Source organism: Cygnus olor (genome assembly GCF_009769625.2).
Source record: "Cygnus olor isolate bCygOlo1 chromosome Z unlocalized genomic scaffold, bCygOlo1.pri.v2 SUPER_ZH, whole genome shotgun sequence".
Lineage (NCBI taxonomy): Eukaryota > Metazoa > Chordata > Aves > Anseriformes > Anatidae > Cygnus > Cygnus olor.
Genome location: NW_024429059.1, coordinates 81,849 through 220,942, shown reverse-complemented (window position 1 = coordinate 220,942; position 139,094 = coordinate 81,849). Strand labels below are relative to the sequence as shown.

Sequence of the window (139,094 nt, the reverse complement as noted above, 5' to 3'; positions counted from 1 at the left end):
TCAGTATAGAGACAGAGAACTGGCCACTTTTCTCGTTCAGCAATATCTAAGGCCAGCTGAACGGCTTTCACTTCTGCAAACTGACTCGATTCACCTTCTCCCTCAGCAGCTTCTGCAACTCGTCGTGTAGGACTCCATACAGCAGCTTTCCATCTCCGATGCTTTCCCACAATACGACAGGACCCATCAGTGAACAGGGCATATTTCTTCTCATTTTCTGCTAGCTTGTTGTACAGTGGGGCTTCTTCAGCACGGACCACCTCCTCCTCTGACGATATCCCAAAGTACTTGCCTTCTGGCCAGTCCATAATCACTTCCAGGATTCCTGGGCGACTGGGGTTTCCTATTCGAGCCCGCTGAGTAATCAGTGCAACCCACTTGCTCCATGTAGCATCGGTTGCATGATGTGTAGAGGGGACCCTTCCTTTGAACATCCAACCCAGTACCGGCAGTCGGGGTGCCAGGAGGAGCTGCGCTTCAGTACCGACCACTTCCGAAGCAGATCGAACTCCCTCATATGCTGCCAATATCTCCTTTTCGGTTGGAGTATAGCGGGCCTCAGATCCTCTGTATCCCCGACTCCAAAACCCCAGGGGTCGACCTCGAGTTTCCCCAGGTTCTTTCTGCCAGAGGCTCCAGGTGGGACCATTCTCCCCGGCTGCGGTGTAGAGCACATTCTTTACATCTGGTCCTGTTTGGACTGGCCCAAGGGCTACTGCATGAACTATTTCCTGTTTAATTTGTTCAAAGGCTTGTCGTTGCTCAGGGCCCCATTCAAAAGCATTCTTCTTACGAGTTACTTGGTAGAGCGGTTTACAATCAGACTGTAATTTGGAATATGCATTCTCCAAAATCCCACGACACCTAGGAAAGTTTGTGTTTCCTTCTTGCTAGTTGGTGGAGACATAGCTGTTATTTTGTTGATCACATCCATCGGGATTTGACGACGTCCATCTTGCCATTTTATTCCTAAAACCTGGATCTCTCGTGCAGGTCCTTTAACTTTATTTTGTTTTATGGCAAAACCGGCCTTCAGAAGGATTTGGACTATTTTCTTCCCTTTCTCGAAAACTTCCTCTGCAGTGTCACCCCACACAAGGATGTCATCGATGTACTGCAGGTGTTCAGGAGCCTCCCCCTGCTCCAGCGCAGACTGGATCAGTCCATGGCAAATGGTAGGGCTATGTTTCCACCCCTGGGGCAGCCGATTCCAAGTATATTGGACTCCCCTCCAAGTGAAAGCAAACTGTGGCCTGCACTCTGCTGCTAGAGGGATGGAGAAAAATGCATTAGCAATATCAATTGTGGCATACCACTTGGCTGCCTTTGATTCCAGTTCGTACTGGAGTTCTAGCATGTCCGGCACTGCAGCACTCAGTGGTGGCGTGACTTCGTTCAGGCCACGATAGTCCACTGTTAGTCTCCACTCACCATTAGACTTTCGCACTGGCCATATGGGACTATTAAAAGGTGAATGGGTCTTGCTGATCACTCCTTGGCTCTCCAGTTGACGAATTAGCTCGTGGATGGGAATCAGGGAGTCTCGGTTGGTGCGATATTGCCGCCGGTGCACAGTTGTGGTAGCGATTGGCACTTGCTGTTCTTCAACCCTCAGCAACCGCACAACAGAAGGGTCCTCTGAGAGACCGGGCAAGGCAGACAACTGTTTAATGTCCTCTGTCTCTAAGGCAGCTATGCCAAAAGCCCAGCGGAACCCTTTGGGGTCCTTGAAATATCCTCTTCTAAGATAGTCTATGCCAAGGATGCACGGAGCATCCGGGCCAGTCACAATACGGTTCTTTTGCCACTCATTTCTGGTTAGACTCACTTCAGCTTCCAATACAGTTAACTGCTGGGATCCCCCTGTCACGCCATAAATACAGATGGGGTCTGGCCCTTTACAGCTTGATGGCATTAAAGTACATTGTGCACCGGTGTCTACTAGAGCCTTATAGTTCTGTGCGTCAGACGTGCCAGGCCATCGAATCCACACAGTCCAATAAACTCAGTTGTCCCTTTCCTCCCCCTGGCTGGAGGCAGGGCCCCTCTAGTCCTGGTCAGAATCTTCGTTTCTGTGTTTAAAAGACTGCCTGCTGGAAGTTGGAGCAGCAAACTTTTCAGAGAACCCCTTTCTCCCGATTGTTTTCTTTTGCAACTCACGTACCCGTGCCTCTAGGGTCTCAGTAGATTTTCCATCCCATTTTCTCATGTCCTCTCCATGGTCACGTAGGTAAAACCACAGGGTGGCGCGGGGTGTGTACCCACCATATTGTCTTCTTTGCACGGATGCACGTTTACCCCTAATAGCCGAGACGCTGGTTTGTACAGGTGGGGAAGAAAATACACTCTCTTTAAGCTGGTGGACCTCTTCAAAAAGTTTCTCCAAAGTATTCTCTTTTAGTTGGTGGCCACTGGTTCGTTCAGGTGGGGGGGAACATAAATTCTCTTTAAGTTGGTGGACCTCTTCAAAAAGTTTCTCCAAAGTATTCTCTTTTAGTTGGTGGCCACTGGTTCGTTCAGGTGGGGGGGGAACATAAATTCTCTTTAAGTTGGTGGACCTCTTCAAAAAGTTTCTCCAAAGTATTCTCTTTTAGTTGGTGGCCACTGGTTTGTTCAGGTGGGGGGGAAGATAAATCCTCTTTAAGTTGGTGGAACTCTTCAGAGAGTTTCTCCACAGCCGAGACGCAGGCCTGTAGGGAAGAGGAGAGATTTCCTTCGTACTCCCGGAGTTGTTTAGCCATGTCACCCACTGTGGGATCTTCACCGTTTTTCCAGGTTATTATTGCCAATGTGCTGGCCCATGTTGATGGTGCATTCCGTACAAACTTCCGCCATATGGGTCGAGTACACTGGACTTCATCTGGATCTGTGGATGTTTGTGCGTCGTCTAAGTCCTTATAAATTGCTTCCCGTACGGCTAATTCGCTCAGGTACTGAATTCCCTTCTCCATGGTGGTCCATTTGACTGGTAGACATACAAGTTCTTCCTTGTAGGGATACCTTCCCTTCACAGCTAACAGGAGACGCCTCCAGAGGCTGTGAGATCGTGCTCCATCTCCAATTGCTTTGTCAATGCTTGCATCTCTAGCAAGGGATCCCAACCACCTGGCTTCCCTGCCCTCTAATTCCACAGCATTGGCTCCAGTGTCCCAGCACCGGAGCAGCCAGGTGACAAGCTGTTCACCTATACAGCGACCAAAATCTTTTCGCACATCTCGTAGCTCACGCTGGTATAGGGTTCGGGTAGTTACTGTTGATTTTCTGACATCCTCATCCTCATCTTCATCCTCCTGCACACTTGATGGCCCAGCCTCGTCTTCTCCACACCCAGACTTAGCAGAAGACTTTCTGCGTTCTAAACGACCTGAGTCTCTATACCATTTTTTCACCTTTTCTTCAGGGGCAACTTGCACTGCTACAGCTCGCCTCTCCGACCCAGCCACAGGGTCTGCCACAGGGGTTGGAATACCCTCTGCAGGGGCAACTTGCACTGCTACAGTTCGTTTCTCCGACCCAGCCACAGGGTCTGCCACAGGGGTTGGAGTACCCTCTGCAGGGGCAACTTGCACTGCTACAGTTCGTTTCTCTGACCCAGCCACAGGAGTGGGAACGGCTGCGGGAGCTGGAACGGCTGCGGGAGCTGGAACGGCTGCGTGAGCTGGAGCTGGGACGGCTGCGGGAGCTGGAACGGCTGTGGGAGGCGGAACGGCTGCGGGAGCTGGAGCCGAGATGGCTGTGGGAGCTGGAGCCGGAACGGCTGCGGGAGCTGGAATGGCTGCAGGAGCTGGAGCCGGAACGGCTGCAGGAGCTGGAGCCGGGACGGCTGCGGGAGCTGGAATGGCTGCGGGAGCTGGAGCCAGGACAGCTGCGGGAGCTGGAGCTGGAACGGCTGCGGGAGCTGGAGCTGGAGTGGCTGCAGGAGCCGGGACTGGAACGGCCGCAGGGTCTGTCACTAGGTTGATAGTAGCATCAATTGCAGCTCGATAGGCACAAGCCAGACCCCAGCACGCCACAGTGATTTGTGTCACTTTGGAACTGCCAGAGTCATGACACCTTTTTTTCAAGCATTCTACCAGTTTTTTAGGATTTTGCAGTTGTTCAGGGGTGAATGTCCAAAACACTGGAGGTGCCCACTGCCCTAGAAACCTGCCCATATCCTCCCACACTCCCTGCCACTCGCAACTATCCCGCCTCAAGACAGATCTCCGGATGAGATTCCTAAGTAGTTGTTTAACCTTAAACAAAACCTGAAGCGCGTTCAGGAGACATAACAACAAGAACATGCTGGTCTGAGTATCCCAAGGATATTCAACATCTTGGAGAGCTACCGTAACTAGCTCGGGGGATAAGAGGGTGGTGAAGGAGGAAGGGAGAGTGAACAGGTAGGAAAAAATATCTTCCCCTGTCCCCTCCAGAGACTGACTCCCTGATGAAAAAAGGCAATAGGTGTAATTACTAATAGTTTCTGAGATATGGTTTCCGAAGTATAGAGTCGACGACAGTGCTGAGTACAAATACCAGGTTAGAGTCATGACCAGATATCTCATCATTTCATAAGCCATCGTTACACCACACAGTACCATAACAATCTTAAACCAGGGCCCGAAAAGGATAAACAGCACGACAGGGAGCACATACAGAAAGTAACTTGCTATAAAACTCAATTTGGGAAACAGGCACAGCAGACTTGAGATTAAGGCAATCAACATTGTGACTAGCAACTATTAAGCAGGTCGAATACTTATACCAATTTTAGTTTAACACACTCTGGTCAAATCTGTCGATATCTCAACCCTTTGAGCCCCACGTTGGGCGCCAAATGGACTGTTGTGGTTTAGCCCGACTGGCAGTCAAACACCACACAGCCGTTCGCTCACCCTCCCCCCTCCCTCTCCGGGATGGGGGAGAGAAACGGGAAAGTGAAGCCTGTGAGTTGAGATAAAGACAGTTTATTAAGACAGGGAAAAGAATAACAACAATAATAATAATAATAATAGCATTAATAGTAATAATGTGTACGAAATAAGTGATGCACAATGCAATTGCTCACCACCCGTTGACCGATGCCCAGCCTATCCCCGAGCAGCCGGCCCCCCCCTCCACCCCGGCTAGCCACCCCTATATATTGTTCAGCATGACGTCAGATGGTATGGAATACCCCTTTGGCCAGTTTGGGTCAGCTGTCCTGGCTCTGTGCCCTCCCAGCTCCTGCTGCATCCCTAGCCTGCTCGCTAGCAGGACAGAGCGAGAAGCTGAAAAGTCCTTGGCTTGGTGTAAGCACTGCTCTACAACAATTAAAACATCAGCATGTTATCAGCGCTCTTCTCATTCTAATCCAAAACATAGCACCCTGCCAGCTACTAGGAGGAAAATTAACTCTGTCCTAACTGAAACCAGGACAGTTTGGTTTTGCTTTGCTTTGCTGTGCTTTGTTTTGTTTTGTTTTGTTCACATGAGCAAAAAGATACAAGAATAATATAACTGTCATGTAACTACAAGGATGCTATAACGAACACAATCTGAAGAATTTTTTATTACTACAGTTGAGGCCAGCTTACTCCTTGCCTTTGATGGGTGAATTTTGGTATATATGTGCTACAGTAGACATTCCATTCTACTTCCCAAGGAAGATCCTGTCCTGGTTTTGGCTGGGATAGAGTGAATTTTCTTTATAGGTGCTGCAGGAGTGTGGCCATGGGGGTCAACAAGCCCCATGTCTGGTGATAACATCGGACTCTTAATGATGAAGCCATCAGGAATGTAAAGAGTTTAGAGGGAACAAAGAAGGGTGATTCAGGAGACCCCTTGCCTGCTCAGGTTGCTTGTTCTCTGGCCCTTTAAGGCATGGAAGTTGATGGGTGTTTGAGGTGGCCTGGCAAAGCTGTTGTCCAATGAATAGTTAGTGGAAAACTATATGCTGTGGGGCAAATGGTATAAGACGGGAGCCTGTCCTAAAGATGAGAAGGCAACAAGAATAATGAAGTTATGCCCTCCATATGACAGATGAAGTTAGGCCCTCAGTAAGATATATAATGAAGTTATGTCATCAATAAAGTAGCAGCAGTTACTGATCCTAAAAGAACCCTGGTGTCCGTGTGGTCTTTACACCACAGTTGCTGTGTGATTTAAGAGGAAAATAATGTTAATAACACACTGATGTTTTAGTTGCTTAGCACACTTGCACTAAGTCAAGGACTTTTGGATTTTCATACTACCCTGCCAGTAAGGAGGTTGGGGGTACACAAGATGTTTAGAAGAAACACAGTCAGGACAGCTAATCCAAACTGTCCAAAAGAATATTCCATACTACATGACGTCATGCTTAGCAATAAAACTTGGGGATAGTTGACTGCCATTGCTCACTGACTGGCTAAGCATCAGTCAGCTGATGGTGAGCAACTGTATTGTGCATCACTTGTTTTATGTATTCTTTTATTTATTTATTTTTATTTTCCTTCCTCTTTTCTTTCCTATTAAAGTGTCTTTATCTCAACCCACAAGTTTTAGTTCTTTCTTCATGGATCTCTCCCCCATCCCATGGGAGACAGCGAACATCTGATTAGTGCTTAGCAGCCTGCTAGGCTAAAACAGAACAGATCCAAATCTGGAAATAAATAAATCAAGATAAAGATTAAAAAAAAAAAAAAAAAAAAAAAAAGGGTGCCTGGCCACTATTCAGAATAGTGAATTCATTATAAAGAAGAATAATTGTCCATGAATACCGTGAGTCCAAAGGTCAAATACAATTTTCTAGATAATAATACAATATATTTCAGGGCCTGGAGCATATTCCCTATGAGGAAAGACTGAGAGACCTGGGTCTGTTCAGCCTTCAGAAGAGAAGACTGAGAGAGGATCTTATCAATGTTTATAAATATCTTAAGTGTGGTAGACAGTGGGATTTGGCCAACCCCTGTTCAATGGTTTGTGGGGATAGGACAAGGGGCAATGGCCAAAAAATGGAGCACAGGAAGTTCCGCACCAACATGAGAAAGAACTTCTTCACGGTGAGGGTGACGGAGCACTGGAACAGGCTGCCAAAGGAGGTTGTTGAGTCTTCTTCTCTGGAGATATTCAAGGCCCGTCTGGATGCCTACCTGGGCAACCTGCTGTAGGGAACCTGCTTTGGCAGGGGAGTTGGAGTCCCTTCTAACCCCTACTATTCTGCGATTATGTGATTCTATGATATCACAGAATCACAGAATCGTCTAGGTTGGAAGAGACCTCCAAGATCACCGAGTCCAACCTCTGACCTAACACTAACAAGTCCTTCACTAAACCATATCACTAAGCTCTACATCCAAACGTTTTTTAAAGACCTCCAGGGATTTTGACACCACTACTTCTCTGGGCAGCCTATTCCAATGCCTAACAACCCTTTTGGTAAAGAAGTTCTTCCTAATATCCAACCTAAACCTCCCCTGGTGCAACTTTAGCCCATTCCCCCTCGTCCTGTCACCGGGTACATAGGAGTATACACCAACCCCCACCTCCCTACAGCCTCCTTTAAGGTACCTATTGAGAGCGATAAGGTCGCTCCCGAGCATCCTCTTCCCCAGCCTAAACAACCCCAGCTCCCTCAGCCGCTTCTTCTAAGACTTGTTCTCCAGAACCCTCACCAGCTTCGTTGCCCTTCTCTGGATATGCTGGAGTCTTTCTTGTAGTGAGGGGCCCAAAACTGAACACAGTACTCGAGGTGCGGCCTCACCAGAGCCGAGTACAGGGGAACAATCCCTAGTCCTGCTGGCCACACTGTTTCTTATGCAAGCCAGGATGCTGTTGGCCTTCTTGGCCACCTGAGCACACTGCTGGCTCATATTCAGCCCACTATCAACCAATACTCCAAGGTCCTTCTCTGCCAGGCAGCTTTCCAACCACTCATCTCCCAGCCTGTAGCTCTGCTTGGGGTTGTTGTGCCCCAGGTGCGGGACACGGCACTTGGCCTTGTTGAACTTCATACAGTTGGCCTCAGCCCATCGGTCCAGCCTGCAGAGATCCTCCTGCAGAGCCTTCCTACCCTCGAGCAGATCGACACATGCACCTAACTTGGTGTCATCTGCAAACTTACCGAGGGTGCACTCAATCCCCTCATCCACATCATCGATAAAGATATTAAAGAAAACTGGCCCTAGTACTGAGCCCTGGGGGACTCCACTAGTGACCGGCCTCCAACTTGATTTGACTCTATTCACCACGACTCTTTGGGCCCAGCTATCCAGACAGTTTTTAACCCAACGAAGCATATGCCAGTCCAAACCATTAGCAGCTGGTTTCTTGAGGAGAATGCTGTGGGAAACAGTGTCAAAAGCTTTACTGAAATCTAGGTAGACCACATCGACAGCCTTTCCCTCATCCACTAAGCATGTCACTTTGTCATAGAAGGAGATCAGGTTCGTCAAGCAGGACCTGCCTTTCATAAACCCATGCTGACTGGGCCTGATCGCCTGCTTGCCCTGCAAGTGCCGTGTGATGACACTCAACATAATCTGTTCCATGAGCTTCCCTGGTAGTGAAGTCAAACTAACAGGCCTATAGTTTCTGAGGTCTACCCTCCGGCCCTTCTTGTAAGATGGGTGTCACATTTTCTAGCCACCAGTCAACTAGGACCTCCCCTGATAGCCAGGACTGCTGATAAATTATGGAAAGTGGCTTGGTCAGTTCTTCCGCCAGTTCTCTCAGTACCCTCAGGTGGATCCCTTCTAGCCCCATCAACTTGAGTACATCCAAGTGCTGTAGCAGGTTGCCGACTATTTCCTCATGGATTATGAGGTCCACATTTTGCTCCTCCTCCCCTTCCACCAGCTCAGGGTACTGGGTATCCAGAGAACAAAATATAATAACAAAATATAAACAAAATATAATAAAATATATGTAATATAAATATATATATATAATAACAAAATAAGAAAAAAATAAGAAAACATAATAAAAATATAATAACCTGAAGAATTAAAGAAAATGGTCTGAGATTCTAATGTATTAAATACAATGCTGTAAAAGTTAAAATCTTATAAAAATGTAAATAATTTGTCAGTGTGTCTTATAAATACTAGGGATGGGTCAACAAGCTAGGAAAAAAAAAAAAAAACAAAAAAAAGATGGAAATAAGCAGTCAGTCTGATAGCTATTGACACATTTAAAGCGGCTGTAAGCAGTCAGTTCAGACATTCTCGATACCTGTTTCCAACACTTGGTATCGAATTCATTATAAGAAATTAATTTAAGAATTCATTTCCTAGGACAGCTACAATATGTACCTCTTCCTACCTTCTACCTGTCCAACACTTTTTTTTAATTTTTATTTTTTTACATATATTTTTTATTTTTTAACTTAAACTACTGAGTTTTGGATTAAACTGTACAGTTACTGAATTAATCTTTGAAGTCTGATCTTTATAATATGCATCTCTCTCTCTGAACTAAGAAATTGTTAGGTCCACAAAGCCTTTGTCATTACTGAATAAGTCAATGATCAAGCTGATTATAAAAGGATACTGCTTTTGCTTGGCAAATTAACATCTCAGCAATCAGAAGTGATGTTAAAATAAATACAGGAAAAGGACATGACAATTTAATAGGATATAAATTGTATATTTTTAGATCTGTCAGAATATGGAAATAGTTCTTCAGCTATCAAACAACATTTCAAATGTTCTTCATAAAACACAGGGTCATTAAAAGATTTCTAGTACTTTTACAATAAAAATGTCATCTATATTTTATTTACAGCATTAATAAATGTCATATTTTTAAAGTTATTTTTTTCTTGCCTTGTGATATGAATTAATTTTTTCATATCAGAAGGTAGGAAGAAAAATGTATTTATAAAAAAACACCATAATTTGCCAAATGTCTTTAACTATATAAGCATAAAAATGTAACAATAAAAAAATAACATGATAACAAATAGCATAAATACAAAAGTATTTTTACATTAGAAAGTAGAAGGATATGAACACTTTTCAAATATGAATTTTGTAAGCATTAAGCCATTCCTCCACGTAAAGTTAAAATAATACACCGCATTTAAAATACTTCTGTTATTTAAAGCTGCACCAATTAAAGGGTACTTCTGTGTGTGTATATTAATATATTAATTCTAAAATATTATAGACAAAAAATCAGAAATGAATATCCAAAAAGAAAAAAAAAAAAAAAGAACTTTGGATTTTCGTATATTCACTCAGTCTCCTCTCCTCGAGTCTCATCGCCTCGAGACTCCTCTCTTCTCCTTGAGCATCGTCTCCTCGACTCTCCTCTCCCCAAATCTCGTCCAGTCTCCTCCACTCTCCTCCAGTCTCCTGGAGTCTCCTGAAGTTTCCTGAAGTCTCCCCTCCTCTCCTCTCCTCTCCTCTCCTCTCCTCTCCTCTCCTCTCCTCTCCTCTCCTCTCCTCTCCTCTCCTCTCCTCTCCTCTCCTCTCCTCTCCTCTCCTCTCCTCTCCTCTCCTCTCCTCTCCTCTCCTCTCCTCTCCTCTCCTCTCCTCCCCTCTACTCTCTTGTCCTGCCCTCCCCTCTCCTCCCCTCTCCTCTCCTCTCCTCCCTCTCCTCTCCTCTCCCCTCCGCTCCTCGCCTCTCCTCTCCTCTCCTCTCCTCTCCGCTCCTCTCCTCTCCTCTCGTCTCCTCTCCTCTCCTCTCCTCTCCTCTCCTCTCCTCTCCTCTCCTCTCCTCGCCTCCCCTCTCCTCTCCTCTCCTCGAGTCTACCCTCCTCTCTTCCCCTCTCCACTCCTCTCCTCTCCTCCCCTCTCCTCTCCTCCCCTCTCCTCCCCTCTCCTCTCCTCTCCTCTCCTCTCCTCTCCTCTCCTCTCCTCTCCTCTCCTCTCCTCTCCTCTCCTCTCCTCTCCTCTCCTCTCCTCTCCTCTCCTCTCCTCTCCTCTCCTCTCCTCTCCTCTCCTCTCCTCTCCTCTCCTCTCCTCTCCTCTCCTCTCCTCTCCTCTCCTCTCCTTTCCTATCCTCTCCTTCCCCCTCTCCTCCCCTCTCCTCTCCTCGAGTCTCCTCGAGTCTCCTCGAGTCTTTCCTCCTCGAGTCTCTTCTCATCTCCTCTCCTGCCCTCTCCTCCCCTCTCCTCTCCTCTCCTCTCCTCTCCTCTCCTCTCCTCTCCTCTCCTCTCCTCTCCTCTCCTCTCCCTCCTCTCCTCTCCTCTCCTCTCCTCTCCTCTCCTCTCCTCTCCTCTCCTCTCTTCTCCTCTCCTCTCCTCTCCTCTCCTCTCCTCTCCTCTCCTCTCCCTCCTCTCCTCTCCTCTCCTCTCCTCTCCTCTCCTCTCCTCCTCTCCTCTCCTCTCCTCTCCTCTCTCTCCTCTCCTCTCCTCTCCTCTCCTCTCCTCTCCTCTCCTCTCCACTCCTCTCCTCTCCTCTCCTCTCCTCTCCTCTCCTCTCCTCTCCTCGAGTATACACTCCTCTCTTCCCCTCTCCACCCCTCCCCTCTCCTCCCCTCTCCTCTCCTCCCCTCTCCTCCCCTCTCCTCCCCCTCTCCTCTCCTCTCCTCGAGTCTCCTCTCCTCTCCTCTCCTCTCCTCTCCTCTCCTCTCCTCTCCTCTCCTCTCCTCTCCTCTCCTCTCCTCTCCTCTCCTCTCCTCTCCTCTCCTCTCCTCTCCAATTAAAACATCAGCATGTTATCAGCGCTCTTCTCATTCTAATCCAAAACATAGCACCCTACCAGCTACTAGGAGGAAAATTAACTCTGTCCTAACTAAAACCAGGACAATTCCATACCACATGATGTCACACTCAGCAATAAAAGGGAGGCTCTCATGGGGGAGGGGGCTGTCCTCCCAAACAACGCTACGCATTTTGAGGCCCTGCTTCCCAGGACATGGCTGAACATCGCTCATTGATGGGAAGTAGAGAGTAACTTTTTTTTTTTTTTCCCCTTTCTGTGCTTCCACATGACCTTTTTTGTTTGTTTGTTTGTTTTTCTTTTTCTTTTTTTTTTTTTTTTTTTTCCCCTATTCCCTTTCCCTTTAATTAAATCATTCTCATCTCAAACCTTGAGCTCTTTGTGTTGTATTTTCTCCCCCTTCCTCTTTGAGGAGGGGGGGGGAGCGAGAGAGCAGTTGTGGTGGAGCTCAGCCGCCCACCCGAGTAAAACCACCACAGGTGGATTGATAGTTGGCTGGATGGCAGAACTCAGAGGGCTGTGCCTAGTGGTGTGGAGTCTCATTGGAGGCCTGTAGCTACCAGTGTCCCCCAGAGGTCAGTATTGGGTCCAGTGTTGTTCAACTTATTCATCAATGACCTTGACGATGGAACAGAGTAGACCCTCAGCAAGTCTGCTGATGACACAAATCTGGGAGGAGTGGCTGATACCCCAGAGGGCTGTGCTGCCATTTAGAGGGACTACAACAGACTGGACTGTTGGGCTGAAAGGAACCTCATGAAGTTCAACAAGGGCAAATGCAGAGTCCTGCACCTAGGGAGGAATAACCCCAAGCAGCAATACAGACTGGGGACAGACCTGCTGGAGAGCAGCTCTGCAGAGAGGGACCTGGGAGTCCTGGTGGACAGCAGGCTGACCATGAATCAGCAATGTGCCCTTGTGGCCAAGAAGGCCAATGGTATCCTGGGGTGCATTCAGAAGAGTGTTGGCAGTAGGTCAAGGGAGGTGATCCTCCCCCTCTACTCAGCCCTGGTGGGTCCATACCTGGAGTATTGTGTTCGGTTCTGGGCTCCCCACTGCAAGAGGGACATAGAACTACTGGACCAAGTTCAGAGGAGGGCTATAAAGATGGTTAGAGGACTGGAGCACCTGTTGTACGAGGACAGTCTGCGAGAACTGAGCCTGTTTAGCCTGGAAGAGAGAAGACTGAGGGGAGACCTCATTAATGTATATAAATATCTGAAGGGAGGGTGTTGAGATGATGGAGCTGGTCTCTTTTCAGTTGTGCCCAGCGACAGGACAAGATACAACAGACACAAACTGAAACACAGGAGGTTCCATCTGAATATGAGAGGGCACTTTTTTCCTGTGAGGGTGACAGAGCACTCGAACAGGTTTCCCAGAGAGGTTGTGGAGTCTCCTTCTGTGGAGATATTCAAAACCCACCTGGATGCCATTCTGTGCAATGTGCTCAAGGTGATCCTGCTCGGCAGAGGGGTTGGACAAGATGATCTTCAGAGGTCCCTTCCAACCTCATCCATTCTGCAATTCTGTGATGCGTTTGCAGTATGACAGTGATTTTAAGGCCCAGACAGTTTTGCTTGGCAATCATGTTACTGCTGTATCTAGTCAGCTATTTTTCTTTCAAACATAGCATTGTGAATTTAATGTGCACAACGTGTAAATGCATCAGAGCTTGACAACTGGAGTATGATCTTACAGGGGTAGCAGAAGATGTTACAAACAGTGGACATTTACTAGAACAGGAATTTAGGACATTTTCTAGCTTTATTTTATTTTATTTTATTTTATTTTATTGAATTTGTTTATTTATTTATTTATTTATTTATTTATTTATTGTAACCTCATATATATTAACCATATTGTGATTAATACGTCCTTATTTTATGTTCTTCTTTTATGTTAATGTTATGTACTTTATGTTCATCTGGCTTTATGAGTACGTACAACAGCCATATGCTTTTGTCAATTGAAGATTAGTTGAGTACAGTTCAGCTATATCTACAAACAGTTCATAGACAAGGCCTATTATAAAGTACATGTATTTAATGCATCACTGAGTATTTTATAGCTAATACATCTGTCAGTTTTTGCATAAATCTTTGGTCTTTTTATAGAGTCATAGAATTATAGAGTGGTTTAATGGTTGGAAGGGACCTGAAAGGTCTCTAGGTACTGGAAATGCCACTATAAACTCTCCCCAGAGCATTCTCTTCTCCAGCCTAAACAAACCCAAGTCCCTCAGTCTGTCTTCATAGCAGAGGTGCTCCAGCCATGATCATCTTCACAGCCCTCCTCTTGACTCAGTCCAACACACCCATGTCCTTCTTTTGCTGAGGGCCCCAGAACTAAATGCAGCACTCCAGATGGGGTCTCAGAAGAGTGGAGTAGAGAGACAGAATCACCCCCTCCAGCCATATTTCGTCCTAGCCATAATTCCAGTCTGGTAATCAAGTAAAGGAGGTTGTCATCTGGTACATTGTTTTCTGGCCAGAAAGAAGGACTTTTACATTCATATTTCCACTTTAACCAAACAGTTCACACCTTTTGAATTTCAAGACCAACTTCAAAAGATTGACAATAACTTCATACAGTTAATGGGATAGGAAGTCTGAATGAATGGGAAGTCTGAATGAAAATAAATAAATAAATAAATAAATAAATAAAATAAAAAATCCTAAAAAAGAATATCCTGAGTTGGAAGGGACCCACAAGGATCACAAGTCATGAAATGATTGGATTCTTGTGAACTGAATATTTCATTGACATTGATGTTACTTGTATTATGCGCTATGTTAACTTGAATAGACATCCCATTTGTTATAGAGATCTAAATAGTTAACCTAATATAAGAAACTAAATATAGCTCTGGAATTAGGTAAGAAAATATTTTATTTTGAGCTCCCTGTTTTGAACTCTGAGAAGATCACAGAATGAATTAATATTACAACAGTCCTACTGAAGTTTGGATGACGCTCTAAGCCAAACAAATTGTCAGTAACTTACTGGGATTTTTATTCCTTTCATGACTCCCCCTGGCACTAATGCCAACTGTAGTTTTGGTATCTCCCAGAAGCAGAAAAACTTTTACAGGCAAAGTGGCTTGTTAACATTTGCAAACCATAAGCAACATCATGCAAAAAGCAGCAAATATGTTATAGGAACAGCTCTTTATCTACTTCACACTGATTTCGTTGACTGCTTTTACTGGTGTTCTTTATAGAATTCAAAAACAACAGTGAGAACCGCAGACCTTTGTCTAGGAGCTTTAGTACTTCATTTGCTGAGCTTCTTATTGTGATAAAATTATCTATGTTGGGGTCCTGTTCTAATTCTTGTCATTAAACATGAAATGAGGGTAACCATATGAAATTAAAATTAAATTTTAATTTGTATGTAATATGAAGTAGTATTTATGATAAACATTACAGTATTTATTACAATACGTACACAAAATATGTTAAAACTATGCATATTATTCAGTCCTATACCATGTTTTACAGTTTATCTATAATCACAATCATTTATAAGTATCATCTGTTATGGATGACCTAAAGTACGTCTTAGAATACACAGCACGTCTCACAAACAGTTTTAAAAATGGAGGGCTTTTTTTACTAGATGAAGGACTTTAGGACATGGCACTTGTGTCTAAAAACACGTTTCATTTCTTTCTGGGTAGAGAATGGAGAGGGAAACAAATAATTTATCTTTTAACTTGTCTTGGCATAAACTTGTCTTCACAACCTTTTTAAGCTACAAATCCACAAAGGATTTCACTTTACGAATACATACTGGAGCACACAAGTGATCTCTGATGGCATAATAAAAGAGATAATTCTACCTTCAAAGCAGGGTTAAAATAGCTTGAGATTAAATAAATAATAATAAAAATGATTATTAATACTAATTAAAACAAACAAAAAAAAAGTGCAGGTTAGATACTGAGTGTGGGGGTTAAAACAGGTTAGAGAGTAGGTCCCCATTTAAAGCCATTGCAGCCTAGTGTTCTCCCTTCATGAAATAAAATAGGCCATGAAGAACTGTCTGCTTACATATCTATCTGTACTGCTGAGTGGTCCTGTTACCATTTAAGGTTGCACTGTAGTATTGCACTTCCATGTCTTAAAAACCAACATTATCTGAGAAACATGACACATTTTCATGCCAATGTAATGCCAATAGCAGTAAAATATAGTGTATCTAAGAGCATGAAATAAGAATCAGTAAGCAGTTGTATTAGAGGGGTTAGCTTTACAACCCTATTAAAATTTATGCAAACGCAATGCTTATTATATGTAACATTCATGTTAACCAAGGGTCACATTAAATTTTTTTAATCATCAGATATCTGTGTGGGTTGTGAAGACTCTGCTTCCTACATAATCTAAAACTAATGATATGTTCCCTTTGAGTGATTTGACACAAGAATTAAGTGATCTGAATAGTCTAAAGATGGCAGGGATGAGAGGAAGGTAGCTCCATTTTTTGTGTATTTAAATGATTACTGGATCAGACTGTTAAACAGTAATTTTTCTAGTGCCTCACAGTGGTGAGGTAATGGAACAGGTTGCCCAGAGAAGTTGTGGATGCCCCATCCCTGGAAATGTTAAGGCCTGGTGGGATCAACCTGATGTAGGGGGAGGTTTCCCTATTGGGGGGAGGGGGTGGGGGCTAATTATATGAAATTATATGATCTTTAAGGTCCCTTCAAGCCCAACCAATCTATAATTTTGATGTACTGTATAGGCAGGAATGTATCTGTCATATTTTGTATACATCTCCTCTAAAAAGTCTTCAGTTTATTTGTTAGGCTACAGGCATGCCTTCAGTTCTGAAGGAGAAACTGTCTGATTGCTTCATCATTCATTTTCTTGTAAAAAGTATTAAAATAATAATAATAAAAAAAAGCCTCAAACTGTATTTTAAGCTTTAAATTGTTTAAAATCAAGCAATAAAGACTTATTTGGTACTCGATACATATCAAGAATTAGTTCTTTTCAGATAAAATCTTTATAAAATGGAAGCTAAAAGTATTGAATTATAAACTGGACAGTTTGAATCATTTAAGGAGTAGTGTGAATTACTTTTAGGCTGCTATTGAAGTAAAAATATATTTTTAAGTTAACAACACATGGGTTAAGTATATACTGCATAAAAAAAAAAAAAAAAAATAAAAAAGAGGCAATATGCATTCCATTTCTAAAATTTAAGAACTAATTTTAATGAGGTGGCTGCTCTCTTAAAATGATCTTGGAAAAAAAAATCTTAATTGAACACTTCATTTACTTCCAGTATTTAATATTCTGGGGTCTGGGTTCTGGTTCAGTCAACAAACTAATTGACACTTTCTCTAGCAACTACATTTGTTACAGGCTGCAAATAAGGATTTGAAGGAACAAGAGGTCTGGAGTACTCTCACCCTGCAAATAGTAGTTCTCTGGTGTTTATTGTACAGTCTTTCCAGCTTCACCCGCTATGATAGTTAAATCACAAAGCATGAAGCTGAAAGTGGTGTAGATATTCAGAGTCGCTAACTCTCATTGCTTATTACTAGCTTAATAGGTTAGCTGTAATGAGCACATTCACTAGTTGCTTTCTGTTTTCTTTCTTTTTTTTCTTTTTTTTTCCTTTTTTTTTTTTCTATTGAATTTTCAGAGATTAGAATTTATGTGGAAATTTGACTAGTGCAAAGGAAGAAAAGTAAAAAGTTTCATGTATAGGAGGGTACATAATGAATAGAATGAAGCTCATCTATGCTTCAAAAAGCTGTTTAAAAAGAACTTTAAAAGTGTGGACTTTTTGGTTTCTATATACTTTTGCAGACTACTTCTGTTGCTTATAACTCTAGCAACAGCATTGTCCATTTATCCAGAAATGTATAATCTTTTTATTTCTGCTAATCAAAACATTTCAGAGAGCAATTTCTGTTTTATGTATCAGATATTTAAACCCCAATTGTGTGAACAAATTATTTCGTATAACACAAACTGCTTCATATAACACAGGCAATGAGGAAAAAAAAAAAGGGGGGGGGGGGGGGGGGAGGGGGGAGGGAGAGAGATCTTAATGTAACCAGCAAAATCAGAAGATATTCTACAGTTTTTAAGTTGCTACTAATTTTTATGATTACAGTTCCTTGTTTTTATGTTCATTTTATATTTTCTCATGTCCTGGTTTCAGTTAGGATGTATTTAATTTTCCTCCTTGTAGCTGGTATGGTGGTGTGTGTTGCATTTAGGATGAGAATAATGTTGATAACATGCTGATGTTTTCATTATTGCAGAGCAATGCTTACACTAAGCCAAGGACTTTTCAGCTGCTCATACCACCCTGCCACTGAGGAGGCTGGGGGTGCATCAGGGATCTGGGAAGAGAAAGACCCGGGACAGCTGACCCAGACTGGCCAAAGGGATATTCCATGCCATATGATATCATGCTGAAAAATTAATATGGGGTGGCTGGCCAGGGTGGGGGGAGACCACTGCTCGGGGTTAAGATGGGTATTGCTCAGTGGGAGATAAGCAATTGCATTGTGCATCACTTGTTTTGGACACATCATTATTAGTAGTATTATCATTATTATAATTATTATTTTTCTTTCTTCTCTGTCCTATTAAACTGTCTTTATCTTGACCCACAAGCTTTTACTTTTTTTTTTTCCAATTCTCACACCTTATGTCTCCTAAATTTTTTCTCTATGTAACAATAAGAAAATTAATCTTGTATGTTAAATACTCCCTTTTTTTTTCCTGATAATAGTTTTATTTCTTTTTCTTTTTTCTTTTTCTTTTTTTTTTCTTTTTTCTTTTTTCTTTTTTTTCTTTTTTCTTTTTTCCTTTTTTTTTTCTTTTTTCTTTTTTCTTTTTTCCTTTTTTTTTCTTTTTTCTTTTTTCTTTTTTTTCTTTTTTTCTTTTTTCCTTTTTTTTTCTTTTTTCTTTTTTCTTTTTTTTTTCTTTTTTCTTTTTCTTTTTTTTTTTTCTTTTTTCTTTTTTTTTTTTCTCCATTGGGGAAAAAAAAATGTTAAAACATATATTTTTCCTTTTCAACAGAACACTGAATTTAAATTATTTCACATTACTCTGTCCTCTTTATTTGGAAACCAGAGTCTTTCCACATCACTGCAATTATAAGTGGAACTTTTTTATATTCAGGATACTCCACATGATACAAGATTTTAATGAAATTTAGGTGACCTTTAGGCAAAAGCAAAGCTTTTGAGCTTTCTCTACTGTCTTATGACAAATATATATATATATATATATTAGGTAGTACAACATATTGAAATGTCAGGGTGTTCTACACATTTTGGAAAGGAATGTTTGGTTTGGAAAATGACATTTCATTCACTTAAATTTCAGAAGTTCTGAGGTTTTTAATGAGTATGGTATTGGCATTAAATAGACAGCTGACTTGATCTAGAAGAAGAATCAAATTTGATTGAATGGTTATTCCTGTTGAATTCACTGACAATTTTTTTTTCTTGTTCTTGACTGTTTACCAGATGAGGGTGTAAAATGAAAAGATCAGCAATAATAAAATATATTTCTGTATTCAATATGGATGTGACTGATCTGTTTTTCGTTTTCTTCTAGGCATTTTCTGGAAACACAAATGCAGATAGTGTTGTATACTACAGGCTTCAGCATTCCATTAAAGCAAGATTTCTCCGCTTTGTGCCTTTGGACTGGAATCCCAATGGTAGAATCGGAATGCGCATCGAAGTGTACGGATGCATGTACAGTAAGTGTTTTGTGGAATCAGCTAAGTGAAACATCCATTAATTTTTGTATTTTGCTACATCAATTACACTTGAAAGTAGAACTCTAAGCTTAGTTTTAATATTGCATATGAAAAATTTAATAGGTTTATGTGCAGACTTCACTGTTTCTGCATCATCTAGCAATATGTAATGCTTATTTTCCAGCTCCTTCTGTGTTGGAATGAGTGGCTCATAGATGTAATTCAATAACTAATTTACTGAAAACTCTTTTTCTGATATTCGTAAACAAACAAAAAAGAGACACCACCACCACCACCTAAATAAATAAATAAATAAATAAAATTCTGTTTTAGCATAGCATGTTTTCTACTTGAAGAGAAAATGTTGAAAATGTTTACAGCTTTAAATATATATAATATTGGTCTTGAGTCAATAACAGTACAAGTAGATACAACCACAAATAAGGGATGATTCTACATAGTTGAAGGATACTTCAAAGATGATATTTGTTTAAGTGGTATGTTTACAGTAGATTTTATGTCAATAACAAAAAAAAAAAATTGATTCTGCATTTGACAGGCAAAGGCTTGACTGTTACTGTTATATTGATTTGCTGGACATTATAACTTTCCCTGAGAGACTGCAGGCTACTGAAATCTTTTAGTCCACTCCGTGGGGTGCTGGGTACAATGAAGCACATTTGAAATGCTTCTACATCAATACATGCATCATGAGAAACAAGCAAGAGTAGCTAGAAGCCTTGGATCAGTCCCAGAGCTACAATGTCATTGGTATAAGTAAAACCTCATGCAAAGTCATAGGTTCTTCAGGAGAGATAGGCAGGGCAGGCAAGGTGGGGTGGTGATGATATATGCAATGGAGGGGTTGGAGTGTATGGAGCTTGCAGGTGGTGACGGCATGGATGAGACCCTCTGGGTAAGGGAAAAGCAAATAAAGCAAATAAAGGGGATGTCATTGTGGGAGTCTACTATAGACCACCCAGCCATGATGATGACATCAATGAAATATTCTTTGGGGAACTTTACCTCTAGATCAGGTGCAGTCCTTTTGGGGGAAATCAACTTGCCATGCATGAACTCGGTGTACCACAAGGCTGATATAAGCAGGTTGAGGAGATTCCTAAAACATCTTGGTGATAACTTATTGGTACAGCTACTAAGGGAGATGACTAAGGAAGGTGTCCTCCTAGATCTTCTGCTTGTACGCAGACAGGGTCTCATGAGTGAAGTGGCAATTGATGGCCACCTTGGCCATAGTGACCAGGAAGTAGTTGAGTTTAAAATCTTTGGTGACAGGAGGAAAACTGCCATGAAAACTTCAACCCTGGATACGGGGAGAGCAGAGTTCAATCTGCTTGGTGAACTAGTTTGCAAGATCCCCTGAGAAACTGCATTTGAAGGAACTGGTGTCCATCAGTGTTGGTCCCTTTTTAAATACCTCTTCTTAAAAGCACAATAACAAACAATTCCAAAATGTCAGAAGTCAAGGAGAAGAAGCAGAAGGTTGGCTTTGCTGAGCATGGATCTTATTATAGAGCTTGGAAAAATAAATTGTATGGCCACTGGAAGTGAGGTTGTGTGACATAAGAGGACTATAGGGATGCTGTTCGTAGGGAGAGCTGGCTGCTGTTCATGCAGCCAGAGATCAATTAAAGTTTTTAATCTTTAATTTTATGTATTTATGTATGTATGTATTTATTTATTTATTTATAATATGTTAACACCAAAGGGAGGGACAGAATAATGGACCAAGTAACATTGGTCCGTTACTTCATGAGGATGGTCACCTCACAAATAGGAACATAGACAAAGTAGAGATGTGTAATGCCATCTTTGCCCCTGTCTTCAACACCAGTGATGGTCCCTGGGACACCTGGAAATCTCAGTTGGAGGACTGTGACTGTGGTAAAGATAAACTCCCAGCCAACTCTGAACTTGTGTGGGACTTGCTGCTCCATCTGGATGCATATGTCTGTGAGGTCCAGTTGGATTCATACCAGGGTACTCAGACAGCTGGCTGTTGTTATTGCAAGACCTTTTTCCAATGTTCTTGGGAATCTGGAGAGGTCTCATTTGACAGGATTCTGGCAAACGTTCCAATTTTCAGGAAGGGTAAGACAGAAGAGATGGTAAATACTGGCCTGTCAGTCTCACTTTAGGGCCTGGTAAAATTATGGAGAAAATTATTCTGGGAGTTAGTAATAAACACACGAAGTACAATGTGGTCATTGGTGAGAGCCAACATGGGTTCATGAGGGGAAGGCCCTTTTCAAGGAACTTAGTTTCCTTTTACGACAAGTTCACTTATGCAGCTGTACAAAGGGGAGCCAGTGGATTGTAATCTTTTTGGATTTCAGTAAAGCTTTCATTAAGGTTTCTCTCAGTATTATTCTGGGGAAAAAAAAAATAAAAAAATAAAAAATAGATGTTCAGCATACAGCCAGATAAATGCGTAATATGATGGGTGGACAATTGGATGATAGGTAAGGCTCAACGAGTTATAGTAAATGGGGTTATAGCAGGCTGGTGGCCGGTCACTAGTAGGTTCTCCAGGGCTCCATTTTAGGGCCAGTCCTCTTTAATGATTTCATAAATGACTTGTATGTAGGACTTCAAGTTACACTGAGTAAGTTTGCAGATGACTCTAAATTTGGAGGAGCTGTTGATTCCATCAAGGGTAAAGACGCCTTTCAGAGAGATCTTGAAAAATTAGAGGAGTGGGCAATCACCAACTGTATCAAATTTAACAAGAGTAAATGCTGGTTTCTGCACCTGTCACAGGGCAATTCTAGATATGTATACAGACTGGGGGATGGGAGCCTGGAGAGCAGCCCCGCAGAAAGGAATCTTTGGTCAACAGCAAGTTGAATATGAGTCAGAAGTGTGTTCTGACAGCCAAAAGGGCCAACTGTATCCTGGAGCGCATCAAGCACATCATGGCTAGCCACTGATTGTCTCACTCTACTCCATGTTGGTGTGGCCTCACCTTGAGTTTTGTGTGCAGTTTTGGGTACCACACTATAACAAGACATAAAACTGTTAGGGAGCATCCAAAGGAGGGCAACACATATGGTAGAGGGTCTAGAGGGCAAGATATATGAGAACTGGCTGAATTCACTTGGTTTGTTCAGCCTAGAGAAGAGGAGACTGAGGGGAGACCCCATCACAACAGAGGTGCACATGCTGTTCTCTATGGTCTGGTGACTGTAATAGGACCTGAGGGAATAGCATGAATCTACAACAGAGTTTCAGGCTGAATATTAGGAAAAGTTTCATTGCCAATGTGGTCGTCAGCCACCGGAACAGGCTCCCCAGGGAAGTGGTCATGGCACCGAGCCTGTCAGAGTTCAAGAAGCATTTGGACAACACTCTCAGACATATTTTTGAGTGGTCCTTTGCAGATCCAGGAGTTGGACAGTATGATCCTTGTGAATCCCTTTCAGCATGGCATATTCTATGATTCCTGTTGTATTTCTTCATCCCTAGACCTTCGAGAAGTATTTCTCTTAGCAAGTTGTTTACCATTTCATTCTTCACATATTTTCTCCATAAAGGAATCAGAGCTTATTTTTAAACAGTTTCTTTAACTTCATAAGTATTTTCATCTCTTACCTTTTCTTTTTTTTTCAATTTAAGTTATGCTTTGCTCAGCTGATCTCTTCTGAACATTCTACATATAGCTAGCTGTCTTTTACATCTATTCATTAGTACCAGATCTATCATTTTAAATTTAACTTCAGGAAATTACGTCTGTGATGCAGCTTTGTAAAATGAGTAAAGGAACGTAAACTAAGGATACTGAAAATCTCAAACTGTAGGAGATTGGGCCACTGGAGAAATTAGGTAAACAGTCTCATCCCAGAAAACAGATTGTTCATGCCAGGAGAAGGACAGGAGAAGCGTATTCCTGAAAATGCACAGAACACCTCAGTGACATCGGAGAATATCATGAGTGCCTGAGGGAAAGGCTGTGGATGTGGTCTTACTAGATGTCAGTAAGGCTTTTGACATTGCTTTCCAAAGAATTCTTCTGAAGAGGCTGGCTGCCTAACGCTTAGATGGGTATATGCTTTGTTGGATTAAAATCTGTCTGGGTGGCCCAAGGAGTTGTGGTAAATGGAGTTAAATCCAGTTAAAAGTCTGTCAATAGAGCTGTCCCCAGGGCTCAGTATTGGTGCCAGATCTCTTCAATATTTTTATCAATGATCTGGAGGGGATCGAGTGCACCCTCAGTAAGTTTGCAGATGACACCAAATTAGGTGTGACCATCAATCTGCTCAAGGGAAGACAGGTTCCGCAGAGAGGTCTGGAAAGGCTGGACTGATGGGCTGAGGCCAACTGTATGAAGTTTAACAAGTCTAAGTGCTAGGTCCTGCACTGGGGACAAAACAACCCCACGCATCGCTACAGGCTTGGGGAAGCGTGGCTGGAAAGCTACCTGGTGGAAAGCGACCTGGGGGTGCTGGTTGATAGCTGGCTGAATATGAGCCAGGAGTGTGCTCAGACAGCCAAGAAGGCCAAGAGCATCCTGTCTTGTATCAGGAACCGTGTGGCCAGCAGGGCTAGGGAAGTGATTGTCCTTCCATACTCAGTGCTGGTGAGGCCAGACCTCGAATACAGTGTTCAGTTTTGTGTCTCTCACTATGACAAGGACATTGAGGTGCTGGAACATGTCCAAAAGAGGGCAACAAAGATGGTGAAGCGTCTAGAAAACAAGTCTTATGAGCTGAGGGAGCTGGTTGTTATTTTTGTTGTTGTTGTTGTTTTGTTTTTTGTTTGTTTGTTTGTTTATTTGTTTTTTAGCTAGGAGAAGAGAAGGCTCAGGGGAGACCTTATTATAATTTAGAATTACCTTAAAAGAGGTTGTAGTGAGGTGGAGATTCTCCGAAGCTCCAAGTGATAAGAATAGGGGAAATGGCCTTAAGTTGCATCAGGAAAGGCTTAGGTTGGATATTAGGAGAAATTTCTTTACTCAAAGGGTTGTGCGACATTAAAAGAGGCTCCCCAGGGAAGCGTTTGGGTCACCATCCCTGGAGGTCTTCAAGAAATATGTAGATTTAGAATTTACTTTCACGGTTTAGTACTTAGACTTTTAGTCTAAGACTAGTTTAGACATTAGCACTAGGTTAAAGGCTAGACTAGGTAATCTTAGAGGTCTTTTCCAACCTGAATGATTCTATGATTCCACGATGTTTTTTTTTGTTGTTGTTCTTGTTGGTTTTTTTTCTTTTTTCCTGCAAATATTGCTTATTCCTAGCACAATCTAATGACACTGCTTAAACTGTTAAATTCAAGATTCAACTTCCTCCACAGTTTTCAGTGCCAAGACAACTTTATTTATTTGTTTGTTTATTTATTTATTTATTATTCTTTATTTTTTAATAAAAAAAAATGGGGCTGAACTTTTTTCATTTTCAGATGAACATTCATGTGAGTCCCCTCTGTTTCTTTTCTGATATAAGGACTGAATTCCTTCCTGCCATTGATCATCAGTAACAAATAATCAGTTTTTCTTCTTCCCGGTCCTGTACCTTATGCATTCAACAACATTTATGTCCTTCTTCAGTCTCTTGTTCACAAAACATTTCCAAACTGAAGCTTTGGCTTTCTCACCTGCCTAAAACCTAGAGTTTCACTGTGTTCATTTACTCCTGTAATTTTCTCTATCACACCTTGCAATAGATCTTATGTCTCTCTTGTGTGATATTCCTGTTGTCCTTATTGCCATTGTGCAAATTGAAAACTTAAGTCTCTAAGATAAAAAGAAGACAGTGTCTATGTTATGAATATATATATGCACAATGAGAACTTACACAATTCATTTGGTGGGGACAGTAACTGCTTTAGAGGAAAATTATGTGTTTGTTGTTATTATTGTTTTTGTTGTTGTTTTATGTATTTTATTGTATGTTACTTATTTGCCACAGGATTGATCCTATAGATAGATTATGTAAGAAAACAAAACAAAAAAAACCAACCAAACAAAAAAAAAACAACAACAAACAATGACAACTCATTTAGCTACTAAGAAGAGTTTAAATTAAGAATATTGACTTCATCTGTTATCTACTCTAATAAACTACATAAAGAATATGATAGTGATACAAATATGGAAGTTTTCTTCAGGCTGGTTAAGATTGTGTCTGTATTAATGGTGTGAGGTTTTTTATTTTTTATTTTTTGTTTATTTGTGTGTGTGTGTGTGAAGTGAAAATGTAGCAACTTCAGTCTTCTCCGTTGCAAGTTGTACAACTAAAACTAAAGCTACCAAGATGATGTGAGGTCAATCTCACTACTCCACAGTATGATAGTGAAAGGTATGTGTTTGTTATACTCAAAAGAGGTTACTACTGTCTTAGTAAAATAATACTTACAGGACATTTGTTGGCACTGCTCTCAAATTCCCTGTTCTGTAATATGCCAGGCAAATACCTGCTCTAAATACCTTAGTTTCATATCATCAGTACTAATGTTTTATCTTTATCTACTGACTTTATGTTAGTGATATCTTTGATAGACATTCATTGGATATAACAGATTATTGTAAGGTTAATATATTTCCATGTATTTATTTACTTATTTATTTTTAATACAGGATCCATTTTTGACTGTAAACTCTTTAAAGCCAAAAACTGTCACATTTTATATGTTTGTTAAGCTTAAATCCAGAAAAAAAAAAAAAAAAAAAAAAAAAGTCATTCAATTTTTGCCTCTTAACAGTAGTCAATTAGGTAGTCAGTTATGGAGTTACATGCTGTTGTGGTTTAGCCCGGCTGGCAGCCAAACACCACACAGCCGTTCGCTCACCCTCCCCCCTCCCTCTCCGGGATGGGGGAGAGAAACGGGAAAGTGAAGCCTGTGAGTTGAGATAAAGACAGTTTATTAAGACAGGAAAATAACAATAACAATAACAATAATAATAATAATAATAATAGTATTATTAATAGTAATGTGTACAAAATAAGTGATGCACAATGCAATTGCTCACCACCCGTTGACCGACGCCCCGAGCAGCCGGCCCCTCCTCCACCCCGGCTAGCCACCCCTATATATTGTTCAGCATGACGTCAGATGGTATGGAATACCCCTTTGGCCAGTTTGGGTCAGCTGTCCTGGCTCTGTCCCCTCCCAGCTCCTGCTGCATCGCTAGTCTGCTCAGTGGCAGGACAGAGCGAGAAGCTGAAAAGTCCTTGGCTTGGTGTAAGCACTGCTCTACAACAATTAAAACATCAGCATGTTATCAGCGCTCTTCTCATCCTAATCCAAAACATAGCACCCTGCCAGCTACTAGGAGGAAAATTAACTCTGTCCTAGCTGAAACCAGGACAACTTGAAAAGCAGAGGCTACAGGGTGATGTGGAAAAGATACCTTGAAAACAACAAACCACGGATCAGGAATGAACATTTCAAGCGCAGGCATACAAGCAGGGAATTGCTGCTGTGAGGATGGCATGATGGGGAATGTTTTAACACTTTGCCTGTGAAATCAACACAAGTGGACACCTCCCTGAAGTACCTGCATGCTAACATACACAGCATAGTGAGCACAGAGAAAGAACTGAGGTCTTCATGTAGTTGAGTACTACAACCTCATCGACCAAAAATACATGTTGAGATAGTTCGCATGGCTGGAGTGGTGCCATGGATGCATACAGGCTGTTTAGACAGGATCACCCAGGTCAGTGAGGAGGGCAATTGTCATTTATGTTATGAGAGCAACAGGGATAAATGAATCTCTTCCTGGGTACTGTTGATGAGCTATATCAGTGTTAATATAAGATTAGATGGCAGACCAAATGTCAGCACAATGCTGGCATTGTGGTGGATGTCTGGTATAGACTGCCTGATATGGGAGAAATAGATGAGGCCTTCTTCAGACAACTGGAAGAAGTCTTAGATTCTCATCCTAATTGGGGACTTTAATCACACTGATATCTTTTGGAGGGAAAGCACAGAAAGGAATAAACAATCCAAGTCTTTTATGGAATTCTTTGATAATAATTCCCCAATGCAGGTGATCGAGCAGCTGACCAAATGATATTCTCTTCTGGCCTCATACTTACAGACGAAGAAACACTGATTGGGGATGTAAGTCAGGACATCCTTGGTTATGACAACCATGAGACTGTGATGCTCAAGATCCTGAAAGAAGAGAAGAAGACAGACAGCAACATAACAGTCCTGATCTTCAGGAGAGCAATTTTTTTTTTTTTTTTTTTTTTTTCGTGCTCGGAGACATAATTGGAAGAGTGACATAGAAGATGATCACAGAAAGAAGAGAGATCCGGGTTGATTTTAAAGGATCATTTCCTCCAAGCTCAGGAAAGGTCCATCCAAACAGAAAATCAAATAAAGGTCACCATGGATGAGCAAGAAACTTCTAAATGAACTCAGACATTAAAAGCAAGTGTACAAGAGGTGGAAACATGGCCAGGTGATGCAGAAGGAGTACAGAGACATTGTCTAAGCATGCAGGGGTTTTGTTAGGAAAGCCAAAGCACACTTGGATTTGAATCTGTTAAAGGACATGCAAGACAATAAGAAGTGATTCTACAGGTATACAGCAGTAAAAAGAAGACTAGGAAAAATGTGGATCCACTGCTGAGCACTGGGGATATGGGATCTGATAGTAAAAGACATGGACAAGGTCAAGGTACTCAATGCCCTCTTAAACATTTGCTGCTAAGTCTTGATTTCAGGAATCTCAGGTACTTGAAGGCCCAGGAGAAAAGTACAGAGCACAGGAGACCCTCAGTAGAGGAGGATCAGGTTAGGAAACACATAAACAAATTTGAGATATGTAAACCAATGGACCTAATGGGGAGTGACTAAGAATGCTGAGGGAACTGCCAAGGTCAATTTGGGGTCTGTATCATTTATCTTTGAAAGGTAGTGGCAGTCAGGAGAGATTCCTAAAAATCGTGAGAGCAGAAGTCCCAAAATCGACACATGGTATCGACACTGGTGGGGGCTGAGAAACAGCCTTGTCTTAAATCTCCTCAAGGGAGGGATAAAATGATTTCCAATCTAAAACCAGCAGAATTGATGGACTCACAAGCCATGAGTGGCTGGATCCTTGTCTTTGCTTTGTGCAGAGTTAAGAATCTCCCCCTTGCCCGTGAAGTGCCCCTACACAACAGATACCATGCTCTGGGGCTCAAAAAAGGAGTGGATGCCAACAACAACAGTGGTAATGGTCAAGACCCAGGAAAGGGCAACTTTAAAAAGGTAGACCGACATACCATTTCTTTAAGAACCAGTTTCATTAAAAAAAAAAAAAAAAAAAAAAAAAAAAAAAAAAAAAGCACACAGTATGTTGGTAAATGAAGATTCTGTTCTGAGAGGCATGAGGCACCCATTTGCCACCCAGACAGTATCTCAGGAGAGGTTTGCTGCCTGCCTGAGACCTGTATTTGTGACATCACAAAGAGGCTACCAAGCTTGATCAAGCCTATCAAGGACTATCACCCATTCCTGTTTTTTCAAGTAGGGACAACTGAGGCCTCAACAAGGAGGCTATGAAACATCAAAAGGGTCTTTATGTCCCTTGGAAAAATGCTGAAGGGATCAGGAGCACAAGTACTGTTCTCCTCAATCCTCCCAGTTAGAGACTGGGACCCGCAGAGGAGGCAGCATATGGATAACTTAAATGAGTGGCTGCATAGCTGGTGCCATGATCAAGGTTTCAGGTTCTGTGATCTCGGGTGTGCTTTTGAGAGATTGGACATGCTGCCATGGCATGGGGCACACCTAATCAAATGGGGCAAGAGTGTTTTGGGCAGCAAGCTGGCCAGACTCATTAGCAGGGCTTTAAACTACATTTGGTGGGGGAGAGGGGATGTACCTATAAGTGTAAGAGAACCACTGAATGCCAGTGCTTTAGAAATGGCAGGGAAACACCTGTGAATCATCCCACAGGTATTAGGAAGGACTCCTCTAAAAAGGCAACATGACCCTTAGCCCAGCTGAAGTGCCTCTACACCAATGCATGCAGTATGGGAAGCAAGCAGGAGTTGGAAGTGACAGTGCAATTAGAAAACTATGATCTAATTGTTATCACGGAAATGTGGTGGGATGATTCACACAGCTGGAATATTGAAACGGAGGGCTAAAACTTTACAAGTGAGACAGGCAGTGAAGGAAGAGTGGGTTTGTTGCCCTCTGTGTTAAGAAATGGATAGACTGTGAAGAGTTACCTCTGAGAGAAAGCCAAGAGCAGGTTGAGAGCCTGTGGGTGAAAATTAAGGACCAGACCAACAAAGGACATCCTGTGGTTGGGGTCTACTACAGGCCACCTTATCAAGAGGAGCCAGTTGAAAAGACCTTCTTGCTTCAACTACAAGAAGCATCGTGCTCAGAGACTCTCATCCTCCTGGGGGATTTCGACCACCCAGATTTTTGCCGGGAAAGTGATGTGGTGGGAAGTAAGCAATCCAGGAGACTCATGGAGTTCACTGAGGACAATTTCCTCATTCAGGTGTTGGTCAAACCAACCAGAGGAGAAGCGGTACTGGACCTGGTGCTCACCAATGCAGAAGAGCTTATGAAAGAGGTTAAGACTGGAGGAAGTCTGGGCTGCAGTGACCATGCCCCATTTGAGTTTGTGATCTCAAGGGATACAGGCCTGGCTAAGAGCAAAGTCAGGACCTTGAATTTCAGAAGAGTGAACTTCCAGCTGTTCAAAGAATTAGTGGATGCAATCTCATGGGACACAGTCCTTAGGGACAGAGGATCACATCAGAGCTGGCAACCCGTCAAGGATTTTTTTCCTCAGAGCACAGTAACTATCCATTCCCCTGTGCTATAAAGCAATCAGGGGGGGCAGAAAACTGGGATGGCTGAGCAAGGACGTGCCAGTCAGACTGAGGCAAAAGACGGAAATGCACAGACAGTAGAAACAGGGCCACATGCCTTGGGAAGAGACAGAAATGCTGTCCAGATGTGCAGGGATGGGAGCAGGAAAGCCAAGGCACTGACAGAACTAAATTTGGTGAGGGATTCAAAGAATAACAAGAAGGGGTTCTACAGGTACATTGGCCACAAAAGAAAGACTGAAGAGAGCGTATCACCTCTGACAAATGAAGACAGAGAAATTGTAACAACAGATGAGGAGAAGGCAGAGGTACTTAAAAACTTCCTTGCCTCGGTCTTTATACTGGTCAGACTTCCCCCATCTCTTGTGTCCCCAAACCTCTAGGCAGGGGCAGGGGGAGCAGAGTCCCTCCCACTGTAAGCAAAGAGCAAGTTCAGGACCTCCTGAAGCAACTTACTAACTACAAGTCTATGGGCCCTGATGATATGCATCCCATGGTCCTGAGAGAACTGGCTGACTTAGTCGCCAAGACACTCTCCATCATATTTTAAAAATCATGGCAGTCAGGGAAAGTCCCTGGTGATGGGAAAAGAGAAATATCACTCCCATTTTTAAAAAGGGTAGAAAGGAAGACCCATCAAACTACAGACCAGTGAGCCTCACCTCTGTGCTTGGCAAGATCATGGAACCGATCCTTCTGGAGGCAATGTTAAGGCACATCCAGGAGAAGGAGGTGATCCGAGACAGCCAGCATGACTTCACCAAGGGCAAATCATGCCTGACCAATCTGGTGGCCTTCTACGACAGAGTAGCTGCATCAGTCGACAAGGCAAGACCGACTGATGTCATCTACTTGGACTTTTGTAAAGCCTTTGACATGGTCCCACACAACATCCTAATCTCTAAATTGGAAAGATATGGATTTGTTGGGTGGACAATCCAGTGGATAAGAATTGTCTTGATGGCCACACCCAGAGAGTAGTGGTCAATGGTTCTATGTCCAGGTGGAGGATGATGATGAATTTTGTCTCTCAGGGGTCTGTCTTGAGACCGGTGTTTTTCACTGTCTTCATCAGTGACATAGACAATAGGATTAAGTGCCCCTTCAGCAAGTTTGCAGATGACTCCAAGCTGAGTGGTGTGGTTGATACCAAAGAATGAAGAGATGCCATTCAAAGGGATTTGTACAGGCTGCAGAAGTGGGTGCATGTGAAACGCATGAGGTTCATCAAGTCCAAGTGCAAGGTGCTACACCTGGGTTGGGGCAATCCCGGACATGAAGAACTCATTGAGAGCAGACATGCAGAGAAAAGGTTGGGATTTCTAGTGGACAAAAAGCTTGACATAAGCTAACAGTGTGTACTTGCAGACCAGAAGGCCAACTGCATCTTGGGCTGCATCAAAAGAGAAGTGGCCAGCAGGTCAAGGGAGGTGATTGTCCCCCTCTACTTTTCCCTTGTGAGGTCCTACTTGGAGTGCTGTGTCCAGGTCTGGAGCCCCCAACGCAAGAAGGATGTGGATCTGTTAGAACGGGTCCAGAGGACGACCATGAAGATGATCTAGGGGCTGGAGCACCTCTCCTATGTAGAAACGCTGGGAGAGCTGGGCCTGTACACCCTGCAGAAGAGAAGGCTCCGGGGGGAACCTCATTGTGACCTTTCAATACTTAAAGGGGACTTATAAAAAAGATGGAGAAGGGCTCTTTACCCAGGTAGATAATGATAGGACAAGGAGGAATGGTTTTAAACTAAAAAAGGAGAGATTTAAATGAAAGATTAGGAGGAAATTCTTCACTCAGATGGTGGTGTCACTGGAACAGGTTGCCCAGACAGGTTATGGATGCCCCATCCGTGGAGATGTTCAAGACTAGGCTGGATGAGGCCTGGGCAACCTCATCTAGTGGGTGGCATCTGTGCCCATGGCAGTGGGGTTAGAACTATATGATCTATGATGTCCCAAGTCATTCTATGATTCTATGATTCCATGAAATGTTTTCCAAACATGTGAAGGACAAGAAGATTACTGGGACTATTCACCATGGAAAGGAAATAAAGGGGAAATCATGCCTAACCAAACACGCCTTTTCCAGTTAAATAAGCAGTTTGGTGAGTTAGGGGGAGTATTTGATGTTGCTTATATTGAGTTTAGCAAGAGTTTTGACATTGTTACAAGAATAGCCAACTGATAGGTATAGTCTATTTAAGTGGACAAAGAGGCGGACTGAAAACTGTCCGTCAAATTCTGTCACTGATGGTATTGTAATCAGTGCCACACAGTCAAGCTCTTCACATTCACGTATCCATTTATGGTATATCTGGTTGATACTGGTTACAGTACTCTTACATCTTCAGTATTGATGTAGATAATGAGTCAGAAGGTACCCTCAGCAAATAAACATTTGGAGAAGTGATTGAGACGTCATGGGTAGTGCTGCCATTTAGGGGGACATGAACAAGCCTCTGCCTGTAGATGGCTGACAGGAATCTCATGCAGTTTAACAATGCAAAATGCAATTATCTTCATTGGAGGAATAACCCCAGCAAGGGTTTATGAGAACACAGTAGAATCTGACTGTAGCTTTACAAAGAAAGACATAGGGTCTTGACACAAAGTTGACCATGAGCCAGCAACATGCCTTTGCAGTTCATAAGGACAACACCATTGTGGATTGTTTTAGGAAGAGTGTCAACAACAGGTCAAAGAAGGTGATCCTTGCCCTCTACACAGTCCTGATGATGAGATACATATGGAGCACTGGGTCCTGTTCTGGAATGCCCACTGTAAGAAAAACATGGACATATGGGAGCAAATCCAGGAAAAGACTACAAGTATGACTAAGGTACTGGAGTGTCTGTGATATGAGTAGAGGATGAGGAAGCTGGGAATGGAAATGAGAAGGTACACAGAGGGGTCTTACCTCTGTGCATAAATATCTAACAGGACAGATTCAGGATCTTTCCAACGGTGCCAATGACAGCAGTAGAAGCAAATGGGCATAAAGTGAAATGCAACAAGTTCTGCTTAGACATAAAAAGAAGTTTTTTTTTTTTACTGTGATAAAGGTTGAATGCTGGCGTTGGTTGCCAATGTGGAGTGGCTGTGCATCCTTACAGCCATCCTCGGAAATTTTTGAAACCTGACTGGAAATGGCCCTGAGAAAACACCTGTAACTGAGTGAGGAATTTGGATGAGATGATCTCCAGAGGTACCTGTCAACCTCAGCCGTTCTTTGATTCTATGATCTTATGCCCATACTAGAAAATTGGTGATACAAAGTAATTGTAAACGTGTTCCAGGTTCAAAGTTGTAATTCAGCTTAATCAAACATAATTTATTTAACATGTCAGTAAAATACCATTTGATGAAGAGAACCAGGCCCTACTCATAACTAACAAACCTTCAGATCAAAATATTTCTGTTTCTACAATAGTATGCCATAGTATTTTAAACTGCTTTACAGCTATCCAGACTGATTTTAATAGCAGATTAAATCTACACCCTGCCATGAGGGCCCTGAATATCACTGTAATGTAATGTAATGTAATGGACTTTGGATTTTCCTTTATTTCTTTATTTATTATTTGATTAATTTGAATTAATTGTAGATAAATTAATGGAGATTTTCCCTCTAAGAATACAGTCAGAGAAAAAATGGTCGAAGTACTTCATGGCTCAAAGAAAAAGAAGACCTTTCAGCCTATGAAGTTAGTATTACACTGGAAGACAAACCAGAATCTCTTCTGTTTACCTTGCTTTATTATTATTAAGTGACAATGACATAATTAGAACAGGCCAGTCTTAACATTTAGGCAAGAACAGGAACAGTAGAAACCAGCTACACTCTACTGGGCAGAGGTAAATCTGACAGTATTAGTGCGACTTCATATTGTATTGAAATAATCCACAACTGTTCCTTTTATAGACATAGCATTATACATTATCTTTCATTTCTTTACTTCTAGGGTCCGAGGTGGTTGGTTTTGATGGGAAAAGTTGTCTAATTTACACATTTAATCAAAAACTCATGAGTACACTGAAAGACGTGATTTCTCTGAAGTTTAAGACAATGCAAAGTGATGGAATTCTCCTCCACAGAGAAGGACAGAATGGAGACCACATCACCCTGGAATTACTTAAAGGAAAGCTGTCCCTTCTTATTAATTTAGGTAACAGCTACAGTCTCATAAAGTTAATATATATATATAATATAGTTATTACATATTATTTGACTAAAACTTATTTTATTTCACTAAGCAGATTTAAATATATAGTATATGATAAATTAGCAGTATATATTTGAATATTTATATTTTTATATGGAATTAATAGTTTCTTATTTTTCTTCTCTCAAGGTGATGATAAAACTCATTCATCTAATACCCAAATTAATATTACCCTGGGCAGTCTTTTGGATGATCAACATTGGCATTCTGTTCTCATTGAGCACTTTAACAATCAAGTAAACTTTACAGTGGATAAACACAATTATCATTTTCATGCCAAAGGAGAATTCAATTATTTGGATCTTGATTATGAGGTGTGAAAATTATCCTTCCTTTATTATATTTATTAACTTTGTTATATAAATGCAACAACAACAACAACAAAAAGCAAAGGGGATAGAGCTTAGGGAAGTTTTAATGGTTGAGACTTCAGGGATTATCTGCTTTGGAATGAACCAAAGAGAGGCATTCTTAAATTATTAATATTTTGCTGGAGCTGCAACTGAAAGTTTTTAATAGACCAACTTTTTCATCTCAGAATTCATTTTTTCTTAAATATTCTATTTCAGTACCACTGAAAATGTGTTAAACAATTTGTAAACACAATTTAAATAAATGTATTTATTATTTTTACTTTAAAAATATTACTCTTTAATAAAAGCAATTAGCCCTAGCTCAAAGTTATTATTCATGGCTTGATGAAAATTACAAAAAGTCAGTACAAACCCGTATCACAAATGCTTGGGATAAAACTTAAATTCCTGTTAAATCCAGCAAAAGTATTATGAAAGAAATCTAGTTTACGCAAATAGTAGAATGATGAAAAAGAGTATATGTAATTTGCTGTGATAGTTTCCCACCTGTGGGAAACCATATGGAACCACTATTTCAGTCTGTAATTTGAAGATGGGATGCATGATGTTTGCCCCGTCCTGTTTGCTGGAGGATATGATGATAGAGTATCATTTGAGCCTGCAGATCTAAATTATTTTTTTCTCCCTATTCAAGGTCTTAAGCAGTTAAGAGAAAGATTTCATGCTGTTCCATATCTGCAGTATCCCATCTCAAGAATATCATTCACAAGACTGAAGTTATAATTTTGTTTAAAATTTCTGAGTCTAAGCCACAATGCTAAGACTTTGAGGATCACACCTAAATAAATAAATATGCTTGTTAATTTCAACTAAGTGGCTAATATATCCATTTTACCAATATTACAAACTCATCCTTCCTCTCTTCCAGTACAAGGTAGAAAGGAAAGCAAAAACTGGAAAAAAACAGAAAACTTCCAAAAGACTATGAAAAGATGTATTTAGAATTGCATTTCTTACTATCAACATTTCTCAATGTAATAATTTAATGATGCTTATGCCATGACATATCTCATTCTTTATATATAAAATGATTGTAAACATTAAGTGAAATTTCAGAATGAAAAGATAATTAGCTTCAACTGATCTTTCCTACAATCATTCTGAATGCCAAATGGAATTGCTTTGAAATGAGTGAGTTCAAAAGTTCACTTTACTAATATCCTATTTCTAATAGTGCCCAAGTGTGAAAACATAGACCAGAGAACATGTGAAGTCACCTTTCTGGCAGTGCTTTTCTAAAATAATACACTGCTTTCTAACACTTTCTGTCTTGGGGATTTACTGAGACATACTGATATTTTTGCACTTAATAACTTGCAATGGATTTTTATTTTTTATCAAATCTTGCAATGCATTTCTGAACTTAGCTAAACCTACAGCATCACAACAAAGAATTGCACAGCTTAACTAACCATTCTGAGAGCGAAACATTACCTTTGTTTTGTTTTTAATCTACCCCAGACTAATTTAATTGATGTGCCCTGGTTTTGTGTTATGGTAGTTATGATTTACACGTAGTGGAGAGGTCAGCTTCAAATTTACTAAAGAAGCTGGAAAATTCTGTTCTCCCTTTTAGCATTGTCCAGATGTGTCTGTACACACTAGACCTTGTCCTTCTTCTCCCTTATTTTGCAGCTGTAATGGACCCTTAAAAATGATAATTCTCTATACGAAGTTGCGGTAAAGAGGAAGGATATATATATATATGTATATATATATGTATATATATATATATATAAGGCACATGTATAACTTGATTATATATATATATATATATATACATATTGCATATGTATAAACTTGATATAACCCTATTCTTGTTAGTCTGTTCTTTTAATACACAGATGTCATACAAATAAATAGTCATGAAGTAGTGGATTCAGTATTGGACAATCTTTGACTTCTTCTCTTACATTATTAGTAACTTCTTTCATTAGAAAATTACTTAATAGTATTATTGATTTCTCTTCTCTTTCTAAGCTCAGCTTTGGAGGGATCCCAGTGCCTGGAAAATCAGGGGCATTGTCACGCAGGAATTTTCATGGGTGTTTTGAGAATATTTATTATAATGGAGTGAGCATTATTGACCTGGCCAGGAGGCATAGATCTCAAATCTCCTTCGTGGTAAGAGATTCATAGTTCAAAAAAGAATAAATAAGTAAAATAAAATAAAATAAAATAAAATAAAATAAATAATAATAATAATTAAAAAAAAAAAAACCACAAACAGCCACTTCCCTATTCAACATGTTGATATACAGTTCTAATAAAATCCTTGTTGTTCAATTAAAGAAAAATCTATTAATCACCTAATTGGAATGTTTTATCTCTGCTATTGTAGATATTCATCCAGTAGATAATGCAGGATACATTTTATTCTTCAGATCTCTAGCTAATATTTAGGTGTGTATGGTATCTCAAACTTGTATGATATATCTCTGTTTTACATGTACAAGAAACAGTCAGCTATACAAGATGTACCTAAACTCTTCTAAACACTGTCTTTCACTTCTGTACCTGACAAGTAAAAACACCACCAGTACATTTTTAAAGCTTTCTATTGCTGAGGATGCTGTTCCATTCTGTTTTCTTTAGAGCATTGTAATTTGATAGATAAGTTCTGCTTGTCAATTTATACCGTTCTTTGAAGAGCTGTAATTTAGGTTGTTGGGTTTAATACATTTGTTGTGACACAGCCGACAGCTGTAGTAGACAAATCCCTACCATTTCAATAATTAACAAAATTTCTTCTGCTACAGAAAGTTTTCTACTAAAGAAATAAACAAACAAAAAAATTGTTTTGTCCTTTGTTTCTTTTCCTTATTTGGAACATTCAGGGACAATCTCTGTTTTCACTACTTATTTATTCATTTATTTAACAACCAGCAAAAGAAGAGTTATGATGGAAAGTATCAGTTCAAAATAAATAACTAAATAGGAAATGTTACCAATATTTCTCTGTCCCAGAAAAAAAAAAAAAAAAAAAAAAAAAAAAAAAAAAAGGATGTTGGGATGTAAATCTCTTCTTTTCTGAACTTCATTGAAGCACTCCATAATTAGCTAAATTGATACCTCTGTACAGCTGTACAGTATCCTGTCCATGATGATGATAGACGTTGGGGAGGCTCTCCGTGGACTAGAGAATGTGAAGCTATGAAATTGTTGGCAAGAAATTTCATTGTTTTCATCTCAGATGACTGAACTGTTGTGCTACTTTCAAATCTATTTAGATGTTTTATAAAGTAAATGTGCCAGAAAGTATCTGTGTTACTACAGAATCCGTACTCAACAGCCACTCTGCTGGTCTATCAGGCAACTGTCCAAATAATGAGGAGGGCGAATCTGCAGATGGAAATCTTTTAACATTTGATGCAGTTTCTTAATCTGATGACTTCCTTTTTACTGAGTCTGTTCAGTCAACTATTCATCTCTCTACAGATGAGTTTATAAAACAGAGCCTTTATTCATCTTTATATTTTCCTTGAAGGAAAAGAAAACAGGTAAACTTTAATGCCTTGCCATGCCAGGGGCAAGTGAGATTTTTTTCTTAGATTGATTTTATAGTTTTATCCTATAAGGTCAAAATTTTATGTGCCTTTAAAAGTTTAAAAGCTCTTTGTGTTGAAAAGTTGTTAAGTGTGCTTTAAATTCTAAAAAGTTTGTTTTAGTTATCATCTGTACAGAACTACTTAGCTATATTTCAAATGATGGCAAGCCATTAGATCAAAGTACATGTTTTATCACTATCAGGAGTCATAAAATATTAACATACTTTAATATCAGACTCAAAAAATATATCACTTTTCTTATTTATATCAGTTAGTACAACTGCAGATACAGCTAAAGCTCAGAGTCAATGAACTCACCCTCAGATTTATTTAAGCACCTAGGAACCAGTGATTTCAGGAACAGTCAAGTACAAAATAAAGGTTAGATAATTAAATATTAATCGTAATCTGATCCATGTGGGCCCACTGGAAAATAAATAAATAAATAGATAAAATAAGGTATCTTCTTTTTTATAAAGTGCATGTTTCATATTTACAAGTAGTAAGAATTTATATGAGCAATTTTCACTGATTATTTCTGAAAATAATACTGAGCTCAGTAAACATCTCTAGTTGCATTGAATCAGAATGACTGCTACTTGGTCCAGAATACTTTTTTTTTTCTCTCTCAGATTTAACACTGCCATAAACACTGGCCCAGCCCAGAATTTTTCTCTGCATACAAGCATTCAGGATTGTATAAATATTTATACAAAACCTAGCATTCTGTGGGATTTTATCTGACATTCAGAAATTTGTCAAGATCCTAATGCTTCTTGTGGCAGAGCTAAAATAAACTCAAAGTGGCTCTGTTTAACTACTGAAGTATCGTTCAATCACCTAATTTAGGATCTTACATCGTTCACTCAAAGGTTTTTACCACTCTTTGCTTGGGCAGATATGTCTGTTCTTCCAAAGAATCAGGTAAACATTTCTCAAACTGGTGATTTTCTTACAGATTTGTACTTGGTTTTAGACTAAGACATTCAAGAGTGTTAACTTTTATGCCAAATCTTTTGAAACTATGTAGTGTTCATGCAAAAGTTCTCATGACGGGTTTTACCCAAATGTTCCTAATTCCATTCTTGTTTCATTTATTTCTAGGGCAACATATCTTTCTTGTGTTTAGAGCCACATGTAATTCCTGTTACATTTCTGAGCTCCAGGAGTTACCTGGCACTGCCTGGCACTTCGGGCCAAGAAGAAGTTTCCATCAGTTTCCAATTTCGCACCTGGAACAAAGAGGGACTTCTGTTATCTAGTAAAGTACATCGGTCCTCAGGTGGTTTCCTGTTATATCTGAGTGATGGGAAAGTTAAAATCAATCTTCATAAGCCAGGCAAAGCCTTGAGTGACATTAGTGCAGGTAATAGAAATGAAGGAAAAACAACAAAACAAAACAATACAAAACATTATTGTGCAGAAAAAAAAAAAAAAGAAAAAAAAAAAAAGAACCATGCTAACTAACACCTGTGTCATTGACTTAGCTTGCAAATTTATAATCCCAATTTTTTTTTGACTTCTTTATTTTCTTAGCAATTTGTATACGCTTATATGGTTGTTGGTTTATTTTTATATGATTTTTTTTTTTTCTCAGTGATTATTTGAGTAAAAATTACTTGCAATAACACAGGCTGTGAGTTGAGTCCTTAATTTGGGTATATGATATTTACAGCTCATGTGTATAATCTAAGAAATGTATGATGCAAGTTTTCCAGTTGTGAAATATAATCAAGTTAATTTCTTACTCTATGAAGCTATTTGTCAGTGCATTTACAAGGTATCAAGTAACTCATTTTTGTATAAATTTAAATATTAGTACATATATTTTGTTTGTTATTACCTAGAAGTCTCAATTACAGAACTTTCTATTACCTACATATAGAAAACTTGCCAAACACCAGGTTGTGTTCCAGGAAGCTGAGGCAGGCCTGAGTCTATATTAAGAAAAAGATCTATAGTAACGAGAAAAATGAATGAAGAAGTTGAGGAGGCTCAATAATTGAGAACCAAAGGTTCATTTTTTTGTAGTTAATCACTGAATTGAGATTAGATCATCTGTTCTTAATAGTGTGTTTTGCAAAATATCCTTCAGGGTGGAGCTGAGATTTCCAGAGAGCAATACCTTCTAGTCTCGTTCTGACATATTTCCCCACTGGAAAACTAAAGTATAAGGATAATGACATGAGGAAAATATAGTAAGATGCTAAGTCATGTTAGAAAGTTGTCCATCTGGGATCTTGAGAAGCTCCCAGCTTTCAGTTTCAGGTTTCTTTGTTTGTTTTCCCAGCAACTGAGGTTAGGAGCAAGGAGACCACCTGTTCTACCAAGAGGCTCCTCAGTTTTCACGTGCTGCTAAGTGCTTGATGTAAGAACAGGAAGACTGCTGGCACAGTATGTTTCAAGCAATGTGAGAGCAGGACAGTGTCAGCTGACAAAGTCTTCATCTTCCATGACTCCTTCAAAAAATGGAGAGAAGCAGTACCATCACCATATGATAATATCAATACCTTCACCTAACATTGTTTTGTCAGCAGTATACTCTGCTCAGAATTCCAGCTGTGATGCATGGAGTTTCTTATTCTTTTTGTAAACAAACTGAATTTTGCCTCTTTGTTATACAGGGGTAAAATAGTAGTGCCAGAATGAGTTCTTACACAGGAAAGGTGAGACTAGAGTTGAGATGGATACATAGAATTCCAAAGAATATTTAAAGATAGGAAAATATCTCTGGGATTGGTGTGGATTTTGCATGAACAAAGTTCTAGTTTGTCTTGAACAATAATGAATACAGTATGTAAATTAAGCTATTACTAAAATAAGTAACAGATAAACAAATAATCAAATTATCGCTAAAATTTATTTTTCCCCAATCCTTTTTGAATCCCACAGCACTGAAAAAAATCTATGTAAAAGAGAACAAAGTATTCACAAAATCAATAATCAGCAATCAAGAAAAATCACTTATCACGAATAATGTCCTTGGCAGTATGAAGTAGATAAAGAACAAAATGCAGAGGCAAGCAGAGCAAAGAGACAACAGGATTTTAAGTTGAGACTTCCTAAATCTTAGGTCCTTGCTATTATTATTATTATTATTATTGTTGTTGTTGTTGTTGTTGTTGTTGTTGTTGTTGTTAATATTAATATTAATATTATTATTATAGGTTGGTTCCTTACTTCAGTTCTTGGTACAAAATGATAATTCTTTTGAAGGAAAAAAAAAAAAAAAGTTTAACACAATTCCGGTGCTTATTATGTCTCTACAGACACGTAATGATTAAACATAAAATTTTAAACTGTTGATTATTTTAATTCAGGAAAAGACCAGTAATGACCATGAATAATGTTAAAATTTACTTAAATACTTTTTTTTTTTTTCTGTGTGTAACACTAAGATCAGCCTTGATATTTGTTGTAATCAAAAATAACTGATGCACAAAGAGTTTCATTTTCATGACAAGTAGCTTCCTCAGGCTCATCATTTTAAAATGTCGATTCCTTAGCAAGAATGTCACTGGTGTGAAGTTAACAGTGATAAATTTGTCTTTTAGAAGCTATTTCAATTGCAGTTCAATTAGATGATATATGTTAAAGAAACTGTGGTCATGCAGCGTCATTTTAACAGACCTGTTGAAGGTGGTGGCACTTTTAACATCTATAGACTTGTACACAGAGCAAATTATTCAAAGTTGCAATACAATATATAACATATTAGCTGAAACACCCCACAATAAATCTTGATAATCTGTGCTGAAATAGAATTTAATGTTATTATTCTATAATAAGCTTACTTTTCACGATATTTAGCAGGAGGAATTGTGTCTGACTTTATGAGGGCAAAACACTGAAAAAAAAAAAAAAAAGAAAAAAAAGGAAAGAAAAAGAAAAAAGAAAACCAACTTATTCTCTTCTAAGAAAGAAGTTATCTAACAAAACCATATATAGGACTTTTTCTTGAGTTTCTGAAGTGCTTATTGTTGCTACACTCACTGAAGCAAATCAAGCCTACATCTAAAGACTGAGTAATTAAATTATGGATGGCTGGACAGTTTTTTTCTCCTACGACCAGTCTTATGACCTGTCTTTCACACACATGCAAAATTTGATAATTAAATCAGAGCACATTTCTTTGTGCACAGTTCTTCAAAGATCTCTTCAGCCATATCAAGAAGAGGAGAACAGCATATTAATTAATGAATGATTAAGCTATAATAAGTTATTTTATAGAATCATAGCTTAATATCTTTGTTGCCTTTTTTTACTTGTTGGTCATCAATATTCACAAAGAAATAACATAGATTTAAAAAAAAAAAAAAAGTAAGAAGGAAGAAGAACACACATTAATGTGACCAATTTGAATTAAAATATGTGTAAATGTTTGAGAAGTTATTACTCAGTTTCTCCACATGACCCTGTCTTTCTGTGAAGCTTTATTTCATCACAGATTTTAATTAAATGATGTTAACAATCATTGCATTTGGAGGTTATACTTTGGACTAATCTAAACTCTAAATATAGTTTCTCTAGACTCTAAATATAGTTTCTCTAAACTACCTGATCTCCCAATAAGCTATATACGTCAACTTTTTGTATATATGTTCCTAAATTTGGAAGTTACTGTTCAGCAAGATCTTTCACAGACATTAAAATGATACATTAAAATGATGGAGGTACTACTAATGTAAATAAATAGATATATTGTTTAATAGTTACATTATTACACATTGAAAGTATAAATTGTTATTATTTTTTCCTTATTTTTTTTCTGCAAAAACTTTTTAAAACTCCTGCTAAACCACCAGGATGTACAACTTTCAGGTGGAATAGATATGTTAGCAGTCTCTTGTTTGCCACCATTGATATAACTCCATACCTTCACTCAAAAATGAACTTAATCAAGGTTCTCAATTCCAAGGCTACGATAAGCAGTTTTCTCAGGAGTGTTTTGTGCTCTCATGATATGGTTCTCTAATCCCAGATCTAACTTAAGGCACTTTTAGACTCTTAACCCTTCTTTGAGCTAGATGGACATATAGTATCCTTAATGGACATCTTGGTATCTTTATTCATACCAGCCTGGATGAAAGAGATAAAATACACCCCATCCACCCACCCCGCTTCCCTGCCCTACTCTGCTGTACCCCAATCATTTACTACATCCCTATAATGAGCTACAGAATACATAACAAAAAATGCAAGTCTTACAACTGATTTTCCAGCAACCATGTGATTTTTCTACTTAAGTATTAGTGCAATCTCCCTTATGGTAGGACATTCTCTTACCTATTCTAACATTGATCAGGAAGACCAAGCAGATGAGGCCCTTCTATACAGATAGAAGAAACCTCGAATTCACAAGCCCTGGTCTTTCAACCACCCCAATATCTGCTGGAGGGACAGCACTGAAGGGCGTAGGCAATCCAGAAGTTCCTGGAATGCATTGTTGATAACTTCCTTCTCCAACTGATAGAGAAGTCAGTGAGGAGAAGTGCTATGCCAGACCTCGTTCTCACCAACAAGAAGGGATTGGTAGGAAATGTGAAACTCAAGGGCAACCTAGGCTACAGTAACCATGAAATGGTGCAATTTAGGATCCTGAGGGCAGTGAGGAGGTAGCACAGCAAGCTCGCTATCCTGGACTTCAGAAGAGCAGACTTTCCCTTCTTCAGGGATCTGCTTGGTAGAGCACCATAGGGCAAAGCCCTGAAGGGAAGAGGAGCCCAGGATAGATAATTAATATCAAGGGTCATATTCTCCAAGACCAGGAGTAATGCATCCCAAAAAGGACAAAGTCAGGCAAAAATGCCAGGATGCATGGATGAACAAGGAGCTCCTGGCCAAACTGAAGCGGAAAAATGAGGTCTACAGAGGGTGGAAGCAAGGACAAATATCCTGGGACAAATACAGAGAAATTGTCTGTGCAGACAGGGTTCAGGTTAGCAAATCTAAATAGAGCTTCTAATAGGCTAAAGCCCTATTAGAATTAAATTTGTCCAGGGACATCAAGGGGAAAAGATAAAGGTTTCTATAGGTACATCAGTGATAAAAGGAAGTCTAGGGAAATTGTTGGCCATCTCCAGAGGGAAGCAGGAGAATTGGTTACCCACAATATGGAGAAGGCTGAGTTACTCAATGAATTTTTGCATCAGTCTTCATTGGCAAGAGCTCTAGCCACTTAGCCCAAGCCCAGAAGGCAAAGGCAGGGACTAGAAGAATGATGAACCACATACAGTATAGGAGAAGATCGGTTTCAAGACTATCTAAGGAACCTAAAGGTATAAAACTCCATGGGACCTGATGACATCTGCGGGAAAAGGGAACCAGTAGATGTAGTTGCTAAGCCACTATCCATCATATCTGAGAAGCAGTGGAAGTCTGGTGAAGTTCTCACTCACTGTAAGAGGGGAAATATAGTCCCCACTTTTAAAAAGGGAAAAAATGAAGACAAAGGGAACTGCAGACCAGTCAGTCTCACCTCTGTGCCCAGCAACACCATAGAGCAGATCCTCATGGAAACTAGGCTAAGGAATATGGAAAATAAGGAGGTGACTGGAGACAGCCAACCTGGCTTCACTAAAGAGAGATCGTGCCTGACAAATCTGGTGCCCTTCTATGATGGGGTTACAGCATTGGTGGGTGGGGGAAGAGCAACTGACATGATCTATCTGGACCGGTGCAAAGCGTTTGAAACTGTCTGCCATGATATCCTCGTCTCTAAATTGGAGAGACATGGATTTGATGGATGGACCACTTGGTGGGCAAGGAACTGGCTGGATGATCACACTCAGAGAGTTCCAATCAACAGCCCAATATGCAAGTGAAATTCAATTATGAGTGGTGTTTCTCAGGGGTCAGTATTGGGACTGGTACTATTTAACATCTTTGTTGGTGACATGGACAGTGACATTGAGTGCACCCTCAGCAGCTTTGCAGATGACACCAAGCTGTGTGGTGAGGCTGACATACTGGAAGGAAGGGATGCCATCCAGAGGGACCTGGCCAGGCTTGAGATGGGTGTGTGTGAACCTCATGAAGTTCAACAAGGCCAAGTACAAGGTTGTACGTCTGGGCCAGGGCAATCCCAATAACAAATACAGGTTGGGTGGAGAATAGACTGAAAACAGCCCTGAGGAGAGGAACTGGAGGTGTTAGTTGATGAGAAGCTCCACGTGAGCCAGAAATGTGTGCTTGCAGCCCACAAAGCCAACTGCATCCTGGGTTGTATGAAAAGAAACATGACCAGCAGGGCAAGGGAGGTGATTTTTCCCCTTAATTCTGCCTTCATGAGGCCCCACTGAAAAGAGTCAGGCTCCACTTGGTACACTTAATGCTCCCTTGCCTTGCCTTGCCTTGCCTTGCCTTGCCTTGCCTTGCCTTGCCTTGCCTTGCCTTGCTTGCCTTGCCTTGCCTTGCCTTGCCTTGCCCTGCCCTGCCCTGCCCTTTTCTTTACCCTGATTGTAAATATACTGCACCTGCTAGTACCCTCAAATGACACTTCTCATAACAGATTGCAAACAAAATTAATTGCCAAAACGTTATCAGAAAATCTGTGACTATGGTCCTGTGCTTTCTGTGATTATATTAGAAGAGGGAATGGTTGCTTGAAGTGCAACACAGAGGTAATCTATGTGCCATAGTTTTTATATAATTCCACGTAAACTGGGCATAAAGCAAAAGTTACTATTATTAGAGGATAAGATTTCTTCTTGTGTAGTCCCTGACAAATATACCAGTTGAAGTAAGGAAACAAGTCATGTAAATGGTGCATATATCTAATATTGTATTTAATATATTACAGACAGTTTCTAAATGATATTTTATTTGAGTTTAGAAGTAATTCTAAGATTTATCTCTTAATTGTATGCTGAACTTTCGTGTTTAGACTATGCTAGTTTGGAATATATGAGTCCTAGTTATAATGCAATTTAGTTGTTTGAACCCTGTCGCTTTTACATTTTGCTTCTTTTCCTTCTGTTTGAACAAATCTGTTAACTATCAGAATATTTATTTCTAGAATATAGAGCAAATTCTAGAGAGTACTATAAAAATACATGAAATTTCAAGAGGGAAATCACATCACAAACCTGAGACATTGCAGTCAAGAAAAAACTTTAAATAACTCAAAGGCTGTATTCTTTGTAGTTCTCTCAAAGAAGTATTATAGTTCTAAAACCACTCAAGGACATAATTGACTTATACCACTTATGTAAAGATAGTAAGTGTTTATGTGCTGCCTAGAATAAAATGTATTTAAATCTATATATGCAGGCGTGTTCCAGGATAACTGCTTTGGGTATATTGCTTCATTGCTCATTACACTTACACAGACAGAGGTATTGTAAATTGGTGTTAGAGGCTAGACGCCGAGAAAGTAGCCACCAAATTTACCCATTTATTTCCGATATATTTTCCATGTTTTCCAATATATTTCTAAGAGGAACTGAAAATAAAATAAAAATAAAAAAATTGACATTGACATGATGCTTGATGAAGCTTTTTACATCTACAGAATACAGTTATTTTTCTGCATTGTAATGTAATGACTACCTTTGATTTTAAAAGATGAAGAAATAACTTGTGACAGTGCAATAAAAATGTGTATTATGTGTTAAACACTGTATCAACCATCACAAAAATGCCGTGGTGATAACCTCCTCAGATTGAGAGGATACTTTTCATAGTCCCTACATTAAATATATATGTTACTGATAATTAGGAGCATTATAATGGTAAAGCTTATTCACTAAAATACTTTTTTTTTTTTTTTTTTTTATTTAAATCAGAAGTGAAGCAAGGGAACAGACAAAGTCTCTGCCTTTTTTTTTTTTTTTCTTTTTTTTTTTTTTTCCTCCCCTTTCATTATCTCCTGGAGTTGTTATTTTGGCTATGATTGCTACTGTACTGGTCTCTTCTCTTTTCTAATTTATAACATCCAGATAATATAACAAATAATGGGTGTCTGTCCTTCATTTTGCTTTTTGTTTCCCTCCTAGGTGCTGGATTAAATAATGGTCAATGGCATTCTGTATTCTTCTCTGCCAAAAGAAATCGTATCACCTTAATAGTGGACAACGATATGACCTCATCTGCTCATTCCTCCATATCTCTGCAAATTTATTCAGCAGACACATTCTACTTTGGAGGTAAAATATGTTGCTTATTTATGCTGGCAATATCACAGTTAAATGTAAATTTTTGCAGACATAGCTAATCAAACAGCAAGAATGATCTGGCTTGCTTCAAGCCTTTGTTGTCTAACTCAGATATCTCTTAGAGTACAGGTTTCTCAGGAACTGCTATGATATTTTTGGGTTCACATTTCTTAAAAATTTTATCATGCTAAGTAGAATAAATTAACACCCTAAATCCTTTGTCAATTTCTAGAACATAGTTTTCTAGTATCGTGTCCTGATAATTAAACTTAGCATGGCTGACAATCAATCAAATATCAATCAAATAGGTACACAAGTCTCTTTTGTTATGCAGCCATTGTGTTGCTAAGTCTCCCTTTTTTTTTTTTTTTTTTTTTTTTTTTTTTTGGGGGGGGGGGTGGGGGGGAGATTATTACTATATTTTCTGAGAATCTTCCACTGGGCTGACTTCAAGACTTCACCTGAAGTGCATGTTTACTTGTGCAAATATCCTCTACTGAAAAAAAAATAATGTTTTTGACCACAGTAGCACAACAATATTATGTTTGGAGAATGTAACTTCTCTCTAAAAGCTTATAGGTGTCCTAGTTTCACTAGAGCTCTGAACATGAGCTGGCAGTGTGCCCAGGTGGCCAAGAAGGCCAACAGCATCCTGGCTTGTGCCAGGATTAGTATACCCAGAAGGACCAGGAAGGTGGTCGTCCCCTTGTACTCTGCTCTGGTGAGGCTGCACCTCAAGTACTGTGTTCAGTTTTGGGCCCCTCAATACAAGAAGGACCTTGAGGCCCTGGAGGATGTCCAGAGAAGGGCTACAAAGCTGGTGAAGGGCCTGGAACACAAGTCCTAAGAGGAGTGGATGAGGGAACTGGGGTTTTTTAGTCTGGAGAAGAGAAGGCTCAGGGGAAACCATATTGCTCTCTATAACTTCCTGAAAGAAAGTCGTGGGGAGCTGGGGGTCAGCCTCTTCTCACAGATAACTAGTGATAGAACTAGAGGAAATGGCCTCAAGTTGCACCAGGGGAGGTTTAGATTAGAAATTAGGAGACATTTCTTCTCAGAAAGAGTAGTGAGGCACTGGAACGGGTTGCCCAGGAAGGTGGTGGAGTCACCATCTCCGAGGGTGTTTAAGGAAAGTTTGGAAGTGGCACTTAGGGACATGGTTTAGTGGGTGATATCGGTAGTAGGGTGATGGTTGGACCAGATGATCTTGGAGGTCTTTTCCAACCTTAATGATTGTATGACTCTATGATTCTGTGATCTTCTTTTTAAGCAGAAAGTCATCAAATGATTTTGTCATTAATATGTTAATTGATATAATTTTGCAGGTTGTCATAAACCTAGATAAGTTAGGAATGGAGTGCATAATAGCAACATTAGACAGAACATTAGACAACAACATTAGACAGAATCTGAATACATTATTTAACACTACCTTAAATCTTATTATAAAAATAAATAAAAATAATAAAATTAATATAAAATTAATATAAAAATTAAATTAAATTAATCAATTTATTTAATTAATTAATTTAAATTAAATTTAATTTTAATCAATTATAATATTTATTCTATTTACATTTATTTATATTTATTTATTTTTATAATGTTTATTTATTGTATTTATTTAATAATAATTATAATAAAATTAAATAAAAAATAAATAAATTGATTAAATTAATATAAAATTAATAAAATAAAAAAATATTTAAATATTGTAATTATAAATAAATAAATAAATAAACAAATAGATAAATAAAAGTCAGAATATGTATAAAACACTAAATGCATCTGGACCAAGTCATTGTCCACAGATTGGTTACCTTGGAGAAAGAAAAGAAAAATGCTCACAAGCAGAAAGTAAATCTAGGAATTGTTACCAGACCATCTGTGGATTTTTCAGGTCTGGTATCTAGCCTTCTCTAGTAAAGATACGTCCTGAACTGGTTGATAATCAGAGAAAGATACAGAATATGGACGTTGAATAGCAAGAAAATATTTTGTAGATTTTTATTTCTACATAGGTCCAGGTTCCCACATTTCTGAATACACCAGTGAACGTTGCAGGGAACATTGCCATATTCTACCATCAAAATGCATACAGTGCATTTCCAAGTTTATAAAAATATTTACCATTTTTCTGTATGCTGGTTGTTTAAATATGAATAAGAGTCTTCCAGAAGAGATGCCCTGGGGACAAAATGGTCATTTTACTTGTTATAAAGAATACAGAATACGCAAAAAAAATGCAGAAGTTTAGCTGAGGAAATGTGTGATAAACATGAAGGTAATTTAGAATTATGTCAGCATAACTCCTAGTCAAGAATATACGACAGCTCTCAGTTCGTGGAATAACGACTTTGCAACTATAAGGAAAAAAGATATTATTTAAATTTGCAATAAGCACATGGAGTAAATTTAATTATTAAACTATTTCCTTCTGTTATTAATCTTTGGCCCATAATAATAAGGAATCTCACTTTCAGTAATAGTCATTATGCGCTGACTTTTCTCTAACAGAACTAGAAGAAAACATTTTAAAAAGACAGATAATAAGAAAAATCTGAGGCAAAATCTTGTTGAACAGAGAAGTTAGAGATGTAAACTTTTTCTGCATTCACCTTTTTAAATATTTATTTTATTTTATTTATTTTATTTTATTTTATTTTATTTTATTTTATTTTATTTTTTGGTATGGACTCCCCTGGAAGTCTTTCACTCTCAAATGAATGTCGGTTTTTTTTTTTTTTTTTACCACAAATGACAGATTTTTTTGTTTGTTTGTTTGTTTTTAACATTTTATTATATAATGCTATAGAGAATTTGTTTAAGACCTCTAATTGATTTATCAAAATGTTTGTGATACTGTAAGGTTGTGCTGTTCCTGTTTAGATTTCAGCAAATCCACAGATTTGTTATTCTTACAGCAATATGCAAAGTAGTTAATATACATTTTCCTTTAGAAAGGTAATAACAGTTTTGAACAGTTTGGTACCTCACCAGCGAAAAAGACACTGAGAATTTATTTACTTATTTTATGTCATTTAGTTCATTTTCTATTATATACTTCTTAAAAATATATCAATTTTATTTTTGTTTTTGCATATTCCTTTGAATATATATACCAGTTTCCATTATCATTTTGCTTCCTGGAAAAATAAATCTATGCACATTCTTTGCAGGACTTCAGAAAATACCCATTTGCTCTGTGACACAGAAAAGTATCTTAACAGTCTCTGCTTCCTAACATCATGGAACAAGAAACTTTCTGAATATTGTAAAACAAAAAGTAGTATTGTTTGATTAAGATCAAATACGGCCCTTGCTCCAGAATAAATATTGACCTTTGGAAGACAGACAAAGATAAAAATATTCAGGCATATTTTGTCATACAGTGTTCAGCTGTCATAGGGAAAAACTTCTCAATTGATATGGTTTAAACCAAATCAGCTTTTATTAATACTGTTTATTTAGCTGGTAATAAGTAAATTGCATTTCAGGATCATTATCAGTAAAATAATATACAAATTACTGTATTACATACTTTCAGAATGTCAATCATAGACAGGAATTCCAGAGGTTGCCTAGTCCAGTCTCCTGCTCAAAACCAATCTGATTAGATCAGGATGTACAGATTATACACCTCCAAAGATGGAAATCTCCCTAACTTGTTCCTGTATTGAACACCTTCATGGTTAAAAAGTATAAATTTATTTTTGCTGATATGTGATTTGAATTTGCCATTTCTGTTTGTTGTCTTTTACCTCTCCTCTAATCACTGTAGACTTCCGGAAAGAGGCTGTCTCCTTCCCTGCATCTCCTTCTCAGATATCTTTACCTTTCCTCCTTAAGACTGGTCAGACCCAGCTCTCTCAGCATCTTAAAATACATCCTGTCCATTCAGCTCCCTTGACCATACTTGTGACCTCACACAAGGATGTCAATGTATTTTGTTTATTGGGAAGTCCAGAACTGGACATGGCACTCCAGATGTGGTCTCACAGTCACCAAAGACAGGGAAAGACCACTTGTCTAGACTTGCTGGCACTACTTTTGTTAATTCCATTACCCTTCTGTGCCATAAATGCACATTCATGTCTCTTGGTGCATCTGTTGTCCATCAGGACACCAAGACTTTCTCTGTGGATCTGCCTCCTAGGCAGTAGCCTGCACTGTTGCATGGGCTTATTTTATCCCAGAAGAAACACCTTGTACTTGTTCTTGCTAAACTTCATGGTATTCCTGTCACCCCTTTTCTCCTGCCTGCCCAGTTGCAGCCTTGCCCTCCAGCATATTGACCCTTTCCCCCAACTTAGTATCAGTCACAAGCATTCTGAGAGTGCACTCTGTCCTGTCTTCCCTAATGTTAGTGAAGACGTTAAACAGCATAGTTCCCAGGACTGATCCCTGAAAGACCACTGAACATCAGCTAGCCTTTCATCATTGATTGTCCACTTATCCCACTGACATCTCATCAATCCAATGATATGGAAACTGCAGAAAACTGCCAATGGTTTTGCTAAAGTCAAGGTATAATCCACGTCAGCTGTCCCTAATTACCTTTTTGTACGCCACATAGTGTATAAGAGGATTTGCTCCATGAACTTCCCAGGTAGTGAGGAAAGGCTGACTAGTCCCTGGCTCTCTGGGCCCTACTTCTTGGCCTTCTTGAAGGGGAGTGTAACATCTGCCTTTTCCAGTCATCAAGAAGCCCACCTAACTACCAAAATATTTTAAGGATTAAAATGATAATAATTTAACAGTGACAACATTGGATGTTGCGATGATATTGGCTAGCTCTTCCAGTGCTCTCAGATACTTCTTAAACTCTTTTTTTTCCTCTTCTGTGGCTACTACTTCTCTACCTCATACTTTGCTGGGACAAGGGAAGTCTGAGGTTTAGTCTTTACCAGTCAAGACTGAAGAAAAACGGTCTCAGGCAATTCTTCAATTCCTGAGGCCCTAGGCCCTTGTCATTTGATCCTCAAAACATGTCCCTGAACAAACCAACATGGTCTCTTCTGAAATCCATAGCTGTACTTCTGTGTTTGTTTGTTTGTTTTCTCACTCTCTTGTCTCTGAATCTTAAACTCCACAGTCTCATGTTTGATGCAACAAAGACTAGCCTTGATGTTCACATCTTCATTTTTTAACTTGTCTAGGAGCAGCAGTTTTCAATAAAGCATCTTTCCCAGTTGGTTCATGGATTACAAACATCTAGAAATTGTCTTCATTTTTCAGAAATATTCTGGATAGTTTGATAAAGAAAAACCCTTGTACTTCGTAGCTCATTTTCTCTGACTTCAGTTATGACTCGAAACTTGTCCAGATCACAGTCAGCCTGTATTTTAACCCAACATTTTGTGACTAAGATCATTTGGTGAACCTGTTCACATCTTGATTCCCTTAATTGTTTTGGAACTGCTGTTTGGGTTATCCTGTACCCTGTAGCAATGACTTGCACATATTATTAAAAGTAAGATTGAACAGCCATATTTCTTTACTCTTGCACAGACATGACAAATCAGAAGTGTTTCTGGATAAACCTGGCCAGAAAATTTGCTACACCTGAAAAATACCAAATTCTGCTATATATATAATATTTTCATTAAAGTATTTTTTTCAGCTCCAGGATTTATGCTTCTTTCAGGCTGCCCAAACAGTGAAAACAATTCTGAATGTAAAAGCTCATTTGGTGGCTTTCAAGGATGTATGCAACTCATTTCTATTGGCAACAAAGCAGTGGATATGAACTCAGTTCAGCAAAATATTTTGGCAACTTCAGCGACCTTCAGATAGATTTATGTGGCATTATAGACAGGTAAGAAAATTATATATATATTTATTTACATATTTGATTTTTTTGTTATTGTTTCAAATACTGACCTCGTGACCAGGAACAAAATGCTTACAAAATTGCATGCTTCTTTCACAAACATTCAAAAGTATAGAAGAATTTAAGTATACATAGAAAAGCAAACAGAATGTTTTGCTGCACTGCAAATAACTTTACAATATCTGAGGTTAAAAGTATTTGATGTTTCTGGCTAATTTTTAATATTTTAAATTTTTGTTTTGTAACACGGTAGACACAAATCTCTTTCTGTGACATTTGAAATCCCATTCTTCATTTGAAATCCTATGTTCTTTACAAATTATTGCTCTTCCTATATTCTACCCATGCAGAAACATAGTGGAAACATCCTCACAATGAGCGAGCAATCTTTATTTTATGCTCAGGTCAGAACTAATTGTAACTAGTGTGAGAGGGTATTTTTTTTAAGAATGACCAGTTGAAATGGCTCCCTTTGGAAGCAGGAAAGTCTACACACCTTCTCCGAAATAGAACAAGTGGAAGGAATTTGCTGGAGTTCAGTGTGGAGGAAGCAGAGGATAAGTACATATAACCTGTTAGAGACTTCTATTTGGAATATAGCATATGTTTCTTCTCAACTTTCCCTTACCCTACAGTCTTTTGATTAATTTTCTCATTTTTCACTTATTTCACCCTCTCCTTCTCCTTTCTAATAGCCTTTGTAACACTTCCCACTTTCTTCTAGCTTCTAAAGCACCATATTGCTGTATTATAACACTCTGGAATTGAACTTCCTACTTCGCTTTCATTATGTGGAGTTTTGTTGTTTGTTGTTGTTGTTAGTAGTAAGAATGAGGAGCAGAGTCAGGTTTAAAGAATGCAATGGATATTCTTTAGTTGAACACTTAAATGTAGATCTAAACAAGATTTGGAATAGAAAATATCAAGAAATCGACTGATAGTATAATTGGTACTGACTACTCTCTCTTTTTAACATAGATATGTGAATCTGTATGTATATAACTAAGGAGCACTCAAAATGCTAAACTCAGAGCTGTGATTTGTGAACAATCACTTCCTCCATAAATACGGAGACATCTTACCAAACAAATTCAGAGAAGGTGGTATGCTTTACATATTCTGGTACATAGTAAAGCATGTACCATATGTTGGTTTTAAAAAAAAAAAAAGAAAAAGAAAAAGAAAAAGGTTGTGATGTATATGTATAAAGTTAGTGGATCCTAGCACACAGAAATACAGAATTATTTACAGTGTTCCAGATGGCATGGCATTTGCACTGAGCAGTTGTATTGTGTTTACAAGGCAAGGTTTTGGTAGTGAGGGGCTGCAGGGGTGGCCTGTGTAAGAAGAGTCCAGAAGCTACCCCATGTTAGATAAGGGCCAGTTTCAGCTGGCTCCAAAGGGACCCACCACTGTCCAATAAGCGATGTTGGTTGTGCCTCTGTGAGAGCAAATTTAAGAAAGGGAAAAAATGCTGACCAACAGCAGCTGAGAGAGTGAGGAGTGAGAAACAACCCAGCAGACAAGAAAGTATGAGCAGAGGGTGCAGGAGGTTCTCCAAGTGCTTGAGCAGAAGTTCCCCTGCAGCCTGTGGAGAGACCCATGGTGGGGCAGGCTGTCCCCCTGCAGCCCATGGGTCCCACGTGGAGCAGATCTCCATGCTGCAGCCCGTGGAGGAGCCCCCGGTGGAGCCTGTGGATGTGGCCTGGAGGAGTCTGCGGCCCATGGAGAGCCCCTGCAGGAGCAGGCCCCAGGCCAGAGCTGCAGCCCGTGGAGAGGAGCCCATGCAGGAGCAGGGGTTCTGGGGGGAGCTGCTGCTCGTGAGGGACCCATGCTGGAGCAGTTTACTCCTGACGGATGGGCCCCGTGGTACGGACCCATATTTAGAGAAGTTTTTGAAGAGCTGCTGCCTGTGAGAAGTCCCCTCAGGCTCAGTTCAGGAAGGGTGGCATCCCGTGGGAGGGACTTCATGCTGGAGTAGGGACATAGAATGACTGTGAAGAACATCAGAGATGAAGTGTTAAGGACTGACCACAGCCCCCATTCCCCTGTGACACTTGGTGGAAGGAGGTAGAAGAGGGTGGATGGGGCGGGGAGGTATTTGTAGTTTGTTTGAGTTTCTCACTGCTCTAGCTTGTAAGTAATAGGTAATAATTTTATTAATCCCCCAATGCTCTGTTTTGCTTTTTTTTTTTTTTTTTTTCTTCCCATGATGATAACTGTTGAGTGATCTATTCTTATCTCAACACTTGACCACTTTCCTTCATATTTTCCCTTTGAGGAAGGGGAGTGAGAAAGTGTGATGGACTTAGGCTGCCTAGCTGAGTAAAACCACTACAGTAGTGCAAGTTTATTTAGAATTTTAGCCTACCCTTTTAACTTTTTGTTGCTTTTAAATACTGCACCAATGGTTTTAGACATATATATAGCCTTTCTTATAAGATAGTTGGGTTTTGTTTGTTTATTTCTTTGTTTTTGTTTGTTTTTGTGTGTGTGTGTCAAAAACATAGCAATATTTTCTTGTTGCTGTTGTTTGGGCTTGTTTATACCACTTAAACTTCCCAAACTCTTTTCCACAGCATTTTCATTAGCTTTCTGACACAATATTAATCCTTTTATTTTTGAATTTCAAATCTCACAATGATTATCATATGCCTTCCTACGTTAGCAAAGTAGAAGTTAAATCAATTTATTTTCATCAATTTTGTTATGTACATCATCTATTATTTCAAAATAAACCATTTTTTAGAAGTATTCCTGGTCTTGTACTAGCCTGCCTGGGGAGAAAGTGTTTCTTTCCAGTTTCTTCACAAGTCCCATTGCCTTTGCTGTCTGTAGCTCATTATCTGGAACAAAATTCATGTTTCTCTTTACCAAACTATTTCTACATCTCACCATAAACCCAGCTGATAACATGTATTCTCCTTCTCGTCTGTCACCTTTAAAATTTCTTGCACATATTAACAGTTTTCAATAGCCTTATCATTTTTTTGCACCCTATAATTTTGAGACAATATTCTCTCACTATAATGATTTCTGCATGTCTTTAGTTTTTCATGTACTCAGTGTTTTTGCCAGTACGCTCCAAATGGCAGAAACTTTCCCCAGAGCTGAAGGCAAGCAAACAGCTTATTTATCCTTGACTCATTATAAGAATCTTTACATTTTCAAGTCAAAATATTGAAACACCGCCCAAATACTGGAGTTACTGATAGCTTTTATAGCAGAAAAAGTGGACCAACAAATGTGAATGTTTTACACATATAAAGTGCATGAATACAAATGAAAATTACTGCTTAAATAGTGATCTGAAATTAGATGTAATGATAAACTGAAAATAACTATATTGACTACATTCTGTATCTTTCATGTATAAACATTCAGCATACAGTGTTCTTTACGTTTAGTCTTTATTGACAGATGATTAATTATTCATTTTCATATATTATCCTGTTATTTTTAAACAAGCAAAAACTCCCAACCTTTTCTGTATTTATTTTTTTTCCTTAGTTCCAGAAACTTTCTAATTCCTTCTCGTATGTTTCTAATATGATGACTCTCACATGCCTTCTTCATTTAGCCTTTTCATTGTCTAATATCTTTATATTGCTTCATTGTTCATATTCCTCTTGGGCATGCAAATAATTCTCTTAATATATTTCTGTTTAATATCCTTTCTCTCAGGTCCTTTGTATATATTGGTTTAATAACTACTAATTATGCATAAACAAATGATAAGATAACTTTAAATTAATAGGCCAAAATGTCATTCTAAATGCCTTACAAAGTTAGCACATTTAATCTCTGAAGAGGGAGTATCAGATGAATCTGTTATAATTACATCCACCCTTGCACAGAAACATGATTTCCTATCAGGAGTTACTGCTTTTGGTGTCTTGGCAGCAGGGTGTTGTATAAACAAACAAACAAACGCACACCAGAATAGCAGGGGGTGTAGTGTTAAGACAGGGAGTAATGGTTTTACACTAAAAGAGCGTAGATTTAGATTAGATATTAGGAAGAAATTTGTTACTGTGGTGGTGATGAGGCACTGGAACAGGTTGCCCAGAGAAGTTGTGGGTGCCCCGCCCCTGGAAGTATTTAAGGCGAGGTTGGATGGGGTTTTGAGCAACCTTCTATAGTGAGAGGTGCCCCTTCTCATGGTGGGGGCAGGGGGGAATTAGATTATCTTTAAGGTCTGTTCCAATCCAAAGCATTCCATGAGTCTATAAAGAAATAGCTATATATGTGTATATAAAAAAGAGTGGCCCTGGGAATTTTTTCTCTTAGAATAAATAAATAATAAATATACAACAGTAATGACATTTGTAGCAATTAGTTGTTATTCCGAAAAAATAGATTTTTCTATAGTTTGTATCCATGGCAAGAAGCAGACAATGCAAATAAATAAATAAATAAAAAATAACATAATTGTCATATGAAGATTTTATTAATATTATTTCTTCATTAAAAATATATTCACATTCTGGTTCAAATATTTGCTCTTGTTTATTTTAATTTTCCAGTGGTCTATCAGCATGTTAATATTTCATTCATTTATCAATCTATATTGCATTGAAGATAGTTGATGGGCAAAAAGTGATGACTATGCATCTTATATTTTAATTAGTTATATTTTCACAAGTTTATTGCATAATTAGTATCTTTCTGATAGGTACTAAGAACAGGGGGAAAGCTGAAGAGAAAATATCTTATTTTTCTAGTAGGGTTAAAGATATCTTCTTCAAAAAGACTGAAGAGTATCTTAATATACATTGTTATATTTCTTTTTCATGATTTTGCTTCTACTAATAAATATAAGTGCCAAGTAAGAGAAGGGAAAAGAGAGTGAGAATGCTCTTTGTTTCTCATTTTAGATGCTTGCCTAATTACTGTGAACATGGTGGGGAATGTTCACAGTCCTGGAACAGCTTCTACTGTAACTGTACCAATACTGGTTACATGGGAGCTACTTGTCATTATCGTAAGTATAAGATGTTTTCTAACTGCTTTTATTTGTCATAGATTCATTCTTCCCCTCCTTTTCTTTCCTCCTGGAAGTGTGACATTTGTATTAATCATTTACATTAGATTTTTCTGCCATGTAAATATTCAGGAGCTGGTTCAAACAAAGGCCTTGAGAATTCAAAATCTGTTAACAGAATAAACTCATTGTTTATTTGTGTCTTTTTCACGTTTTTAATAGGTTACATGAGATGGTTGGTAATATCTTTTGTCCATAGTTCCACCAAATGAATCAGAAAATCATTCATAATTGTGTTTATGACAAGAATATATAAATATATATATTAAGACAGTAGGACTACACTCTTGTGTAAATGTCATCACATACATGAACACGTATTTTTATAGTTTGTTGAATCAGTGAGCAGGTTAGGTGAAATTCCAGCAGGGTGAATTCAACAAAACTGGCATAACAAAACTGGCATAACAAAACAAATAAACAAATAAAAAGGTCACCTATTAAATCTTGCTTGTATAGACTGAACAACTGTGATGACTTTTCAAATAGTACACATGCTTTTGAATACCACAGTGCATAACCTGTACCTGTGAGAAGCCTAAACTGAAGATGAATGTGTTTGGTTTATTATAATTTGAAAAATCATATATTGAATCAACTGACGATGTCTATCAGAACAGATGGAGACCACTGTTTCCTAATTATTTGGACTCTGTGGAAAATCTAATAATCTGATAAGCATTATTGAGTTCTTATTCAATGTCAAAACAAACAACAAACAAACAAACAAAAAAAGAACAAATAAAAGCCTTCTGGATGTTTGTTTGTGATGAATAACATACTGTATTTATGTCTATAGATAATATAGAAGACCGTTAGTACTTGATTCTGCTGATGTTAATAATACATTTTAAGTGCCAAAATATTTAATATTTTAATGATTTCAAAACATTATTAAGCCCTATGAACCCTTGGGGATTTTTTGGCCATGTTATCACACTTCTGGGTAATTTCAAAAGAAATAACTCTCCTTTAATTCTTAAAGAAACAATATTTTTGTTATAAGCCTAGAAATTACTGATTTGGAAATATTTGTATACAAACTATGACATTCATTTAAAAAATCACGAAATAATTATTTTTCTTTTGTGATGTTTATATTTAAATAATAATATTGACTGTAAAAACAATATAAATTTCTGTTTGAAAATGACATGTATTTGTGGATTCTGAATATTTCTCTGAGTTAGCAATCTAAATTAATTGTCATTCTAAGGGAGGTGTCACTAATATCACTAACCGTAAGCAAAAAGCAAACACACAAATAATAAATAAAAACCACCATAGATCCCGTTCTTCCAAAAAATAGCCTCTTTTTAAAAACAGCACCTCTTTTGGATTACTACACCAATTTTTTTTTTACTTTTTTTTTTTTTAGTTATTATCTAAAAAAATTATCTAAACCTTGTAATTAATTATTTTTTTTTTTTCCTGAATGTAAAGACTCTTTCTTTTTGATAGAATATTTTCAAGTCTTGTTTTTGTTATAGCAGACAGTCCAGAAAAGAATCACCCAAATATTATGACTGCTTGATTGCTACGGATAGGTTGGCTAATGTGGTCTAGCTGTGGAATTATCATTGGTTACATGTGTAACAACAGATTTGAAGTCAGTAGTTCATTCTCCAGGTTTTTGATCATAAAGAAGTTGTCACAGACTTTTCTTCAGGAGTTGACTGATATAAAATACACATGACATGGGACTGAGAAGCTGTTATTTTGTCTCTGCTTATTTTGTTCTTTTACTGAAGTCTCAGATAATGCATTTACCATGACATTACTGTGTAAAGAAAAAGAGAAGAAAACATGAACCATGAAAGCCAATAAATACTAGGAAACAATTAGAATATCTAGGAACACTGCTAACTTTTTGCTGTATGTAAAGACACGTAAATAAAAAATAAATCAGATTTAACTGAGACTGTTAAAGCTTGGCTTCTCAAAATCTGATACCCAGGGTCTAAATAATACTCTTAGCTTTCACATTAGATGACTGTTTCTAAAAAACTTTTTTTTTTTTTTTAATCTATATTTCACTGTTTCCTTCCTGAAGTTTCCAGCCTGAAATACAGAAGAAAATACCTGAAAATGTTCCTTGTCCCAGTATATATAATTAAATGTGCTTCACAAATTCAAATGAAAGTAAAACTTTGATTATGTGATTTCTTCTGTATTCTTTAGCTTTGAACATACACAACTTCTTTTCCCCATACAAAGGCCCCAAACATTTTTATTTTTATTCACAAAATAAAATATAACATGATGCTATTGCATTTATGATGTTCTTTTACAGCTATCTACGAACAATCATGTGAAGCCTATAAGCACAGAGGAACACTTCAGGCTTTTACAATATCGATTCAGATGGAAGTGGCCCCTTGGGACCGTTTCTTGTATACTGTAATATGACAGGTGAGGTGATAAACTGTGTTAACTCACTGTTGGGTCTGTGTACATGCTCATTATATTGAAGCAGAGTTTATTAAATAAGAAGCCTCTGTAGCTCACAATTTTAACATATAGATGCACAACAAAATGAAGGTGGCTCCTTGGGTCAGAATACCAGGCAAAGAATTACGCATAGAAATTAAAATAATAACTGGATTTATGCTGTAAATCTAACACTGGGTTCTTGTTGTGCTTTGCATAACTGGGACATGTGTTCCGTATGGAGAGAATGTCATGCTAGTTCATTTTTTGGGAGCAGTTTTTTTTTCACTGCGGTTACAGCCTCTATGAGGACATTTAAATGAATTAGGCACACGTTATGTTTTATGAGAAAACTACTGACTTTTCCCTGAAGGCTTCTGAAAAAAAACATAATTCAGAACTGGCCTTTGTTTGCTGTAAGGAATACAGACGTTAAGATTCATTTACAATTAGTAGATGTTTTGGAGAATGAAAATTCAACCAGTTAGATTCTCACAGCCTCAATTTCAAGCACACAACCTCTTTTTCTACACCCAGTTCTTAATATGTGACCATTTACATCACTAGAAGTTTTAGATGTCAGAGTTTGTTGTCAGTCAGACTTTTAACAAACCAGTTGAAGTTGTCTATGCATGCCTATCAACGTGTGTCCTTCCAATTAAACTACATTTAAATGCATTTTTGAAAATTAGTATTGCTTTATTTGTAGTTTTATTTTTTCTTTAGTTTCTTCTTATTTGATTTTCTTTCCAGTAAAAAGGATGAAATCACTTAATTATTTTGTAAGAAAAGATATACTTTGTGACAATTCATTTTTACATTTTTAACTGTATAAAAGATTACTTGAATAAGCTATGATTGAATTTGGCTTAGTTATGTCCTAAGTGCTGAAATTTTACTTATAAACCTTATCATAATCTTGTGATGTGGGTTTTTAAACAATTTTTGTAAACTACGTATTTATACGTAGTTTAATCAAATAATCACGGTCACATGTATTTCTCCAGAGACTGACAGGACTCTGTCTGCCAATAGCATTAGTTGAATTTCACAGCAACATAAAATTCTTTTGATCATACATATTCTTTAGATTTATACATATTGAAATAATAGAAATTCTTATAGTTTTCATCAATCTGTATAATTTAACTTGTTTTACCATCTCAGCTTCTGACTTTGACTTATGCAGTAGGCTGTGTTAGCACACAGAAAACAAACTTCAAATTGGCACAGACCCTTAAAAGGAAATATCCTTGTGTCCTATGAGACTAAACAAAACCAAATAATCCTGGCAGAAAGAAGACACTTTTTTTTTTTTTTTTTAAATGTGTGTCAGGTGTGTCTGTAGCATCTGATTTACTCTTGTGCGTCCATGAACAGCTGTTACAGTTTTCCTCAGTCATTTCTTATTCACCACATTAAGTAAACCTCATTGATTAGTTCTTCATCTCAGGATGCAGTCTGACAGAATGAATCTTCAGTGTTTGTTCCTTTCCCAGTTTTCTCATAACTCATATCCTCTTTTCCCAGCAGAGGCAGGGAAAGCATATGACCACATTTCTTGCAGCATTGTCTGAACATTCATGTAGCTCTATATTTGGGCAGCTGGTAGGAACCTTTCCCCACTTTTATTTTTGGAGGTCAATTTCAGAATGAAAAGCCAACAGCCCACAGTGCTTGTTAAGATGACCAAACTTTTCAGTGATATGCTTTTATTTTTCTTTTAAAATTTAGGGATTTGAAAATGTGTGTGAGTGTGATAGGTGATCAGTTTGTCTCTTAATTTTTATATTCAGCATAGCCTTTAAATATGTTTTTGTTCATGTGCATGTACAAAAATAAATGTTTGCTATCCTTCCAGAAATCTGCTTTTTCATACCATGAGCACATGTTTAATAATATTATGTAATGTGGCCAAAATTAGATAAGTAAGGACAAAAATATTTGTTTAAGTAGACTCCTTTTTGTATAGTATTTTTGAACAGGTGTCTCACTTTGATGTTTCCTCAAGGTTCTCTGATGAATTCTTGTCCTTTAAGAGACCACCAGTTCTTTGCTTACTATAGGTATTTTTCAGTGTCGACCACGTGTGGTCTGTAGGGTATTAAATAAAGTACAACCCTGTGAAATAGTTAGAAATATTAACTAGCATTCTAATATTCATACTAATATTAGAATGTTAGCAATTTTCTATAACTGAAGCCATTGATGATAACAATATTGATGATAACAATTGAATCTATTGATGATAACGTTATTACTACCATACTTATATATATATATATATATATATATACATATATATATATATATATATATACACATATATATTTCTCATGCCTTCTTAAAATACATTGGTCATTAAGTTACAAAAATGTCACAAAGAGGAGTCTAAATTTGATTTGACTGCCCCAACCTGGCTTTACCTGAGAGTTTGCAAACCCCTACCTTGACATGAATTTCAGTCATGGGGGTTAGATGCTCACAGGCACAAACTCAGTGTGTCTCTTCATACAGCAGAAGCTCAATATTTCTCTTTTCATAGGTACGCAGATTTGTGCAGAGTACAAAACAGCAGTAACATGTTAGTCTTTATCAGCCACCCATATTTGAGTTATCTTATATTGCAAAGAAATTGAGGGAGCAATCTCTGTACACACAAGAAAAGTGTCTGATATTTTTTCCCTGTACAAACAAGGAGAGTGTCTGATATTCCTTGTATGCAAACTATAAGTGAGGCTGAGTGACCAATGCATTCCTGTGCTATTGTGAATCCCTTCTTGTTGTTGTCGATGTCGTTGGACAGATGCAATTCTACGTGGGTGTTAGGTTTACTAACTTTATCCCTGGCTGCTCAGACAATGTCTCTGGGCCCCTCTTCCTTCCAGGGCTGTATCCCGTGGTACTCCACCAAGCAGATCCTTGAAGAGGTCAAAGTCTGCTCTTCTGAAGTCAAAGCATCCCCAGGCAGAGTTCCGTGCACTCCAGCTGGTCACTGACATAGAGAGCAAAAACCCCTCCTTGTCTCCCCTGAACATCTTTCCAAAAAAACACTGTATCCTTCCATTCCAACACTCCAGTCATCCCACTATGTCTCCATAAGGCCGATAAGATCAGAGGCCTGCAGGCATAAGTGCTCTTGTTTATTCCCCATAACGTGTCTATTTGTGTACAAGTACTTAAGAGAGGCACCTCACTCAGCAGGGGCACCTCACCTAAGAAGCAGCAGGCACCTCAGCAGGGGCACCTCACCTAGGAAACAGTGTTCCTAGAAAGTGTTTGGGGGATTTCTCCATAATGGTTCCTTCTAGGCATTTCCTTACTAACCTCCAAGTGCTGGAACTTACTCTCATGGCCCTGAGAGTGAGCTAAAAATTCCAGTTCCCCTTGCTTATTACCATGCTATGGGTATTTCTGTAGGGGCATTTAAGTTGAGCTCCTGATTAAACTTTTTCCCTATCTATGGACAGCCATTGCTGACGTTGACTTAAAATTGGTAAGAAATGGATGGATTGATATTCCTCTCTCCTGGTGGATTTAATTTAAAGTTTTATTCATAAGCTTGGAAAGCCTGGAGCAGAAGTTGTTCTTTCCCTCATCCAATAGATGGACCCCATCTGACCTCAGTATACCAGGTTTCTCAAAGCAAATCCCACGGTCTAAGTAGCCAAATCCTTTGACATGGCACCAGTCCCATAACCGTTTGTTGATGGTTATAGTAGTTAGCATATGGCCTCCAGTAGCTTTTAAGGTAAAACCTTCATATAATTGTGATGTTAGTTTTAGTTCTTGTTGTTTGGTTTTGCATAGTGGTAAGTTTTTACAATTAAAATTCTTTCAACAATTATTGTAGAAAGTTAAAAGAAGACTTCTAATGCAAGACTATCAGTGACGTATCAATGTAATTGAAAAGCTATTAAACTGCTTGGTTGCTCAGTGAAGTAGGATAGCTGCAAGTTAGAGAAAGTTGATTTCACAGCAGACTGCATATCTTAACACATACCTTTTATAAGTGTACAATATATTATTTATCATTCAAACATTTGAATTATATTTATATGCAAGTATTTTCTGCTCTTTTATTACAAGAGCATCACACTAGAAGATATACATGTATATTAAGTAATATCTGGGGTATTGAATATTTGCTACTAGTTCATGAAAAACAAACAAACAAAAACTCATAGAAACAGTTGAATTGCTTCTAGAATAAATATATATATGTATATTTAATATTTTGTATGTCCCCACTTTAAATGAATCTTAAAACCTTTCTACACAATGCCATGAAGTAGAGAGCTGCCTTACCCAGCAGTATCTGAGCTCTGTGTTTTTCAGGAAAATGCAGCTCTCAGTTCTGAACTACTACTTCATGATGTTACAGTACTGAGTCAAGCAGGCGTAACTTGAAGGGTGCCAAAAATCAATATTACCTTGGGTATTTTGAAGCGTCTCTCTATTGAACTATGAAATCTTTCATATGGGTTTCTTAATTCTTGACTAAATACAGATTTTGAATAATATTGCAAATAAAGATTAACATTTGATTTTAGATGGTTATAAACACTTGCATATGACCCGAGTTTTATAGTAAATACAGTATCTGCAAGCTTTTTCTGCTTCTCTGTGTAACAGCAAGATAGCATGTCATTTATTTCAAGTGGAATAAATTAATTTCAATTTTAATGTCAAATTTAATATTGGTATAATGTAGGATGGAATTTAGTGTTATTTCATAAACAATTTAAGCCTAGAAAAAAAAATAGCAATAGTAACTGTTCTTCCTTCCTTCCTTCCTTCCTTTCTCCCTTCCTTCCTTCCTTCCTTAGAAAAGAGAAAAATTTTTGTGTCTTCATTTATTGTTTTCTTCCTCAATAAACATAACAAGCTGAATGCCAGTTACAGTCATGGTGTGGTAATCTACTTATAAATAGAAACAATGATTAATTGGTTTCATTTTTGCTGCATGATTCATGTCTCTGTTTCATATGCTCAAAAGCATTTTTTTTTTTTTTTTTTTTTTTTGTAATCAGAGAAATCTCTTTCAAGTTTGGTGTATTTGATCATACTTCTCTTTCCATTACCAACTTATGCAACTACTTCAGATTCTTTATTATTTTTCACATGTGTTTTGAAAGATGCAACATGGACAATTATACAGCACAACAACACCAACTTAACCAGAGTCAAAAGTGCTAATCGAGAGAACCCACACACTGTGTTTTTCAAGTACTCTGCCAGCCTAGACCAGCTTCAAGCTGCAATTAACCATGCAGAACACTGTGAACAGGAGCTTGCTTACCACTGCAAAAAATCAAGGCTTTTAGATAAGACAGGTAAGTAAAGCAGACAAATCTTATTATGGTGCATACTGTGTTTTATTTCACTGTCTCTAGTAAAGGTATTTATTTCTATCAAGGTTATGGCATTTTGCTACACAGGGGTATGAACAACTTCATAAAGCTAGTACTCAGAATCCTGTAAATTACCAAGAGGTATTTGAACAAGAAAAACACTACTACTCTGGTAGTCTGATTTCCAAGGGTTTTAAATATTACTGAGGTAATTACTGAGGATACATCTCCTTCAAAGGTCACAAACTAAAGCATAGATATCAGCAGTTTATTGCTGAATGTTTTTGAACAGTCATTGTCTGTATAGTAGGTGCTTTATGTAAAACACTGACAACGTTAAATTTCCACAGTCCAATATAATCGATCATAGGAAAAGAAACAGTAGATAAATTGTGGATGAATGCCAAAAACAAACATCCAAACAAAAAACAGAAATATGAATGGAGATCCTCTGATGTACTTCAAGAAAAAAAAATAAGTTATGTAGTCTTCTTAAGTCTTAACACTCATTGACTCACAGCTGAGGTTAATAGACTGTACTATAAAAATCCTTTTTAAGTACTGCGTATAACATGGACATACAAATGCATTGTTTGCTGATTTTTGAAAAACTAAGCCAGAGCTGTCTACTAGAAACTCTGAAGCATTTCAAGTTAATTTATTAGAATTGTTTTCTAGTAAGCGGAAAGTAGGGCTCAGAGTTCAAAAGTCTTTGTTTTGTTTTTTTGTTTGTATGTTTGTTTGTTTTACTTAAACCCGTTCTTTACATATGCTTCATCCTTATCTCTGTCATGGACATCAATGGATTTTTTCTTATACTAGTATTCACTCTCAGCAGAATATGTGTTCCAAAATGACCCTGCAGCATAAAAGATGAGCCTACTAAATAATATGTTCCATTGAACTTCCCTTTTACTTGTGGACTCCAAATTCAAGTTTTGGTTAGGTATTCGAAAGGCTGGCTTACATCAAGCAGGGGGTTTCAAGATTGTGTTGTCTAGGTATTTCATTTTATTTATTAATTTATTTATTTTATAGCTACTAAGTGTTACACAGAGTAAGTTTTAAAAAAAAAAAATCTTTTTCAACTTCACATCTTCCTTGGAGTGTTCAAGCTGTAAATCATGAAAAAAAAATAACAGGTCAGAGAAGGAAGCAGGGAAAACCTTATACAAGCAGAGATACACTGAGACTGCACAGCTTTGCAGCTTTTGCTAGAAAGTTAAAGGAGCACAATCAGTTGCTAAGCCATCTAACATTTGGAGGTTTGAATGGTAGGTATAAATAACCATGAGAAAGTTATTTGAACGTTTTGCAGATTTTCTGAAATCATTCTTTTTTACCTTTTTTAGACATTAATACAGATTGTGCCAAATGCAACTTTCCAGTCCTCTGAAGAGTAGACTTTAGTCTGTTCTGAAAGAAAAAAAAAAAAAAAAAAAAAAAAAAAAAAAGAGATCTCAAGAGAGTGTTGTGGTAAAAGAAAGCTAGATTGTCAGTCTTGGATTTGGTATTGAGGTTGTTTAAAAAAGGTGACACTGTGTTTTTGATAGAGGAATGAGCAACACCTATTGAAGAGAATTTGTGTTTATGTTTTCTATTTGAAAGCAGACAGGTGCATTTTTATAACTTTTTTGAGGATGTATTAGCTTTGCACATCTTTTTAGGCAAGCTTAATTAAATCACTTCTTTAAAATAAAATGCAGATGTTAGTGGTTGTAGCATTAGTGGCTGTTCGGGTTAATGAATCACCTTTAAACTGCATAGACTAGATACCTAGCTTAGCACAGAACTGTTGTGCAGAGCTATCTGCAAAATTAAGTGCATGAATACTGCTGAGTTATCTTTCTCAGAGATTTCAGTAAGCTCCCAGAAAGAGTTAAGCTATCTGTTGTTAAGCAAAATGGGTAGTGCCTACATAAACACCAGTCAAAACCTGGATGCATCCTGATTAACTAGAAGTACTGTGTTGTAAATATATCCTAAATTATTTTTAGACTGAAAAATGTTTTTAATCTCTGAACACCACAAAATATAAACCCTGGACTTTGTCTCAGATGCTGTGAGAGTAAGAATTTCCCAAATCCTCAAATTTGACATTTTTTTCTTTCTGACAATATAAATTTTCAGCTTGCTTTCATGGAAGGAGAGAAACTGGGAACTCTAACACCTTTTGAAAATTTTATGGTCATGTCACCACATGAAAGAATTCTCTCATTTATCTCCCGGATCTCAGAGAGCTGTGGGGTTTGGAGGGGAAAGGAATTAGGGATCCTTTCTTGTCTTCATTTTATTCTTCAAAATCTACATTTCAGTTGAATACAGAGAGAAGAGAGAAAATATTACTTGTTCTTGCTGTAGTGATTTCTTTTTTAAAACTGTTACTGGAAAATGTAGTTCTGGACTTCTGAAAACTTTGAAATATATTTGTCACGTACTTTTATGTGAAATATGCCATTTTTAGCTTGTTTCAGTAGTTATGAATTCTAACAAACATTTAAGGTCTCAATGTGACACAGTACCATAAATTCGTACATTTAGAAGTTTCATTAGAAATTTTTATAATGATGTTGCACTTCAAAAAAAAAAAAAAAAGCAAAAATTCATAGGTTGAGGTAAAAATGGTTTAAAAAGTATTGCAAAAAGCTATGTGTGCAAGAAAAACAAAACAAAGAACTCATTCACTACTTTCCATCAGCAGGCAGATGTTCAGTGACTTCCAAGTAAGCAGGGCTCATCACAATTAAAGGTTTCTTGGAAAGATGAATGCTATCATTCCAAATGCCTTATCATGTTCTTCACCTCACCCCCCTTCCCTCCCCCCTCCCCTCTCCCCTGCCCCCTTTTTAACCCAGCTTTTACTGAGTATGATATCATATGGTGTGGAATATTCCTTTGGCCAGTCTGGGCCAGTTTGCATGGGTGTGTCCTCCCAGCTTCTAGTACACCCAAAACCTCCTTACTGGCAGGGCAGCACAAGAAGCAGAAAAGCCCTTGGTTCTGTGCAAGAAATTATCTGCAACAGCTGAAAAGTTTGCTGTTTTATCATGTCTATTTTAATCAAAAATCCAAAGCACAGTATTCCGCCTATGAAGAGAATTCACTCTGTCCCAGCCAAAACCAAGGCAATCTTCCTGCTGAGGATCACCTTTCTGAATTTATTTGTTGCTTTTTTATACATGAATCTTTGAATTATTTTAAAGTCGGTATTGAAAAACACAAAAACAAAAAGTAATCACAAATAGCTAACAACTGAAGCAAACTTGATATTGAAACAAAATTAAATAATATTTTACTGCAAATAAGTTTGTTCTGTCTCATTGATTATGACCACAATGAAATATCAGGATTTGAAATGCAAATATGTACATTAACAAATTTTCTGCTGAGTTTAATCCCTTCCACTAATATGACCTATAATCTTTGCTATCTGTGCCTGTCAAATACAAATTTTGATTATTATCACATGAAATATTCTGGGGACATGCAGTTCAGTTAGTAATTCTTAACTGACTGTTTTTAAGAATAAATTATATTAAATCAGCCTAGATAGCATTTGTAAACAATGTCATGACAAAAGTTACATGTTATTACATTTATATGGTTGTTATGAAGAAAGTTCTAACCCTTTTTACTAATAGCTTTATTTTGATTAAGCAATGTTTAGAGGTAGAACAAGAATCACAATCTGGACTAATCTGTATGAATTTGCAGTATTTCAGTAAATAATCTCTTCTCACCCTTCCATAAGAGCAAACAACTGAGACCAGCTTTTAAATATACCTCAATATCCCTAGCCAAAGACTAGGAATATTTATTCAAAACTACAATGTAAAGCTAAAGCATCCTGTTGAAACAACAGAAATGTACTGTTTTTTACAATTCTAGTTGGAAATTTTTGAAGCGTTGTCTGATAAATTATTTATAACCTGTCACTAGGTTTTCTTCCTCTTTTGATGGCTTGCAAACACAAACACTGATATTGGACATTGATGTCATTATGCAAATTTGACTTTTCCAGAAACTGTTTGCATTCTTTTTTTGGCCTGCTGGACTGAGAGTTATATGGTAATGAATGTAGTGAATATGTTTACGAGTTGAGAGGTTGTCAAAATAACAGAGGTCTTATCTAACAGTAAATTTAATAAGCAGGGGTTGTTGTAAGTAAAGTTGAAAGTAAGATAAATTCCAGCTTGCTTGTGCTTGTGGGGACTGCTTCTTGGAGTTTGCAACAACAGCAAAAGAAAGTTTCTGTGGGAAACTCTACAATTTAACTGTACTTGACTTCTTCTCATGCTCTGACTTCAAGACATGGCATCTTTGAGCGTTCTTCTTTATCATCTGAGATGTTTTTGTCTTTCTGCTTCATACCTTTTAGGCATTGTCTGTTTTTATATATATATATTTTTTTGTTTGTTTGTTTGTTTTTGTCACTATGTTTGCTTGATGTAACTCACATGGGGAACCTCTCTAATCTTCACCAGATACATCAATTTGCTTATGAGGCTTAGTCACTAACATGATTTCTACTGTCTCTGAATATGTAACTTCTGAATCTGCTTTACGTGACTAACGTCTGTCTTTGGGCATTTCTGATTAACACATAGTACTATTCACCTGTTTAATGTGCATCACAGATACGAGTAGTACTATGCAGTGTTCTTGGCAGTGGAATGAATGCATCTCTGCAAAGCTTTTCTGTAACTCTTCTGATTCTATTTCTGGTACTTCCATGATCTGGAATTGATCTTTACTTGGGATTATAAACTACTTTGATTTCTAGGGCGATGATATCTCCTTTTTCGTGTACCATTTAAAAATAAATTTTATAAATGGACTGCTTAAGATAAATGATTCTAATATCATGGCTGGCTGAGCTAGGGACCATCAGTTCCTTTTTCCAGTACTGTAAGCAAATACCAGTGACAGTCATTTAATACCAGATAATGAAGTATTAGAATGAATAATTGCTTATCTAATTAAGGTGATAACTTTTTTTTTTTTCAATTTTTGTATAAAGTTTTTATATTTGAGGGATGATTTATCTATGGTTAATATTTTAGAAACTTGTTTGGATTAAAAAAAAATAAAAATAAAAAATAAAATAGGAAGAGTCAAAGACAGGACTGGGCACTGATTTTCCCAAACCTACCTTTTAGATGGGTTGCCATTGAGCTGGTGGATTGGAAGGACCAATGAAACACAGACATACTGGGGAGGTTCCTCGCCTACTGTTCAGAAATGTGCTTGTGGCATAGAGGGAAACTGCATTGACTCCCAGCATTACTGCAACTGCAATGCTGACAGAAATGAATGGTGATTATTTTTATTATTATTATTGTTTAATCACAACATATTGTCTTGGAATATAAATAAATACAAACCTTAGCAGATTCTGAACACCAAAAATGCTGTAATTTTAAATTAATATAGTGAAACCTTTTTTTTTTTTTTTTTTTTTTTTTTTTTAAGATACAGAACACGGTCTTAAAAATTATTGCTACATATATTAAGTGTTATTGTTAGTTCTTTCAGTCTGAATTTCAGGGAATAGGGGGAGGAGTCCATTTTATGCAGAGATTTTCTAGTTTTAGAAAATATTGAATGTTATATTTTAAGATGTTTGCTCTTGTCTTTAGTATAACCTCAGTTATGTATTTTAGAATATGAAAAATAATCAAAGACCACCTTAAAGTTTTTTTTTTGGGGGGGTGTTACAAGTTCTAGGAAATTTTAAGCATCATTTTTAACTCTACATTTAAGTTTATCCTTTAAAATTTTTATTATTATTATTAAAATTGGACACCCTTGTTATCAGCATAACTTATACATTATACTACCTATTGTAAGTGAATGGAAGTTTTTCTAAAATGTAGATCTTCCACTTGTATTTAAAATTCATCTAATGTTATTTATGATCCTATTAAAATAAGTAACATCAGAGATAAGTCCCTATCATGATGTCAGATTTGAACCTGGCTTTAAACTTCAGATTATCAGAGTACCAGCTCCAGCTTTCTTAATAGCAATTCTAGGGCAGTATAAAGCAGGCTGATACTTTTTAAATAAAATATTTTCCATTGAATAAACTTTTATGTCTTTAAACTTTTAAAGCATATCTAACATTTATAAGTCCTATTCAATGAGTAAGCTAATATGTGCACATTAACAAATGTATCAACATCTGCAGATAGAAAATGTTAGGAAGGTACATCTTCATGTATTCATCTGTTTATTTACACATCTTCATGTATACAATGTGCATTTTCTCCTCTAGCTTTCCTTTTAAAGGAACAGCTAGTGAATTTGTTTGGAAAATGATCCTCTTATCATGAGCAAATACAAAAATGAAAATACAATGAAGAATTAGTCAAAGAACAATTAATTTACAAGCTCCAGAAGTTTCTGTAGGTTTGCATGGGAAAAGAATTAGCATCCACAGTAAAATGCACAGTCATATCTGCTGTGCCCTTCTAATAAAGGTCTTAAACAAAAACCCAGAACACTAGATTTTTTCCTATTACTGTGCTGCACAGAAGTACAAGCGATTTTTGATTCCTAACAACAAAATGTGTTAAGAAACTAATATATATTTGAAACAGGCTTTTGAATATTTATTAGCATATGCAATATATTCTTGCTCATTATTTTCACTCACTTATTAAATACTCATATACATAGATTAATTTACAATGTTAACATACTTATGAATATAGTAGATAAAGGACAACATAAGTACAAATCAAGGTAATTAGTGTATGTTGATAAGTGAATTGAAAATAGAAATTGAAAATCGAATGTGTCCTGTTTTATTTTTCTGTATGTATCCACATTTGTTACTTTAATTTTCACTTTAAGAGGTAACTTATCCCTGTAAATCCAATGTTCCGGAGCCAGTATTTACACTTACTTTGGTAGTTGTTCTTAATGTTACATTTGCCTCCCCAGGGACTACCACTGATTTTAATCAGTTGCTTCAATTCTGATGATAGATCAGAAAAAGTAGGCAAAAGTTTTGTTAGAGATGCTTTCTGAGCACACAGAAACAGGGTTATGCATATTGTGGTTTTGAAAACGTTTTTTTTTTTTTTTTTTTATATCACTCACAGTGAAATCTAAATTATTTCATAAATTGGACACACGTTTAGATCTGAAAGTCCTTGTCTGGGTAATCAAAATATTTATAAAAATCTCAAATAAAAAATTATATATATATATATGTATATGTGTATATATACATATAATTATTATATTTTATTATTATTATTATATAATTATTATTATTATGCTATATACATATGTGTTTCTGCAAATCTACAAAAATGCAGGCAGGTTAGTTTCTACTCAGTTCTCCTTTACCTTAGTTTTAGTGAAGCAAACTTTTGGGGTGTTTTTTTACGTTCTAATTAGAAATGTGCAATATCTTACTTCATCAAAAGTTAACATAAATATTACTTTCAAATGTTTTGCATTCCTCACTTAAGAAAAAAATAAAAATAAAAAATGCTTCTTGAAAAATTGCAGCTGTCTGTACACTGTCTTGCAAAACAGATGAACAAAAATTGTATATGGAGCAAAATGATAATGATATTGAAGGGGAAAGGAAACAAACAAACACACACACTAATTTCATTGAGCTTGAGGAGGGAATTTCTTCCCATTCTCTCAGCTCTAGTGCACAGAGTGCTGAGAGAGTGTTTTGCAAAGACTAGCCATGTTCCCAGAGATGTTTGCAAGTTTGCTTGGCACCCAGTGCTGGCTGAGGTGTTTGTCTCGTGTTTAATCTCTGAGCAGAGTGATTTCCAGGTGGCCTCGCCTCTCTGAATTCATGCTGTTGTTTCTGAATTAGTCTTGCTTTAAGGGATGATTCAGCTAGACATTAATTGAATGGACATGAATTGAATGAATTTTCCAGAATCGTCCTAAGTGACTGAATATTTCTACGATTTCACATGAAGAAATTATAGGGTCAGAACTGGTGTTTTCTGAAATTTACTAGTTCAGTTCTTACTCTAAATTAATAAAGACTTTAAACAATGAATTCTAAGATTAGAAGTATTGGGTGTGTGCTCAGAACACTAGGCTGTATTTTTCCTTTTCTGTAAAATACTTATTTAAAGTAGATGCTTCTTTTCCTGTACACTCAGCATGATTTTGTATTTTTCTATGTAACTTTTTCTTTATTTACATCATTCAATGATGAAAAGACAGGCCATTTTAGATACAGTATGTCCTAAGTAGCACAAAATTTATGACATTGGCAAATACTTTTTTTTTAATGCACTCAGATTCATTCATACCCATTTGTGTCAAAAAGAGTGTCCTCATCTTCTTTCACAAGCACAACCATAAACCTGCCCACATTTCGTGAATTTGTTTTCAGTCCTGTCAAATAATCACAAGATTAATACCAAAGCATATGTTTGTATTCACACTTGCTTCTGTTACCTACATACTTATGAAGATATTTTTGGAATGTAATTATTTCTTTTTCGCCAGCAATGATAATGAAATGCTTATCAGAAACACGTGACAGAAATGTTGCTTTCATGTTATCTTTCCAGGACTAATGATACTGGGTTCCTTTCCCACAAGGAGCATCTACCTGTAACAGAAATTGTGATTACAGATACTGACAGACCAAATTCTGAAGCAGCTTACAGACTAGGGCCTTTGCTTTGCCATGGTGACCGTAAGTAACAGCTACAGAGTTTTGCTAAGTAACGATGGCTTTTGACTACAAAAAAAGTTTTAAATATAATTTGCTAAACAGCCTAGGCTATAACTTTGTAAAAATTCTACCCAAATCTTTTAGTAACTAGAAAAGAAAAAGACAAAGTGTGATGTTCCATTTCAAACTAGGGTAGAATTGTAAAGATTTTTTTTTTTTTGAGGATAAAAATAAATAATGAAGACTGGCATTGTTAGTATAGTTTTTATAGTTCTTTGCATCAAATGTTATCCTGTGAGTTTCTTCTTCAAAATTGTTTCATATTATTATGTTATTTTTTTATTTATTGTGCGATATTCATCTTTCATCTTTTTTTTTTTTCCAATTTATTTTTAGTTTCTACTAACAAAAGGAAACTAACACCAGAAAAATGAATAAAAGGAAATGAACACCAATAAAAATCTGCACTTTTAGGCTCAGTCAGGAGACCACATAAATAAATAAATATAGGTTAACAAGTATTTATTTTTATGTCTTTGATTCCATTCCTCTGACTTGTCAGAGTAATTAGGAAGATTTGTTAACAGATGTGTGCTACAGCAGTGCTTTCTAATTTTCTTATGAAAATTTGTTAGACATGGGAAAAAAAAAAAAGGCAAAACAAAAACAACAAGAAAAACCTGTTGGGTGCTTCCTTTTCACATCTCTTGTCACTCAGCTGTGAATTGTTTACATCTCTTGTCTGTCACAGAACTGTGAAATCACAGGATTATGATACAGAACCATGGCTAATTCTGACGGGAAGAGACCTAAGGAGGTCCTCTGCCCATACAAAAAAAAAAAAAAAAAAAAAAAAGGGGAGCACTCGAGTAGTCTATTTATTCTTTACTTTGCTGTATACTTGTAATGCTTTTGAGATAGCGAAACTGTACTCCCCTAAGGACTCCATTCTGATTTTCTGATTTACTAAGATAATTCAAATGCTTCATTGAAGCTAATTGTATTATTACTTCACTGTTGCTGCTGCTGTTCTCTCTCTTCTAATTACTAGCAATGTTTTACCAGTTTTGTATAAATTAGTAGTATTAAACTTCCTATTGTGTTTGAATTACTGGTAACAGCCAGCTCATTGTTTTCTAAATAATTGTTATATACTTGAGTCATAACTGTGGTGAAGTTGGCTCTGTGGAAGCTGTGACCTGGAACAGTTGAGAACAGTTTTAAAATTGATCCCAAGATGTTAAGTTGCGTTCTTCAGCTAATGACACTTTGCACACAATGATAGGCTTCCTTCTGCAGGAACACCAAGGAACCCATCAAAGAGCACAAGAGAGCAAAGACACGTTTTTCTCTCCCAACCTCAGCCATCTGTTCACAGCTCTGGCCTACCATGTAAAAGTTGTCCTGATGCTAACTTTTGATGGCTGGCAGTAGTCTCAAGTGGCAAGTGTTGAAGCAAGAAATTACCAGAATATATATAAATCTCCTGCCATGATGCTTTTCTAGGTGAGGGATCTGAATTCTGATTAAAACTCTTCTATAAGGTCAGGAGGGATGAGGGAATGGACTTTGATTTTACTTCAGTGGTATGTGGTACAGGTCTCTGTTTGGTTTTGTAGGAGAGAGAAATTTGTAAATCTCCCCACCACCACCACCCCCCTTTTAATTTTATTTTATTTTATTTTATTTTATTTTATTTTATTTTATTTTATTTTATTTTATTTTATTTTATTTTATTTTATTTTTATTATTATATTTTTTCCAAAAACAGAGAGTGCCTGAAGCAAAAAACATAGTTTAGCATAAGATTTAGAGTCAGATTACAGTATTATCAGGAGAATGTGTACAATTCTTGTTCAGTTACATAAGAAATCATTGAATACCTCATTTTATTCAAAAATCAATATAGCTTAGTAAAGAAATACAGATACACCTGTAAGAATTCAGCAGTAATAACAAGGTACTTCTAGTTGAACAGCATAAATGCAGATTATGTTCTCATTATAAGAGAATGCTATTAGAGATTTTACATAAGATTTTTATTAATCAAGATAAAATGTAACAAATTATAATTAAATGTTAACTTAAGGAAATATAAAACCAGGTAAATATCTTGTAACCTTTCGTTTTGAGTAAAGTTTATATGGGATTTATCATGTAAGTAAGAATTAATGTGAATTTCTAAACTGTAGTCAATTAAAGAAGATATGTTAACAGAATTTAAATATTTATTTCCTGCCATGGGAATTAGTAGGAGCTGTATCTTATCTTCTTTGTGATATCTGGCAAAACTCAACTGGATTGCAACAATAGGACAACTCCTTTCCTCTTTATGTGAGAAATACACTTAATGACTCTCACAGTAATAATTTAGAATGAGAATGAGAATCAGAATGAGAATTAGAATTAGAATTAATTAGAATTAGAATTAGAATTAGAATTAGAATTAGAATTAGAATTAGAATTACAATTACAATTAGAATTACAATTACAATTACAATTACAATTACAATTACAATTACAATTGTTCAGGTGGAAGGGACCTCCGAAGATCATCTAGTCCAATCATCTGACCACTCCAGGGCTAACCAAAAGTTAAATCTTATTATTGAGGGCATTATCCAAATGCCTCTTGAACATCGAGAGGCATGGTGCATCAACAACCTTGCTAGGAAACCTGTTCCAGCATTTGGCCACCCTCATGGTAAAGAAATTTTTCCTCATACCCAGCCTGAACCTCCCACAACACAACTCTGTGCCATTCCTATACATCCTATCATTATTTACCAGGGAGAGGAGAATGGCACCTCCCTCTCTATTTGTCCTCCTCAGGAAGCTGTAAAAAGCAGTGAGGTTACCTCTTAACCTCTTTTTCTCCGAATTAGGTAACCCAAGTGTCCATGGCCTCACCTTGTAGGACATGCCTTCCAGCCCTGTTACCAGCTTTGTTGCTTTCCTCTGGTGTTTTCACATACCTCAATATACTTTTAATATTTTAGAGCCCAGAACTGCACAGAATATTTAAGGTGAGGCCTCATTAATTTTAAATATAGTGGGAGAAAAATCTCTTTTGACCAGATGGCTATGCTGTGGCTAATGCATCCCAAAACACCATTTGTCCAGGGCACACTGCTGGCTCATGTTGATCTTACTGTCAACCAGCACCCCTAGAACCTTTACTGGTTTCCTAGCCAAACTTCTCTGAATGTGTACTTCTGACTGGCATTGCTCTGTCCCTTGTGCAGACAGCAGCATTTATGTTTGCTGAATTTCATGCCATTGGTGACTGCACAATTCTGCAGTCTATCTAGATCCCTCTGCAAGGCCACTTGTCCCTCCAGAGTCAAGAGCACCCCCACAGTTTAGTATCATCACTAAACTTGCTAAAGATCCATTCAACTCCTGCACCCAGATTATTCAGCCAATTTATCACTCAGTGTAGCATGTACTTGTTCACCTCGCAGTTGGATAATTTGCCCAGAAAGATACTGTGAGGGATGGATTCAAAGACCTTACTAAAATTCAGAAAGATTATATCCACCACCGTCCCCCTATCAACCAAATGGGTGACTTTATCGTAGAAGGAGATCAAAGGCTTTCCCTTCATGACCCCATGTTGATTATGCCTGATTATCGCCTTGCTCTTTAAATTCCTTTCAGTAGTACCCAGGGAGATCTTCTCCATAGCTTTTCCAGGTACTGGAATTTATACAAACTATTAAAGGTATAGTATTTTGTTCAAAGTTGCTATATCTGTTTCCCAAATGGATACATCAGGCCCTATCTGGACAATCTAGCTGAGATTCCAGGCATTTCATTTCCTGTTAACTGAGTTTTGGTTGTTGGAGCACAGTGCTTTAACCTCTGCTGTGGTTTAAACTGGCAGGCAGCTAAGCAGCACACAAACATTCACTCACTCCCCACACCAGTGGGATTGGGGAGAGAATCAGAAAAAAAGGTGAAATTTGTTAGTTGAGAAAAAGACATTTTATTAGGTTGGAAAAGGAAGAGAAATTATTGTTATTACTATTATTATTATAGTATTATTAGTAATAATATAGAAGAATGACAATAATAACAGGAAGAACAATAAGAATATACAAAGCAAGTGATGTACAATGCAATTGTTCACCAGTATCTGACCAATGCCCAGTCAGACTCCCAAGAAGTAGCTGCTCCCTTCCCTGCCAACCCATACAGTTTTATTGTTCCACATGTATTCATATGGTACAGAATATCCCGTTGGCTAGTTTGGGTCAGCTGTCCTTGTTCTGTCACGTCCCAGCTTCTTGTGTATCATCAGCGTGCTTGCTGGCAGGACAGTATGAGAAGCTAGAAAGCCCTTAACTTAGTTTATAACACTGCTCATCAACAACTACAACGTCAGTGTGTTATCAACATTATTCTCATCTTAAATCTAAAACATAGCACCATACCAGCTACTGGGAAGAAAATTAGCTATATACCCCCTGAAACGAGGACAACTTCTCATGTTGAATAAGTCTTTTGTGGGGATCCCCTCCCCTTTTTTTTTTTTTTTTTTTTTTTTTTTATTATTATTACCAACTAAACAGGAAGCCTCTGTGGAACTCTGGTACTCAGGTGCTCTTACCACTGAAAATCCTTTGTAGACTTAGGCACTTTCCTTTGCTTAAATTGTTACAAAATTTATACTGGCAGTATTAGACAACATTGTATCTATCATTTAAACTTGTATTGACAAACAGGAGCATTTTGGAATTCAGCATCGTTCAACACAGAGACATCTTACCTGCATTTCCCCACACTCCATGGAGAACTCAGTGCAGATGTATCATTTTTCTTTAAAACTACTGCTTCCTCAGGAGTGTTTTTAGAAAATCTGGGAATTCAAGACTTCATAAGGATAGAGTTATACTGTAAGTAGCACCACTGCATTGTATTATTATTATTATTAACATTAACATCATTAACTATTACTATTACTATTTTAGCTTTCAGCGGTACTATATTAGAGCTAACTAATAAGAGGCGGGACTATATTAGAGCTAACTAATAAGAGGAATATTTTAAAATATATTCTCTATTTTTATTACAGTTATTACTTTGGTAACTTTATCATTCTCCTCAAAATCCCAGCACTGGAATTAGATTTAATTATACAAATATACATTCAAAGATAATTTCAGCCCCAGAGCATTCTTAATCTCAGCAATCAGCCTTTTACTGCTCAATCAGTTCCTCCTTCGCTCGCCTGCTACACCCCTCACGGCCAGGCACTAAGTGTGGCTGTTGCGAGATTCATTCAGAGCCACAGTGTGTGAGTCAGACCATCCATAGCATAGTACCCCAACTTTGTTATATCTTTTCCCAATATCACCAATCTTTTTATTGTTATTATTTCCTTCATACATATCTAAAATCTTAGATTTTAGCACATAGATTTTTTTTTTTACAAGAGAAAATTAAACTGTATTATTGAATTCAGTAACATGACTCATGTAGAATTTACCTGAGTTGTCTCGATGTTTTCGTAGTCTTATATTGTTCATTATTAAAAGGGAGAATATTTAAAAGGAATAATTATTGTTTCAAAATCTTTTGGATTTATTTATAATGACAGATCATTTTAAAAGTTTTATAGTTGACAGGTGCTTCTGAGAGTTCTTTGTAAAAGCTTATATCTTGACATTGGACATTTCCTCATTTTTTACAGATCCAAGGTGTTATCACCCTTGATAATTTTCTGGTGAAGATATAGATATACAAATAGATACATAATATTTTATATCATACAAAATATAATTTTAGAAACATTACTGCATCTTTATTAAAAAATAAAATATTTTGCTTGATTGATTTTTTTGCCAATTATAATGTTTTACATTATTGAAACAAACAGAAAAGCACCTACTGTGTTGTTCTGTTGACACTTAAACTATGGAATATTGTGTATAATGCTTTCTCAATTTGTTTTTTGTTGTCTCAGGCTGTATTCAAAAGATACTCTGTTTTCAATAGTGTCTTTACCAGGTTTGTCAGGAGTGTGGATTGCTTTCTGTTAAAGTCTTGTGAACAGGTGAAAACACAGTAGCATAATAACCTCGGTGTCATGGAATACAGAAAATGTGTTAGGTCACCACTTCAGTGAAGCAATCTGAAGCCACTAGGTCACCACTTCTCTGAAACAATGATAATATTCTTGCATGGCAAACGTTTTCCTATCTCAAAATAAACAGTTAAATTACAGAAACATTACAGGAATATTTCTGAGAACTAAATTCATCCATGCAGTTGGCAGAAGACCGTCACTATTTCTTCATGACAATAATATGCAGACAAGCTCCTGTCACTGGTCCCATTCATTCATATGCATCCTTCAGTTGCACAAACATATATTTGTATATAAGTATACTTGTATACTTATTTTTTTCTGTATGACTTGTGACTAACAAGGCATAAGAGAAAGTGAAAGGCTGAATTTGTCCATTATTACAGTGGACAAATTCAGATATTTCTTCACTTCCAGAAAATGTCATGAATTGTTGAATAGGTATACCTATTATTTTTTGATAGGTAGGATTGTTTGTTCTGGAGCCAGAATTGTGTATTTGTACTAAGAGTAATATTGTTCAGTAATTCATAATACATTCTCTTATCACAACTACCTTAAAAAACAAACAAACAAACACATTAATCACCTTGAACATATCATATTGTATAGTATCATTTAAATTTCATTTTATACTCCTTTGCAGTAGATTTGAATGTAAATCAACAACCTACACTTCATATGCTATGTCTTTAATTCATGTAATAATAAATAACAATAATAAAAATGTCAGGTTCTGTGTTTAAGATGAAGATGTTAGAAATTATTTAAAATTCATTATGTGATTAATATTTGGCATACCATACTTGCTAACATAAAGATTTTTCTTAGCATTTTATTTTTTGATTGTTCTCAAACTTTATATCCAATGCTTTTATTAATGATATAATGGTCTGTAGACAATTAAGCCTAAGTTTACCAAAGCAAAAGTGCCAGATCAAGAAGCTTAATAGGAAAGGTGAAGTTTAGAGCTGTTTGCTTTTATGAACATCTATAAACACTGTGGTGCATACACGACATTAAAAAGCTATCGCAAAAATGTAGTTATTTATTCTAATCATATTTTAAACACAGAAAACTGAATAATCTTAGACAAGATATGATTATTTTTTATTATTTATTTATTATAAGAAAATATAAAAATAAAATAAAACCTCGAGGCTTTGAGTTTTTGTCTGAGTTACTGTAATGTTCTGCAGACTGTTTGAAAGCCACAAGGCTAATTCGACTCTGAGAGTTTTCATAGTACACTGTATTAAATAGTTATATGACTGCAAATTATATCTTCTAGCCAGGAATCTAAGTTACTATTTTATACTGAGTGCTCACTGAAGGATTATTTCCAATTTAAATACAGTATTTCCAATTTAAATACAAAAAGATAAACAGAAATTTAAAGTAGGATTGGGAGCACAATTATGTAGTAATTTAGAGGGTCTTCTGAGGAAAGAACTATTGGAAATAGTGCTGAAGAGTTCTGAGTATGAAGCTGTGATAGGCCCCCCTTCTGCCCAAATTCACTACTTATTGTCCAGGATGAGTGGATTCCCATTTTTTTTTTTTTTCTCTAAGGAAAGTACTCAATTATTGTATTCTGTAGCATATTACTTAATCACTTTCTGTTACTGCATATAATGTATATGTCTTGGTACTCTAAATGGTTCTTGTTGGCTGTGCTTTCTGTTAGTCATTTTAGCTACAGCTAGCCACTGACCACACTCCATGATCACTATCAACTGCATCTTCCACTCCACTTTGCCAATCTGTACCTGTGCTTTGCCTGTGTTTGAATTCATTAGCTTCAAGAGTCCCTGCAATGTCTGGAATTTTTTTGTCTAACGCCAAGGTAGGTAAGGACCACAAAGTATTTTTTCATTAAAAGAGCTATGCTCCAGGACAGAGCTTTCTCATGCTACTAATAAAATGATGAAAATGCTCTTTGCCCTGGTCTTTCATCACAAGAGGACAAATTTCAGAACTCAGTCAGCATCCCTCTACATCCTGTGGCACACCTTCCACAGGTATTTTGACCACTGGGCTCATAAATGCCAAATTTCTTCTAAACTTGCAGTGCTGTTGTTTTAACCAGAGTTGCTTTAAATATAAAATATAAACTGATTATATTTATCTCTTTTTCTGACATATTCTGGTCAGTCTTCAGACAGTCCACTAGATGCTAGTAGGGTCATCATAGCTCTTTAAAACTCCATCTTTGGAACTTCTGGAACTGGTTCTGTTTTTCAAGATTACATTACTCTTTAGTGTTAATAACATAATTCATTATTTCATTGGTTATTTCAAAAGCTATGCTATATGTTTTCTTACCTTTAAATTCTAATCAGTCACATTATTTATCAGATCTGTCATTCTGATATACTATTTCATAGGCACATTCAGTAAGTTCAAAGCAGAATTTGTGTTTTCAGGCTTCACTCCAACACTACCTGGAGGATTACAAAGACCTCCCTACAGAAGGTAACATTCAGCAGAAATTCTCTTTACCTGGTCACATGGAGTTTTCTGTTGCTCTTTTTTTTTTTTTTTTTTTATTTATTCTTTTACCCCTCAGTACAGGGAGACTGAGCTCTCAACTTTGTCCAAATGAAACAAATTTATCTGAAAATTCATTTTAATGATGACAAGATTTTAGGTAACCATTATTTCTTATTATTGTATAGAACAGTGTTGATTTTTAAGCAGAAGAGATCACTTACTACAAAAGGAGTTCTGTTTAAAACTCATCTGCATATTATGTCTTATTTTATCTGGAAAACCAAATGCTGTGTGTATTTTCTCTCTCAGATTCAACTGTTATATAAAAATACTTTATAATAACCAGATTTGGGGCTTAAGGGATAACAAGCATATGGCATTACTCAGTCTAAAGATTGGCCAAAGTGGATCTAAATGTTCTAAAATGTCTAATGTATCATTTAAAATTGAAAAGAAAATGCAAGTATTCCACTATTTCACTGTGATTTTTAAAAAATGTATTATTCTGTAAATTCATGTTCGATAACGTGTTTGAAGGTCTTTCATGTCCTCTGATCACTTCTAACCATTTTGCTTTTCTCTCAAAGTCTAGTGACATAAATTGGAACCTTTAATGGTTCAAATTCATGGAGACTTCTCAGTCCTCTAGTCTTTTATTCAAGTAATAATTTAAAATGATGGTAATCTCATGTTTAGGAATTACTCTTCTTATGTGTTTATCCTTTAGTATGTTAATTGAGCAGTTTATAACTTTCAGATTTTTGATTTCTGGCATATTCCCCATCTGAACAACAAAGATGCAGCTATGCTTTTCTAGGCAAAATATCATGCAAATATTGCTTAGGGAATGACTCAGTTGACTTCAACATATAAGTTGAAGCATATTGTGTGAGTATGTTTACATTAAAAATATATATATATATATATACGAGACTTTGTTGACACCTCTCAATATATAAACAAGGCTTATAATAAAAACGGAGAAAGGCCTTTTAGCAGAGCCTGTAGTGGTAGGGCAAGGAGCAATGGCTTTAGACTGAAAGAAGGTAGATTTAGATTGGATATCAGGATGAAATTTTTTCAGGATGGTAGTGAGACAACAGAATAGGTTCCCCAGAGAAGTTGTGGATGTCTCAACAATGGAAGACTTCAAAGTTGTGTAAGACAGGGCTTTGAGCACCTTCACCTAATGAAAGATGTCCTTACCCAGGGCAGAGGGGGTGGACTAGATGGTCTTTAAAGGTCTCTTCCAAACCAGACATAAGGCCATCATATATCTCATTCTGCAGTATTGCAGAACAGTGAAAATTCTTGACAGGCATAAGTTTTGACTTTTATTTATTTATTTATTTTAGTTGCGATGTTATAACAACCTCTATGGACATTTTAACAGAGAAGTTTGAAAATCTTGCAAGAAATCAAAACATGGTACATACATCAGAATCAATTTGTTCTTTTCAAAAAGTTGTGTTACTGATTTTGAAAATTATTTGCATCTGTGTTAGGACAGATATTTCCTATTAGCCAGTGCTGCTTTCTAGATCAAAATTTGTACTCTGATAATTGTATGAGTTATGTGAATAAATAAGAAAAAAAAATAGAACCTGTTTGAATTTTAGTTGTGGTTGAAATTTAGCTAACAATGGTAATCAATTAACATATAAGTAAGATATATCTTTTTTATCCAAAATGAAAAATAACAAAGCTAGTACATTTCACTGTTTCTTGACTTCTACACTCTCTGGGGGGTGCAAACAGTTTAACTTTCACTTTGTTGACAAACCATTGTTCTCAGTGTCAGTGAGTGTGAAGAAAGAGCTTTGTAGACAGGACTTCTAAGATCTACTTTTCCTCCCCAAAAAATTATCTTATCCTGTCATAGCCAGAGGAAATAGCAGACTAGGCCTGAAAATAGCTTGTTCTGCTGTTTAATGGCTGTATGACCTAAATAACTATGGAATAATTTAAGCAATTATTTAAATATTGATGTCCTCTTTCTAGCCCCATATGAAGTGATTTTTTCATTCGATGTTGGAAATGGACCTCGTGAAGTTACAGTGCAGTCACTCACTTCCTTAAATGACAACCAGTGGCATTATGTCAAGGCTGAACGAAACATCAAAGAGGCATCCTTACAAGTAGATCAGCTTCCTCAAAAGTTTCATGCTGCTCCACCTGATGGGCATATTCGGTTGCAACTCAACAGCCAACTTTTTGTAGGTAGGCTCTCATTTAACAGATTTTTTTCTAATTATCATCATGAAAATGAGAAATGGAAAAAAAAAAAAAAAAAAAAAGAAAAAAAAAACACCACCACCAACAAAAAGATAGCAACTGGGTCTTTTGAAAACAGCTTGTATGGTAAAATAAGAGCCCTGGTGTAAAATCCAAGGAGATTTAGCTCTATTTTAAAGATAGAAATTCAGTGCTTCATCCTACAGTTATTATTGGATAAGCTTTCAACTATTTTTTTTTTTTTTGAGCTTTGTTTGAAGAAACTAAAGGATCTACTCTTCTGCCTTTTTCTAATATGTTTAATGGAATATTCAGACTGTGTTTACTTAGTATGGTAAATGAGATAAAGGGATTATTCTTTGACCTCACACAACCAAGACAAATCCACATCTATGGTCAGTTCTGTCTAAACCATGAAAGCTTCAAAGAAGAAAGTTTACCCGAATATTTATGGCTTTATACTTCAGCAAATTTGGCATTAATGTACTTAGATAAACTACAGGAAAAGCAGAATTAAGATAACAAAAATTAATTCATGTCTATTTAGCTCTTATATAGCATTATTTAGACCTGTGTGTTATGTACAAGGTAGTGTTTTTCCTGTAATCTTTATAAACATAATATTATAAAAATCTTTATTTATTATTTCTGTGCTTTTGGTGTACTTTTATGCTGTACATTCTACAAACATGTGAAGCCTGTCCTACCTTTACAAAGCTTTTTGTCTAGATCTGCTGTAAGACACGTTATATTAAGGGAACTTATTTTTCATTTGCTGCATCTTAGGGAGGAGGGAAATTAAGGGTCCTGGTGTTACTAAATAAAGTGTATCCTTAGGAAAAGTTGAAAGTAGATCAGTTTGAATTTATGCAATCTGATCTGTGAAACAAAACTGAAATTCCACAGTTGTTTATGTCAATATCAAGTCTAAACAGTTTTCTAATGATAATGACAGTGAGTTGATCTAATCCTTCTTCCAAATGTTCTGAAACTGTACTAACCTGATTTAAGAGTAGCACTTCCCAGAAAATATTATCAAATAATAGGCTACTGAATAAGGTGATCTTTTTTAACAAATGAAAAATAAATAAATAAATAAATAATAAAACTATATTTATATATTGGCTGACTTTGTCAAATAGTTTATACTTCTAGTATAAATGTATATATAATTATCTCTTATATGGAGGTGTCAATTTAAAATTTTGTCTAGCTTGTTTTCTTCAGATAGTGTTCAGATGAATAGTTTGCATTGAAATAGTGATTCTATTCTGCTGCTTCTGGTATTTTTTTTGGTGGAAGCTTTTAGTCAACAGTTGTCTGGAAATTCATGAGGATTATGGTTGGCAACCTTGTATATTGTGAAGTGTTTTCTGTTTTTCTTTGTAAAAGAGAAAAAAAAATACAGCAACAACAACCAAAACAGGAGATGATATAGTAAATTTTGTAACATAGGTTAGGAGAAAAAATATTGTGCATATTGCACACCTTGCTAAGCAATCACAATGAACAAAATGTTGTCCGTCAGGAAGTGTCTTAAAATGAATAGTCATAATAAATGAAGCAACAACTATTATTACCTTCTGGATTGTCCTATTCATTTACAGCGTATGTTTCATAGTCAGGATTGACCAGCCTCCTCACTCAGTAGAGAAGGGAATAAATTCAAGATTGGACACAGCTTCCACCACAGGACAAAATATGCAATCCCAGACATGAGCTCTGAGATATCATGATCCATACCATGAGACAGACAGACAGGCATGCAGAACAATTGAGCAGTCAGCAGAATCTTGAAAAAGTAAAACTTTACTCTTCATCACCCTCCCTTAACCTTTTCTCCTTTACTTTTTTTTTATTATTATTATTATTCATTTTTCTGTATTCCTTCATTTTTCCTTTTGCTTCTCTTCCCTTCTCTCCCTTTCTCACCCCTTCTCTTCTCTTAAAAACAAGCAAACAAACAACAAAACCTAATTTCTGGATGTTATTCCTTTGTGAATTAATAACAGTATGCATCATTGCTTGGTATCTTACTGTGCAAAATCCTTTTTTTCCAATCAAAAGCTTCAGGAATTCACTGTAATTACTTGAGAAAAAAAGAAACTAGATACACTTTTAAAGCTATTTATAAATATTTTCACATGCATAAGCATATATATTGGAAATTCATCATAGACTGTTCAGGGGCTGTAAAATATACAGATGTTGTTACACATTAGTTCTTTTTTTTTATTTTTAAAAGCTCATATGGATTTATTTCAGGTGGGACAGCATCTAGACAGAAAGGATTTTTGGGATGCATTCGTTCATTACAGTTAAATGGAATGGCCCTTGACCTGGAAGAGAGAGCGAAGATAACACCAGGAGTTGAACCAGGATGTCCTGGACATTGTAGTAGCTATGGTAACCTGTGTCACAATGGTGGAAAATGCAGAGAGAAATACAGTGGATTCTCTTGTGACTGCAGTTTCTCTGCCTATGCCGGGCCATTCTGTAAGACAGGCAAGCATGTCTTTTAGCTTCCTCAGTTATTGAAAATAAGAGCATGCAGTCCAGTATAAGTTCCTTAAGGATATGCCTGAATGGTTACAAATCATTTGTTTCACCCAGTGTAGAGAAACATTCAGTTTAATTTGCTCAGTATGTATAACTAGTTTTATAAACATGGTCTTCCAGAGATACACTCAACATCTACAATTTAAAACACCTTATGTGAGAGAGTCACTATGTTTTCTTTAATGTTATGTAGCAACTTTCATATTTTAATATTATACTACAGCTAGGAATGGTATATATAAACGTTTGGATATCTGTCTGTCAAGTCTTAAGGATTAACTAGGATTAAAGTTATGACAAAATTTGGAAAACAAACCAAGAAGTAACGCTTTTTTTTTTTTCTTTTTTCTTTTTTTTTTTTTAACTGTAAGAGGAAAGTGAGATTATGGGAAAAAGGAGTGAACCCATCTTTTCATCCTTTTTAATGGAGTTCATCACTAATGGTGTTATACTAGTGGATGATAAACAGTCATTAAGTTTGAATTTTAAGAATGGAAGTTCATTTAGAAATTCAATATTTTCAAATCATTCTAATTTGTTAAAAATTGCTTTCTTCCTCCATGTATTCTGCAAAGTACTTGCTGGCTTAAATGCCATTGCTCCAGGTTCCTCTAAATTCATGAGCATTACATCTACCCAGCCACTACTGCCACGAAAAAAATAAAAGACTCTTGTAAAGTCCTTCCATATCCATATCCCCTGTGGAACTAATGCTACTGAATGTCTTCCATTCATTCTCATGATGTCTTCCTGCTCCCCAGCAAATAGAAGAAGAATGGTCACACTCCAAGCTTATTATTCTTCAAGTAACTGATTAGTGGGTCCTGTTGCTGAAAGCGTGGGATGACCTTTAATTATTTTAATCACTCTCTTTCAAAAATACCAAGCCTTATTACAGTACTTTACAAATTTGTTGTTATTATTATTATTATTATTAGTAGTAGTAGTAGTATTTATTTATTTATTTTCTGAAGTCTGTGCATGATAATGGGATAGTCTAAGAGATATTTTTGGTAGGAAGCTGCTGTAAGATGTTATGGAGACACAGAGAGCCTTTATGTCTTCTCTCACACACTTTTAAGGCATAGACAAGTTTAGTCAATGTGTTAGGATTTAAACTCCTGCACCAATTTCTCTGTATGTACAGTGTACTTAGGAGAGAAAACATATCGACTTCAGGACATAAATAAATAGAAAACAAAACAAAACAAAACAAAACCAGAAAGCTAGAAGCATGTTCAAAAACAGACAAAAAGAAGCATATCTTCATGCAACAGATATTTAAGACACATGCCTAATGTGGTTTTGGTCTAACACAGGATGAGTCTTATTATTCTCTATAATTCTAAGTATTAGTTCGGTTAATATTTCCTTCAACTGTATCACAATAATTAAGAATACTTTTTCTTTTTTTTTTTTCTTGTTTGCTTTGTTTTGTTTTGTTTGCCTGTTTTTACTGCTGTTCTGCATCATATTTAAAAACTGAATTGTTCTTTATTTCAGAGATCTCTGCCTATTTTGGAACTGGAAGTTCTGTGATATACAATTTTCAAGAATACTACACCTTCACTAAAAATTCCAGTTCTCATGCTTCTTCTTTCTATGCTGACATGACACTGAGCAGGGAAACAATCACATTTGCCTTCCGAACAAAGCGGACACCAAGCCTACTGCTTTATGTCAGCTCCTTCTACAAGGAATATCTCTCAGTCATTCTAACCAGAAATGGTGAGTGTTCAGATAGGCTGTCTGGAAATACTAATAAGCTGTCAAATCAAATTCATCCTGATTTCCAGAGCTGAATTACAAATTTAACATTGTCCTGTTGTTGCTTTAAATGGTATCTTTATTTTTCAGCTGTAACAAGCAATACTTTCCATCTCAACATAATTCCTCTTACTGTAATTTCAACTTTTACTGCTTTTTATTAGTTTTGGCAAAATTAATTTTTTCTGGAAATACTTTAGTAGTAATTTTTTTCTTTTTTTTTTTTCTTTTTTTTTTTTTTTTTGACTTGAAACTCAAAATGTATCTGGTGAAAATCCACATTATATAACAGGTAGGAAATTACCTTTCTCTATTTAAACTTAGCATGAAATCTTAGTTGGATCTTTGTTTTTCATTCTTTCATCTTGTCTACTAATTTCTTAATGTTTATTTACCTTGTTTTACTCCTATATATTTTTTTCAATTAAGAAATTTAACTACAGAAAAGAAAATAAAAAAAAAAAAAAGAAAAAACAAACAAACAAAAAAAAGACTTACTTGAATATTTGGGTGTTTCAAAGACTGTTTGCAATCATACTGGCCCTGTGCTCAAAGAGACTGGCTTTTCCAGGTACACTAGGTATAGAATAACTATAGAGTCCTGATCATGTGAAGTAGAACATGTTCTACAACTGGCCTGGGTCTGGACAGGGATTTGATTTTCAAAGGACTAGTACAAAGTTGTAGTATATCTACATTTGATATCACTCTTGTCTCTGACAAGAGAACCATGGAGCCTTTGTGTTAAAAAGCCTTTGTGTGATATGCATAGAGACTATACTAAGAGTTAACAACAAGAAATGGAAAGTGAGATAGAAATGATTCATTGTATCCTTCTTGACTGTTGATTGGTCAGAGATTTACAGTCTGACAGTGTAAATATTATTCAAGAATAGTACTGGTAAGGTAGAGAGTTTTATTTGGTAAATCACATTGAAATGAGCTGCCAGACCAAGCATTTCTGAGCTGTAAAAAAAAAAAAAAAAAGCTGCAAAACCTTTAACTCATTATGACAGGTTCACAGATTATACAGATTTGTCACAGTTTATAGCTATCTTTCTTACATCATCCTACTTTCAAAATTGTTATTACCCTTCCTATTGTCCTCTTTCATTTCTCACTTAGGTCAGTTTCTCTTATTTGAGCTAATTCCTTATATAAATTAAACATCTGGTTTGCTCTTCAAATGCAAATGTGAAGCGGGAGGTATTGTATATGATCTACTCTGCCCGCTGTGTACCCATTGTACTATACCATTTACTCTATCTATATCTGCAGGAAGTTTACAGATCAGGTACAAACTAGATAGCCATCAAGATCCTGATGTCTTCACCATCAATTTCAGAAGCATGGCTGATGGACAGCTACACCATGTGAAGATTAACAGAGAGGAGGAAATGCTCCTTGTAGAGGTAATTCAATTCCAAAAGACAAAAAAAGGGGGGGCGGGGGTGGGGGGTAGGGGGCGGTGGTGGTGGTATTACCATTACCAAAGAATATAACATCCAAAACAAAATTAAATAAATAGTTAAAACAGAACACTTACCCCAAAATGAACTGTGTTTTAATATCTCAAGTAAATAAGTAAATAAAGCAAAGCTTAGCAGACTCAGTAAGAGTCTAGTTTAGGCATTCTCTTTGGATTTCTTCTTGTCTATTTTAAAAAGACAATTTCTTGTCATCATTTTATATGAATTGTATTATGGTTAAATTTACATAATTGGATGATACATAATGACTGCTGTCATTAATATGGGACCTTGTTTTTTTTTTTAATTAATCAAAAAATAATACACATATTTTTATATCTAGAAAATAACTTAAGCCTACTTTTCTATTTCTCACAAGTCCTTTTAACATCAATGGCATATTATTATTAAGAAAAATATTTTTATTTTTGTGTATAGCGGATGATAAAATAGAAATAATTTACTAATTAATCATTAGATTTTTTAGAATTGTTAGAATATTAATAAAACCTCAATTTTTAAATTATTTTTTTATAAATCCTGGATGTTTCAAGTTAACAGTTAGGGTTAGAGATAAGATTCCGTAATTATGCATTGGTACAAGGCCTGAAGTCAAGCTATTTTAGAGGTATACTGGCAGGCATAGTATTTACAGTATAATACTTGATCTTTAAACATGAAATAAATGTTGAGTGACTTTTTTATAGTGAAAAGAACCTTTTCCATTGTTTTGGGTGTTTACCAATTTTATTTATTCTAATAATAACTAAGAAGGAATAATCCAAATAAATAAATAAATATTGATTTATTAAGGGGGATGCTTAAGAAGTATCACAGCTATAATCAGTGAGCTGAGAAAGCTAATCATCTTAAAAAAAAAAAAAAAAAAAAAGATACAATTAACAAAGGTTTCCCTCAGCTTTTTTTTTTTTCTTTTTTTAATTTTGACTCACATCTTATCTGTTTTCTTTCAAACTTTAACTAAAGTCATTTCCATTATCCTACTTTGCTCTTCAATGCACCATTTTGCAGGTTAACCAGAATGAAAGAATGAAATTTATTCTGTCTTCAGGCACAGAATTCAATGCAATCAAGTCTCTCATACTTGGCAAGATTTTAGGTAAGTGGAACACCACCTGGTTTTCTAAAACGTAGATCAAAATGTCAACATCGCAAACCTTAATAGCACTGAAAGACATTTGTTGTCTTGGAATCAATTAGACGCTGAGTTACAATCAAGGTAGGAACTTCAGTCCTGTTGGAGTGCAAATATAATCATGTGTAAGTGCTTCCTGAAAAATGAGCAAGTGCATTCCATTAAAAGTAATTTCACACTTATCTCTTCTTTTTTGCAATCAAGCATTATGAAACACAACTTCTTTTTTTTTTTTTTCCTCTCAGGAAAAAATAATTTATCATCAAATCATACACAAAGACCATAGAATGCTTTTAATCATTGAAAATTTTGTGATTCAATTTTGATGTAAACAGGGATAATACAAACAAAAACTTTATTGCAGTTACTTATTAAGAACAAGATAAACTATGATATTTGTCCAGTTCAGATTCATTAAAAACATTTTTTTTTTCTCTGTAGTAATAATCAAAATGGAACTTACTTATCTGCAATTGCTTTCTTGTAAATTTGGTTAAAATAATATAGCTAAATAATATAGCTTGAACTAGAATTCCTAAAATCTTACTATTTTCATAACTGTCATTGGTAGACCTTAATAATAGTACTTAATAATAGTAGATGTGGTATTAGTGAAAAGTCAAGGAATATTCTATATTTCTTTCTTGTAAAATAATTTTATTATATGTGTATATATGTGTTGTTATATTCTAGTATCAAGTAAAGATCCATTCGTACATTCTTCCTCTAATAACAGGTTTTGTTTCAGCAATCTGTAAACAGAGTTGGTGTAGTTTCCAAGATACAACAATGTACTAAGGTTACAATGACTTTTTCACTATTCTGCAGTTATATTAATTATTCTCCTCCTTCTACAGGTTGCCCTGGAATAAGGGCTGAATAAATAGGTTTGCCAAAATAAAGATTATTTGAAAAGACAATATCTAAATTTATCTCTCTTAAATATTTATAATTTTGTAAGGCATGATGTTGTCATCATTATCATCTACAAATCTTTTATTTTTTCACAAAAACACATTTGATAAGAAGTTATGAAATTTTATTCAAAAAAAAAAAAAAAAAAGGAAATTAAGTGGCTCCCTTGGTGTCTCTTGAACATCTAGACAGTAAACTGCCTGAAAAACACTGGTGTTTTCTCATCCTTTTAAAATCCTTCTAAGTAAGTTAAAGTGTTAAGAAAATCTTTTTTTTTTTTTTTTTTAATAGTAATAAATTCAGAAAACTGTGATATATGGCATAGAAAAAATGGAGTTTTCATCTCAAATTAGTATAAATGATATATTACTTTATCTTGCTCCCCAAGGATTACAGAAACTATTTACGTGTTTCATATAAAAGCTATTGTGAAAAAGAAGTTCTAAGAAGTGTTTCTGCAGATTCATTTTTATGTAGTTTAATTTAGAAGAATTTTATTACTTTGTAACTCAGGTGCCTCTCCAGGATCCACATATCTACCACTTTTTTGTACAGTACTGCTGGGAATAAGACAACTGTTTTGGTAAATCAATGTTTCTGACATTGTAACAGGTCTAGAAACACTTTCCTGACTACCATGGTAGGAAATACTGCTATGTATTTGCTAAGAGTCTCCTACTGACAAGCAAATCATTATCTAAAAGTGTCCATCATGTTATTGGTCGGAGGCAGTAAGTCTGTCTGTCTCTGATTTCTGTCTACATTCTAACAACGTAAATTGACAACTAAACATATACAAAAACAGTTTTCTGCTTTATTCTGAGTAGTAATGAGAGTTTAACTCTCACACATAGACACATGCATGCACACACAGATATCAATTTCAAATGTAACCTCCCCTACATGTAATCGTGGCTAGAAAAACAAAACAAAACAAAACAAAACAAAACAAAACAAAACAAAAAAACATTCAGTTAAGTTTGAAAACTCAGAAGCAAAATTAAAATGACTTCTTACCTATTCTTGTTTAGAAAATTTGATGCACATGTGTGGTTTTACCGTGCTAGGCAGCTGAACACCACAACCGCTCTCTCACTCCCCCTCCTTAGATGAGGAGGGGAAGAAGTAAAGGAAAGAACAACTCACGGGTTGAGATAAGGATGATTTAATTAAAGGAAAAAAAATAATTATTAAGGAAAGATTATTATTAATTAAACAATTTAACTAAACAATTTAACTAAACAATTAACAATTTAACTAAAGGGGAAAAAAAGGAAAGGGGAACAGGGAGGGGGAAAGGGAAAACTAAACAAAACAAGTAAAGGCTATGTGGAAGTGCAGAGGAAAGAAATTACTCTCTACTTCCCACAAATGAGCGATGCTTGACCACGTCCTTGAAGCCGGGCCTCAACGCACGTAGCCGGTGTTTGGGAGGAGGACAGACGTTTTCACAACGAGAGCCCACCCCTCCCCTCTTCCTCCTTTTTCCACCTTTTATTGCTGAGTGTGACATCATATGGTATGGAATATCCCTTTGGTTGGTTTAGGTCAGCTGCCCTGGTGATGTTTCTTTTCTCACATTTTTGCCCACCCCTAGGGGGGTTAGAGAGAGTCCTGATGCTGTGCCAGCACTGCTCAGCAGCAGACACAACACTGGTGTGATACCATTGCTGTTTTAGCTGCGAGTGCAGAGCACAGCACTGTACGGGCTGCTGCAGGGAAAGTTAAAATCCCAGCCTGACCCAGTACAACATGGGGATTAAACGAGAGAGATTTGAACATGAAATCTTAAGTGTAAGTAATTTAATAGGCTAATGTAGAAAGACGGTTGTGTTTCAAACTCAGGAAGAATTGGAAGAAATATTTTGAGTGTATAATAAAATGAATACAGTGATAATTGTTTTCATATTTCCAGTAACTGAATGATAATTTAAAACATATTAAATAATTACATTTAAAGATCACATTTATAGGTCTTAAAAAAGAAAAATCAAATTATTGATTGTGATTGTCTGAAAGAGTCACAGTGTGTGTCACTGATCTGTTTTCTGTATAGAAAAATAATTAGAGGACTTCTAACATGAATAGAAATGTAGTACTTTTGAAAAATAGATGTTTTTTGTACAACATACAATCCTGGAAAGAAATGTTATGTAGATAGGCACAAAGAATGGAAAAGAGAATGATACATTTAAGCATATATTTAAAGCTGTATTACCTCAAATAAACTACTGGATTAAAAATGTTTAAAATCTTTCAAAAGCTCACATATTGATGATAAAACCAACTAAGGAATTGATAGTATTTTGATGTAGTGTTCTATTGTGGTCACTCTCAGATATAAGTAATACCACAGTGACTATTACAGAAGTAAAGGATTTGTTGTCTTTTTAATGAAAACCCATATAAAAGTTTGTATTATTTTACTTTAAAATATATTTCACAGAATCATGGAATGATTTATGTTTAGGTCATCTTGTCCACTACCCTTGCTCAAGCAAGGCCACCTGGAGCCAGTAGCCCAGGACAATGTCCAGATGGCTTTTGAATACCTCCAGGACGCCACAACCTCACTAGGCAAGTTGTGCCAGTGCTGTCACCCACACAGTAAAGAACTGGTTCCTGATATTCAGAGGAAACTTCTGTGTTTCTGTTTGTGCCAATTGCCTCTTGACCTGACACTGGGCACCAATGAAAAGAGCCTGGTTCCATCCTCTTTGTGCCTTCCCTGTTTGATTATCAATTGCCATTGATAAGACCCATGCTCCCTATCTTTCTTCAGGCTGTCAAGGTCCCTCTCAATTGCAGAATGAAATTTCAGTGTATCATCAGCCACTCCTCCCATTTTTATCATAGAATCATGGAATAGTTTGGGTTGGAAGGTGAACCTTAAAGATCATTCCAAATCCCCTACCATGGGCAGGGACACCTTCCACTAGACCAGGTTGCTCCAAGACCCATCCAACTTGACCTTAAACACATCTGGTGATGGGGCATCCATAACTTCTCTGGTCAACCTGTTCCACTGCTTCACCACCCTCTGAATGAAGAATTTTATCCTAACATCTAATCTAAATCTTTCCATTTTTAATTTAAAACTATTACTTCTTCATCTATCACTACACTTTCTGAAAAATTATAGAATCAATAGAATCATTAGGTTGGAAAAATCCTCTAAGTTTATCCGCTCCAACATTTAACCTAGCACTGTGAAGTTCACCATTAAACCATGTCACTAAGCACTACATCTACACAGTTTTTGAAGACCTCGAGGGATGATGACTCAACTACTTCCCTGGGCAGCTTGTTCCAATACCTCACAACCCTTTCAGTGATTTTTTTTTTCCTAATATGCAAAATAAACCTCCCATGGCACATTTTAAGGCCATTTTCTTTTGTCTTATCACTGAATGCTTGGGAGAAGAGCCTGATCTCCACCTCCAGCTCCTTTAAGCCTGCTCTCCTGTCGGCCCCCTTTAGGTACTAGAAGGCTGCAATGAAGTCTCCCTAGAGCTTTCTCTTCACTACTTCCTCGGCCTGTATTCATAGGAGAGTTTCTCCAGTCCTTCGATCACCTTCCTCCTCCAGACTTGCTCTAATATGTCCATTAAATTGTTTTATGTCATCTGCAAACTTGCTGAGGATATACTGTACCCCACCATCCAAATCATTTATGAAGATGTTAAAAAGGACTGGACCCAGTACTGACTCTTGGTTAAGCCAACAATTACCGGCCTCCATCTCAACCTTGCACCACTGATCACTGTCCTCTGGGCCTGGCGATTCAGACAGTTTTTAATCACCTTCCTGTCTGCCTATCTAGCTCTTACATCAACAGCTTGTCTATGAGGATTTTGTGCAAGACAGTGTCAAAGCCCTCACTGACTCCACGTAGACAATACTCACTGGTCTCCCCTCATCCATCAGGCTGGTCATTTCGTCATAGAGGCTTATCAAGTTGGTCAAGCATGACTTCCCCTTGCTGAATCCATGCTGACTACTGCTGATGATTTTCTTGTCCTTCGTGTGCCTTCATGTCCTTCAAAATGCTTTCCAGGATTAGCTGTTCAACATTTAATTCAATATAATGGAATGTACACTCTTAGAAAAATAGCAATCTCATTTGATGGATATTTTAAAGTAAAGACCAATGTTGTCTGTTCCAAAGAAACTGTGTGTAAAAAAAATAAATAAATGGAAGAGAGCAAAACCATGTAATAACAATGTAATGGGTGTTTGTGTGTGCATTCCCCTCCCCAACACCCCCCCCCCAAAAAAAAAAAAAAAATAAAATCATGTATTTCTTGTACTTTGAGATGTCATTTAGGAAAAACCCTCAAATCTTAATGTAAACCAGAAAGGTATGGATTTTTCAAGGATTATCTTCAGTTGGAGAAACAGTTTTCTGAACTCTTCTACAATTACACATAGCTCGAGTTTTCGTTAAAAACAAATCTAAGTTAGCCACTGAACTAATTTTTAATTCACATAAAATGAAAGAAAATATAAAATGAAAAAAATTAAATGAAATAAAATAAAATAAAGTAAAATAATAAAACAAAACAAAACAAAACAAATAAAATAAAATGTGATCTTTCTCACCAGAATCCAAGAATTCCAATTTAAAGACTTCTGAATATGTCTTACATAACATTATTACAAAATTGTTAGAGAGATGGAGTGTCTGGTGGTTTAGTAGTGAGGGAAAAAAAGAGGAGTTCAGAGGACAGAAGCCAAAGGGTTTCTCTTGTTTTGTTTTGTTTTGTTTTGCTTTGTTGTTTTTAATGTTTATTTACTTTCTAAGATGATACTCTATCTGGAAGCACCCCACACTGTAGGAAAGCCGTAGAAATGTCAGTTCTTACAGTAACCTGCTGATGAAGTTGTTTACTTCCACTGAGTAAAGTCACAGTTACCCAGGAGAGTTTCCTAGGTATCCCCACAGTGAGTGTGTATTGCTGTGGGGGGGGTGATATTCTTCAAGAGCAGTTGTTAATCTTTCCATGACAACTAAAATAAAGGTATGCTTCCAGTAAGCTTTGCTTAGATCTGATTTATCCACAAAGTTTCACCACTTTAAAAGACTGTGTGATTTTTAAGACAATTCAAGTAATATTTATAATTATTGCAGGAATAAATATATATATATATTTTTTTTTCCAGTGCTGCAGTGACAGAAATGCTAAATAATAGTTACTTTAAAAAAAATCTTATTATTTCTCTGTATGAAGCTTTTGTAACAATTTGGTATTTCAAATAAAGCTTTTAAAGGTGTTTTAGAAAGCCTTTAATATATGCCTGTTAGAGTAAAATATGCATTTTTCACACGGCTCCCATAATTTAATGTACATATAATTGCAGTCCAGAAAATTTATACAAAACATTTCAAAATCTGTTGTTGTTTGTTGTTGATGTTGTTGTTGTTTGTTTGTTTGTTTGTTTTCCCATCAAATTTTTAATTTAGCCAGCCAAACTCGTCAAGGCTTACTTCCAATAAAGATGCTTTTCAGGATAATCATTTGGGAAGACCATTCCATGGTCTTATGATCTTATCAATATTCAGGGATTTAGTGGTGATAATTTACTTGATGAAATAATTGGGCTGGCAAAATATTTGCCTTCTAATAGTGTATTTTTTCTGTTTTTATCATTTTTATTGGTTTGAATGTATGTATGTATGTATGTATGTATGTCTCTCTCTCTCTCTCTCTCTCTCTCTCTCTCTCTTTCTACTTATCAGTGTGACAAATGACAGTTCCACAAATAACTCCCACTTATGACTCCTCATTTCTGGATTTGTACTGTTGACAAAGCAGCAAAAAGTCTCAGTGAGAGAAATATCTATTGCTCCCTGTTAGTCAATTTGATTTCTTTACTGACTTGTTTGTTTGTTTGTTTGTTTGTTTTCATCAGTAAACTGCTGAGATAAAGAGCAAATTAAAGGAAAGACCTCTGAAGTGTTCTGAAGTGCTTTCAAAGTATATTCTTTTTTTTTTAATAAATAATTATTTTGTGAAATATTTTTCAGTAAATTTTCCTCTGATCAACTACACTCAGTTAAAACTAACATCAATGATGTATTGAAACATACAAACTTTTCGATCCCAGTATGGATATGTGTTACTTTGACAAAACATTATCTCCTCCTGCTCACTTCAGTTTGAATCTAAGTAAACAATAGTAAAATAATTTTGCATCTCTTTATGTTCCAAAAACAGTAACAGTATAGTGGCATTTATATTACCACACATTTACCACAGAAAACAAAACAAAACAGGATAAACTTGTATGATTCAATGGAAATCTGTGGATACATGCATAATTACTTTTAACTCTAATAAGTACTTTTAATGCAAAAATCTTAGCCATGATAAAATGTTCATACCAGCAGAAAACTATTGAATAATTTTAAGATTTTGTATCAGTCTGTTCCAAGCACATTGTTAATAACACCAGGTGAAAATTTAAATATGAAAGTCAAACGTGTATTATGTTTTTTCTACTAAGAAGATTAAAATTAAAAATCTTACGATTGAAATAAAGACAACTGGCAGATTAGGAAAAAAAAAAAAAAAAGAAGAAAAAAGAAAAGAAAAGAAAGAAAAAAGCTCAACAAGAGATATAAAACAAAATAAGAGTTTGGAAGAACTTGAAAAAAAATTGAAATCTTCAGCATCATAACAGTAGAAAGGTCAACTTATATGAAGTAACTTCTGTTATTTTATTTTCTGCATTTGCATTATGATTGTGTTCTGTTCCATTTCATTAACAGAAAACAGTGATGTAGACGAGGAGACAATGAAGGCAAACTCTCAGGGTTTTATTGGATGCCTCTCTTCAGTGCAGTTCAATCACATCGCTCCTTTGAAATCTGCATTGCACCACAGCAGCTCAGCCCCCATCATTGTGAAGGGACGCTTTACAGAATCCAGCTGTGGTACTTTAACTGGAGCCGACTCAACATTGAGTGAAACAACACATTCATTCGCAGGTAGCAAATGTTATCAGTTTTTATGATCTATGAAGCAAAATCTAGAGTGTTCATGACTTGAGTAATTTCTTTTACTTTTCTGGCCCTCACCTGCTACTCCCCCACCCCATGGGTTATCATCTTAGAAGCAGTTTAAAAACTAGTTCACTTTTATATATTCTTACTTTCTTTTTTCCAGACCTTATCTTTTCCTCTGAATGTTTACATTTTTCTTTTTATCTTTATAAAGTATTATCTATATCACTGCTCTTCTTTGCATACTTATAGTTGCATACCACTGCCATTGTACAGTATGTGACCTGTAACCAGTTCAGAATTTCTCAAAAACCCTCCGTTTTTCTGTATTTTTTTTTTCTCTGCTGCAGATCATTCTGGACCAATAGATGAGAGAGAGCCCTTAAATAATGCAAGCAGAAATGACTCTGCAATTATTGGAGGTAATATAGGCTACAGTAACTCTACTGAAACCTTTTCCTTCCTTTTTTTTTAAAAAAAAAAAAGAAAAAAAAAGTGAGTCTTTCAATGCTGAATTGAAGTCAGTGGTAATTTTGTGTGCATAAGAAAACTAGCAGAAAAGCTTAATTTTATTACAAGTCATTGGAAAGACAAAAATCAAGCAGTGTTTTAAAACGCAGTCAGAAACTCTTATATTTTGTTATTAAATAAAACTATGCCATAAGTGTTGCTATACATTGGAATATTCTATTGAAATACCCAAAACGCAAGGTACTAAGAACGGGTTTCCAAACTGCATAATGTTAGTGTCTATGACTTAAATTATTTGGATATGTTGTGACAAACAGTCTATGTTTAAGAAAGAAAAATCATTGCTCCTTGGTTATGCCAAAGCATTAGATTTTGCTACACAATCAAGTTCAAAATGAAGAATATCTTCCTTAATAGATCTGAACAGTACAGCTTCTTCTTGAGAAAATTGATTTTGCACTGCTTGAATGAATCCTTTGACACTTCAAGACATTTCATTTTGGTTCTGCATGTGGAAAGGGATGTACTCTTATAAAGAGTAGCATTTGTTCAGTAGACTGATAATCAGGATATGCATGTTCTATTACTGTGTTTTCCTGACTGACCATCCTTGAGCAGAGATCCACCTCTGTTACAGTGGAGAACCCTACCAGTTCTGTCTGTTTAGAAGAAACTAAGAGCTCTCGAGAGAGCCTTAAGAGAGATAATTTGGGATCACAGGTCCTCAGGAGAATTTCAGTTTCTGCCACCTGTATTGTATATATTATATTACATGCACCTGGGGCAAGTGTATGGCTTTGACAGTTTTAATTTATTTATTTATTTTTCCATTGAGGAATAGCATTGTCTCTTGTGAGAATTTTTCCCCTGTGAGTATTTCTGTTTGTATTTGATTTTTTTGGGGGGGAGAAAGTGAGGGAAGAAGACCCTCACCTCTACTTTCCACTCATGAAAAAGGTATTTTTGCTGTATAATTCATTGGTTCAATTTTCATTAGTTACTACAACAGGAAGAAAGTTTGTTTAGAGAAAGGTCATCCCCCTTGATCCTTTAAGTTCTGAATGGGTTTCATTTTATGGGTTTTCAGAGCCTCAGCAGACAAATGACATAGAGGGGTTCAGCAGAACAGAGCTGCCAAGGCTTCCCACAGAGTATAAAAGTATTTAAGACTATGGAAGGTGAAGTTAGATCACAATCTGCACTCACCTGTGTTTCTGCCATTTAAATAATTATGCCTGTTCTAGTCATTACTTGCTAACAGTATGTTGCATGGCCAGACAAGAACTGACCACACTGGTGCTAAAGCTACTAAAATAAGAGGTAATAAAACCTTGTAGATTCCATGCTCATAGAATGATGCTTATGTCTGTATATTTTTATACACAGAAACTTTAAGAATTTTACCACTGAATTCACTGAGGTCAGAACATAAATACAGTTTCTGAGTTCTATTTTGAGTCTTAATTCTGTCAAAAAGTACTTTGCTGTTGCAAGGAAAAATAAATAAGTAAATAAATGTATTTAGATAAAGATTACTTTATATACTAGGCAATTTGGTGTGGGTGAGGATTTTAAATTGCGCTAAAAACAAAGTTGTTTTTGAACTTCAAGATACAATAGTTACATTTTTTGTTGTTTTTGTTTTTGTTGTTTTAAGATAATAATAACCTTGCAACTGTATTTTTATTAAAGACATTTGGGAATATGCACTCACAGTTTTTGCACTGTTTAAAAGTCAAAATAAAGCAAGCTATATAACACTTAGTATAAGTCTAATGTAAGTACCTTTAGAACAATATAACAGAATTGTATGACTTCAGCTAACTCAGTCAAAGCATGTTTATAGACAGGCCCTTACAGGTACTATGACTGTGAAACAATAAATATTTACTCAGATTTTAGATTCTGTTCCAGAGATAGAGATAACACACACACGTCTGTACACATAAGTCTGTATTCCTAACATTAAAAGTGGCTGCTCATATGAGAGAATTAAAAAAAATTGACAAGTGCTATACTTTTTCCTTGAAAATGGATGGTCTGTTCTCATTTACAGAGCTAAGGGAATAGGTATTTTTATTTTTCTTGCAATAGTACCAAGGCTATGCAATGGATTGTTCTTTCATCTAGTACATCTGAGTCACTGCATTACAACTCTTTCTCAGAATGTTTAGTGTTTTTTTTTTTTTTTCCCTGCAGCCTAGTCTTGCTTCCTGCTACTTTTACAAGCATTTTCTACTTCCCTTCTGTTTCTTTTCTCCTCAAATTCCTCTCCTCAACCTCTGATACGTGAACTTGAGGGCCTGAGCCCATTATGAGAGGATGGATGAGGAAGGGAGGAGAGTGCTGGAAGTACATAAACTCACACGTAGCTCTGTGGGAAGTATCTCTTTCCTCACTATTCCTAATCTGCTGGACTAGGAACAGCATACCCTGGTGCTTATTCCACACAGTGTCATGTTAGGTATGCGATTCATACTGGCAAATTCTTACATAAAGCTTATGCTTCTGCCCATCTGTTTTCTATCTCATCAGCTAGAACAGCATAGTGCAGGTGGCTGTATTGATAATTATTTTGCCCTATTAGATGGAGTTGTTAAAGTTGTTGGAAAAGAAAGCTTACACAATGCCAACTGTTTAGGTAGGGACCCTATTTATTTAGGAACCCCAGTGCATGTAGCTATTGAAAAACACACCTACTATGTCAGATCAAATCCCACAAACCTAAAAGGAAGGAACCAAATCTATTTTATCTTAAACATGAAGTAGGCCTTGCTTTTTATATTTTCTTATTTTAACTTGTATCTATTTATTACATAAGACAGTTACAGAGATAAGAGCCCTAGCTGATGCAGAACATGAAAGACTCTTCATCCCATTATAATGAGCCAAAGGCAGTCAAAGAGAGTTGGGATTTTCTTCTACAAGGCAAAACAAGTATTAGAATTTCTGTCCCACTTAGTCTGAAGATAGGCAGCTATAAACACTCATCAGTTTCCACTGTAGTCCCTGTGATGAACTGTTCTACTTTTCTTTTATAAATTCTTCTCATGAACTGCACTGTTTAGTCTGGACCACTCATCTATGGTCTGAATTAATTTGTGTGTAGTATTGGATATGAATGGGGCTAATTCTGTGTTACCATTTTTACCATGAAGTGTCTGTGGCTTTTCTTTTATGGTGTACATAAACAGAGCTGATATGAGGACCTCGTTCAGAATTCCAGTTTTCTCCTTTTTTTCTAACCCTGTTCTCCTCTGTCTCTCCCTGATCCATATGCTATTACTTGCCTATGCTATTTCTTGACTTTTCTTTCCTTTTTTTTTTTTTTTTTCCCTAGGTGTGATAGCAGTTGTGATATTCATCGTCCTTTGCATCACTGCCATAGCCATACACATTTATATAAAAAAAAGCATATACTCAAAAAATGAGACAAAAGGATCTGAAAATGAAGACAGTGCTGAATCTGCACTGAAAAGTGAGCTTACTACACAAAACACTGCCAGTGAAAATCAAAAGGAATACTTCTTCTGACTGACATTCATAATTTAATTTAATGTAATAATGTGACTGTCTCACTTTCTTGATAAGCCAGGGGATCTCAATGGACAAGAAAGCTCTTACACTCTACAGTAAACACAATGGATTTCAGACCTGTTATATTGCATAAGTTCAGTCTCAGTGATTGGTATAGGGGCTTCTTAAAATTACATGCTGTCTTAGCTATTATACTGTAAATGCATTTTATGTAACAGTGAATTAGATATTGTAACCAATTTCATTGTTGGTAGTTTCCGACTGTTCTGATGTGACCTTCTGCAACTGAAGTTTAACGTACATCTTGAATATTATTTATAAATGAGAAAATTGCTACAAAGCTGTTCTAATCCTTCTCTTTGAAATATAATTTTGGAATTTTGGTCAAGGTGAAAAGTAGATTCTAATAGTTTGTGTTACTAAGGAAATTCTTTTTATGTTGCATTATAGTGATCCCTCGTACTTCCTCAACCTGAGAATGCCTTTTGAACTGCTGTTGGCTTGTGGCAGAATCTGTTTGTGAGCCATGGATTTAGTTGTCCAAAACAAATTGCACTTCTTTCTCCTGGGAGGTGACCAGTGCCACCATTGTCTTTTTTTGCTGTTGTTGTTTGACAAGTCTAGCAGGACTTAAAACAAAAGGGTGTACAGTGTGTTGAAATGCTGTAAAATCTCTTTTTGGTTTTCACTCACTGTCAAGTGATAGAATCAAGTTAGACTCATACATATTCTAAGAATTTTAATTCTTAATATAATTAAGATAGTAATTAAGATATAATTATTAAAAAATAAGAATTAAAGAAAATTAAGAATTTTAATAAAACTAGGACCAAAAAAGACAAAACTTTTATTTGGAAATATCAATTAAAATATTAACAATGGTTAAACTGCCATGAGTGAAAGCACATAATGATGATCGATATTATTCTCCCTAGAAATTATTACTGTTTCTTCTGTGAAGTTGTAGTGGTCTGTACATCTGGCATGCATTTCCTGAAAACATTGTGTGTGTGTATGATCTACTCGAGACCTCAAGATTAAGTTGTTAAAACTTACAGTTACTTATGATTATTACGATAATGAAATAGGGAATTTAGAGTCTAGCACAGTGGCTGCTACTTTAATATTTGTTTCTTCAACCATAACAGTACCTACACTAGATGAGATAAGGTCTGATTCTAGCACTAAAAACTAATCAGATGCTTACTATCCTGACAGAATAAAAATGAGTTGCTTGTGATGTTGTATAAACAAATTATTAGATATGAAATATAGGCTTAAGTTGTCTAAACAGAAGAATGTAAAGCTACCATTGACGCCATAGGGTCTCTGAAATATCTATGTGGCCTTGTAAGAATGTCACGAGATTGACTGAAGGTATGTGTCCTTTGGAAAAGACATCTGTGAATGAAGTAGAATACATCAAGGAATCTACAATAGCACCATATACCAATATTTAGGTAACTAATTCACAAAAAAGACTTTGTTGATTTGTTGTTGTTGTTGTATTTTTTTTTTCCATAGGAGACTGTGTGCCTAGAGCTAGAATCTAAGGAAGGAATCAGGACTTCTGTGTCCTTGTAGACCTGAAAGTTTAAAATTTAAAGTGTTTTTCAAACTCATTTATACCTATTCCCATTGAAAGCAATGATAATGGTCATTGCTTTGCTCCTCTTTTAGTGAGAAGAAATAGAGTTAAACCTAGGCTCTGAGGCTTAGGAAATGTTTCTCATAGATGCCCAAAAACATTATAAAAGCATGTAAACCTGATATGGTGTTAAGAAAATATTAATCTTTACATTTATTTCCATATATAGTTGTTGTATATAGAAATGTGATGGAGAGTGTGATAATATATTTTAAAGCTTGTTTTCTTCTATCAATCTTTATTTTTGATTCTCAGAATTTTACACTCCATTTTCTGCTTCATTCTGCTCATCTTTTCTTCATTTTTAGGAAAAAAGTATTTCCCTTTTTTGGTACTTGAAGGCTCTGAAATCAGAAATTTTTCAGCTTGATATGCACTGTTTCACATTCTTCTCAATTTTGCAGTTCTAAATGCATCTCTAGTGTAAGACTAAGGCTGAGTCTGAGGATCTAGGATCAAGAACTGTGTATATACACATCACGTATGTGTTGCTGTGTTCCATGACAATAGGCTAGGAAGGTAAGGGAAGAATACGGGACAATTCTCAAATGATGAGAATGGATGAGAATACTTTATTTATTTATTAATTTATTTTTAGATCATGCACTCTTAATTTGCTACTTTAGTTCCTGTCAGTCTAGCTAGATACTTTGAAGAGCGAATTATGACCCTTTCTCTTCAAGGATCTGACCTAAATTGCATTGAATTGAAGAAGAGTCCTTCCATATTCTCCTCTGAAATTCAACCTTCAAAATCTCAAGGGGCTTTCCCTTCATATAAAAGATATGCCAGGGTACACCTTTTCATGTGACTCGTATCAACAATACTATTGAAAGACATAAGAATCACTGTTAACAATTTTAATTCATGTGGGATGTAATACCCATGTGGTGGGATATAACACCCATGTGGGACAAAACTTTTATGGCGGTGGTGATTATAATATATTTGATTAACAAAACAGACATTTTGAATGAACTATGACAGAGAGAGAGAGAAAGAGAGTAAGAAAACGTATCCACATGAGGACAGGCTGGAAGTATGTAAATCTAACTTTTCAGTCATTTGATTTTACTTCTATTTGTTTGCTTATTTTTATTGTATTTCTTGATGGAGAGAAATCTCTCTTCTGTCACTTCATTTTCCTCCAAATGGATAATTGTTTTCTTTCACTATTCTTTCACTATTCTTTAGCATTTTTAAAGGGAACAAGAAGTCAAAAGCAGAGTAAAACCCATATTTCACTAAACAATTAAAAAAAAAAAGTGTGTATAAATACCTGTGTGAATGGAACATTATTTCATTCAAAGACCTTTTTACAGCATTTTATTTTGTGGAGGATTCTAAGGGGATAAACAAATTAATTTTGTTGAATGCAGATCTATCTGCAGGTTTGTAACATACAATAATTATATCTCTCTAAAAATGCAAATGCTCATTTTCATCTGTAGAAAGAGTGATCATTTATATGTCACCTGGATTCAAAATTTACAGGTTTCAATTACTAAAAATATATATAATTTTCAACTACTTGCTGCATTTCTATGGGTACAACAAAATGGTAGCACTGAGGTGCATTGAGACATCATACTTCATTGTGCTGTCCCTTTTTTGAAACTCTATTCCAATGTGTGACCTTTCACTTCTCTGATAATAAAAGAAACTTTTTAAAATAAGGTGAGGAAAATATTTTTTATAAAATTTGTATTAAAAAGTTTAAAACTGACAACAATATACTGATTTTTTTAACAGTAAAAATATGTAGAAGTGCACATAATATATTGGTGTCTGGTTATTTATACGTAATAGAACAAAGTGCTAATGTAATGAACTTCCTATGTATTGACACACTTTCTGTAGCAAACATTTTTTTTTAAGCATACAAAAAAAAAAAGCACATATGTTGGTGTATTAAAAAAAATATGTCTGTGGGCACTAACTAGAAAGGGGTCATAATATATACTTAACATTTAGCACAGAAATATAATTTAGTTAGGTTTTGTAAAAAACATCTTCCACTATATCCACTGTAGATTAATAATAAGTAACAAGCTAAGTGCATGATTTAACATGAAACATACTAATAGTCAATATAAATTTGCAACACCATTATTTATGACAGTGGCATACAAGGAAAAAAGTTTGAAGGAAAAAAAAAATCTAGAGAAGAATAAGTTGCAAATTTAGATTTAGATACCAGTGTGAGATAAAATCAGAAAATGCAACTACTGAAGGTCTGCAGAGGACCAATAGGAAAATAGAGTTCTGAAATAAAATGAATTACCTTGAGAAGTAATTGTAAAAGTTTACACAGGAGATTGAGTTATAGCTCCATAAGGCATGTGATGCCACAACGGAACACTGATCTTTGCAACAGAAAAGTATTTGTTAAGTCAGAGAAAAATGTTTAAAAAAATGTCGGAGGAAAAAAAAAAAAAAAAAGAGTGCCCTATTCTCTGGGAGTAAAATGCATATTCTCTGATAAGTATGAAAAAAATGTGCCACAATTGACACTTTTAATGTTTCATCAAATTAGACCCTTGCAGCTTAAGAATTGTTATATTGGAAAGTATACTGAATCCATAGTGTTTCTGATCACTTAATGAGATCATACATTATTATAAAGAACAATCATTAAAAAAAAAAAAAAAAACAGAACTTAAAAGTGAATAAAAAGGTACAGGTACGAAGGCACTGAAGTAATCTCAGTGTGGTGTTTTTTTTGTTTGTTTGTTTTGTTTTATTTTATTTTAAGTATACTCAAGAACATTGTTAAAAGAATAAAGAAATGAAAGGATCTCCCCTTTAAATTTATTCTTTTCTAGGGACTTTTTGTTGGTAGTAGGAAGGAAGGGTGTACTGGTTTTATGTACTAAAAGTGCTAAACCTTCCCTTACAGAAGCTTTACAGAGAGAGTAAAAAAAAAAATAATTAAAAAAAATGCTTATGGAACATGATTTTCTAAGAAGCTACACTTCTTTCTTGTTTTTAAAGGGTTGTCTGAAAAGTAATTTTTGACAAGAACTGGCACTGTTCTTTTGATACACTCTTCAAACCTCTTAATCCTTGATCTCACCAAAGCTATAGAAAGGAATGAAACATTCCTACATTGCAGGGAGATGAATGCCTTTCCTACAAACACCAACATAAAGTCAAGTTTAATTTCATATAATTTTCTAATTTCCAGCTCTGATGAAATTTTAATATTGCTAAGAAGATATAAATAACACTAAATAAATAAGTACTTATTAAATAGTGTGGTGTGTCCACAGGGGAAAAAATAAAAATAAATAAATAAATCTATACACGTGAACAAATGGGGACAAACACATATACACATCTCGTAAAAGAACTATGTAGTCAGAGCTAAGATTCTTTCATTTAACTATTTATATTGTGTCAAATACTGAAAAGTAGTCCAGAGCTGAAAAACACTACCCTCACCAATGCTGAAAAAATATCCAATCATTTTCACAAAATACTTAACATTTCACGGTGGATTTGTTTTGTTTTGTTTTTCAATGGAATAAGAACACTGGAGCTCGTAATTTCTTACAGAACAGTAAGAGGCACAGAACTAGAGTTCTGTGACCTCTGATGACAGAAGAAAAGGTTACAGTATCTCTCATAAATACTGACTGTATATCTCTCCCTCTCTTCCCCTCCCTACCTCCCCTAGCCCATTCACCCCACTGCAGCATCTAGGACTTGAGAAATGATTTGACTGATTTGACTGATCACAAACTACAGTCATATTACTTCCTCCCTGCATTAAACAGCATATTTCATGTACTGTCCAATATGTGCCTTGGGAAAATACTAATCAATTAGTAATGTTTTCATAGAATCATAGAATATCCCGAGTTGGAAGGGACCCATAAGGATCATCAAGTCCAACTCCTGGCATCACACAGGTCTGCCCAAAAGTTTAGACCATGTGACAAAGTGCACAGTCCAATTGCTTCTTAAATTCAGACAGGGTTGGTGCAGTGACTACTTCACTGGGGAGCCTGTTCCAGTGTGCGACCACCTTCTCGGTGAAGAACCTCTTCCTGATGTCCAGTCTAAACTTCCCTGGCCTCAACTTAACACTGTTCCCGTGGGTCCTGTCACTGGTGATTATGGAGAATAGGTCACCTGCCTCTCCACTCCCTCTCACGAGGAAGCTGTAGACTGCAATGGGTTCCCCCCTCAGCCTCCTCTTCTCCAGGCTGAACAGGCCCAGTGACCTCAGCCGCTCCTCATATGTCTTCTCCTCTAGGCCCTTCACCATCTTCGTAGCCCTTCTCTGGAAACTCTCCAACAGTTTAATGTCCTTTTTGTACTGTGGTGCCCAGAACTGCACACAGCACTCGAGGTGAGGCCGCACCAGCGCAGAGTAGAGTGGGACAATCACTTCCCTCGACTGACTAGCAATGTTGTGCTTAATGCATCCCAGGATACGGTTGGCCCTCCTGGCTGCCAGAGCACACTTTTTAATCAACTTATATTAATAAGTTTTAATCAACTTATATTAATTCATAAGAAGCATATTTTTTCCCATGCTGTTAACTGGCATTTAGGATGTACCAGGACTCACTGCTTTCGGTCAGGTGAGAGAATGGACAACGGTGAAAGACTCATAAGTCTGTGGAGGAAAAACAGCTACTTTAAATAGTTCTGAAGTCCAAGAAAAATTACAGTAGAACTGTCAATAGGTGTTACATCAGACTTCACAAATATTCATTTGTCATCAGGAACCTAGTGATAACAACATTGAGTGAATCATTAAAGTAATACATGTATTACTCAGTAAACTAACAGATAGGACTTTGTAATCTTTGTATGCTACATATTTTGATACAACATGATCTTTGTTCCTCTATGTTATTCTGATATATGCAAGAACTTATCATTTTAAACCCAATGCAATCTTTTTGGAGTCTATGAGCTGATAAGTTTTGTTGTTGTTGTTGTTTTGAAAAGCAGAAGTGCCTTGCAAGTAATTTATAAAGTCAATGTTTAAAGGTCCCATCATAAAATTTTCTGAGTTAAAAAAGTAAAGGTTGCAAAACCAGCTATCACTACATAATACGAATTCAGTGATGGATGACTGTTTACAAATTATTTAAGTAATTAACAGACTCTCAGCTCATTTGTGCAGTAACAGATATTTGTGGAGTGATCTCTGAGAAGCCCAAGAATATCTACCCCACCCTTTATATGTACGGCATTAAAAAAAAAAAAAAAAAAAAAAAAAAAAAAAAAAGCCATTAACATTTCCATTTCAGGTTCTTAAAAAGGAGAAAAATAATGAAGCTTTGACTGTATTGATATTGATTTATTAATATTTGTAAAGCTCTTTGAAGGTGAAAACCTTTATATAAATGGATAACATCATAATAGAAATGAGATTCAATCTTTTATTGAGCAAAAAATGTTATGGTAACTAACACTAATTACCTCTATTTACTTTAATACATTTATTTCCAGAGATGGTCCTTTTTCTTTCGGTCAGAAATAATAACACTTTCCTGTTCTTTTATACATAAAGATAGAATGTCAAATGAATAAAGGGGAGAAAAAAGGACCTTGGACTATTTGGTGTAGTACAGATTTGATTGCATGTCTTTCATCAGCAAATTAGAACCCAGAACTTTTTCATTGAACTAGATGGGTAATAGTTGAAGTAAACAAGGTAGGTGTTATATAAACAATACAAAACATGGATACAGACAACATGTCTGTATTCTTGAAAAATGTTTCCTGCCAATTAATTAACCCAATATTAACACAACGCATATGCATTTTTAAGTGGAATTTCTAGCTCCTTCTTACTAGCTTTGGCTGATTCATTACTTTTGCTACTTTTCAAAAATTATTTTCATATTTTAAAAATTATTTATTTAACAGGGTGTTAACCTTGTAACCACTGGTAACTGCTAGGTATACCATGTCTTATCTTTTACACTGAAGGGTAAAAATAAAATAAAATAAAATAAAATAAATAAAATACTACATTCTAAAACCTTTAAATCTATTGCATATGTAAACACTTCTTATATACATAAAAAAAAAAAAAGTTTATTTATTCACATGCATGTTTTATGCAATGTAGGAAATTTACTACCTAAACAGAAACATATATGGGTTTTAGGTGTTGTTATACTTTCGTTTTTCTTTTTTTTAATTTTCTTTCTTCCTTCCTTTCTTTCCTTTCTTTCTTTTTCTTCCTTCCTTCCTTCCTTCCTTCCTTCCTTCCTTCCTTCCTTCCTTCCTTCCTTCTTTTTCTTTTCTTTTTCTTCCCTTTCTTCCTTTTATTTTTTTTCCTTTTCTTTTCTTTTCTTTTTTCTTTTCTTTTCTTTTCTTTTCTTTTCTTTTCTTTTCTTTTCTTTTCTTTTCTTTTCTTTTCTTTTCTTTTCTTTTCCTTTCTTGTCTTTTCTTTTCCTTTTTTTTTTTTTTTTTTTTTTTTTTTTAGAAAAGCAAAGGCTGAGATAGAATGGTACGGATTTGGGAGCTACTTTTACCTTTGTCAAATATTGATTATGAACAAATTATTTTAAAGGCATTCTACAAAATGTTAATATTTAATCTACAAAAAAATAGACACCAGAGAGAAAACACTCAGAATTTATCAGTAGATTCAGACCCACAATACTGCCTCTTTATTTTCAATTTGAAAGTATTAATAAATATTCTTAATATTTTATGATATTTTTTTCCACTAAATTCAGTGGCAGCAGAAATAGAGGTTTACATGAGCTCAGAATAGGTACGCTATCATGGTTCCCTCACCATGGAAATTACACTTATTTATGAATGATTTGATATTTTCAGATAGGGTGTTAATACTAAAGGAAGTCCTTTAGTAATTAGCAATCATGCAGGCCTTAATCTTGCACAGCAAAAGCTCACCATTAAATTAATATATAAGTTGTTTAGCATCATGATCTGGAAATTATTGGTTTTGTGTTGCTATGTTTTTGTCTCTTTGATGCTCAGGTTCATAATATGTGCGTCTGAATCAAAGTGATTTTTCAGTAATTAGCATAAAGATTATGGTATTACATTTCAGACATCTGAAATGTAGATAACCTACTTTAGGTAACTGTACTATCTACAGAGTAGATAAACTCTAAAGTAGTATTGATAGTGGCTAAGTACAAATCATGATTAAAAAATAAATAAATAAATAAAAATAAAAATTAGGGTATATTCCTGTACATTACATCTTGATAAAGTTCACTTTGTTTTACATACAATGCTATGCTGTATTTATGACTTATTCCCAGAACAGATAACAGGAATGAAAGTGTAAAATTCATAGGAAAAGAAAAGAATATAAAATGAGTTTTCTTTGTTGATAGAATTATTTTTATAAAAGTCCTGAACATTTATTTTTATGGTACTATTTTTCAATTCATATGAAGTGTTTATTTGGGATCATGTTGTCAAGCACATCTCTTTTCAATTACTACTTTTGTGAAGCAAACATTAATTTTAGTTTCAAGCTGCTATCTAGCTGTCTATTTGCCTCAATAAACTATTTCAAACTGTAAATTAAGCACAACACGAAATATCTACTACATATCTTATCTCTACAAAATAATAGAAATAATTAAAAATACCAGTAAATAGTAAGCTCTTATAGCTGACAGTCTTTTTTATGATTACAAATAAACCTATTTAGTTAGAATCAAATTAGGAAAGCATTAGTAAATGCTTGTTATTCAGTACTCTAGAATTGTTAAGTTCTACATCTGAGAAATCAAATGATTTAAATAATGCATATTATGCTAAGAATGCTGCCCTCACGTAGAACCTACTCGCCCAGTGTGGTACTTAGTACTGTTTAACAGTTATTTATTTATTACCAGATTTATCCTAGGGTTCTGTACTATACTGTAATATCCTTAAAGATAAATACATTAGCAGTAAACACATCTTATTGCTTCACACTAGCCTTTTTTACTTCACCTGGGAATCTTCTCATCTTTTGCACCACTGGATATGCTCTTAACTGTATAACTAGTTGAGATTCTGTAATTGTAATTACACGTAAGCTTGCTGCAAAGGGAGGGCTGATTTTTGTTTGTTTGTTTGTTTGTTTGTTTGTTTTTCCCATTACCTGGTCAGTTAACTAACAATAAGTCAGGTTTGTGAGTTGTCACCTGCACTGGACAGCATGGCTGTCCTCTTTCAATCCTGCTAAGCTGTGTGCATTTCAGTGTCACTGAGATGAATTCCTGGGAAAAAAATATAATAATAACAACAAAAAAATCCTATCACCTATATTTGGTGCACAATGCTCCCAAGCACAGTATGACCTGTTCTAGCTGACCAACTGTCACCTGTCATGTAGCAGTTCTCCCAAAACTTCATGACATGGGAAGGATTCATAACTCTCTTGCTTTTAATCCACTTATAACCCTGGAAGCTGGGAAAAAGCTTGCATGCTGCCGCTCCTGTAGGACACTGTGCCAAAAGGGACACTTAGAGCAGCCACATATTTCTGAAGGAGGCTGGAGGCTGCATTTCAAGGTCAAGAAATATAAAAATAATGTATATATATATATGATTATGAAAGCTAAAGCTGGTAACTTCTGCTGAAGCAGAAGGAAGGAAAGGAAAGCACACCTGACAGGTTGTCAGCAGGGAGGCTGCAATGCTGCAGTGCAAGGCTGTGACCAACAGTGACCTGCTATGGAAAAGGAAGAACTGTTGATTTCTGTCCCTATCAGTGGGAAGAAAGACAGCAGTGTGACCTTTGGGTCATTCTTTAAAGAATTTCCAGAGAAAATAAATCTGGGGAGTACAAACTACAAGCCACATAAGACAATAACATAATATCTCATAGTCCTTAAGAATGTGCTTCTTCAAAACAGCCATCCTCCAACAAACGGGATAAGAAAGGTTAGAAGTACTTATGTTGATCCAGGGAGCAGGTACCTGTGCAGTATTCTGAATAAAATTAATAAATATTCAGTTTATACAACACAGAATCACAGAATTGTTAAAGTTGATAGGGACCTCTGGAGATCAGCTTATCTACCTCCCATGCTCAAGTAGGCTCACCTAGAGCAGATTGTCCAGGACCATGTCCAGGTGACTTTTAAAGTTCTCTAAGGAGGGAGTACTGGTCAGTACTTGGTTTAAGGTTAAAGGTTGGACTATATGGTCTTAGAGGTCTCTTCCGATCTGAATGATTCCGGAGGCTCTGCAAACTCTCTGGATAACCTGTGCCAGTGCTCAGTCACCCACATAGTAAGAACTTGTTCCTGATGTTCAGACAGAACCTCCTCTGTTTCCTTTTGAGCACACTGCCTCTTATCCTGTCATTGTACACCTGTGAAAAGAGCCTGGTCCCATCTTTGCACCCTCACTTCAGGTGAACACCTTGATAAGACCCATTCTGAGCCTTCTTTTCTTCAGGCTAAACAGTCCCAGCTCTCTCAGCTTTTCCTTGTATGAGAAATGCTTCAGTCTCCGTCAATTTCCTGGCCCTTCATTGCACTCTTTCTGGTATTTCAATGTCTCTCTTATACTGAGGAGCCCAGAACAGGACACAGTTCTCCAGGTTGGCTTCAACAGTGCAGAGGAGAATTGAAGGGTCACCTTCCCTGACCAGTGTTTTACCTAATGAAGACCTGGACACCACTCTTTGCTGCAAGGGCACATTGCTGTCTCATGTTCAACTTGATGTCTGCCAGGACCCCCAGGTCCTTTTCTGCAAAGCCAAATTTCCAGCTGGGTAGCCTCCAGCATGTACTGCTGCAGGTTCTTCCTCATGAGCAGAGCTTGTATCCATAAACTGGTCATGTAAATTGAGTGGATTTTCTGAAGATGACACCATTAATGTTATAAAGATCATTAACAAGCCAAATTTATTTAGAAATCTTTACCAATACATCTGCCACTAGTTCTCCTCCTTAATGCTATTCTAAACAATATCAAGTGCTCTTTTTAAATTTATCATTATTCAAAATGAAACAAGTTAGTTTATTAGGAAATAATCAAAACCTTTATAAATATTTAATTGAACTATACAAAGAATTAGTATTTCAGTAAAAGCAATCAAAAGTCATACAATAATTATTAGCTTTCAGAGATATTTTTGTTATTGTTTCCTACTAGATTTGCCATACATCTATGTAAGACTGAATGGCAGAATGAAAGGTAATGTTCTGCTTTTGACTTTGACTGTGATCAGTTCCCTAACTTTTATTTTTATTTTTTTTGAAATGAAAGATTCTCTGTTTTATAATTCATGTGGCTGCAAACAATGTAAGGAAGAGCACTAGTCAGATAGCCACTGACTTTTTCCTTTATGTAAATTCTAGATGTCTTACTCTGTTTCAGCAGCAGTTATTGTAATAGACTTATGGCCATTTTTTGTTGTTGTTGTTTGGTTGGTTTGGTTGGGTTGCGTTGGGTTGGGTTGGGCTGGGTTAGGTTAGGTTAGGTTAGGTTAGGTTAGGTTAGTTTGGTTTGGTTAGGTTAGGTTAGGTTAGGTTAGGTTAGGTTGGGTTAGGTTGTTTTTTTTGGTTGTTAGCTTATTTGTTTTTCAGTATAATTTGTAAAAATGGTCTACTTGCTGTAAATTCTTTATTGAGTTAGTTGGTGAATACATTGCATGTATCAAATTTTATGACATTGTTTCAGCACAATAGAAAATTATATGGGCTACAATAAAAGGAAAAGTGTCTTTGTTGTGGTTTAAAATGGTAGGCAGATAATAAGCGCAACACAGCAATTCACTCACTCCTCCCGCACACAAACCTTCTCAAATATGATACAGGAGAGAATCAGAAGGAAAAAAGAAAAAAAAAAAAAAGAAAAAAAAAAACTTGTGGGTTCAGATAAAGAGTGTATAATATAATAGAAACCGAAGGGAAAATAATGATGATGATAATAATGTTGACTGAAAAATATACATATATAAATACACACAAAATATGGGATGTAAATTACAACTGTTCACCACGAGCAAACCAACACCCAACCAGTTCCCAAGCAGTGGTCCCTGATACCAGCCAACATTCCCAGTTTATTTTTATCCCTCATGATATCATATGCTTTGGAAAATCGCTTTGCAAAATTTGGGTCAACAGTCTTGGCTCTGTCCCCGATAGACTCTTGTGTATCTCCAGTCTCCTTGCCGACATAGCACTATGAGTGTCATCATCATCATAGACCAGCTTAGATTGGAAGTGACTTTAAAAATCATCTACTATCAACCTCCCTGACTTTATTGTCATCTGCAAACTTCCTGAGACTCTGTTCAGCCATGCCGGTCTTCTCCCCTGCCAGCCCATCTACCGGTGTATGGGGACAGCCTGCTCCTGTGCCTTTAAGACTTCCTCCCTGAGAAGCATCCAGCCTTCCTGGACTCCTCTGCCACTCAGGACTGACTTCCAAGGGACCCTCCCTACCAGTGTCCTGAACAATTCAAAGTCTGCCCTCTGGAAGTCCAAGGTAGCACTTTTACTGATGCCCCTCCTGACTTCACCAAGAATAGAGAACTCTACCATTCCATGGTCACTCTACCCAAGACAACTCCCTACCACCACATCTCCCACCAGTCCTTCTCTATTCATGAACAGCAGGTCTAGAGGTCTATCCCTTCTGGTAGGCTCAATAAACAGCTGAGTCAGGAAGCTGTCTTCCATGCGCTACAGGAACCTTCTAGACTGCTTCCTCGGGGCTGTATTGAATTTCCGGTACATGTCTGGGAAATTAAAGTCCCCCATGAGGACAAATGCTGGTGATTGAGTGACTTCCGCCAGCTGCTTATAAAATGCCTCATCCCCCTCTTCATCCTGGTTTGATGGTCTATAACAGACCCCCACCAGGATGTCCGCCCTGTTGGCCAACCCCCTGATCACGCATAAGGACTCTAACTTTTCATTCCCAAACCCGATCTCAACAGCATTGAAATACTCTCTAATATAGAGAGCCACGCCACCGCCCCTCCTCAGTTGCCTGTCCCTTCTTATAGCCATCCATTGCAGCACTGCAGTCATGGGAGTGGTCCCACCACGTTACAGTGATGGCGACTAGGTCATAGTTTGCCTGCCGCACAATGGCTTCCAGCTCCTCCTGTTTGTTGAGCATGCTGCATGCATTGGTGTAGATGCACTTGAGTTGCACCATTGCCCTCACCCTCAACCCTGGGACTTCTCCCCCAGGCTCCTCTCTATCAAGCCTCATTTCCCCCCCATCCCCCTTCATACCTTGTTTAAAGCCCTCTCAGTGAACCCTGACATCTCCTGGGCTAGAGTCCGTTTCGCCCTTTGGGACAGGTGGGACCCATTGGCAGCCATCAGGCCAGATGCCAAGTAAACCTCCCCATGATCAAAAAACAAAAACAACAACAACAACAAAATCCTGCGATGGCACCAGCCTCTCAGCCATGTATTAACCATCTGGGCCTTTCAGGTCTGCTCAGAATCCCTCCCTACCACTGAAGGCATAGAGAAAAAACACCACCTGTGCACCCACTCCATCCACTAACCACCCCAATCCCCTGAAGTCCCTTCTGATAGCCTTCAGGCTTCTTTCATCCATCAGTTCTTTTGGAATACCTTTATCAATCCCTTCTCAGCAAACTTTGCTCCTCAAGAATCCCCCCACATTCACTTTGTCTTTAAATCATCAGAGAGTCTCATCAACTTCTGCTCAGTGGACTTGAGCTTTGACTTCTCCTTTTTTCTCATGCCTCCCATGCATCACCCATAATTGATTAACTCTTGAGCCAACTCCCCCCATGTAAGCCCTGGTCTTCCCCAAAGATCAGTTCACCCTACTTATTCTTAACCTGTCTTGCAATTGCTCAACAAAAATCTTCAGGGAGTCTGGCAGCCCTCTTGTCAGGGTATTCACCCTACCTGGGTAAGCAAACAGCAGCACCAGTGAGGGTTGATTTGGGTCCAGCCCTCTAGTGTGCATTAATTACAGGCAGGCTGCTTTCTGCAGACTCTCAGTTAATTGAGTTATGCCTGGAGTGGGAATGACTAGAGGTCTCCTCATTCAAGAGCTTCTAGGCCTCTGGCCCAACAGGCTACCGTCTGGGTTAATGACCATAGTGTCCATTTATCTTCCACTGTTAAGAAGAGCGAGCCTCAATAGCCTTGAGCTTCTTCTTCCGTTAACTTTACTGTGACCACCCTTCTCCCCGCTTCCCCCTGTCCCCCCCCCCCCCCCCCCCATCCCCCCGTTAGAGAAACTTGCCACACATACTACTCAGTTTCAGTTTCCTGTGCTTGTCAGGTATATTTTTTTCATGCAACTTAGCTAATTCTGTGGCAGTTTAAGATATTTGGTTAGTGGTTACTGCTGGTTCTACCTTTGGACCATCAAATGTTTCCTGTTTTAATGAGAGGTCTCATTTGGGGGTTAACATTCTTCCTGTTATCTGTACTCTTCAAATCTTCCCACGGATACAGTGGGACAGTCTTTTCATCAATCATTAACTTCCTTGTCTAGGCTAGAATATCATGGCTTACTTTCCTACCCGCTCTCTAATTGTAGTCTCAGAGTTCTTTCCCTTTCAAAAGCCTCATAGAGGCTCTCTTGAAGCCATTGCTTGGTTGCCCTTTAGGCAGCTAAAAGCTTTTCTGTCCCGCCCCATCTCTCCCTCTCAGAGGCTAGTTCTTTCTGCAAATCCTGTAATAATTCTTGGAGAGACTCGGCAGCCTATCATTCTATTTGTTTCGCTATACATTTATCCATTTGGGCCGCTATCAAGGCAGCTCCTAAAGCTCCACAAATAAAAGCTTTTCCTTTCCCTCTCAACTCTGTTTTCTTTTGCCAAGTCTCTAATTCTGACACCAACAATGACGAGAGACTGCCAACTTCTTTCTGCCCAGTCACACCCTTTAGGGGTATATCAAGCCTTGTATTCTGTTAAGAGACCTATCAGTGGAAAGCAATTGAAATCAGGCTTCTCCCAGGTAGCCACGATCCCTTGCTCGAGACATCAGGGTCAACAGAAATCCGTTCTCCTCTCTGTGCTCTGGATACTTCACAGAATCACAGAATCACTTAGGTTGTAAGAGACCTCCAAGATCACCTAGTCCAACCTGTGACCTAACACTAACAAGTCCTCCACTAAACCGTATCACTAAGCTCTACATCTAAACGTCTCTTAAAGACCACCAGGGATGGTGACTCCATCACTTCCCTGGGCAGCCTATTCCAATGCCTAACAACCCTTTCGGTAAAGAAGTTTTTCCGAATATCCAACCTAAACCTCCTCTGGTGCAACTTTAGCCCATTCCCTCTCATGCTATCACCAGGCACGTGGGAGAATAGACCAACCCCCACGTTGCTACAGCCTCCTTTAAGGGACCTGTAGAGTGTGATAAGGTCGCCCGTGAGCCTCCTCCAGGCTAAAAAAAAAAAAAAAAACAGCTCCCTCAGCCGCTCCTTGAAGACTTGTTCTCCAGACCCCTCATCAGCTTCACCGCCCTTCTCTGGACACACTTGAGCACCTCCACGTCCTTCCTGTAGCGAGGGGCCCAAAACTGAACACAGTACTCGAGGTGCGGCCTCACCAGAGCCGAGTACAGGGGGACAATCACTTCCCTAGACCTGCTGGCCACACTGTTTCTGATACACGCCAGGATGCTGTTGGCCTTCTTGGCCACCTGAGCACACTGCTGGCTCATATTCAGCCGACTATAAACCAATACTCCCAGGTCCTTCTCTGCCAGGCAGCTTTCCAACCACTCATCTTTCAGCCTGTAGCACTGCTTGGGGTTGTTGTGCCCCAAGTGCAGGACCTGGTAACTCACAGAATCACAGAATCGTCTAGGTTGGAAGAGACTTCCAAGATCATCTAGTCCAACCTCTGCCCTAACACTAACATAACCTCCACTAAACCATATCACTAAGGACTACATCTAAACGTCTTTTAAAGACCTCCAGGGATGGCGACTCAACCACTTCCCTGGGCAGCCCATTCCAATGCCTAACAACCCTTTCAGTAAAGAAGTTCTTCCTAATATCCAACCTAAACCTCCCCTGGTGCAACTTGAGCCCATTCCCCCTCATCCTGTCACCAGGCACGTGGGAGAATAGACCAACCCCCACCTCTCTACAGCCTCCTTTAAGGTACCTATAGAGAGCGATGAGGTCTCCCCTGAGCCTCCTCTTCTCCAGGCTAAACAACTCCAGCTCCCTCAGCCGCTCCTCGTAAGACTTGTTCTCCAGACCCCACACCAGCCTTGTCGCCCTTCTCTGGACTCTCTCGAGCACCTCCACGTCCTTCTTGTAGCGAGGGGCCCAAAACTGAACACAGTACTCAAGGTGCGGCCTCACCAGAGCCGAGTACAGGGGGACAATCACTTCCCTAGACCTGCTGGCCACGCTGCTTCTTATACACGCCAGGATGCTGTTGGCCTTCTTGGCCACCTGAGCACACTGCTGCCTCATATTCAGCTGCCTATCAACCAGTATTCCCAGGTCATTCTCGGGCAGGCAGCTTTCCAACCACTCATCTCCCAGCCTGTAGCTCTGCTTGGGGTTGTTGCGCCCCAGGTGCAGGACCCGGCACTTGGCCTTTTTGAACTTCATACAGTTGACCTCAGCCCATCGCTCCAGCCTATCCAGGTCCTCCTGCAGAGCCTTCCTTCCCTCGGGCAGATCGACACACGCACCTAACTTGGTGTCATCTGCAAACTTAACGAGGGTGCACTCGATCCCCTCGTCCAGGTCATCGATAAAGATAGTAAAGAGGACCGGCCCCAGCACTGAGCCCTGGGGGACTCCACTGGTAACCGGCCTCCAACTGGATTTGACTCCATTCACCACAACTCTTTGGGCCCGGCCATCCAGCCAGTTTTTAACCCAACGAAGCGTACGCCAGTCCAAGCCGCGAGCAGCCAGTTTCTTGAGGAGAATGTTGTGGGAAACTCAGTACCAGCTGAGACCCATTCTCCTTTCTAAGATCTCCGACTGATCACAGAATCACATAACTGAAGGGAATGACAACATGGACTCCAAGATAGTTGAGAAATGGAGACTCTTTATTGTTCCAATGCCAGATCCTATATAGTTTTTCTGAGCCCGCCACATGTGCTGCACGTGGCTGGCAAACATAGTTACAGACTTCTGATTGGTGCATTCCTTTTGATCACGCATAGCTGTCTATAGGCCCGTCCGAGCCTAACAACTCCTTCTTATTGGTTCCCACTTTCTCTTATTCTAGCCTGGTTACCACTCTATGCCTCTGAGTAACCTTCTTCTTAACCCTTAGTGCACCGCCGTATCAATCAGCTCCAGTTTGTCACTGAACGGGTCACCCATACATAACCACAGAATGGCCGAGGTTGGAAGAGACATCCGAAGGTCCAACCCCCCTGCCAAGCAGGACCACCTAGAGCACATTCTTCCTATGTCCATCTGTTCTTGTTCCTTTCTTCATTGTTCCTTTATTTCTTTTCCTTTTTTTCCTTTTCCATTTTTCCTTTTCCTTTTCTTTTTCCATTTCCTTTTTTTGTTTTGTTTTGTTTTGTTTGTTGTTGTTGTTGTTGTTGTTGTTTTGTTTTGTTTTTCTCTCCACAAGTCTTTGAGGAAATAACAACCACTTTTTTATTAACAGTATAATCACTCACTTAAACAAAACAAAAGTAAGCTAAAAAAAAAAAAAAAGAGAGAGAGAGAGAGAGGAAGAAAATTAGATTTATTTGAACTTCACCTGAGCTGTCTCAATGAGAAAAGTTCAAAGAGATAATTTTGATACCTACTTAACTGATGTCCTCTCCCTTTGTTTTTCTCAAACATGTGTTTTCTTTGCCTTTTATGTCTTCAGCTAACCTCTAAAGTATTCCTAGTTATGACACTTACAGGCCTCAACTTCTTTGCTGTTTTGTCCTTCAGTTATAACAGATAAGAGTTTTTGCAAAATCATCAGGTAACTGTTCAAAAAATGCTTTTATATCTTTCTTGGATGTTTGTAAATATGGGTAAATTTTTACACTGGAAGCATGTGGGGAGAATTGAAAAATTAAAATCAAAACAAATAGCAACTCAAAGATAATTTTTGCATGTATTCACACAGTGGTTAAAAATGTTACAATTAACTAATTAATTTGCAATAATACTTAAAATACATGCAGAATAAATTACATTTTGTTATGCTATTAACAGGGTAAAGATAAAGACGTATTGGCATTGGAATTAATGGCCTTGAATCAAAAATCTGTTTAAACTACAAAGACAAGAGAGGATCCTAATTACGTATAATGGTGGTTAGAAAACAAAACTATATTGCTTAGAAAGCAAGGTTTTCATTACTGATTTTTTTTTTTTTTTTTTTTTTTTTTAATTGTACCATCCCAATTGAGTTGGGAGACAGCCTGAAAATGAGACTAATTAGGAGATGGTTAATGAACTAATGCTGAGGATGTGTGTACTCCTGAAGAAATTGAAAAGGCTTATCTATAACTGCATTATTAAACAATAGCAATATGTAGAGTAATGAATCATAGAATCAGAACAGCTTGGGTTGGAAGGGACCTCATAGATCATCTAGTTTCAATCTCCCTGCCATAGACAGGGATGCCACCCACTAGATCAGGTTACCCACAGCCTCATCCAATATGATCTTGAACACCTCCGCGGATGGGACATTCACAGCTTCTCTGGGCAACCTGTTCTAGTGCCTCACCACCCTCTGAGTGAAGAATTCCCTCCTAATCTCTAATCTAAATCTCCCCTCTTTGAGTTTAAAACAATTTCCCCTTGTCCTGTCATTATCTGACTGAGCAAACAGTTGCTCTCCATCTTTTTTAGAAGCCCCCTTTAAGTATGGAAAAGCTGCAATAAGGTCACCCCAGAGCCTTATCTTCTCCAGGATGAAGAGCCCCATCTCCCTCAGTCTTTCTTCACAGGAGAGGTGCTCCAGCCCTCTGACCAACTTCGTGGCCCTCCACTGGACCCATCCTGACAGATCCACAGTATTCTTGTGCTGGTGGCCCCAGTCCTGGCTGCAGTACTCCAAGGGGGGCATCAGAAAAGCAGAATAGAGGGGGGACAATCACCTCCCTTGACCTGCTGGCCACTTCTCTTTTGATGCAGCCCAGGATGCAGTAGGCCTTCTGGGCTGCAAGTGCAGACTGCTGGCTCATGTCAAGCTTTTTGTCTACTGAAACTCAGGAGTCTCTCTCTGCAGTGATGCTCTTAATTGGTTTTTTTCCCAGTCTGTACTCCTGTCTGGAATTGCCCTGATCCAGGCGGAGCACCTTGCACTTAGACTCATGGAACCTCATAAGGTTCACATGAGCCCACTTCTCAAGCTTGTGCAGGTCCTTTTGGATGGCTTACCTTGCTTCTCTTGTATCAACTGCATCATTCAGCTTTATTGTCATCTGCAAACTTGCTGAGGGTGTACTCAATCCCCTTGTCTATGTTGTAGATAAAGATGTTCAACAGTGCTGGCCTCAGGACAGACCCCCAAGGACCACCACTCGTCACCAGCTTCCACCTCACCATAGAGCCATTGACCACCACATGCTGGGTGCAACCTTCAAGCCACTTCCTTATCCACAGAATTGTCAATCCTTCAAACCCACATTACTCCAATATGGAGATCAGGATGTCATGTGCGATGGTGTAAAAGGTCTTACAGAATTCCAGGCAGCCTGTAGTAGACCCCAACCACAAGGTGTCCTCGATTGGTCCCGTCCTTAAATTTTGCCCACAAGCTCTCAATCTGTTGTAGCCGTTTCTCAGAGGCATCTCTTAGCAATCAATCCCTTCCCCAACATAGAGAGCAACACCCCCACCCCTCCTTTCCTGCCTATCTCTTCTGAAAAAATGATAGCCCTCTATTCCAGTGTTCCACTTATGTGATCCATCCCAACACGTTTCCATGATAGCAATCAGGTCTTTTGTTTGTTTGTTTGTTTGTTTTGTTTTGTTTTTGTTTTTGTTTTTGTTTTTGTTTTCTAATTGCACTGTGACTTCCAACTGCTCCTGGTTGTTTCCTGTGCTGTGTGCGCTTGTGTAGGGGCACTACAGCCGGGCCATCGGTCGATTAACTTATCCAGAAGAACCCTTCCTGATTGCTTTGGGACAGTTCACACGTATTTCCTGGTGGTTTCTTAAAGTGACAATGTTCTCAGGTTCTCTTCTTTCAATCAGAGGTACATCCCCTTCCCCCACCACATCTAGTTTAAAGCCCTGTTAATAAGCCCAGCCAGCTTACATCTGAGAACACGCTTGCCCCACCTGGTCAGGTGCACCCCGTCCGGTGTCAGCATACCCAGTCTCTCAAAAATGCATTGTAGAAACCAAAACCCTGAGCATGGCACCAGCCACACCGACAATCATTCACTTGGTCTGTTCATCTTCTTGACCTCCAGTCTCCAACTGGGAGGATAGAGGAGAACACTACTTGCACTCCTGAACCCTTCAACATCTTTCCAAGGGACAAAAGACACAAAAGTCTCTTCTGATTTTCAGAGTCTCCTAGTTGCAGCCTCGTTTTATCCTATGTGAAAAAGTAGGAGGGGATGGTAGTCTTTGAGACCCACCAGGCTTGGCAGCCTTTTTGTAGTATAGCGAATGCAGACACCAGGCAGGCTGCAAACCTCTCTGGAGAGATTACCTTGGTGGCAAATGGGTGCCTCAGCGCCTCTCAGAGACAAGCCTCCAGTTATTAATACCTTTTCTGCCTTTTTTTGTGGCACTGGTTCTGATGTAGGTAGTAGACTGAGCCAACTTTGTATGGTTGGCCTTTCTGAGGTCTTTACCATTACTCACACAGTATCCTTTTTCCAGCCCTAGAGCATCATATTGGTTATGTAGGGGCACTTCAGGGGCAAGGGGGAGACTCCTCCTCCTGCTCCGAGCAGAGACTCAGGTTCAGTCTCTCTTGTTCTGTGAGTCATTTAAGTTTGTCGGTTCAGGGCTTGAGGCTTGTTTAGCTTCCCCTTGTCAGGACTTAATCAGGGCTTTTGCTGGCCCATGTGCACCCTCAGTAAGTTTGCAGATGACACCAAGCTAAGTGCGTGTGTCGATCTGCTCGAGTGCAGGAAGGCTCTGCAGGAGGATGTGGATAGGCTGGAGCGATGGGCTGAAGTCAACTGTATGAAGTTCAACAAGGCCACGTGCCGGGTCCGGCACCTGGGGCACAACAACCCCAAGCAGAGCTACAGGCTGGGAGATGAGTGGCTGGAAAGCTGCCTGGCAGAGAAGGACCTGGGAGTATTGGTTGATAGTCGGCTGAATATGAGCCAGCAGTGTGCTCAGGTGGCCAAGAAGGCCAACAGCATCCTGGCGTGTATAAGAAGCAGCGTGGCCAGCAGGTCTAGGGAAGTGATTGTCCCCCTGTACTCGGCTCTGGTGAGGCCGCACCTTGAGTACTGTGTTCAGTTTTGGGCCCCTCGCTACAGGAAGGACATGGACGTGCTCGAGCGAGTCCAGAGAAGGGCGACCAAGCTGGTGTGGGGTCTGGAGAACAAGTCTTACGAGGAGCGGCTGAGGGAGCTGAGCTTGATCAGCCTGGAGAAGGGGAGGCTCAGGGGCGACCTTATCGCTCTCTCCAGTTACCTTAAAGGAGGCTGTAGAGAGGTGGGGGTTGGTCTGTTCTCCCACGTGCCTGGTGACAGGACGAGGGGGAATGGGCGAAAGTTGCGACAGGGGAGTTTTAGGTTGGATGTTAGGAAGTACTTTTTTACCGAAAGGGTTATTAAGCATTGGAATAGGCTGCCCAGGGAGGTGGTGGAGTCACCATCCCTGGAGGTCTTTAAAAGACGTTTAGATGTAGAGCTTAGCGATATGGTTTAGTGGAGTACTTAGTATTAGGTCGGAGGTTGGACTCGATGATCTTGAGGTCTCTTCCAACCTAGAAATCTGTGTCTGTGTCTGTGTCTGTGTCTGTAAGTTCATAATACCCATTTATCAATCTGAAACTTAGATGTTCTCCTTTTTTCCCCTGATGGAGACAATTATTTTTTCCTCTCATTTCTCTGTTAGTTTATGAAGTTCTCCAAAATGTTACTTAGCACTAAACCAACAGTAAAAAGAAGTTAAACTGACAACATTTAGAGTGCTATCATATGCACAAAACTAACACTAAAAGAGTGAAATGATCACCGACATTTTTGTAATTTGAGTAATTTTATGTGAAACATGTAAAATAAGTAGAATATTTGATAATCTTAACTGAAATCACTTGACAGCAGGCAAACAAATATATTAACAAAGTTTCTTTAATTTCAGAAAAAGGGAAACCACACTTTCACGGAGTAATATATTTACTTTAGAGTACCTACAAATACAGTCTTGTTACGTGTTATCACAAATATTATCTAGGTATCTAGCTTATCACTGAGACAAGGTGCATTCTGGAGAAGAGCAAGGGATTGAAGTGTACAGGGTTGTTTCCTGCAACAGGGAAACAACAAGGGAGTGCAGAGACCTGCCAGGAACTGGCATGTCCCATGAGAGCAGTTGACAGGGCTTGGGCCAGGCCAGGAGTCATGTCGATCAGCACTCAGACGTACAAAAGGCAGCCTTAGGAAGCATGTCAGCTAGGTTCTGGGAGGCAAATTGCTTGGGCAGGAGCAAGGGGAGGTCCCCAGTTTTTGAAGGCAAGTGGGAGACTCCAAGTACCCAGCAACTGGGCACCATTCTGTGATCACATGCACTTGTCAAGGGCACACATCCTACCTGACCTTCAAGGCAGAATGGTGGGCACTTTTCTGAGGGCAAAGGCTGCAGCTTCCTCTGGGGGCCTTGCATCATCTACACCAGCAGTGGCCAATGCCTCCACCCAGTTGGAGATGCTGAAGGGTGGGGCTGCAGTGCAGAATTCTGACTGATGGAAGTGCCTAGACCTTTCTCCTGTGGCAGGGACTGGTTGCAGACCTGCCTGGAAAAGGTGTGCCCAGGTGAAGGACTTCCTGCAACAGCTGGCTGAGCTACAGAAAGCAGTGAGAAGGCTGTGTGGCATCAGGGAGGCTGAGGAGGAGTTAGATAGCTGGTTACAGGTGCAGTCTTCGATGCGCCCGCAACCCACAGCCAAAAACTCCACCAGCACACACAGAAGGGAGAGATGCCAATATCACAGAAGAATGGAAGCTTGCAATGGCAAGGAGCAGCAGGAGGAAGAATCTTCCACCAAAGTCTGAGGTACCATTGCAGAACTGCTTCAGCCCTCTGCAGGCTGAAGAGGAGACACCCATAACGTCAGGAGAGATGCTGGAGCTGATTAAGACAACACAATATGCACAACCAAGAAAAGGCAATGGGTGGTAGTAATGGGCAACTCTCTTCTAAGAGGTACAGAGGCACCCATCTGCTGACATGGCACACTATCCAGAGAGGTGTGTTGCTCACCAATGGCTTGTGTAAAGGATGTCACCAAGAGACTAACAAGCCCCTCACACAGACCACTAACTTTTATCCACTACAGTTGTTTCGTGTGGGCACCAGTGATGCAGCCAGGAGCAGTCTGAGGAGTATCAAGAAGGACTGCAGAGCCCTGGGAATAGTGGTTAAGGGATTCTGGAACACAGACGGTCTTTTCGTCAGTCCTCCCAGTCAAAGAGAAGGGGATTGAAAGGGCCAGTCAAATCTGGCAAATCAACAAACAGTTGGCTCTATGGCTACCACAGCCAGGGGTTTGGCTACTCAGACCGTGGGACTTGCTTTGAGAAACCTGGTCTGCTGATGCCTGATGGGGTCCATATGTCTGAGAAGGGGAATAGCATATTTGGTCATAGGCTGGCCAAGATGATGAAGAGGACTTTAAGCTAAAGTTACTGGAGGAGGGGAACCTCAATCCATCCCCCTCCTCGCAGTTTGGTGCCAGTACCAGATGTCAAGACCCTGGAGAAGGATCACAGTTCAGTGGGAGAACACCTGAAGGGCAGCACCACTCTAGCCAGTAAGTCAGCATCATCAGGGCCCAACTTAACCGCATCTATGCAAATCCACATAACATGGAGAATAAACAAGAGGAGTTAGAGATGTGCACACTCACACCTGTAAGTCTGCTATCCTATTGGTGACACAGAAGTGTGGTTGAATGGCTCCCATGACTGGATTGTTGAAACTGAAGGATGTAGACTCTTTAGGAAAAACAAGAAATGGATACAAGGGGGGTGTTGCCCTCTATGTCAGTGCCCATCTGGAGTGCATGGAGCTCTGCCTGGGGATGGATGAGGAGCTGACTGAGCATTTATGGGTTAATATTAAAGGGAAGACAGGAACAGGTGAAATTATAGAGGGGGTCTGCTACAGGACACCTGATCAGGAAGACCAAGCAGATGAGGGTCTCTAGACAGATAGGAGCAGCCTCATGTTCACAAGCCCTGGTCTTCTTTAAGCACCCCAATATTTGCAGGAGGGACAGTGTAGCAGGGCATAATCAATCCGGAAGGTTTCCTGGATTGTGGTGATGATAACTTATCTGAGTGATAGAGAAGCCAATGAGGAGAGTTGTTACACTGGACCTCATTTTCCACAAGGAGGGACTGCTGCGGAATGTGAAGCTCAAGGTCAGCCTTGGCAGCAGTGACCATGAAATGCTGAAATTCAAGATCCTTAGGGCAGTGAGGAGGTAGCACAGTAAGCTCACGACTGGACTTCAGGAGAGCAGACTTTGACATCTTCTGAGATCTGCTGGGTGGAGTATTGTGGGATAAAGCCTTGGAGGGAAGAGGGGCCCAAGAAAGCTGGCTAATATTCAAGGATCACCTCCTTCTAACTCAGAAGCAATGCATCCCAACAAAGAGGAAGTCAGGAAAAAAACGGACGCTGAGAGAGCTCCTAGCTGTTGTGGTTTAACCCAGCAGGCAGCTAAGCAGCACACAGCTGTTCAGTCACTCCCCTACCCCTCCAGAGTACGATGGGGAGCAAATCAGAAAAAAAAAACGAAAAAAAAAAAAAAAAAAAAAAAAAAAAAAAAAAAAAAAACAAAAAACGGTAAATCTCATGGGTTGAGATAAAGACAGTGTTGTGGTTTAATCCAGCTGTCAGCTAATTGCCACGTTGCCATTCGCTTACCCTTCCTGCAGTGGGATGGGGAAAGAATCAGAAAAGAAAGTGAAAGCTTGTGGGTTGAGGTAAAGATAATTTAATAATACAGAAAAGAAAGAAAAATAATAATAATAATGATAACAGTACTACTAATAGTAATGTGTATGAAACAAGTGATGCACAATGCAATTGCTCACCACCCACTGACTGATGCTCAGCCTGTCCCTGAGCAGCCGGCCCCCCCACCCCAGCCAGCCCCCCCATATTAATTGTTCAGCATGACGTCAGATGGTATGGAATATCCTGTTGGCCATTTTGGGTCAGCTGTCCTGGGTCTGTCCCCTCACAGGTCCTGATGCACCCCCAGTCTGCTCACTGGCAGGACAGTGTGAGAAGGTGAAAAGTCCTTGGCTTAGTGTAAGCACTGCTCTGCAACAATTAAAACATCAATGTGTTATTAACATTGTTCTCATCCTAAATCTAAAACACATCACCATATCAGCTACTAGGAGGAAAATTAACTCTATCCTAGCTGAAACCAGGACAGACATTTTAATAGGACAAAAAAAGGAAGGGAACATGATAATAATTATTGAAATAATGATTGAAGTATTGAGATACTTCAATCTTATAAGCCTGATCCAGCTGCTGTGTTTTTTGTTTGTTTTTCTTTGTTTGTTTCTTTTATGTTCTTCGGTGGCCTTACTCTTGGGTACATGAACATCTACAGAATGTACTTTTACAACCAGGTTCTCTACCTGGGCAGCAATATCTTGTCGCAGAGCAGGGAGCTCTGATGGATTTTCCTCTGCCCTGCCAGTTGTTCTGCTTCCATTGTTGTAACCACCCCACAGGGCATTTGACATTTAGCAATATATAAAGCTGGATGGATAATCTCAATTCTGCAAATTGTTCCATTCACCTTCTACTTAAGCACTGTCTGCAACTCATAATATAGAACTCTACACAGCAGCCTTCCATCTCTGATGGTTTCCCACAATACGACAGGATCATATTGCGGGAAAAAACATTTTGATTGTGAACAAGGCATATTTCTTTTCATTTTCTGGTACTTTGTTATACGCTGAGGCCTCTCAGCACTTGTCACTTCCTTTTCTGGTGATATTCCAAAATCCTCGCTTTCTGGACAGTTCATGTTCACTTCCATGATTCTTGGAATCCCTGACTAGGCTTTCATATTCAAGCATGTTGAGTGATCAGTGTGACCCACTTTCTTTACATAGCATCAGTTCCATGATGTGTAGAGGGGACCCATATCCTGGGGTGCATCAAGCACGGCATCACCAGCTGGCCAAGGGAAGTGATTGTCCCTCTCTACTACGCGCTGATGTAGCATCACCTTGAGTACTGTGTGCAGTTTGGGGTACCACAGTATAAAAAGGACATAAAACTATGCGTTCAAAGAAGGGCTACAAAGATGGTGAAGGGTCTAGAGGGGAAGACATATGAGGAGCAGCTGAAGTCATTTGGTTTGTTCAGCCTAGAGAAGAGGAGACTGAGGAGAGGCCTCATGGAGGCCTATAGCTTCCTCATGATGGGAATGGAGAGGCAGGCACTGATCTCTCTGGTGACTAGCAAAAGGACTCAAGGGAATGGCATGAAGCTATGACAGTGGAAGTTCTGGCTGGATAACGGGAAAAGGTTCTTCACTGAGAAGGTAGCTAGGCAGTGGAACAGGCACCCCAAAGAAGCAGTCATGGAACCAAGCATGATGGAGTTCAAGAAGCATTTGGACAATACTCTCAGATATATTGTCTGATTTTTGGGTGGTCCTGTGTAGACCCAGGAGTTGGACTATATTCTTGTAGGTCCCTTCCTGCTCAGGATATTCTATGATTCTATGACCATTCCTTTGAACAGCCACCCCAGCACTGGCAGTTGGGATGCTACGTGGAGCTGTGCTTCAGTACCAACCACTTTTGAAGCAGCTCAAACCCCTTCACATGCCCCTTCCAAAGAAGCTTGAAACCCTTGATATCCACAATATACAGACCAGACCCTCTTCGTAGGGAAGCATGCTGCCTCCTTCGACCCCAGGTTAGGGCCATGAAGAGAAAGCTTCTTGACATGTTTAAGCTGCAGGATTATTACACAGTACTGGTTTCTCAAGTAGGCAGTGATGAAGATCCTAGAAGTCTGAGAGCAATCAAAAGAGACTTTGGAGTCTTGGTACAACTGGTTAAGGGAGGTGTTCTCTGTCCCTGTACTTGCAGGGAATGATGGAGCAAAGAATAGGAAGAGCCAGAAAATCAATACCTGGCTCTGAGCCTGGTTTCACCAGCACAATTTTTTTTTTTTTTTTTTTTTTTTGATATGGGTCATTTTAAAAGGCACTAGGCCTCCTGGCAATGGACAGAGGTCGCCTGTCTCTAAGGGGAGAAAAGAATTTTACTCAGGATTTAGTAGGGCTCATCAACAGGGCTTTAAAATAGTTTTGAGGGGGGAAACGGATAAAACTAGGCTGGACAGAGATAAGTCTGGGGGTGATATGACAATGCTTAAGAGATGATGTGCTACCAAGGTCCAACAGTCTGCCTTCCCAGTTGAGGTAGGTGATGGAGAGCCATGTGGTACCAAAGGCACAAGGGACATTGACAGGCAGAAGTCACAAAAGTGCCCGGGAATGGTCAGGCAGGAATTAGGGCTTCTTCCCCTAAAAAAGTGATGGGATTGCTAGCCCAGATGAATTGCATCTACACCAACACATGCAGTATGGGCAACAAACAGGTGGAGGTGGAAACCGTTGTACAGCAGGGAAACTATGACATAATTGCTAACACAGAAACATGATAGGATGGCTTGCAAAACTGGAGTGCTGCAATGGATGGCAACAAACTCATAGAATCATAGAATATCCCAAGTTGGAAGGGACCATAAGGATCATCAAGTCCAACTCCTGGCACCACACAGGTCTACCCAGAAATTCAGACCATACGACTAAGTGCACAGTCCAAACGCTTTGTAAACTCCAACTGTCTTGGTGCAGTGACTACTTCCATGGAGAGCCTGTTCCAGTGTGTGACCATCCTCTCAGTGAAGAACCTCTTCCTGATGTCCAGCCTGGACCTCCCCTGTCACAGCTTGACTCCATTCCCGCAGGTCCTATCACTGGTCATTAAAGAGAATACATCGGCACCTGCCCTTCCACTCCCCCTCGTGAGGGAGCTGTAGACCACAATTAGGTCTCCCCTTATCCCCCTCTTTTCCAGGCTGAACAGGCCAAGTGACCTCAGCCGCTCCTCATACATCTTCCCCTCTAGACCCTTCACTATCTTCGTAGCCCTCCTCTGGACACTCTCCAACAGTTTCACATCCTTTTTGTACTGTGGTGCCCAGAACTGCACACAGTACTCGAGGTGAAGCCGCACCAGCGCATAGTAGAGCAGGACAATCCCTTCCCTCGGCCGACTAGCAATGCTACGCTTGATGCACCCCAGGATGCAGTTGGACATCGTGCCTGGCAGGGCACACTGTTGGCTCACATTCAACTTGCTATCAACCCAACCCCCAGATCCCTCTCTGCAGGGCTGCTCTCTAGCATCTTGTCCCCCAGTCTGTACATATAGCCAGGGTTGCCCCATCCCAAGTGCAGGACCTGGCATTTGCTCTTGTTAAATTTCATGTGGTTGGTGATCGCCCAGCTCTCCAATCTGTCCAGATCTCTCTGCAAGGCCTTTCCACCCTCAACAGTGTCAAAAACTCCTGAGGCCGGTCACTAGTGGAGTCCCCCAGGGCTTAGTACTAGGACCAGTTCTCTTTAATATCTTTATCAATGATCTGGATGAGGGGATCGAGTGCACCCTCGTTAAGTTTGCAGACGACACCAAGTTAGGTGTGTGTGTTGATCTGCTTGAGAGTAGGAAGGCTCTGCAGGAGGATGTGGATAGGCTGGAGCGATGGGCTGAGGCCAACTGTATGAAGTTCAACAAGGCCAAGTGCCGGGTCCTGCACCTGGGGCGCAACAACCCCAAGCAGCGCTACAGGCTGGGAGATGAGTGGTTAGAAAGCTGCCTGGCAGAGAAGGACCTGGGAGTATTGGTTTATAGTGGGCTGAATATGAGCCAGCAGTGTGCTCAGGTGGCCAAGAAGGCCAACAGCATCCTGGCGTGTATAAGAAGCAGTGTGGCCAGCAGGTCTAGGGAAGTGATTGTCCCCCTGTACTCGGCTCTGGTGAGGCCGCACCTTGAGTACTGTGTTCAGTTTTGGGCCCCTCGCTACAAGAAGGACGTGGAGGTGCTCGAGCGAGTCCAGAGAAGGGCAGTGAAGCTGGTGAGGGTTCTGGAGAACAAGTCTTACGGAGCGGCTGAGGGAGCTGGGGTTGTTCAGTCTGGAAAAGCGGAGGCTCAGGGGCGACCTTATCGCTCTCTCCAGTTACCTTAAAGGAGGGTGTAGCAAGGTGGGGGTTGGTCTATTCTCCCACGTGAACGGTGATAGCGTGAGAGGGAATGGGCTAAAGTTGCACCAGAGGAGGTTTAGGTTGGATATTCGGAAAAACTTCTTTACCGAAAGGGTTGCTAGGCATTGGAATAGGCTGCCCAGGGAAGTGGTTGAGTCACCATCCCTGGAGGTCTTTAAAAGACGTTTAGATGTAGAGCTTAGTGATATGGTTTAGTGAAGGACTTGTTAGTGTTAGGTCAGAGGTTGGACTAGGTGATCTTGGAGGTGTCTTCCATCCTAGATAATTTTGTGATAGTCCTATGTGGGAGTGTGGCCATGGGGGTCGACAAGCCCCATGGTTAGTGATAACATCAGACTCTTAAGGATGAGGCCACCAGAAATATAAAGAGTTTAGAGGGAACAAAGAGGGGTGATTCAGGAGATGCCTTGCTGTCTCGGGTTGCTTATTCTCTCGTCGTTAAGGCATGGAAGTTGCTGGGTGTTTGCGGGTTGCCGGGCAAAGTTGTTGGCCAATGAATAGCTAGAGGAAAAGGACTGAGTGGGGTGAAGGGTATAAGAAGGGAGCCTGTCCTCAATATGGAAGACAACACTATAATGAAGTTATGTCATCAATAAAGAAGTAGCAGTTACTGATCCTAAAAGAACCCTGGTGTCCGTGTGGTCTTTATGCCACAGTCCTACATCCAAATCATTTATAAAAACATTGAAGAGGACAGGCCCTAAAATGGAGCCTTAGGGGATTCCACTAGTGACTGTCCACCAGCCTGATGTAGCCCCATTTACCACAACCCTTAGAGCCCTGCCCTGTCAATTGCTCACCCATGATATGATGTTTTTGTTTAGCTGTATGCTGGATATTTTGTCCAGTCGAATCCTATGGGAAACTGTGTCAAAAGCTTTACTGAAATCCAAAAAGATCACATCAGCTGGTTTCCCTTGATGACTAGATGGGTGATCTTATCATAAAAAGAAATCAATTTTGTTAGGCAGGACCTACCCCTCGTGAACCCATGTTGGTTGGGACCAATGACTGCATTGTCCCCCAGGTGCACTTCAATAACTTCAAGAATCATCCTCTCCGTAATTTTACCAGGCACTGACGTGAGACTGACAGGCCTGGAATTGCTAGGGTCTTCTTTCTTACCCGTCTTAAAAATTGGCACAACATTTGCCAGCTTCCAAATTACTGGGACCTCTCCAGATTCCCAAGACTGTTGAAAAATAATTGAGAGAGGTCCCACGATGATGTCAGCCAGCTCTTTAAGCACCCTGGGATGAATCCCATCCGGACCCATGGACTTGTATGGATCCAGGTGGAGCAGAAAATCCTGCACACGTTCAGGGTCGGTTGGGAGTTTGTCATTCCCACCGTCATGGTCGTCCAGCTCAGGGCACCCTGGGTCCCGAAGCCCATCATCAACGTTGAAGGCGGAGGCAAAGAAGTCATTAAATGTCTCTGCTTTGCCTATGTCCTTGTCTGTGAGGTGACCTTCCCCATCAAATAGAGGATCTATGTTTTCTTTGGTCCTCCTTTTCTGGTCACATATTTAAAAAAAAAAAAAAAAAAAAAAACACAAAAACACTTTTTATTGTCTTCCACAGACCTGGCCAGCTTCAACTCTAACTGGGCTTTGGCCTCACAAATTTTCTCCCTATAAATGCGAACAGCGTTCCTGTATTCCTTCCACGTCACCTGACCCTCCTTCCAGCAGCTGTACACTTTCTTTTTTCGCCTAAGCTCCAGTAGAAGTTCCCTGGTCAGCCAGGCTGGCCTTCTGCCCCACCTGCTTGACTTCGATATTTTGGAATTGCCCGATCCTGTGCTATTAGGAGGCTGTGCTTAAAGACTGACCAGCACTGATGGACGTCAACACCTTCAAAAGCAGTTGGGGGGAAAAGTAAGCAGGAAAGCTGGCAGAACTGCTACCCTGGACTTACAGAAGGCAGACTTTAACCTGTTTCGAAGATTGGTTGGCGGAGTCCCTGGGGAGGCAGTCCTGATGGGCTGAGGAGTGAAGGAAGACTGGACACTCCTCAAGAAAGAAATCTTACAGGTGCAGGAGCAGGCCATCCCCATGTGCTGAAAGACCAGCCGGCAGAGAAGACCGGCGCACAGAGAACTGTGGCTAGAGCCATTATCCCAGCACCAGAGCAGCCAGGTGACAATATGTTTACCTGGATGCCAGCTGAGATATTTTTCTATATGTCACCAAGGTGATCGGTTCCAAAGCAGCTGTGTTCTGCAGCGGAGCAGGGGGTCATGGCAGGGTGTTCCCCTACATCGAGGCTCCTTGAGGCAGCTGAGGGAGTTAGAATCATAGAATCATTAAAGCTGGAAAAGATCTTCAAGATCATCTGGTTCAACCATCACCTTACTACTAATGTCACCTACTAAACCATGTCCCTAGGCCCTAGAGAATGTCCAGAGAAAGGCTAAGAATCTGTTGAAGGGTCTAGAACACAAGACTCAAGAGGACCAGCTGAGGGAACTGGGGTTGTTTAGTCTGGAGAAGAGGAGGCTCAGGGAAGACCTTATTGCCCTCTACAGTTACCTGAAAGGAAGTTGTGGGGAGCTGGGGATCACAGATGTTGTTCTCACAGATAACTAGCAATAGGACAAGAGGGAATACCCTCAATTTGCACCAGGGGAGGTTCAGTTTGGAAATTAGGAGAAATTTCTTTTCACAAGGAGTAGTTAGGCATTGGAAGGGGTTGCCCAGGGAGGTGGTAGAGTCACCATCCCTGGGGGTGTTTAAGGGAAGGTTGGTTGTGGTACTTAGGAACATCGTTTAGTGAGTAACATTGGTGGCAGGGGAATGGTTGGACCAGGTGTTCTTGGAGTTTTTTTCCAACCTTAACAATTCTATGATTGTATGATCTTGTAGTTCACCCATGAATAGGGACCATGTGGTTTCTGCTGCATGAGTCCTGACTTTTCCTCCTTCTGTTCTCATCATGGCCCTGCTTTGACATAGTCTGCCTCATTTTCTTCTTCCTCCTTCCTCTTCTTAGTAAGATTTTCTTTCCTTACTAACTGAGCTGACTTTTGTATCCATTGCTTTGTCTTGTGTATAGAGGTGACAGATATTGGCATGGGTTTGTTCCCTTGTTCAGCTGCATTGCTTGTTGAGGGGGTTGGAGTAGCTGCAGAGCCTGTCTCGGGTTGGAGTGGCAGCAGTGCCTCTCACAGGAATTGGAGTAGGAGTAGTGTTGAGCGTGCCTTGGTAGAACTGGGACAGGCCTCTGCACACTGCAGTGATTTTTTGTCTCTCTTGAATTGCCAGCATGCTTTTTCCGGATATTTTGCTAGTTTTTCAGGATTCTGAAGTTGTTCAGGAGTAAAGTTCCAAAATTTTGGAGGTGCTTACTGTCTTAGGTATTTTTTCATATCCTTCCATACTCCCTGACACTCATAACTATCTAGCTCGGGGCAGACCTCTGGGTGGTATTCTGAAATAATTATTTATCCCTAAACCAAACCAGAAACATATTCAGGAGACATAGCAATAATAATACACTGCTTTGAACATCCCAAGAATATTCAAAGTTCTTAATGGCTATTGTAACTAGCTTGGTGGAGAAGGGGGAGGTGAAGGACATTGGAAGGTAAAGGAGCATATGACTCTGTCCCACATGATATCCTTGTCTCTAAATTGGAGAGACGAGGATTTGATGGATGGACTGTTCAGAGGATAAGGAATTGGCTGGATGGTCTCATCGTAAGTGTTGCAGTCAATAGCTTGATGTCTAGGTGCAGACCCATGACAAGTAGGTCAGGGGCTGGTATTAGGACCTTCACTATTTCTTGGTGACATGGACAGTGGGATTGAATACACCCTTAGCAAGTCTGTGGATGACAACAAGCTGTATGGTGAGGTCAGCACACTGGAGGGAGGGGATGCTATTCAGGCAGACCTTGACACACTTGAGAGGTGGGCCTGTACGAACCTCATGAAGTTCAACAAGGCCAAATGCAAGGTCCTGCACCTTGGTCAGAGAAATTCCAAGCACAAATATAGGTTGAGTAGAGAATAGGTTGAGATCATTCTCCTGCAGCCCTGCTGAGAAGAACTTGAGGGTGCTGATTCAAGAAAAACTCAACATGACTTGGCAGCATGCTCTTGCAGCCCAGAAAGCCAACTGTATCCTAGGATGCATCAAAAGAAGCGTGACCAGCAGTTTGACAGAGGTCCCTCTTTTGTCTAGTCTTATGAGACCCAATTTAGAGGACTGTGTTCAGCTTTGGGGCCCACAACATAAGGACATGGACCTTTTGTAGTGAGTCCAGAGGAGGGACGTGAGGATGATTAGAGGGCTGGAGCTCTTCTATGAAGACAGGCTGAGGGAGTTGAGGTTGTTCATTTTAGAGAAAAGAAGGCTCTGGAGAGACCTTATACCTACCTCCTACTACCTAAAGGAGACCTACAAGAATGCTGGAGAGGGATTCTTTGTCAGTGAATGTAATGATAGGACAAAAGGTCCTTTTAAAACTAAAACTAAACTAATCCTTTTTAACTAAAAGAGGGTAGATTTAGATTAGACATCAAGAAGAAATTCT

General features: G+C 38.1%; 1 protein-coding gene across 1 annotated transcript; it reads left to right on the top strand.

Moving 5' to 3' along the window:
* The first annotated feature begins 19,021 nt into the window (after positions 1 to 19,021).
* LOC121062876 (contactin-associated protein-like 4) lies at positions 19,022 to 106,924 on the top strand. The gene is given in 23 exon segments (XM_040543162.1): positions 19,022 to 19,355; positions 34,131 to 34,334; positions 34,521 to 34,705; positions 36,746 to 36,889; positions 39,418 to 39,679; positions 47,310 to 47,459; positions 53,116 to 53,232; positions 53,235 to 53,286; positions 58,179 to 58,285; positions 60,639 to 60,674; positions 60,677 to 60,757; positions 65,914 to 66,111; positions 71,289 to 71,445; positions 74,694 to 74,821; positions 79,528 to 79,698; positions 85,386 to 85,604; positions 87,885 to 88,124; positions 89,682 to 89,906; positions 91,224 to 91,357; positions 92,447 to 92,534; positions 100,258 to 100,476; positions 100,842 to 100,913; positions 104,303 to 106,924. Coding segments are annotated over 23 exon segments (3,414 nt in total). The 5' UTR covers positions 19,022 to 19,324; the 3' UTR covers positions 104,497 to 106,924.
* Positions 106,925 to 139,094: the final 32,170 nt, after the last annotated feature.